Source organism: Cololabis saira, chromosome 21 (assembly GCF_033807715.1).
Source record: "Cololabis saira isolate AMF1-May2022 chromosome 21, fColSai1.1, whole genome shotgun sequence".
Lineage (NCBI taxonomy): Eukaryota > Metazoa > Chordata > Actinopteri > Beloniformes > Belonidae > Cololabis > Cololabis saira.
Genome location: NC_084607.1, coordinates 23,961,349 through 24,088,358, shown reverse-complemented (window position 1 = coordinate 24,088,358; position 127,010 = coordinate 23,961,349). Strand labels below are relative to the sequence as shown.

Here is a 127,010-nt window from a genome sequence, read left to right as displayed (position 1 = left end):
GGAATGACCCACATAGCTAAAATAAAAATCCAAACATGACCAATATATAACACATATAATACAATACTATGGAGTCCTTAAGAGAGTCATTCATCACAATAAAAACACAATATAATATCAAGCAAGTATATATAGCAATAAAATAGCAAGAAGTCGATGTTGTATCATAAATAAACCAAATAAAACAATTATTAAGAATAAACATTGTAAAAAATATTTGGAGCCAATTTTAAGGAGCATGTGGGTGATTCTCACGAAATTGCATTTTGACATGCCTGTAAGGATTTTATAGACTAAACTACTAAAACAATCATACATTTGTATTATATATCAAACTAGGTTATGTACTAATTGTAGGACTACTGTTGTCTTTGCATTTAATGAATTACTCTATATTTTATGACAACATTTCAACCTTAAAGTTCATTACCGTAACGTGTCCGGGCTTTTATTTTTTATCTTAAACCCCAAATTATCACAATACATCCTCATAATTTAATATACATATAAATACAAAAAATGGTTGGTGTTATACCCTTTAACTAGCAGTGTTACCATTTTGGGCCAACTATTTGTGAATAACTACTTTCTGGGCCAAACATATGTGTCCGGAGCATGAACAGTTCATTTCCGTAACAGAGATATTTGTCTCCATTAAAATCCCTGTGTTCCAACAAATAAAGTTTTTTTGTCCCATGATGCCTCTTGTGGAAGAGAAGTTGCAAAATGGCTACCAGGTAAGATCATCTTTCAAGTTCTTCCAGTAGATATGTTAAAAACTGTAATTATATACACCCCTTGGCATACTACTACTGTTCATTACCATAACAGGGTATATTAAAAATAGTTTTGTAGATAATAACTTTATATTCTGTGGAAAAGTAACTTTTATAGAGCTTAACTGTTAGTGAAAATATTTCTGCCCAGTCATGCTAGCTGTGCTAATTATTGCTAGCAACATGGAACTGCCATTCATTACCGTAACGCTCTGCATTCATTACCGTAACATATGCAAGGCTGTTACGGTAATGAAAGGAAGTGTTACGGTAATTTATTATATATGTATAATCGGGGCTACAGATTTTGTGGTTCGTTTTCTCGGGTTTATATTGTACTGAAGCAGCATTTATTCTCATATCTACTAACTACCTAGCTTTAGCCATTTTAGCTAATTTAATAAGTCATAAAAAATTACGGGAATGGGTTACAGACTTACTTTGGTAACACTTTACAATAAGGGTCCCTTAATTAACATTAGTTAGTACATTATTAAGCATTAATTAACAGTTTACAGATCATTATTACGTATAATTTAGGATTAATTAATGTAGCCTATTAGTAAGCAGAACTGTTTACTACTCAAAGTTAGTTAATAAATTAAGTAATAATAAAAGTTGAATAATGTAATTAGTTATCATTATGTATGCATTACTTAGAATTAATTAACACATTAGTTTATATTAATGCTTAATAATGTATTAACTAATGTTAATTAAGGGACCCTTATTGTAAAGTGTTACAATATTAGAAATATACTTGTATCAAGACTGGCAGTATTCAATAATGTTGTATAACCTTTGTAATTAAGATCAGGAGATGTGGCAAAACAGAGAGCAGCCAGAGAAGCAACAAAGGCCAGGGTGCAGAAGCACAGAGAAAAGGTTAGGTCTGATCCAGACCTTCTTGAGGAATCCAGAAGGAAGGAAAGAGAGAGGTTAGAACTGTGTGTCGTCACAAAGATAGCATTACAAGAATGTGTGTGTGTGGGGCTAGGGAATACATTATGTTGATAAGTATCCTCACAAAGATAGCATTACAAGAATGTGTGTGTGTGGGGGGCTAGGGAATACACTATGTTGATAAGTATCCTCACAAAGATAGCATTACAAGAATGTGTGTGTGTGGGGCTAGGAAATACATTATGTCGATAAGTGTCCTCACAAAGATAGCATAACAAGGATGTGTGTGGGCGGGAATAGGATTCAGGGGTTGAGGTTTAGGGGTTGATTTGAGATTTGGGAGATAGAAAACATAAAGTTGCAATTCAATTGTAAAAAATGTGTTATTGAAATACAGAATTATTTGATATTCTGTATTACATGCAGGTATAAGAAGAGAAAAGAGAGGCGATTTTTAAAGTCGATTGGCGAACTCACTGCTAAACAGCAACAAAAACAAAGAGCCAAGTGGAACGAAAATTCTAAAAGGTACAAGAAGAAGAACAAAAGCCTCCAGGCAATTCTTAATGACAGCCCCCCATCTGATGGATCTGAGGACCAACCCCTACAGCCCAGGCCAGTGCTACTGCCAAGGGATGAACAATCCTGTAACAAGGTGTTATAGCTTTTATATCTCAGCACTCACCCATTCACCCATTCACTCACTCACTCACTCACTCACTGCTCTCTCTGTCACTCACTCACTCACTCACTCACTCACTCACTCACTCACTCACTCACTCACTCACTCACTCACTCACTCACTCACTCACTCACTCACTCACTGGCTCACTGTCACTCACTGGCTCGCTCACTCACTCACTCTGTCTCACTCACTGCCCTCTCTGTCACTGGCTCACTCACTGGCTCGCTCACTCACTCTGTCTCACTCACTCACTCACTCACTCACTCACTCACTCACTCACTCACTCACTCACTCACTCACTCACTCACTCACTCACTCACTCACTCACTCACTCACTCACAACATTTAACCCCTCTATCTTTCTCTCCCCCCACCCCCAGGTCTCCTTTTACTTGGCGTCCACAGTGCCTTTTATAAAAGGTTTCAAGTCCGTGACCTGGAATTTTACAGAGGCATCACACGGGAAAGGTGCGCCAGACGGTGTCGGAGGAGCACTGAAAAATCTTGCTGACAGGCTGGTAGCCTATGGAACGGACATACCTGATGCTGAGGCCTTGCTGCACAACCTCTCCGAGCAGAGTTCAGTGAAACTCTTCAAGGTGACTGAAGAGGACATTGAAACATGTGGAGAGTTAGTGCCCCCATCACTTAAGACAGTGCAAGGCACCCTGAAAGTACATCAAGTAAGGTGTCACTCAGTAAACAATGAAATTACGACGATTCCCATTATGTTCACAGAATAAATGTGTAACGTAATATACTTTTCTGTTTTTTTTTAGCTTATCGCAACAGAAACCAGGGAAGATCAGAGTGAGGGAGGTGTCATGCTTCTGTAAGCCTGCATGTGACTGCTACACTCCAAAAGAAGTCATTCTCAGAGAAGAGAAGGAAAATGAGGACTCTATTGGAGTTGGGCAATGGGTGCTTGTTAAGTATGACGGATGCCTGTATCCTGGTACGGTAACACAGGTAGGAATGTGTTGGTGTTAAGTGACGTCAAGGTTTTAAGATTATTACATTGTAATAAGATGGTAATTTCTCTTCACACCATGTCGTGCCACAGCCTTCAGCAGGCCCACGAGTGACCACTGGTGGGGCTGGTGTTCCTGACCTGCTTCGGCCACTCCGCGGCGAGTGGCTGTTGCATGGCACGGTGCTTCTCTCGCCCAGCAGTAGAAATATGTTATTGTTGTTCTGTAGCGCCCCCCATGGTGGTTTTGTAAATAGAACAACAACATTTATCTTATACAAGACCGTTGACCCAGAAATGCAAGTGTCAGAGAGCGACAGGCATAGAGCACATATCATAAAAGACGCTTCCTTTTCTAGAAAAAAAAGCAAGGATTTTGATAAAAATTGGCCTGTTTAGCTTGAGATTTCTCAGGAACAGAGGCACGTAGAAATAAATGGTTTGTCCCTATTTGAAGCAGAAAGTTTCACCTTTCAAACGAGCCATAGTATGTGTCCATAGATATAACATAGAATATGATGTGGCTCTACAAAAATCGTCAACAATGGTCTAAATTGCTGGTACCAGGATTAAAACTTTGGAAAACATCGCGGCACTCAATGAGTTAAGCTGCACGACCAGGGTTAGTTGCTTCTTAACGTGGCTTATCCATTCGCCTGAAGCATGATTGTTCATTGTTTGAGCTATTGTAGGGCAGCTCACTTAACACTGAGTGTGATTATTTTTTTTGTCTTCTCTAGATCGTAGGTGATGAATTTGAAGTTGAAACAATGGAGTCTGCAGGTGGAAATTGTTTCTACACCCCCGCGACCAGGATCCCAGGGGACAAGGTCTGGTATTTTAAGCAGAACATCTTGGACCTCATCCCTGAACCCATGCCGACGACATCATCAGCCAGGCATTTCAGTGTTGCCCCAGAAATATGGGCAAAAAACAAGTAAGGGAGGGTAGAAAGGGGGAGGAGGGTTGGAGGGTTGTTGAAGGTTGTTCATTGATTATTGTATCGTATTAATTATTGTATTGAATTGATTATTTTTACATTTTATTGATATTGGTTCTGTTATGCATATGTTATACATAACATTCTGTTATGTTTTAATGAATTGAAAATGTTATTGTTGATTGTGGTTACATTAAACGTTCTCTGAATTGCTCTTGATTCATTGTTTTTTTCGTAAAGTCAAGCTTAATTTTTCATTACCCAAGACAATCTAATCATTCATTAGTTCTAATGTAGCCTTACATAATAAACAGTGAAAAAGATTGGACCATATAGCCTAATTTGTGAATACTAAAAACATGGCTTCTATGTAAGAATGCTGTGTGAGGTCATTACCGTAACAAAACTTTTCATTACCGTAACAGCTTTTCATTACCGTAACACTTGCTATATATGTAAATATTTGGATGGGAATGAGTGAAAACTTCAAATTTTATTTTTGTACAGGAACTATTTGTCAAGTCTTTTAAGATTACTGAATTGACTTTTTTTTTTTTTTGTAAAATTTACACTACAAGAAAGATTTAGTGTAAAACATGTAATTTTGTTACGGTAATGAACATAATCACTAAAATTAATGTATCAATAAAAAAAATTCTGAGTGTTTACACTATGTGGCTATTCTGAACTATTAATAGAACATACATGAAAAAAATAAAAGGTCTTTTCATACATATTCAGTTATCATCAATTGAAAATGTGTTACGGTAATGAACTTATTTGGTCAATGACTCAATAAAACATTCCAAAAATTTATTAAAAAACATGTATTGATCACTCATTTTAATTGAACCAGTTAATTGAGACCCTGCTTGCTACTAATGAGAGAAAAACCTAGCAAAATTGACCCCAAATTGTTTTTGCAAAAGTTAGGACAGTTTCGTGAGAATCACCCATTTGGGGGCATTAGCAGGATCAAGGTCTGGGTAAGATGAGAGCCGTGGTCTCACATATGTAGTGCCGTCGTCCAGCTCAGATAATATCATCCCAGGAGTTTAACCAAACTTCCTCTTCAATATTTTTCAGAATCAGAATCAGAATCATCTTTATTGGCCAGGTTCGAACATTGTCCAACAAGGAATTTGACTCCGGTAATTTCGCTCTTTAGGCAGTAAATAAACAAATAAACAAATGTGGTATTTCTTGACATATATACAGATAAACATCTAAGGTGCAGCAGTTTGAGGTAGAGAAAAAAAACAGCTCTGAATAAAATAAAATAACCTATTTACAATCATACAAAACAAATTATACAAAAAATACAAAAGTGAGAGGTGCAGTTTTGTATTTTTTCTTTTTTCTTTTTTCTTTTTAAATACAAAAGTGAGAGGTGCAGGCAGCACAGTGGCTTAGTGGTTAGCACCGTTGCCTCACAGCAAGAAGGTCCCCGGTTCAACTTCCAGGCCCAGCAGGGTCTTTCTGTGTGGAGTTTGCATGTTCTCCCGTGCTTGCGTGGGTTTTCTCCGGGTACTCCGGTTTCCTCCCACAGTCCAAAAACATGCATGCTAGGTTAATTGATTATTCTAAGTCCCAAGTGGTGGTTTTTTTAACAAACGACGAGCTCTGTCAGTGTTACACGCCCAGTATGTGGCTTTGTAACAGATTATATATTTTTTTAAACTGCTCTGCCAGGTAAACCTGAATAAACAGGGAAAAACACGGGACAGAGTCAGTTTGAGTGTGTTTCTCTATCTCTTCCTTGCGCAACTGTTTTATTATCAATCATCTTCACAAAATATATATATAACTCACATTTCCTTCAGTCATATATGTCTTAACCATTACAATATCTTCTATTCATTCATGTTCATATTCCCATATGTTTTCTCTTCCTCAGCATCAACATACTGTAATCATGTTTGCTTTTTTTCCACAATCATGTTACTTATTGCACAGAATTAATCACTTTTTTTTATATATATATCGTTACATCCCTAATAACTGTGTTGTTATTCTAAACTGTCCCATAACTAAAAACGTATTTATACAATTATGAAACCCAACTGAATTCCTTCTATTCTGATAACAGGTTAACTCTACATTGATAAAACACAATGTATAAAGGAAACTAGATATATTTCAAGGCAGAACTGAAGAGAATTAACAATATATAAAGAAAACGGAAATGTACTTTTAACTTTTAACAGTAATTCACACATTAAACACAAAACAGGAGCATTTACAACTAAAGGCAGCTACATACAAAATAATAGCCATGCAAACAACCAACAACACATATTAAACGGCCCTAACGGCTGTAACGGCCACCGGCATACAAAAAGTGTAAAATCCTAAATTTCCCCTATATACATCAAATTAATACAAAGTCATGTCATTAAACCAGGTCCGGTTTTTGATTTAAAGTGTAAAGTAATCCTAATAAACTTGTTTCAAATCGAAACGTTATATTTACCTGAATAGACCCCTTTCCAGCCTACGTCATCACAGGATGCGCGCGCATTGTTGCGGCGGAAGTGCTGAAGAAGTTGCATGAGTTTGAATAGAGCGAGGGAAGATTTTTTTTCTTAAGTTGCGTTTTTGGAGTTGCAGTAACGTTATAGAAGAACAACATGCCCACCAGCTGTTGTGTGTACGGGTGTACAAATCGAAATCCCAAGGAACATAATTTTTTTGCAATTCCCAGAGGAAACAGGCCATTTCAAAAGCACCGACTGGACCGAGGATCATCAAGCATGCCCGCGTTTGCAGTGCTCATTTCATATCTGGTGAGTTATCGTGGCTATCTGGTTTAGCTTTACTTGAATGCCTTTAATTGAGTAGCTGTAGGTAGAGTAAGTGTATTGTAAGTGTTTGCTACCATAGACTGTAAGTTTACTACTGGTGCTAGCTAGTAGCTAACTCATACAGCTTAGAGCTTCAGTGTGGTGTACATAATAATTATTAATATTATTAATATTATAGATCCATGGGTGTACAGCAGCTCCACGTAACTTAACAGCTTTAACGCTCTAGCATCATTGTTGTTTAGGATGTGTGCCCTGGTTGTCTTTTCTCTGATTTGAGCATCTCAGAACACTTAAGAAACTTGAAAAGTGGTTATCTGGTGTTATTTGGCTAATGTGTTTCTTTCTTTTTACAGGTGAGATGTCACTGGACCACGACAGTCCTGATTTTGTGCCCTCTATTTTTTCATACACTAAACAAAACCAAAACCCTGATGCAAAGATCAAAAGGTAAAATACAATAAATGAGACCTAGCTGTTTGTGTTTTTAGCTTAACCTAATGACATGATTAACTCATGAATATTAAGGGTTTACTTATTTTGGTATTAAGCAAACCATAACCGATAATTAAGATGGGAATGTATTGTATTACAGCTTGAGATCAGTATTTTTGTTCATTTGAGTTTTTTTATGTGAAGGTACCAAAGAAAAAAGAAATGGAGTGAAAGACTTCTGGTTGCTCCACCAAACCAACCTGCTCCTGCTCCTGGAACTCCAGAGGAAGTCACCGGCATGGATCACAGTCCTAGTAAGTGTAGCCACTGTTGTCATTTCAAGTCTCATTGCATTGTATAATGGTTCAACCATGTTGAGTATTCTCCCCCTATGCTGATCTCCACATCCATTCTTTTCTTTACAACCCATATTTATGCACAGTGTAGACTAACACAGTTGCAATTAATCTTATGTCTATGTATGTGACAAATAAAATCTCCTTGTCCCTGTCCTTTTCTCCTCTCCTATTCACAACTGTCCTCTACTGATTCCAATGCCCCTCTTATGTTCTCTATACACCTCTCCATCCATCCATCCATCCATCCATCCATCCATCCATCCATCCATCTATCCATCTCGTCTTCAATTCTCAGCTGTTCTCTTTTCTGCTAAAGCTGAAGAGGACATCCCAGTCACGAGGACAGAATACAATGACCTGAACCTGAGGTACACCGAGCTGAAGAGTGACTACGTCAACCTGCAGGAAAAGTATCAACAGCTGCGAGATGAAAATGAGAGACTTAAAGAGGAGCTGAAGAAGTCTACATTTTCATACTCAAATATTAAGTGCAACATGGTACAACTGTTGTTTATCACTGGAATAACATCTGTGCTCTTTGACTGGTTGTGCACCAAAATTGCAGGAAGTGTAAAAATATTCAGCAAGAAGCTCTCTCTACAGGATCATCTTTTGATAGTGTTAATGAAATTAAGGTTGCAGCTCATGGTGCCACCCTTCGCATTCCAGCTTTCACCAAAGGCAAACGGCAACTTTCTGCACAGGTCGACACATCAAGACAACTGTCACGTGTCAGGATACATGTCGAACGTGTTATAGGGAGATGGAAGAACTTCAGAATTTTGCAGACAAGAATTCCACTGTCACAGGCTGACCTTCTAGATGATATTGTTATTGTGTGTGCTAGTCTCACAAACCTTAGCAAAAGTGTTGTTCCGAAAAAATCTAAGAAATAAGGGTTCTGAATAATAACATCAAGTCTTGACATTTTTTTATTTTCTCATCAGTGATTTGGAGCTGTGACTATGAATTGAATATCAGCCATTAATGATTTACTTGACTATTAAAGTTTTGCTAATAAACTACCGGAGTTATTTGTTTTTTCCTCACTGATTGTGTAAATGTATTGATTTTCTCTTTTTAAAGCTACAAACATCCAACTTCCACAGCTGTAAATATGCTGCACAAATATACATATATTCACTATATGTGTTGTATATCAAACTCAGGTATATTATAGATATATTAATCCCCACAAACCCTCAAATAAAAATAATGAATTTACCTAAAAATAATGAACTAAGTTTTAAAAAACTATTTTGCATTATATGCCTTTTAATGTTTTTCTTTTTATCATATTAGTGGGAATAGGTTTCTGTAAATTTATGGTGATAATGTGAGATGCAGGATGGACAATAAAGCTCATATCATTTTTATTTATTTTTATTTTTTTAAATAACTATCAACTTCATTCAGCCAGCACAGACAAAGGTACACATGACATGGCTTTCATTCAAAGGCAATGCTTAATGAAACTCATTAAGAAACAAAGGGGACACAGTAAATTAACAAAAATAATAAGATAAATAAATATGAAATAATATAATAACTTAAAATGCCTAGTGTATAAAATACATTCAGTTGACTGTCATAATTCTTTACAAACTTCAGCTGTGACAGCTGCTGACAGTGTCGCAGCTTCTCCTGAGTGTAAACACTAGGTTTCTCAACCAAATACGGATGAATATCCGGCCATTGGACATCGGGCCACTTTGTGATATCTTCCTCCGGGAAGGAAGTTGCTTTCCATCCGCCAAAGTTAGTTTAGTAACGTAATTTCCACGATCTTTTTCCGTCAATCGGCTGGTGTAAACTGTGATGAACTCCGTCTTTCTGCCGCAACAATGCGCGCGCAGCTTGCTTGTTTACAAACACGGAAAGGGGTCTATAAACAGGGAAAAACACGGGACAGAGTCAGTTTGAGTGTGTTTCTCTCTCTCTCTTCCTTGCGCAACTGAAGGGAGGAGGGTGACGTCACACCTGTGAACCGACCTCTCAACGTGTCGAGGCGCCACCTTGTGGTGGAAAGTGGAACCGGAGCATTCCTGGGATACCGATCCCTATTAATTTCCAATGCTCACCAAAGGCCAATGAAAAAAAAGGTATATAAAAACAAAAATGTGACTACACTTTTGTGTATGTCACATCAGGAATGTGCCAAACACTAATTGCCAACACAGCCTATCAAAGCTGCAGCGCCGAAAGCAAAAAGTTCGGAGTAATCTGAGAAATGCGTCCTTGTCGAAACGATTTAAAGGCTGATTTATGGTTCCGCGTTACACCAACGCAGAGCCTACGGCGTAGGGTACGCGGCGACGCGCAACGTACCACGTAGCCTACGCCGTACCCTCTGCGTCGATTTAACGCAGAACCATAATTCAGGCTTTAAAGCCAAACGAGGACGAACAACGTCGTTTCGTCGCTTTAACAAACCCCGACTTCTCCACACCAACAAGCGGGCGCCGCATTGGACTTGTGCAGCAGCCTGCAGCAGCACACCGTCCGCTTCAACTGGTGTCTGTTTGGCACTCAAGGACGGGACTGAATGTACTTTTTGCATATGGGCGGCAGTCACCACCATTAATACGCGTTTTGGTTGCGGCATCAAAGGAGGCGCGCAAAAAAAAGCGCCCCGATCTGCGCTCCTCTTGTTTTTAACATTGCCGGTGACAGTGGCGTCAGCTGAGAGATCATTCTCAAAGTTAAAAATTATTAAGACATACCTGAGGAGCTCCATGGGGCAGGAGCGGCTGAGTGGTTTAGCTATCCAATCCATTGAAAATTTAAGAGCCAGGGAGTTGGACATTGGGGATGTAATCCAGGATTTTGCCCAGCGCAAGGCTCGCAAGATGCCGTTTCACTGAATTTATAAATTAATCTTTTGTTTAGTAGGCTACACCCTGTGTTAAACCTCGGGTTCATATTCTAACAACCTCTTCTTAGATTTTTTTTTTCTTTTCAAGGAATTAGTCTAATATAGCCTACAGCAGAGGTCTGTTTTTCACGTTAAGCACTGTTGCGGTTTGGTCAGAAGATCTTAAAATAAAGTGTAAAAAAACAAAAACAATAATCTCTCTTCTGTCTTGTCATGCTATTGTTGACTTAATGTTTATTATCTCCTCTTGCCTTAAGCTTTATCATGTAGCGATGCACTCTTGACTTTGTAAGAAAAATGATTTTGTGGTAATTTCAGCACCGCCATTATTAGACAGCTCCTCCCGTGCTGTCTGATGCGATGGTGAGGTTTGTTGACCTGCAGACTGTTGTGCACAGGTGAGTCAAAGCTGGTGCTACCTGCCCGTTTCCTGGTCCTGGACCGGTACAGGTCCTGGTCCTGGGTGTGAGGGGTCTGCAGAGATGTTACCTGCCCGTTTCCTGGTCCTGGTCCCGTTTTCTGGTCCTGGTCCTGGACCGGTACAGGTCCTGGCCCTGGTCCTGGGTGTGAGGGGTCTGCAGAGATGTTACCTGCCCGTTTCCTGGTCCTGGTCCCGTTTCCTGGTCCTGGACCGGTAAAGGTCCTGGATAGATGGGAGGTTAGTCCCAATTATCCTATCTGCAGAACTGATTGTCCGTTGCAGTTTCGGTGGCACAATGGCAACACAGTCCTGTCCTGCCCCATCACTGTCCCAGGAGGTGATGGCGTTGTTAGGTTCATTTTCCTTCCAGTACATTTACATTCACCTTGACACCATTTCCATTGACCCAAAGGAAGGTGTTCTCTCTCACCATGTCCATGTTGAATGGAAATTTTCTTGAGGATGCATATGTAACCGGTTTGGGCTCTGCGTAGGTCTAGCAGGACACGGGGACTCACGGATGCTATTCAGCCAGTGGCATGTTTATTCTGTAATAAACATGAAAAGGCTTTAGTGCTTGACTGTGTAACAGCACTACAGCCCCCACGACACCAACTGCAAGGAGGGAAACAACGTGTGAACAAACGTGCTGCAGTCGTGTGTGTGTGTCACAATGCAGAGTAGAGTGGAGAGTCCTCATAATGCTGCTAAAACAAATCTCCAACAAACTAACTCAAAAAGGCTACGTTCACACTGCAGTTCCCAAGTGACCCAAATCCGATTTTTTGCTCATATGTGACTCAGATCTGATTTGTTTATGACAGTGTGAACAGCACAAGTCACATGGAATCTGATCTTTTCAAATCAGATTCAGGTCGCTTCCATATGTGGTTCTAAATCGGATACAGGTCTGATGTTTTGCAATGCGACCTCAGTGTGAACAGCCAGGTCGGAATTAATGCGACTTTGATGTCACACGCAGAGCCCCGAGCCGCGGGGGAGAGACACGGGAGACGGCGGGGTCCCTCCGGGCCGCCTCCGCCTCTCCTCCTCCCCTCCCCACCGCTCACCTCTTTATACGACCTCAGATCAGACGAGACAACCCGCTGAATTTAAACATATTACTAAATAAAGAAGCTAAGGATTCAAATCAGCGATGCGGTCGTGGTCGCATAACCTGCCCGTTTTACAACGAGCTGGACCGTGTGTTAGGTGATAAACCCAGCTGAACGCCGGAGAGCAGAGCTGACACTCCGGGGAGCGGAGCTAGAGCCCTGCTATAGCGGGACTGTTTTTCTGGCCGCAGCATTTTGAATAAGCTGTAGTTTAACACTTGCTTTGTTAGCCCTGCAAAAAGTGCATTGCAATAATCTAATCTACTGGAGATAAAAGCATGAACCAACTTTTCAGAGTCTGATTGTCACAGAAAGCATCTTACTTTAGATATATTTCTGAGATGTTAGAAGGCAGCCCTGGAGATATTAGCTATGTGTTTCTGGAAGTTAAGATCCGCATCTAACATAACACCCAAGTTTTTGGCAAGTTCACAAGGTTTTAATGACAGAGGAGTTAATAAAGGGAGAATATGTTGCCTCAGAGCACTTTAACCAATTAAAAGAATCTCTGTTTTTTTCTACATTCAGCTGTAAAAGGTTTGTTGCCATCCAATACTTGATATCTGTAATGCATTGAATGAGGTCATTGACTGGGCTCAAATGATTGGCAGTAACAGATACGTATAATTGTGTGTCATCAGCATAAGAATGATATTGAATATTATGATGCCGAATGATGGACCCAAGTGGTAACATATACAAATTGAAAAGTAGGGGACCTAGCTGAGCATATCTTTATAGATCTTATAGTCTGCCTGCAGTTTGGTCTTGCAACACTTGCGCTCAGATTTGTTAGTTTTAGTTTGTTAGTTTTAATAGTTTTAATTTTATAATTTTAGTTGTCCTGGCAACATTAAAGAAGATACAAAAGTGATCAGTGATCCCAACATCAAGAGTACACTCAGGGGTTATGTCAAGACCTTTAGAAATAACCAAATCAAGAGTGTGCCCCTGATTATGAGTAGCCCCAGCAGTATGTTATGAGTCCAAAAGAGAATAACAGTTCAATAAAATGGTTGGCAAAGTGATCATTGTTACAATCAATATGAATGTTAAAATCACCAGAAATAAGAATGTAGTCATATTCAACAGTAATTTGGGATAAAAGTTCAATAAATTCCGTTAGAAAGCCTTTTCTGAGCCTTGGAGGGCGGTATACAGTGAGAAGAAGACAAGGATAAACAGATCGGATAGCCAAAGCTAAGTACTCGAAAGTAGAGTATGAGCCCACATGTTTTACATGATATAATATCTGAATATATAGCAGCAACACCACCACCCTTCATATTAGTCCTAGTACAATTTGAAAATGAAAAATGTGGTGGTGATGCTTCAATCAGTTCTTTATTACCAGTCTCATCAAGCCAGGTTTCGGTGAGGAGAATACAGTCCAGTCTATGAGAGCTAATGACTTCATTGACAATAAATGTTTTATTATTAAGAAATCTGACATTGAGGAGTGCCATCTTTAGGGATCTTGCAGGAGGAACTGAACACTCAGCTAGTGCAAGGTCAGAGTTTTGGTCAGAGTTTTGGTCAGGTGGTTGTTTCGGGAGAAATCTCAATTAGGTTCTAGGAGTGGTCGGCTGTATCAAAATGAATCACACACACACACCTCGCCTCTGCTATAAGATGTGAATACATTTATTAGCAAAAAGCAAGCATTTACATAGAAGACATCCACAAAACTGCCAGTTTGCTAGAATAATTCGCCAAGTTACCCCCCGCAAGACAGCAGTACACACAAAACAAGCAGTTTGCTAGGGCAATTTGTCGAGTTACCCCCCGCAGACAGCAAGTACACACAAAATTACTCGTTTGCTAGGATAAAGTGTCAGGTTACCCCCCGCAAGTGGCTGAGCAATATTCATCACAAACAACTACAAAGGTTTTTAAGGCCTATCTTACCTCGACAAAGGGGACTGGAGAGCCGGGACAGTCCGGTTTGAGTAAGCCAAGGAAAAAAACCTGCGCCGGGCGTTCTCCACTAACCCACGGCAGACTCTGAAATCTACTTCCGGCCACCAGGTCTTTATACCTTTTCCTCAGCACCTTGCGGAGGGGGCGGGGAAAGGCCTATTCGTCCGCAAGCTCTCAAACTAAGTTTCGGCTCCCACGGGACCAAAATCCCGTGCGAACCAGGCTCTTTCTCACAGAAAAACAGGCATTTGCTATGATAAACAGCAGGTGCGTGGCTGACTAAAACTTAAGCTGTGTTTTGGGAACCCAGGGCATCTTCAGGACACAAAATTTATTTTTTCTCACTTCAGTGGTGTAATGACTTCGTGATTCTGGGTTTAACTCCTCTGGATTTGCGAGGTCTGGCAGGTCTGACGGTTAGTATGGTGGGAATTGGATGGTAACTTCCAATTTTGCAGGTGGCCTGAGAGGAAGCTAAGATTTAACACGGCCTTTTTAGATCTCCAGACCGGTATAGGTGAAACCTAGCCAGCAACAGCAGGACCCGCATTGAAAAAGAAACCTTGGAGTTAGAGAAATGTGTAACAGAGTAATTAGCAGCAATTAGAATTAGAAAAAAGAATCATCAGCAGCAGCAGCAGGTAAGAAAATTGGAGTATGACAGGGAACAATTGTAAGAGGAGAGGGGGACATTAGAGCAGGAGAAAACACAAGTCAATGACACAGAGGAGAAGGAACGAGAGCTCCAAGAGGCTCCTGCAAAAAAAAGACAGATGGGACGCTTTAAGATCTTCAAAAGGAGAAAATCAGATCTCATAGTTTCTTCTTTTTTCCAACATCTATGTCATCACCCCATAAACCCTGCACCAAAATAAAAAAAAGGGGCAGCATTGAGGTTTCAGAGATCAGCGCTTCAGCCCCACAGAGGCACGTCCACCTGTGGCTCTGTGGTTTCTGTGTGGACTCTGTTTTTCTGTTTGTCTTTCTCTTTTGAATGTCATGAGCTGTTTGGAAACTAATTTTCCCCAGAAGGGACAATAAATAAACATTCTTTCTTCTATTTCTTTTTTTGGTGCTGATTTAAGGTCAGAGAAAACATGAATCCTGTCAGTCTTGTCTCCTTTCCAAATTGGAGAAAGATTTTTTTCGTTGTCAAAACTGATACACACAGCTTTAAGTTTTCTTATACAAATGATTCTGTCTTTTCACGCATACAGGCAGAATATCTTTAATACTGATCCCTTATATAATATGAGAAAGATTCAAGGGTCTGACACAAATTAAAAGTTATTTATGAAAAGGCAGAAGAGGAGGATGAACCTGTCACATCAATCTACACAGGTTTTGCAGGATTTCTTGGAAATGCAAGGATGACCGCAAACTATTGTTTCCTGACAATTCTTTGGTGTGATTAGGACTTGTCCTGGTCAGTGCATTTGACCTAGGGGTGCTGCAAGGCAAGTCAGGGGTCCGCTGACTGTATAATAGGATATAAATGCTGTTAATAGAGTGATTAGCCTACATGAGAGTGAGTGTACTGTGGCGACTAATGATAACAGGCTTTCATGGTTTGTTAAAATAGAGGTCACCAGGGTTAATCACACAACAAAGGATGCACAGTACTGCGGGGAATTTCGTCTGAGACCGCTCATAAATTTCCTTCACATTATTATGAATGACTGAGAATTATTATAAAAATAAAACATTGCCGCCCTCTACTGACAGAAAGAGGGTCTGAATGAAAATTACGCCATTAGATGGTGTCCCTTTTATGTGTTACATTTACTTTATTTTAGGTGCTTTTCGAAACACTGAATTTGAAAAACTTATTTATATACCGTCTATTACAATACAAGTTGTCATTAGGTTTCTAGAGACCCAGAACATGAACCCCGAGCAGTTATTACACAAACAATGCAGTAAAAACTCCTCTAGTGGGATAAAAACCTTTAGGCAAACAGTGACAAGGAAAGTGATAACACTAAGGCAAATGCAATAAGAAAAGTGGCGCCTTTCTTTGGAACCAGGTAATGACCAGGCTTATTTAATATGGAGGATTTTTTGTGCCAAAATTAAATAAATAAATACATCATTAATTAATTAAAATGGGAATTAAATATATCATTAATTAATTAAATGTGTCATTAATTAATTAAAATTAGAATGAACTATGTCATTAATTAATTGAAATACAATTAATTTTAAGTAAAAATATATTTTTATTATTTCAGCATTTAATTTATTAATGACACATTTAATTAATGATTTCGTGTTGCGTGTGAATCATGAAATGTAAAACTGCATTTAAATTATTAATGACATATTTAATTAATGATTTTGTGTTGCTGAATCATGAAATGTAAATGTAAAACTGTCAGTTTCACTCACTATTCACACACTATTCACCTCTACGTTGGTTTGGATACTCTACTCCAAAATTTTTACTCTACTCCAAAATTTTTACTCTACTCCAAAATGTTTACTCTACTCCAAAATGTTTACTCTACTCCAAAATGTTATTGGCAACCACTGAAACCTCGGTCCTCTAACCACAAATGTTGAAACAGCAAGGTATACAAAATGTCAAAATCCTGCCCAGAGCTCCTGAGAGAAGCAGCGAGTTTAATTAAAGAAGCTCTGAGCAGAACTCCTCCGGCTCCAGCGGCTCCGTCACAGCAGATACCTGCTGCTGCATCACGCAACACGCAACTCACAGCTGTCATGTTTAGAAAGGCTTCTACCTCCAGTTTCAGACCAAAGCAGTGGATTCCACTAGATTTGCGTTAGCTCCGCCCACTGAGTTTGACGAGTGAAACTGACAGTTTTACATTTACATTTCATGATTCAGCAACACGAAATCATTAATTAAATGTGTCATTAATTAATTAAATAAATGCAGTTTTACATTTCATGATTCACACGCAACACAAAATCATTACTTAAATGTGTCATTAATTAATTAAATGCTGAAATAATAAATATATATTTTTACTTAAAATGAATTGTATTTTAATTAATTAATGACATATTTCATTCTAATTTTAATCAATTAATTAATTACACATTTGATTAATTAATGATATATTTAATTCCCATTTTAATTAATTAATGATGTATTTATTTATTTAATTTTGGCACAAAAAATCCTCCATAATTTAATGGCCCAACACATTGAGTTTAAATTTTTTTGAACAAATCTAATTCCCAGCGTCAGCTTCAGGGAGCAATGTAGTGCTAATTTCTTAGCAGTTTTTGTCATTTTTATTAAATCAATTTCTGTTGCATCAAGTCAAATGCCAAACTGAATCTGGGGCACAATCCTCCCATGAAAACATCCATATGATCAGGAGTTATCGTTTCAATGCGGATGCTGGAAGTCTGGCCAGATGAGTCATCAGCTCAGATCCCCACAGAATAGAGTGAAGTTTATTGATATAATAAAAATGAGGGCGACAATCCAAGAAGCAGCTTATAAGATCATGTTTAATGTAATTTCTTTCTTTTGAAACCTGACTTTTACATATCACCTTCAAACTGCAATAAGAAAGGCACATGGCCACCTATACACTATTGAAAACGCTCTTACTCATTCACTGTCTCTCACAGAGAGCAACTGACACACCTAAATCAGATAGGCTTAAGCTCCCTTTTGGCTTATCCTGTTTTCTAAACATAGCCATGAGGGAAAACCTCAAGAAGAAACTCTATATAAAGAAATACCAAAGTTAAAATTCTCCCAACAGCCAGGAGGTACTATGGCATTTTAAAACAGCCATACTGTAGTTTGGCTGTAGCCAACTTTGTGGCCTGTGCTGGCAGACAGGCAACACTGTGACGTCTTCTTCCATACCTCTATTTTTAATTTACGCACACCAGTCACAACATACAGGCACCTACCCTTCTATTCCTAGCTAACACTACACTCTACTGGGAAACTTTCAAAACTATTCATGGAATCTGATTTGACTAAAGAAAAGCATGTTACACACGTGTGTCTGAAATGTGCAAAGGTTTGGCCCCTCCCTCTATTTAAAAAAACCCTGCCAATGAGACAGGCAGTGGAAAAGTCTGGCGGTGGAATGCTGCCATGCAAAGTTTGTGTTGACGCCCCTCCAACACACACCGGGCAATCCCTTGTACAGACAAATCACAACATGCACTAACTTGTATAACGGGCCCTGCTGGCTGCAAATTTTCTCTCAACAAATAATGGCCACTCTCACTGAGAAAACAATGCTATCTGCATTAGCTGAGTAAGCTGTTTAATCAATCCCAGCATGTCACAACGTGATCAAATAATATATTAGCTAAATATGATGCAGCCTGCCCTGCGATGGACTGGCGACCTGTCCAGGGTGAACCCCTGCCTCTCGCCTGCAATTAGCTTGGATAGGCTCCAGCAGATCTGATCAGACTAAAAAGATCAGAGTAAAATGGAGCCAACTACTATAATTGGGGGAAAAGGGCAAAATAATTATAAAAGGGTGCAAAATTACCAAAGACCTTCCCAGAAAAGTTGCATTTTGCAAGATGCATAAAAGACAGTAGTCTAATATGCATTTTGAATCTGTATTGACTCCAATGTTAAAATGTCCAACATTGCATGGGGGAAAAATGGGGGGTGGGATGGGAAAGTATCAACTGAACTTATCTAAAGCAATACCTGTATCTATAATACGAGGTATACACTTTTGGGGGCAACATAAACTTAAAGACACGCTTCTTTCCGACTGCAGCTGGCCTCGTCAACAAGGCCCCAGACCCCCCTCTCCCCCGTCTACCACAGACTGCCCCCCATTCCACTCTACGTTACATTAACGTAAAGACCCCACTTCTGACCTTATGCGTCACTTTAACGCACATCCGAGGTCAACTCTGTACAGACTCATTACTCCGGCACTTTAAAACCAACATGTTGTACATTTTTTCCTTTAATATTATTTTTTCTTTAATATTGCACCAATCACCACAACAAATTTCTTGTGTGTGTTAAACTACTTGGCATTAAACCTCTTTCTGATTCTGAAGATATTCAACAGGAGGACATAAATCAGATCTGGTTGTGTCATTTGAAAACATTATGAAAACAATGAATTTGGAGAGACAAAACAATCAGGAACGTTTTAGGGCTTTAGGGGTTTCTACGGAAGAGTATTAGGGCCATGCAGGAGAAAAAATATTTGAGAGGGCAAGATTTTTTTTTTTGTGCACTTCGAGAAAAAAGTCGAAATGTCGAGATTAATGTTGAAATACAATTTCGAGAAAAATTTCGAAATGTCGAGAATAATGTTGAAATACAATTTCGAGAAAAAAGTCGAAAAGTCGAAATATCGAGATTAAAGGAGCTTGAGGCTCTTTTTAAGAAATGAGACTCTCTAGCGCCACCCTTCACCACGACGGCCGTCGTGGGTACTGCAGCCAACAGTGAAGCCGGCACGGGAGAACGGGGAGAACGCACTTGCAGCGTCATGTGACGTCACATCCGCAGCCCAGCGCGGGAAATTCGGGCCCGAATTGCAGCACATTTTGCAGCACACAGCCTGTTCAAGGCAACGGAGAGATACACTAGAGGGCTCATTATTTTGGGTTTGGAACGCTTCATCTGACATTATTACTAGAAAACTTAAAACGTATAGGCCTACGAATTTTTTTCATAAATCCTGCCTCAATCCGGCCTCAAGCTCCTTTAATGTTGAAATACAATTTCAAGAATAAAGTCGAAATTTCGGGAATAATTTTGAAATTTCGAGAATAAAGTTGAAATACATTTCGACTTTTTTCTCGAAATTGTACTTAAACATTAATCTCGACATTTCGACTTTTTTCTCGACATTTCGACTTTTTTCTCAAAGTGCACAAAAAAAAAAATCTTCCCCTCTCAAATATTTTTTCTCCTGCATGGCCCTAATACTCTTCCGTAGGTTTCTGTGTGTGTCCCTTTCAGTGTTTGTGATGAGTTGGGGGCATAATACATCCATGGTTGGGGGGCCCGTTCATCCATGATTAGTCCATGTTCATGCCCGCCTTGGTCACACCCTTCCCGGCTGCCCCCCCCCCCCGCTCTGCCCGCCATGTTCTGGAGGAGGAGGAGACTCTGGCGGAGCTTAAAGGCTGATTTATGGTTCCGCGTTACACCAACGCAGAGACCTACGGCGTAGGTTACGCGTACGTTGTGCGTCGCCGCGTACCCTACGTCGTAGGTCTCTGCGTCGATTTAACGCGGAACCATAAATCAGGCTTTAGCAGCAGCAGCAGCAGCGGCGAGGCGGAGGCGCAACAAGCTCCGGGGCACAAACAAGACTTGAGACGACCTCACCGAGAGCTCTGCGGAGTTAGCAGTGAAACCTGACGGTGGACCCGGGATTGCGGTAAGTTACCGCTCGGCTATCCACGTCAGTTCGCTAGTTTGGCGTGTTTTTGGTGTGTTTTGTGGTGTTTTTCGGCGTGTCTCCACTCAGCGCCCCCGCTAGCCGGGCTGCTAGCCCCGGGAGCTAACTAGCCTAGCAGCCCGGGTCCACCAGATCAGAGAAAACCCCCGTTTAAACCGCGGGGGTTGCGGGTTTAAAAACACGGCTCTGGGCCAGAAAATCCCGGCAGTGCTACAGTTGATATGACATGTGGACGTCCCGACAACAGGGTCTTTAGTAGACAGACCTCCCAGCAGACTGGCTTAGCTTTGATCCAACTTTTTCAAAGCCAAGTTTTGACATCACGCCCATCAGTCTCTGCATTTCTGCTTAACACATCCCAAATCCAGGTTACCATCGAGTCTGAGCCCAAGCTGATTTATTTAATTCAGCTCGTGTGCTTATCAGCCACATCACTTTTAAGGGGCGCCGTGATTTTTTTTTTTTTTAATTTTTTATTTATTCATTTACATTTTCAGGAGCAGCTTAATTGCAACGAAAATGTGCAGAATAGTATAACACAAAACTTGATGCACTTATTTGTTCTGGTCCTGCTCAGTGGTCGTTCAAAGTACCCACATGATAGCAGACTTTACTGGACATGGACAAGTATTCGTCTTGAATTGTTGCATCTTTTTGTCCAGCAGAGGTTTAGCTACGACCACACTAACGTGGTGTGAGAGATGGGCAGGGCTTTGTCTATTGTCAGGATGATTAGTCAGTCTCAGTGGGTGACAGATGCATCATCACCGTCCATCCTTCCGTCTCTGTCTTGGCTTTGTCTCTCTCTGTCAGCCAGGGAGGACAAAGGGGATGCGGATCAAAAGTTGGATTAACCCTCCCATCCCTTGCGATCTATCTTTTTTTGCACTGTTTCTGATTTAAAACACATTATCTTTCATGAATAAATAAGTGTTAGTGGTCGGATTTCATGGAGTTTGACAGTGTCATTTATGGGAACTTGGTGCTTGTGTCGCTGAGCAATGGAGGATTAATTATTGGCATATGTCGTCTGTCGTCATACTGGAGTTTTACTAAAAGGAAGTGATCTGGTGGTGTGGGAACTGGCTGGATAAGTTGATGTCACACGGTTGCGCACACTGCTCAGTCTTGTTTCACCTCCCAAATACACAGTCACACTCACACACAGGTGCCTGGTTGTGCAAGACTTCTATCTCCAGATCAGCTTTACTGTTTCTGTATGTCAAGGTGGACCTGTTCTCAGTGTGTTACCTCTCAGCCCTTAATGCTAATCACTCTCTACCTAGGGTTTGCCAAGGCACATACACCCTCATTTGAACCGAGTTTGACTTGTTTGCTTGCAGTGGCTACTTTTTATTTGTGATGTTTATTTTTTGTAGTCCCAAACCGGATAGCATTAGCAGTCATGGTAGTGTCTCTTGCCAAAAGTAAAGGGGAACAAGGAAATCTTTATCACTGGGAGCACTGCAGCAATGTTCACAAGTCGTCTGCCAAGCCAAGTGTGATGCTTCATCAGATGAAATTACGGTGTCATGGGCAGTTCAGGTCACTCACCTACCAAGCTGTGAGGTAGCGGTGTTTCATCTTTTTGCCAAGCACTCTCTGGTACACCAGAACCATCAAAATAAGATCAAAAACTTTGGAGAGGGAGCAAAATCAGAGATAATTTTTTTTTGCCGTCATATTCGTAGTAAAATCATTCATTTTAAAATTGACCAAGGTATTTATTGTTGTTGTAATTTTCCATTACTATTGTGGTCTTGGCATACCCCGGACAAGATTCATGGAGGAAAAAAAGTGTAATTGTGATATTCCTGATAAATGCTGTGATTGCAATTCGATCTGCGACACAATGTTTGAAAGACAAGCTTCAGTTCACTGTTCCCTATGTAATGGTTTTTATAACGACTGAAATCTTACTTGACCAGCACTGATTCCGTGTTCCTTTCTTGCTCTACATCCATGGTGCTGTTCCCTGTGGCGCTTTTACAGATGTTGGCACATGTGTTGCCTCATAGAGTAACGGCATACTCCAGAATAATGAGTTGTAAGCTGCATTAATAATTACAAACCTTTAGTTTTTTGCTAATTGCATCAGTTACAAGCAATGGTGGAAAAAATTGATTTTCAGCCCTAACCATGCCAGTTTAAGGGTTTTGCTGTTAAATCCAGGAATTTCACTCAACATATCACAATATGGATTTTTCCAGTCAATGCCATACATTTGTCTTATAGCGGAAATAACAATTTAATATTAATTTATTAATAATTGTAGCCAGGAGGCATTTTAAACACCGTATTTTCAATTATGTTAAATTAAGGTGTATATAAATGATTTTGCATAACGTTATTTATGTTCTACTTTTCAATCAAAGCTTTAGACCTTTGCAGATTCAACATGCATGATGGTGACGTATCAGGTGGTTCACCAGTAACTTATTTGGGTGAAACAGGATTCCACAATTTGGGAAGATTTGCATGCAGCAGTCAACATTACTGTCAGATAGGGCTGTGCGATTAATCGATTTTAAATCTAAATCGGATTTATTAATCAAGACGATGTTAAAAAAAGGAAAATCGGAAAATCGATTTTCCTTTTTTGCAGCTGGCTGCATTACAGACAGAGCTCGTCTAGCCATCTTTGTTTGGTCAAAGAAATTGTAAATGTTGTCACTTTACTAAACTCAAGGAGGATTTACGGTATCTTTCAATTGCAGTTCATTCCCAATAGGGAAATTAGTTTGCTATTTTTCTTTAAAAATAAAGATAAAATATTTGAAACTATTTATTCCATTGTCTTTTGTAGTTTTACCAAAGAAATCAAAATCGAAAATCGGGTTTTCAGAGAAAAAAATTGTGATTTTATTTTTGTCCAAAATCGCCCAGCTCTTTGTCCTTCTTTTCCTATTCGAAATATTCAGCTTTTACTATATGGAAAAGTAATACCACCTTTTGCCTGCCGTGTAATTCTGTGCTGCTGGCAGCTTTCTACATTCTGTCAGTATTATGAAACATGGACATAAATGTTGATTTGTGTGATCAAATGTAGCAGGTTATATGTCTACAAATAGTTCTGTTTTGCTGATCTTTCAGTTGATAATGTGGCCTGAGGCTCGAGTAGAAGAGTTTTAGATTTGCCTGAAAATGATTGTTTTAAAAAAAGTGAATAGGGCATGATTGAGCATCTCCTCTTCTTCCATGTGTCAGTCAGAAATGTTCCGACTAAGCAAAGAAGTTGCACGATGATGGACAGAAAATGTGTTTGACTCCACTTAAAATGTTAATATCTTTTACACATCTTTTACACAAAACCAGATAAAATTGGTGATTTTTGTTTGCCCTCCCTTTTTACAGCTGCGGTTCAACAGATTCAGATTGGGCATAACTAAACTCGCCGGAAAGTTGAATATTTTCTTCACACAAATCTTGTGTGCTATCTCTTCTGGCCCTTCTGTGAACGAAGCATAGAAGGACAGAGCAATGGCGCGTCGGGGTGTCTGCTGGTGGGGGTTGTTCCGGGATGCGAAGGGGGCGCAGGAGGGTGGGATGGACAAGACAGACTCTGCTCTCTTTCTCCTGTCGGCCATGGGTGAATAGGTGATTATAGCAGCAGATGTGTCATTAGGTCTTAGAAGTATTCATGCGGATGCAGTGATGAGGGAACTTTGGGGGGGCAGTTGTGGGGCATGCTCCACAGGAATCGTGTTTCACTGGCACTAAGTGAATTTAAGAGATGTGCCAAGTTGTTTACTTAACCCTCAAGCACATGCACTCCTCGTTTCCTCACCCATATATCCTTCAGCTGGCTATTTGTGGCTATAGTAGACAGGACGAACAGAAACCAGCGTTAGCATTAGTGCACATGCTCACTTGCTTATGTGGGGTTTAAATTAAAAAAATAATTCATTTAATTTTTGTCTTTATGATGGCATGAGGTGATGTTTAGTTCAAAGATTGGATTACTGAATAGGACACGTCATCTTAGATCTGCTTAAATGGCAGCAAGAGAAACTGCCAACCCAAAACCTATACAGTAGTTTAAATAGGATAGCATAAGTATGTGTTGCATTGCCTATGTGTCTATAATGGTATGCAGTTTTCCACCTGAGCTTTAACTTTATTAGAGTCATAGTTGTTCTTCCCTTCTTTCCAGTAGACATACAAATTCATATTTGGTTTAGAAAGAGGAGACTAATAACAGTAAATGTGCGTTCTGAAAAGCTCATGACTTTTTTATGGTCAAGAGCTTTCATATGAAACTTTGGGGGTGTAGATATCACAGCTGTGAGTCTACACCTAGTTTCCATATATGTTTTTCAGGAAGTCGTAAGAAACTGGGCCATTGATCTTTCAGAAACTAGACAGCGGCCTCATCAGTGACTCTTCTAGTCATCATTACACTGGAAGTCGTTTATCTCCCCTGCCACCCACCCTGCAGTGGAAACGCTTTTTTTTATTAATACAGTGCTTTTAAGTAGCTCAGATAATTGTGGTCTGATTTGAGTGATGAATGTAAAAATTCAGCTATGCAGGGCCCAAAATTAATATCTGCCTAGGGACAAGTGGAAGGAGATTTATGGGTTTGGCAGAAAGACAATTAGAGAGAGCAGCAAGGACCCAGGTTATAAATAATTGGAAATTGACGTGTTGTTTTTGAGTTGCGACTGACACTAATGTCATGCTTGATGTTCACTGTACCAGCTGTGTCATAAATGAATCAAATTTGAGCAGCTCTTGATGACTGAATGTGTTTGGGCAGTGACTATCGTGTATATTTTCTTTTTTTTAAATCAGAAATTTAAAATGAAGTTGTGTCTTACATTTGTAAAATCCTTTTCTTGTTAAAGAATACTTCAGATGAATTTGCATTAAAATTATTAATCCATTGATAAATGGTGCTGTCTTAAAAATATTAGCCAATGCTTTATTGCCCACTGCAGAAAACCTCTCTTACTAAGCTGTTTTGAAAGCCAATATTTACACCATCCTGTAACTTAATTAAATGGTGCAAAATTGTCAACTGCTTTCTCCATTTAAAATGGCAAAAATGTTTTGATGATACATGTGTATTATACACACACACACAATACTGGACACACTTTGTCACAATTTGTGTGTGTGTGTGTGTGTGTGTGTGTGTGTGTGTGTGTGTGTGTGTGTGTGTGTGTGTGTGTGTGTGTGTGTGTGTGTGTGTGTGTGTGTGTGTGTGTGTGTGTGTGTGTGTGTGTGTGTGTGTGTGTGTGTGTGTGTGTGTGTGTGTGTGTGTGTGTGTGTGTGTGTGTGTGTGTGTGTGTGTGTGTGTGTGTGTGTGTGTGTGTGTGTGTGTGTGTGTGTGTGTGTGTGTGTGTGTGTGTGTGTGTGTGTGTGTGAATAAAAGTTATTCAAGTCCTATCTAATGCAGATTATAGTAGAGTTTATCCACATAGTACGCATTTGTGCCTGGACCTGTTTACCATCCTCCAAACCCACTGACCAGACAACTTTACTACTTTTAGGTTCCATGACCGCACAGACCTGACACTTCTGATGATATTATTCAACTTCTGTAACCTTCCTTATAACTTGCAGTCTTGTCAAGTTACTGTAAACTTGTGTATGATAATCAGAGTTGCTATGAAAGTCTTTGTCACAGCACTCGGTTAACTTATAATACAAAGTAGGCAGGCTTGGAAAATGCTTATCTAAGTATGAAACATGTCTAGTTTCAGAAAGGAAAGCTTTTAAACTTGTTCCTCCTATAAATATACATTGACATCGTTTAGTGTGTGACTGAAGTCGATGCTTGATGAGCCTAACTTGTTTAAATTTTCTTTGGCAAAATAAATCCCAGGCTGCTTTGGTGCATTCAGTTGAGGTTCATGTTTTTCATGTATTTGTTTATGAAACAGAATTTCTCTCCTTTTCACATGTCTTTTTTTTTTTTACTTTTCTTCCTCTGTCTTCCTAACACTCATCTGATATTTGTCTGTTTGTCCTAGGTGATGGCGTGGTCGCATGTGCAGCCTGCACTGTTTGTGTGGAGATGGTTTTAACAGATGCTGTTCTGGAGGACTCAGGAACATTGCACTGGCCTGGAGAAACCTCATAATCGCAACACAACACACTGAAACACAAAAGGATAAAAATATATATACATCACTGCTGTGCAGTGAAGAAAAAAAAAAAAGACAGGTGTGTGGACATACAGCATAAGCTTCACTTAAAGGATACACATATCTGCACCTCCTGTGCTCGTTCATCTTTTTACTCAAACACTACAGGCATCCAAGGTCCTCTCCTACGAGAGCGTGTGAAATTTATTTCTTCCTGTCAGCCCAGTCTTCACCGCCACCATGCCGAGCACCATCCGCCGACAGATGAAAAACATGGTTAACAACTACTCTGAAGCAGAGAAGAAAGTCAGGGAGGCCACGTCCAATGACCCCTGGGGCCCGTCATCTTCACTCATGTCAGAGATTGCTGACCTCACCTACAACGTGGTGGCCTTCAGCGAAATCATGAATATGATCTGGAAACGTCTCAACGACCACGGCAAGAACTGGCGTCACGTTTACAAAGCACTGACCCTGCTTGACTACCTGATCAAGACGGGCTCAGAGAGAGTGGCACTGCAATGCAAGGAGAACATCTTCGCTATCCAGACCCTGAAGGACTTCCAGTATATTGATCGAGACGGCAAAGACCAGGGCATCAACGTCAGGGAGAAGAGCAAGCAGCTAGTGATCTTACTCAAAGATGAGGACCGCCTTAAAGGGGAGAGGTGAGATTATTGTGACTTATTCTTGGACTAGTTAGAATGTTAGGAAACATCATTTATCTTTATTTATACTTTTTGTGGAGTAACTTTTGTCTCGGTGACATTTAATACATTTAATTAGACCAACTGTTGAGGTGGTTTCTCTTCACCGCGTTTCTGTTGTCAGCTCTGACAGAGAAACTTAGCAGGGCATCCATCCTCTACATTACCGGTATACTTTACAAGTAGAGCTCTTAAAAATGCCCTTGAAAATGGCAACATAGTTTCCCAACTTAAACATTTTGCTTAGTTTTATCTATTCCAATAATTCTTTGTTATTGCATTTTAAGATACTACATGTAATATTTTTCCTAAAGATGACTAAAATAAGACTCAAATTCTTAGGAAAGTCCATCTAAAGATAAAGATATTGATGACATTCAGTCTGTTGTGCTGGTATTTTTTTTGTCAATATCAACAAAAAGTTGGAACTTACAATGAAAAAATTACATTTCCTGTGAACATAGGTAGATTGTAATTAACCTTTTACGTGCGTTTGCGCGTGTGTCTTTTCAAGAAAAACAAGCCCGTCTGCTTAAGCTGTCTCTTCCTCTATTGTAGTTGGGAATTTATCTTAAGCAATGTGGTCAGCTACTGAATTTGTATTGCATATCTTTCCACTTCTCTTTGAAGGGTACACTACACGTAAATATAGCTTGCAGCAAGTTTGTGTTGAGGTAGACATGGATCTGAATCAGGTGGTTGTTGTGTAGGTTTTGGGGCAATAGGAGAAGGAGACTGAAGCTTAATACACTCTTGTTACTGCAGTTTGTAGCACTGTTGAAAATGGTGACAAAGATTTCATATACCTCCAGATTTGAATATAACCTCCTTTTCATGCACCCGTCTGAGTCCAAACTACTGAAAGGATGTGCTCGAGTGAGTAGAGCCACCACTGGCCACATGCAGTGTCAGGGTGCGGGAGGAGCATAGCTAAGTATGAGGATAGACACTGCTTGATTTATACCTCTGCAAAGCAGCTACGCGCGTAGACTATGCACAGCACATTCCTCTACTTCATTGTTTGTATCACTCTGTAATTTCCTTTTGTTTCCTTACTATATGTAGATCATTCAAAGCAACTAAGCAAAAAAAAAAAGTATTTATGTGAGTTGGACATGGCAGCAACTAATGAAGAAGAAAACTACGAATTAAATTGCAAGCACAGTCATAAACGGTATTATTTGATACCTAGTCTTTTAAAAAAAACGCGAGCCCTACACCCAGGAAATGTTTTCATGGTGGTAAACCTCGTATCCCCTCTTTGCTCTGGTGCACACCAGAAGTTCCTGAGCGGGGCTGCTGAATCTTGGTTATACTAATGTAGAAAGCCAGGTTTTTGCTACACATTTAGCATCCTGCATTTTGTTTTGTCATTTCTCAAGTGATGCTAGTGCTGCTAGTGAGTGAGATGGATTGAAGATTGAATCTGCCCATTTTAACAGAGTGTAAAACTCATACCATGCTCAAAAAAATCATTTTTCGGTTTGATTATTTGCAAGATCAAGAAAAAAAAAATCTATATCAGAGGTAGACAGATTTTTATTTTTTCCCTCCCCATACAAAATATACACTAGTTTAGAAAGAAGAATTGATGCACAAATTGGCTTAATGTAGATAACTGTTATAAAATAAGTTGTAAAATTTGTTATTAAATAAAATCAGGGCTGTGTTATGCTTAGCAACACAGGGCTGCTTGCCTGTTAATCGGCCTGATATTCTCAGATGTTGGGCAATAATCGGCCTGATAAACTGATTGTCTGCCTCTCATCTGGATACCAAGATTGCAAACCGGATACACACTGAATGAACAAATATCTGGATACCAGGAATGTTATAAATGCAGCCCTAGTGCGTCAGTCTGCATGACCCAGGGGTGAAAGCTCTACTGATGCAGGTATTGGAATATTGGAGAGACATGCATCCATGTAGGTTAAGTTTTCTTTTGTTTTATGGGGTCCATGGTTATTCAGCAGAACTATACAGTACAGACAAAAAGTTTGGACACACCTTCTCATTTAAACAAATAGGGAAGTGTGTCCAAACTTTTGGTCTGTACTGTATATATGTACATATAACAAAGGTGGGCAGTAATTATGGTGAGAATAATTGTCATTTTTTTCATTTTTACAGACACAAGTACAAACAAATTACAGATTTGTTTGTCAATTTTCATTTTAGACAATTAATTTGTTCACTGACTCTGTTAATGATCTTAAGTGACAGAATGTGCTATGGAGGTCACTGCTATGTCATCCAGCACATATACACTGCCCAGCATCACCAGTTTAGGAAAACTTTCAGAATGAAGTGCTGGTTGCAACACAATCACTAGAGATTTTTTGAGTGAGCTACTGGACTCGCACACAAAGTAACATGCAAATCACCTACCAGTGCTGTCAGACGAGCTGTCCCTTTCGACACCCGGGGGGAGATTATGAGTCATTGTGAACGCCTTTGAGTTGGTGGTTAGGAAAATGACAGACTATTTTGAAAAAAATGAGGGTGTTGCAATGCTTCTAGGAACTTACGAACATGCCTGAGAAGATTGCTTCATCAGCTGTTGGCACACGGATTTCTAATAAATGACTTGTGGCAAATTACATTTATGAAACCCTTATTCTGAATCACTTTTTCCCTGTCATTTATTAGTCGGTGTATGACTGTTTTCGATGAAAATCCTTGTTTTCCTATTGAAAAACATGAGTCTTTTTTTGCAGTATTGTTCCACTAATCTTTTAGCGTTGCTTGTTTGCATCTGCTGCATGTCAGCTCTCTCCCTGCATTTGTACACTCTGATACTTGTACAAACGTCCAGAGCACCTGTTTGAGCCATCCTCCTGTACTCAGGCCTCTTCTGCATGCTGATAAAACCTTTTCTTAGATTGTTTTTTTTTTTTCTTGTATTTTTTTTTTCTTTTCCACATTGATGTCAGGCGCGGTTACAGATATGGGGATCGAAAAATGCCTTCCTCCTTGTTTTACACCCAACGCCTCATCGAGACATTAACTGGTTGATCAGATGAAATGCTGATCCTTTTATGTAAAATCATAATGGTTCTATTCAGATGCAAATTTTATTTCTGGTACACGTCAATAAATATTATTAGCTATAAATTGGGTTATAATCAACTGCATACAATGTTGCAAAATGAAAGGTTACATTTGATTAATTTAGAATCGTGTGATATGCTGAATCTAGTTGACCATTGTTTATTTAAATAAAACAAATCCACTATCCAGGAGGTGACAACATCAGCATCGAATCCCATGTAGGAGGAATTTTCTTAATAGATTTGATCCATAGCAATTCAAAAGTAAAATGTGAAAATCCAATAGCAGAAGTTGCGTGGGCAGAAAATGTCTGTGAGCAAGTTCTTAAACTAAAAAGCAGTACATTTTAAAATAACAGTGTTTTAAGTGGAGAGATGGTGTTTTTAGGTGAAGTGGGGCATGCTTGCATTCAAGTATGCAGATACTTTTTGAGTGTGAACGTACAGTTTAAGGGCGTTTACCACAATATCTGAACATAAGGACGAGCGTCTCTGCTCTCAAAATGCTAATTATATTGAATTATATTTTAGTCTTTGGCTCCAAAGACCAGTCTATGTAGTATTTCCTGTCTATTGGTCTTGAACGAAGAGAATAAAAAAATGAATACAAAAATTGAACTGGACTCGAGGCAAGAATATTGATCAAACACTATTATTCTTTTTATTGTGTTAGGTCTCAGGCTTTGAAGACCAAAGAGCGTATGGCCCAGGTTTCCACGGGGAGCAGTCAGATGGGGTTCGGTCGAGGCTCATCTCAACCCAACCTTTCTACATCCTACAGTGAAGAGTATGGCAGATCAGAGGGCTCGCCTGCCTCCTACCATGGCTGTGAGTGTGCACTTGTTATGAACTGTACACACACGTACAGGATTCATTTCCTATGTTTGAGTGAGAAATGTAACTCACTATACCACAGTTATTATTATGATTACTGTCTCCCAGTTGCTGTAACTTTGGTCTACATCCTGAAACTTTCCCCTCCCCCTTTTATGTCTCTGGTTTGCAGTCCTGCAGTTAGGCTGCATTCCTGAGCTCACTCACTCCCCTCCCTCTCTCAAACACACACACACACACACACACACACACGCACACACAAAATCAGAAGAGGAAAGAGGAAAGGGCACAACCCCCCCCCCATCATCTTTCATCCATATGACAGAGGAATACATTAGCATACATTTTTTTCATACAAAGTGACATACAGTGTAGCAAGATATTATATAAGGACACTATAATAATTCTTGAATTTATTTAAGCTTTTATATCATGTCATACACACAACACCACAAGTACACAAAGGTATGGGGCTGTCATATTAAAAGAAAATAAAAAAATGTCTGAATCAGAGCTTTTTTTTAAACGTAGGCAGAGAATGATAATTTGTTTGCATTGATACAGAGAACCAAATGGATTGAAAGAGTAATGGAGTGAGGTGGAGCTGCAGTTAAACAAACTGCAATCAGTTTGGAAATTGGGTCATGTATGGACGGACGGGGTTAAAACTGGGAAAATGAATTGAAAGTGTGAACTCTGGTGACCCCCAGGCCTCTGTACACAACAGGATGACTGTGCATGCACAGACGCTTATGGGTGCATGTTCATCCTCATCTGGTTCCAGCCTGTGTGAATATGAAGGATACGCTCAATCCTTTGTACATTGTTGCCCGCATTCTTTTATGTACGTTATGCTTGGGTGTGCGGTTCGAAGCGGAAGCGACTGCAGCTGAGTCATCAGTGAAGAAAACTGAGGGGCAAACCGACCAATAGGAGTTCATCTTGTCTATCGCCACAGGAGGTGACTGGGAATGTTTGAGATTCCAGTCAAATTTTCCGCGTATTGTTGTCCAGACAGGGTGTCTGTGAATGGTAAGGCAAGTTTGATTGTAACATGCTTTTCAAAAGCCCGTCCTGAACAGTAACGTAAGATAATCCTTTATCTTGAAAGACAACAGATGTGTCTGCACAGGTTTTATGGCTGTCATCCCTGACTGAAACATTTTTCACACTATTATTAGTCTTTTAATCCACTTTAGTTGCCATTGGTTTTTATTAGCCAATTTCAGTTTCTGAAATCTTGCCCCCTCTCTCTATGGGTGGGCCAAGATGAAATTGCATCATGCTAATGGAAGTTCCTTTGTGTTTGGTGTTTTATTAAAGACAGCGTTGACAAAAGTATCAAGAAAAGGAATAATTTATTTTCATCTCTAAGCCACTAACACATGTTGCAGGAATAGGAAGAAGAATTAGTGAGAAAATGAAGCTTTTGGAGAGCCCCCCCCTCACAGGCAGAGCTGTATTGTCTGTATGAAGGATGCCGTGGGATCGTGACTATCCATATATGGTCATTCCCACAGTAGTGGGAAAGAAATGAGTGTGTTTTAGTTGGCTTTAAATCTTGTTTATTTTTCTTGACTTGTCATTTGAGTAGGTGTAATGGTTGACTGAGGTCAAATGTTCCCTTTGATGGAATAGCGTAGTGCTTATGTGTGTTTGTGATGGATATTGTCTGAAAGAAACCATACTCTTTACATTAAATTGATACTGAACGACAGTCCTTTTATGGTTTTGTTTACTTCTGTCAGATATAATCTCATCAGCCTAGCATTGTTTAGGCTTCCGTTGTCTGTCTCAGCTTTGGTACAACTGTGCTCGCTGTCTGTCTGATGCACACGTGCAGCTGATTTTGAAGCCATGACTCAAATTCCATCAACTAAGCAAACACACCTCTATCCCCGGTCCTTTTCCCTTGATGCGTGTAGCCTGGAGAGGGAGTGGCAGGGACATGGATTTGACTAGAAGAGGGGGAGGCTGAATATGAGGTATGTGAACTTCAAGTGGGATTTAAGGAGGGGGATGAGGAATAAGGATGCAGATTTGAAGCAGGAGACTTTAAATTATGTATGGAGTGTAGACAGTCTTGCAAAAGTTAAAAGCTTTTAAATATCGAGGTTCATATCAACACACAATTTCACAATTGTGGTAAAGGGTAAAAAATATTACAAGGTTGGATATGTTTTAATGAAAATGACCACAGAACAGAGCATATAGAGTACATCTACATGAGCAAAAAGAAAGCATGAAGCGTTCTGAAACCACTCGAATTATAGAACAATTAAGGATATGTGATAGTTCTGCTTTGAGGTTCTTGGTTTGAAAAAATTGTGATGTAATTTCACTTCCTAAGGGCCATACACGGCAATATTCAATCTCAGGCCCTCCCCTTGGCCCCATTTTCTCATTTTCTGGGATAAGATGTTGCTTTTGGGGGGGGCGGGGGGGACAAGGAGTAGTGACACCGCAAGGGCTCGGTAGTAGCACCAGCAACACAAGGGGCACATCAAAGCTGTGTTGCAAGGCTCGTTCCACTGGAGCTGTTCATGTTCTTCTCTTCTTCTTAGTGGTGGACAACACGAACTATGCTGTCCCCTACTCTCCCTGTAGTCCAGGGTTCACTACACCCTCAACATTCACATAGCTGCTCCACATGTGAGACCGTGGTCCTCAGTCAGACAAGAGTGGAATGCCCTCTAGGTTTGGGTCTGAGAGGTTGACAGGCCGATTGTTGCAGTGTCTGCAGTAGTGCAGACTGGAAAGACTGAGCCAAAAGGCAGGACCCTGTCTACCAATCCATCCATGTTCCTGCTCTCACCTGTGGTCACAAATGATGAGTAATATGAGCAATATAATTTATCTCCTCGCACTAAGCACTTTAAAATATAAACACAACATATATCCACTATAACTGTACTCTACTGTTTAGACTCGTTTACACACTGGTCGTTGGTCTCCTGTTTTTATTCTTTGTACTAAGTTTCGTGTTGTGTTGTGGTATTATGTGTTTCTGTCTTTGTTTTTTCTTATTCCTTGTACTGATTTTCGTGTTGTGTTGTGGTATTATGTGTTTCTGTCTTTGTTTTTTCTGATTCGTTTATGTTCATGTTACCATCAACCTGCCAGGGGACTACAGATGGAAATTAGCCTTAGGCTATAATCTGGCATATTTACATGTGAATGTTCATTAATATGCACTGTCCCATTTTAAATAAATAAATAAATAAAAAATAAAGTAATGAACTAAAGGGACAAGATTGAGAATTCAACTGAAAGTTTCTTCTGCAGGGCCATTCAGTCACCCGGGAGGGATTTAGAGTAGCCCAACTAGGGATGTTCGATTAATCGATTTTAAATCGTAATCGCGATTATGTAATTAGAACGATGTTAAAATGTGAAAATCGGAAAATCGATTTTTTTTTTAATTTTTTTTTTTTTTTTTTTTTTTTTTTTTTTTTTTTTTTTTTTAAACCTTGTCTGCACTCATATTAATGATTGATACCATATTAATGATGGAAATAACTCTCAATACCTGCGACATGTGCCCCATTGGAGAGGCTCTTTAATGTAGGAGGGGTGATATACTAACATGCCACCGGGTAGACCGGCTCGTGTTCCTTGCAAAAAGCTTGCAAATGTGAATAGCAAATGTAATGACTGACATTACACACCTCTGCCTCCTTCATGGGTTGCATTATTATTTAGCATGCAAAGACCCAGTTTAGTTTAATTAGAAAATGTCTTGTTTTATTTAATTGGAAATATAACTTACTGTATGTTTGCAAGTGCTGATTTGCTGATTTTTTTTTTTTTTTCAGAGATAAAACTTTATATTTTATTATATTTTTTAAAACTTTTTTTCAACTTATCTTACAGAGTTTTGCACTTTATTCATTCATTTTTGGTTTAATAAGAGCAAAGTTTGCACTTAAAGCTCAATGGGGCAAATGTTCAATAAAAAAACAGCATATTTGAAATCATTTCTTTGCCTTTTGTCAATTCACAAAATAATCGTAATCGAAAATCGGATTTTGAGAGAAAAAAATCGAGATTTTATTTTTGGGCAAAATCGAACAGCCCTAAGCCCAACTGAAACAACTGCTGTAGCTTAAGCATCTGGTTAGGGTGACGGCCTCCCTTGGGAGGTGTTTGGACATGTCCAAATGGGAGGAGGCCCAGGACAGGTCATAGCTGTATTTGTTGGCTAGACAGGGCAGACTCGGCTCCATGCTGGATGAGGTGGTCGGGACCTGCACCTTCTTGTTTAGGATGCTGCGCCCAGAACCCTAATCCAGATGGATGGATGCTTGAATATTTGTATCATTGTTATAATGTCAAAATGAAAATGTCATTGAGATGTGATAACATTGTAATAAAATTATTGTATGTATTTGTATCATCTTCTCATAATGGAAACATTGAATCTAAATGTTTTCTGTGTGTATGGAAAGATGATGTCAGGAATGTCATCAAAGGGCAGACAGATGTTAGTCAAAAGGGGTTTCATGTTTGGTATGTCAAATAATGAAACTAACGTCATCACATCCTACTGGTGTGGTTTTTGTTGGACTTAAATTAGATATATATTCTCTACCCGCATGTATACATACTAGCACTTGGAGGATAATGAAATTAATACAGTCCCCTAATTATCATTAAGGCCTCTCTATTATTATCTGGAGTGAAGTCAAATCGGTCTGTATTGTTTAAAGTTAAGACGGCCAAAGAGGAGGTGGATAAAACGAAAGAGAAAGTGTTAACAATTTTTAAGTCATAGGGGGTTTTAAGTAGTGCCACCCAGATACCTCTTCAGCGTGCACTGTTCATAAATGGTAAATCATGTGAATCACCTCGCTAAGCTAAGCAGAAGAAAATGAGTTCACTGTTAACCTCACTACACCCACCACATTCACACAGAAATTCTGTAAACGTAGTGCCATTACGCAGACAAAAGAAATAAACAACAATGTGTAATTCCGTAGTTCCTCTGGAAACCTCATGGTTGCAGTTTTTAAACTCAAACCCACGAAGTCAGTCTGAATTAAAGTAGACGAGGTGTGTGTGTGTTTTGCTGCCACATGGCCTGACCTAATCCAATTAAGTGAAGGATTGGTCGATGCTTCCAGTTCAAGCTAACAAATACCTTTAATCACACATCCTCATTTGTACAAGCACATATTTTTAATACAACTCAAATAATCTATAGTGTGGCTTGCTTCACCAGTCTATATTGTGTTTTTCTATTCATTGTGAGAGATTTTGAAGTTCCATCACAAGTGACATTCATGGCCAGATGCACAACATATGTATTGCAATAGCATGTGCATTAACATTCTGAATGTGTCTGTCAGCCACATCTCCCAATGCGGGTTCAGAGCTGGAGCAGGCAAGACCTCAGACTAGCGGAGAAGAGGAACTACAGCTACAACTTGCCTTGGCCATGAGCAGAGAAGCAGCAGAACAGGTGCGCATGCTTCATCAATAACGTGTGTCTTAACACGGCCAGGCAGGGATCCATGTTTTTAAATTCCTCTCTCATTACGTGTGTGTTCCTGCTAAACAGAAAACCGGCTTTGATATTTTGTGATGACATGCCAGAGGGCTATTAATGTGTATGTTTTAAGAAAGAAAGGTTTGACCTACATATTTAAATTGTGGCTCTAGGAGGAACGCCTACGTCGAGGAGATGACCTGAGACTACAAATGGCCTTGGAGGAAAGTAAGAAAGGAGGTCCAGAATCTGGAAAACTGCCCAAGAAGAAGAACGAGGTAAAACACACAGAAATATTGGGGCTGGGATGACTCAATTATTCCATTATCACAGCCTGTCCGCTTTTACTGTCTGACCTTGTGTGCTCCTCCAGTAGCACTTACTGGCAGATGACCGTCTGTCTAGCTTTCTCACTGGTGTTTTTTGGGTCCACATAATTCAAGTGTGGAAGAAGGACGCTTTCATGACATTGGCTCTTCTTCGTTTTTCTCACTAGTTTGACATTAAATCCTTCACTTAATCTGAACCATGTTTTTGGCAGACAGGTGGTCCTTCGCACATTCATTTTTAAATTTTTTTATGTGTCACCTATTCCTTTTTTGATTCTTAAGCCAAAGAATGAATATAAAATAGATTTACTTTGTTTATCTTCTTCCCCCAGTTTAATATTTCATTGTCTTCCTAACTTGAGCTCTCTGTTTCTTTGCTAAAGCCACAGTCATCTTTGATGGATCTGATGGACGTTCCTGAGCCAAGTGCGAGTGCTGACGCCTGGGGGGCTGGAGCTGGAGCTGGAGCCGGAGCCGGGGCCGGGGCCGGAGCTGCTGCTGCCTCAGCAGACCCGTGGCAGCCTTATGGTAAGCACATATTTTTGCTTTTACTCCGTCACATTAAATGATCCCTACATACTGTCATCTTTACCATGTATAAGCTGAGGTTGTGGTGAATGTGTGTGTGTGTGTATGTGTGAGAGAAAGGGGGATGGAGGGAGAGGGCGTCATCTCTGCTCTCCACCTGCAACTCAAAGAACTGTGACTCTTTGTTTAATTGGAATGCTGCTCCACTGGCTCAGCAGCATTGCTGCTCTGGGAGCAGGGGGGAGTAAGAGGAAGACTGTGAAGAAAAGACGTATGGACGGTTTGTGGAGCAGGAAGGAAGGCTTGTGGAGATTAGGGCTGCAACTAACGACTATTTTGATAGTCGACTAGTCACCGACTATTGAAATGTCGACTAATCGGATATTTAGTAATTTTTTTAAAATTTAGTATAAGGTTGCTTTAATTATGTGGCAAATGATAATAAGCACAAGAAAGATGGCACTATAGCCCTGCGCAGAACTGTTTTCTTCATCCTGCTCCCGCTCGCATCCTCAAAACTCTGAGAATTCAAGCCCGCACGGCGCACAATAATAGAGATGCATTGATTTAATGTTTTCTCCCGTCCCGCAAGAGAAATGTCCAGACAAATCTATCTGATTTAATGTTAACATGATCATTGTGGAGCTTGATGGATAATTGACAGTTCATAGGCACCTGACTGAAAGTTAGATGCAAATCCATCATCGTCATCATCGCACTAGCTTTTTCGCCTTTCGCGCAGCATCAATTATGTGATTGAGGTTATAGCAACGAGAGTAGCTGTGAGTGGCTCAAATAATACTAATAAATAACATGAAATAAACAAAGTTAACGAATTAAACAAATTAATTTAACAAATGAAAATAGGCTTAATATCTTACCAAGGCGAGTCCGTTTCGTTCAACACTCCGACGTGCTTTCTCTTCAAATGCATTACCGACGTGCTCCCGTGAAAAGCAACGTCGGCTTCGCAAACCTTGCAAGTCATCTTTTTATTCTCCGTATCGAGGCTAAAATGCTCCCAAACTTTTGAAGTTTTATTACCCGCAGCTGCGCTGAGACGCTATCGTGCATGCGCGGCTCTCTGCAGAGATTGTATTGAAGTGAGATGCCTCACTCCATTGGAAAAACACGTCTGGCGACAATTGTCGACAATGGAATTAATTGTCGACAACATGGACGAATCGTTGCAGCGCTAGTGGAGATGGAAATGTAGCACTCTTCAGTCAAGCGATAGGGTATATAGTAACTACATTAGTTCTTTTAAGAGTCATGTCACCTGTTCCACAGCCTTAAAACATGAATTTTGCCACTGCAGTCTGCTACTGATATGTTTTACATGTAGTGTATAAAAAGAACTGGACAAACCAACTGTGACATAGCCAGAAGTTTTTCTGATGAGGTCGTTGTTTTTGTCTTTGAAGCTCTGGGGACCATCATTTTTGGAAGGAGCGGAATCCGCCCCAGAACTAAATAGGTGGAACAAGCAAACCTGGCAATTGGTTTGACCATGCCCATCTGACCTGGTTACTTTAGCTTAGCTTTGCTCATGCCAACAATACCTAAAATTCATTCTGATAAAATTTGTCCCTAAACCCTCATTTCAAATGTGTTGGTTTTGACATCTGAAAAGAGGACAGCTAATTATCCAGTCAAGCTCTTCCAGAGCTACCACGGACATCAGGCCAGACCGTGGATAGCAAAGCGTAGCTCGCTTGGACCGCCTGGCTGCAGTCACAGCTTGGTGTCACCATGGTGACTTTGAAGGGTCCGAAGTCAAAGTTGGTTTTGTAGAAGTAGTGAGCGCCTGAACCTGAGCTGCCAGTCTGACTACTGCTAGCTCTGGCTTGCTGTAGCTAGTGGCTTCACCCTCTCTCCACCTGTAGCCCTGACTCTCCCAAGCCATCCCAGAACCAATACAGCTAACAGCCAAACAAACCTTGTTTAGATCCCTTAAAGTAGCTGAAGTCATGCCATCTGGGCATTTTATAACATACAGTGAGGTCACTTTAAAAAACAATAGATACACACCCTTATATATCAGTGTAATTTGCAGGTTAATATGATTTCAGCTAATGAGATGCATAAAAATTATCCCAGTATCGTGGTCATAGATGCAAAATCAAACTATGGGGACTATAGTTTAGTGTTTTTTCCAGGCTGTAGCTGACCATAGGGGACCATGCAGGACAAGACTAGAGAAGCTTGTCTTAAACATTGCTTCATCATATCACGCGTTTCCATTAGCCGAAGTTCTGGGTAAATTCTTTGGGCCATTCGTTCGTCCATTACCAGGAACGGCCCTGTAATGTGGCTTTCACGAACCTTTTACGGGGACAAAGAAGTTCCCTCTAGCAGGAGAGGGCTGTTTTTTGGCCGAGAGGGGCTACTTGGTGGCTGGTCTCTGCTGATTGTGTATTTTAAAAGCAGGAAATTATGTTCAGCCCTCTCACGTGAACTTAAATCATGTGACCACAAATCATTTAAGCATTTTGACCAGAGGCATTTGATGAAGTTTGAGATTACATGAAAACAACGATGGATGGACATATGAGTCGGTTTGGGTCTTGCTGTCATATTACACCAATATAGAGGTCCGGCGGGGGATTTCTTTTAATCCCAAATGCTATGACCGCGGTGTATGTTTTAAAAAGAAAAGCAAGTTGCGGTCTATTGAAATTGAGATAGCATGGAGATGTGACATGGTGCAGAAAGAATACAGGAGCTATTAAATGAAATGCCACTACTGGCACTTAATGCTCTAGGATATTTCTTTCCATTATTTTATAGTTAGCATTGTCTCCATTTTTCTAGAACAAATATCCTCCAGCACACACTCATTGAATGTCTCTCCTCTGTGTCTGCTCCCAGGTTCTGCCCCAAGGCCAGCAGTGCCAGTGGACCCGTGGGGAACTCCTCCTTCTGTTCCACCCATGAAGAGCGGAGATCCCTGGGCGGCCAACTCCACTCCTGCTCCAGACCCCTGGAGCTCTGCAGCTGCACGCCCCAAGACTTCCAATGCAGGTGACCAACCATTCACTACTCCAACGCACACACCCACCACACAAACCCAAACACAGGCGCGCACACTAGGGCTGGCGCGGTAACTGAATCCCCCCTTTCAATAAAACACTGGCAACATAGAATTCAAGCTACAATAATCCGGCAGATAAATCAATTAATCACGTCAGAATGCTTAAACACGAGGAGTTCTTTAATTTCATGCGCATTAACAGAATTCTCACATGTGGAAGAGCATAGTGTGATGGCTAATACAGTAGATAACTTGGTGGATATCATCCACTTGGGCCCAATAAAAGAGGGCTGCCAGCAAATTCAGATGAGCCTTTCTGTCGTAAAACTGCCAGTTTCACACGCAAACACTGCAAATTTGTGAACATATATTGGGCTTCATCACCCGGCAACAATCACGTCCCTTGAAACAATTATTATTTATTAAAAAAATAAAGATTGTGTTCATGGTCAAGGTGGCTCCTCTTCTTTATGGCATAGGTAACCGCCCTGGCACACACACACACACACACACACACACACACACACACACACACACACACACACACACACACACACACACACACACACACACACACACACAGGATTCGGGTCACTCACCAGCTTCATCTGCTACGTAATACTCATGAATCAGGTTGTGATCTTGCTTTTTATTCTGACCAGCTGTGGCCAAAGAGCTGCAGAACTATGGGATGTATGTCTGTGAACTGAAGACGTAATTTTAGGTAAAAAACTACCAACGCGGCCAAAATGGTAGATGACATACGCTTATGCTTTCAGCTGCTGAAAATTTCAATTTGGTTCATTTACTTGATCCAAGTATTCATACTCATCTGTATTTGCATTGTCTGTTTACGTCTGGTGTTTTTTGTTGTCGTTTTGATTTTTAATTCTGTGTGCGTGTTTGTATTTGTGTGTGCGCGCATTGTCTCCTTTCAGGTAGCTTTGACCCATTCAGTACATCCAATGGTACGTCCAAAGAAGACTTCTCAGAGTTTGACAGCCTGCGCTCTTCCTCCTCTGTCCGCACTGGTACTCACCCTGTCTTTGTCCCTCTAATGACACGGAGTCTGTGTTGTTTTTCCTCAGTGTCTGAAAAGATGCCTGTCTGCAGGACATCAGGCCACAGACGCTTCTTGTCTTTGTCTGTATGTACCACCAGACTTGAGCAGAAGGCCGAGCTCGTACCATAGTCGTGCGTTTGACTTTATACTGTAAAATAATCCAAAGTCTGCAATGATCACATGGTAAAAATCAGCAGTCTGCCCAGGTCTGGTCCCACATCACCAAGGTGATGCGGCTTTTTCTACGTGCATTGATTAATACATTATCATCACGAAGCCATCTGGTTCATGGAACAACTCTCAGCTCTGCCGTGATGTCTGGAAAAATCTTAAGTCAGAAGCAAATTATTTGAAAAATGCTGAATTAAATGAATTGACAGCTTCATTCAGGTTGTCTGAGAGAGTTCCAGTGACTAGATTGGCACTGATCTGTTTTCCTTCTGTCTCTTAATTGTGTGGGAGGGTGATATTGGTTGTTAGGATTTAGGGTGTAACAAACAAACACACACACTCACACACCAACGATAAAGTCTAGAGGAGATGGACTTGTAAAGGTCACGACTTGAGTTAAGAAATACAGCCATGTGCAGAACTGGAACATCAAAACTCATTTCTATTTTGACTAGGATGTAAGACATCTATCAATCCTATACACATTAGGATGGTCCACGTTTATCATTAACATCATTTTTAGCTCCCCTGTATTCCAGTTCTTGTTATGTGACACCAGTTTTCACTTTTGACATTTGGTTTTGTGTTTGCTGGCATGCTGAGTTTGAAGAGTGCATTAATGAGTATCTCCACTGCTGTCTGACTGCAGCCAGCCTGTCTGCCTCTGATATCCTCTCATAATCGCATCCACTTGCCTTTATTTTTCAGTAAATATGAAAATAGGTGCTTAAGAGCAGATGGGCACACTTCTATGTGTAAGTGGACTGATAACTTCCGAATTTAAAGAGTGAAGAGAAACGAGGGTAAAAAAGTATCTTCATTGTAGCCGATTGTCACAATTAGAATTCAAGAAGTGCATGGTTTTATTATGTTTTCCAGCTCAGAGAGTAAATGTCTTTGAAGTGAATAAACTGCATGTCCTACTATCTGTCTTACTTTAGGTGATGGGGGCATAGCGTCCTCTGTGCCCTCCCAAGTCAGTCTGGCTAGCAGCAGCAGCCTGGACCTGTTCGACCCCCTCCCCACCTCCACGTCTAACTCCTCTATCACCACAAACCCGACCAGAAAGACTCCCGAGTCCTTCCTGGGGCCCAACGCTGCCCTGGTCAACCTGGACTCTCTGGTGACGAGACCAGCTCAGCCGCCGCCCGCTGTTAACCCATTCCTGGCCTCCACAGGTGAGAACATGACAACGCTGGTCCCCACAATGTACAGGCAAGTTTATTTATATAGCACAATTCAACACGAGGTAATTCAAGGTGCTTTATATCAACATTAAAAGTGGCAAGGCACAATTAAACAGTAAATAACAAATGATAAGAAGAGAGGTAAAATAATAAAAAGCACAAGTTGTTAAAAAGTAAGGGCAGTAAAGTACAGCAGGTAAGTATTTAATTTAAGAGTACGCTTCAGTAAACAGTAATGTTTTTAGGCCTGATTTAAAGGAGCTGACAGTTGGAGCAGACCTCAGGTCTACAGGAAGTTTGTTCCACCGGTGAGGAGCAGAATAACTGAACGCTGCCTCACCTTGCTTGGTTCTGGTTCTTGGGAACCACAACAAACCAGATCCAGATGAACCTCAGGGGTCTGGGAGCTTCATAGGAACTAACAGATCAACCATGTATTTTGGTCCAAGACCATTCAGTCCTTTGTAGACCAGCAGTAAGATTTTAAACTCTAACCTTTTACTCACTGGAAGCTAGGGGTGGGTATTGGGAAGGACCTCACGATACGATACGCATCACGATACTTGAGCCACGATACGATACACATTGCAATATCCCGATTATGCGATATCCCGATTATTATATTCTACATAGTTCACCGAAAAATTTAAAAATGCATTACACATCTTAAAATCCAAGTTGTACATCAGATGATAGTGATGGATCTTAAAATCCGAGTTGCACGTTCATCAGATTATAGTGACAATTCATGGGACAAACTGAGTCAAAACAATGTTTTATTATAACTATACAAGCTAAAGTTACAACATATTTGTATATGTTTTTCATATCATTTACATCATATGAAATTAACATTAAATTTAGTATGAGGTTGCTTTAATTATGTGGCAAATGATAATAAACACAAGAAAGATGGGTACTAAAACCAAGGACAGGCACAGTGATCAGTCAGTATAGATATAAATCCATAAATAAATAAACCTCTGTCCATTATTTTTCATTTTTTAAGGACAGGCAATTGTGTTATATAAAAAATAAATTATAAAATGAAATAAACCGTGAAATAAAACCTGAGCTCAGTGCAGGGCCCTCCCAGGGTTGGTAGAGAGTGGCAATGCCCAGGACTGTCACTTAGGTAGGAGCACTGGGTGATGAAATGGGAAAAAAATCGGGGATAAAAAATATTTAAAAAAAATTATATCGGTATTCAAATTTTTAATATTGAATCGGCTGGAAAAATATCGCAATATATTGCCATATCGATATTTTTGCCCACCCCTACTGGAAGCCAGTGTAGTGATTTCATGACCGGTGTAATGTGGTCCAGTTTCCTAGCATAAGATCCACGAGGGTTCATCCTGATTGGCTAACTACTTCTAATTCATTTGAGTGTAAAAAGCCATATTAATGTCATTAAATTCTGATAAAAGTAGTGCAGTTGTAGTCCACCACTGGTTAATCTAACAACGTGTTTGTCTGCTGCATTACTGTATAAAGCAGTGACAAAACCGGTAAAGGAAAGAAATTCTGACGTTGAGCCTTCAGATTAGCTGTTTAAAACCCCTTTGGTCGACAGTGTGACGACACCAAGCTGATGATGTCTGTACTCCGTGTAGGTGGCTCTGCACCAGCTCCACATGCCAACCCATTCCAAGTGAGCCAGCCGGCGCCCCCCACCCTCAACCAGATGCGCGTCAGCCCGATGCCCTCCGGCTTCGTGGGCATGGTGGACCCCCTGACTCAGCCCTCCATGCCGGCCCAGGCCGTGGCCATGGTCCCCCTGGCAGGGATGGCCCCCCTGGGCCGCCCCATGCCGGGGATGGGGCTGGGCGCTGTGGGAGGAGTCGGGGTGAGTGCAGGGATTCCAGCCTCCACGTCCATACCCCAACCACTGATGAGCATGCCCCCCCAGAGCGGGGCGCAGCCTGCTGGAACCACCAACCCCTTCCTCTTGTGAAAGGCAGACCAGGGGACAAACTTGCCCGGAGAAAGCTGTTCTCTCCTTCATTTTGGCTCCTTAAGAAGCTTCAACATGAACGAGGAGATGTCCCATCCCAGTTATCCATTGATAAAACACTCCTAGCCAGGTCCCGGCCTGGCTGCCTCCTTAATTACTACACTTCCATATTCCTCTGTCCTGTCTTTTCTTCCTGTGCTACAAGCTGCCCGGTCCAGTGTGCTCCACGATGATCTGAAGATGAGGGTGACGACCGCAAAGAGTTTGCATCTGCCCACACACTCAAAAGTAGCAGTGGTCTTTAGTTCTATTCCACCGAGGCAGGACAGGACCCAGTTGAACCCATCTCCCTTCCTTCCCCCCTCGGGTTACTCCTCTCCTCTTCCACGGCCGGTGGCAGGAGAGTCTAACTGTACTAATGCCAGGATCTTATCTCTTCACTAGGACTAATCTTTTATAAGCCCTGTCAGCTGGTGTGTGTGTCTCTGAGTGTGTGAGTGCACATCTCAGTACTTTTACACTGTGTATATTCCAGTGAGTTCTACTTGGACACACTGGAGTAATGTTGCGAGACGGACAGCCGTGTTTATACTCTTTGTATGTATGCGTTACAGAGCAGGAATTTTGCACAATTTTTGCTTCTTCTTTTTTTTTTTTATTTTTTTTTTTACTTTCTGTGACTGTTGGGTTCACCGTTACACCTTAGCTTAGGGAGGAAGTCTGACGAAACAACCGAGATGAAACACATGCTGCCTCGGCTGCAGTATCACTCCGTCACAACGCCCCCCACCCCCCGCCACACACACACACACACACACACACACACACACACACACACACGAACTTTGGCTTCGACAGGTCGCAGACTGACCAATGAACGCTTCTCAGAGGAGATGAAACCCCTCTTTACAGTCTGATGTTACGAAAAAAGAAGTTTTTCTTTGATGTATTTGTGCTTATTGTGGAGGTGTACTGTTACTGCCCCGATACTAACGGTCACATGTTAACACATTTTTCCACCCAGTCCCCCCAAACCCCCCCCGGAGAGGATTTATAGAGGAAAAGACATGAACTGTGTCAGGATCAGTATTTTGCTATTTGAACAAACATGGATGCAGGAAAGCATTGTGGGACAATTTTTCTTTCCTTATACGTTTGTTTGTAGGGTCAAAGGGATGTTGGAGGTTTTGTGTATGTGTGCACATGCAAGAGACATGCACACAGCTTCCAAGTGTACTTTAATTTGCATTTATTTTTTTACTTTTCATCTTCTGTCTGTAGAAACTAATTCAGAATGTGCTCATCGGTCACTGAAGTGCAGCTTTAAACAAGGGCCGTTTAGTTACCAGTCTTAAGTGTGTGTGTGTGTCTTGTGTGTGTAAATGCGTGTGTGCAACAATACATCAAGGAGCATCACTATGGAGATGACATTACACAGGAAAAATAAAGGTCTTTAGGGGCCGTGTCGGCCACTTAGCATTGAGAAATGAGTTTACCTGTAGGTGGATTTGCTGTGGTAATCTGTCCGCAAGAACATTACCTAGTGCTCACACACACACACACACACACACACACACACACACACACACACACACTCAACTAGGGCTGTTCCACAATCAGTCTGTTGATAGTGCAGGGAATCTCACAACAAACAGCAGCAACTCATGTCCGGTTTTTCTTTTCTCTTAGCTGTAAATCCGTAGTCACGCCTGCGTATGTATGTTCCAGCTGTGCACAAGCAAAGCCTTGTGTCGTCTCGCTTTCGTCCACTTTTCTGTCATTCCTTTTTGTTTTTGTTCACCCTATGGGTAGGCGATGTAATTCTCTTCTCTTAGAAGCACAACTGTTACCAAAGTCATAGCGACTGATTTCAGAGGACGCCGTACATTTAAACTTTTAAACGACATTTAAACAACAGATTCACACTTCACTGACACTTTTCTTCTTACGTTTATTGAAACAGGATATGACACTTAAAACCTTTTATAAGTCTGAACTAATTTACATGTAGAGTTTGTTTAAAAAGGAAAACCTTGCTGTCGGCTGATTGTCACTGCGTCTACAGAAAGCTGAGTGTCTCCGTCTCTGCTGGTTGAGACAACAACAATTCAACCTGTTGTGCAGACTCTTTGTAAGCCAGTCCCACATCTTCAATCCTGTCACTTTAACTGCCAATTTCATACTTTTCTTTTCTTCATGGTGTGGGTTGGCGCCCCCTTGTGGTTTGCTGTGCTTTTTTCCCCCCCCTCTCCACCTGCAGACCTTCATTCTTCTCAGGCAAACAGGAGGGACAGCTCACAGTGTGTTGATGATTTTGGTAATGCTAGAGGAGGCAGTGATTGTTTTTATACACGGAGTCCTTAAAGAAGGGATGCAACACTCGCCTACCGATCAGCTAACATTTTTAACCTTTACTAAATATATGCAACGATTGGAGTAAGAGGTAAAAAAAACAAAATAACCTGGCGCTTGATGTGTTTTGCGAAGGTAAATTTGCTAATAAAGTACTGTTTTATTGAACTGCTACTTTGATGATCTTAAAATATGTCACTTTCTCGCTCACCTCCAATTCTACTATAGCAAATGTGGAGACGTTGATTTATGCCGTGATTGAAAAAGGAGGTAAAAGAAAATGATAAACTCTACCGTCTTGAACAATTTATCTGATGACACTGCAGCTGAGTGCTTTTTCTTGGTCGTTTGCTGCAGTTTCATAAGTTGGATTCAGTGAAAACGTGGCCTCAGTGCAACAAGCTCCTCGTGTGTCATATATTCATGCTTTTATAAAAAGGACTAACTGACTTCATGGACTGTCTGTGTTTATATGCATACACTGACTCCTGTATTCATGTGTCTGTCTAGTTATCCTTCTCATCGTACTGGGAGCAGGCTGCTTTTTTTTTCTTTTTTATTGGATTCGTGCTCAACCGTTGGCATTATAACTGTATAATATAATTTATCATTTGTACTATTGTAACATACTGTTCTGTATACCTTATTCTGTGTAATGGGTTTTTGTAGGAAAAGTCATCGTGGTATTTTAACGGCATCTAAACAAGCGAACGCAGCGGGCGGCACCCTGACGGACGGGACAACTGTAGCTGCATTGGTTCAAAAATAAAATGTTTCACTTCAGCTGTTGTTTGTATGTATCTTTGCTTTTGTTGTGAACTTTTGGTAGGAATCAGTCAAACACAAGTATGATCTAACTTTTAATTAAAAAATATAGTACAAAATATAAATGAAACATACAAATGAACACAATTCAGTTTTTCAGTATGGCATTGAAGTGTTGAGTTGTTTTGGCGGACCTCAGGTTTCCCTGAAGCTATGGAAACGGAACTTATGGTTGCTCCTCCGCGGCTGCAGACTGGATGTTTGACGGTCCCGCGTCGTAGCCGAGCTTCTTCATGTCTTTAGTCATGATGTGAAAGGAGACGGTGACGAAGCCTTGGGAACGAACCCTCGTCACTGTGACACAAAGATGCAAGACATTAAACGTTTAAGCTTAATTGTCTACATACATTTTTAGGCTAAACATATTTGATCTGTGGTTGCAAAGTTAGAGAAATATAGATAGCCAGCAAACTAGATGTGTTAGATGTGAGTTAGCTGAGACTTCTGCCATCTCTGAGTTGGAGGTCGTTACCATGGTTATCCTGGCTCATTACTGTGATGCTGCATCTGTCAGTTGATCAATGCTCATTTGTTCAGCTAGTCTGTTTCTATTTATTCTTGTATAATTGTCATAAATGTTTAATTATAGTAAATGCACAGTAACTTTCAGTTAAATACTATGAAAAGTTTACAAACTGGAAAATTTCTGAACTTCCCCAGCTCAACTTCCCATGGAAAATGACTGGAAAGCCTCTTGTAGTCTCTTATAATACAATTGTGAGAAGAGAAGCACAGTTTTTCTCTTCAATGTGGCCCGTGTTTGCAAGTTAGAATTAGAAATCCACAGATCCTCCACTGACCTTCTCTGCCTTCACCCTGCGCCACGACTTTAGGGTCTGTGTACTCTGGCCGCCGCCCCAAAAGCCACCTGATCAGGAGACAGAAAAGCAAATGTAAAACTGCACTGAGGCTGCAGGTAAACTGTTGTCCTTGAGTTCTGTATGCAGTTCCCATTCTTTTTTTTTTTTTTTTCAAACATCAATTTGCTTCAGTTCCTGACCCTCAGTCAAATATGTGACTATTACCAAGATCTGAAATCATTAACCTTTGTACGTATCTGCCAACATCCCAGTGAAAGTTTCCAAACGAATCCTGAAAGACTTGTGAGTCATGTTCTGTGATAAAAGCTGTTGTTTGTGTGAATCCAAAGTAAAACACTGTTTGGTTGTTTTTTTTTTTGTATGTTAAGAATCTAAATAAACTATAATTACATTTGAACACGTTTCCACACACTGACAGTAGCAGGTAACTAAATAGGGGAGGATGTTCAGCAACAGAGCCTTAAACTGTATGTTCAGTCAGAGATGCACACATGCAGAGGAACAGTAAATATATTTAACGATCCTCTGAGATCAGCTGCTTCCCCTGCAGGCACAACTCGTCACCCTCGGCACCAAAGCTGCTGGGAAACAGATCTCACCCTGTGAACTTCTGGAGTCCCCACGTGGGCTCGGGAACAAACATTGGGATGGTTCTTGTGTGTCTGAAGGAGTAAGAATGAAGTGAAAACAATAAACATCATGCTCCAATTTTATGTAAGTTTATCAAATAAAAAAAACAAGCAGTATCCACGAGATTTCTATGATGGAGGTAATCAGTACTCGAGTTGAGGGGGAATGGCATCCCCCCTGAAATAAAAACGGTCAAAATCATCCCCCCTGTAAAACTGCCATCCCTCCTTTCCATCTCTTATGTAATTTCATCAATGAATGTGGTTTTACTGGTATTTCAACATTTAGTCATCACCAGAAAAATAACACCAGAAAAATAACTTATTTGACAATTTTCACCTGTTTCAAGTAAATTTTCACTTGAAATAAGTAGGAAAATCTAAATAAAATATATAATATAAAAATTAAGAACAGTATTAGAAAAGGTATAAGAAGTTTAAAAAATGAAAGATAAATAAAAAAAAATTATAAAAATAGAAAAATTAAAAAATATTAATTAAAGAAATAAAGGGTTGAATAATAGGATAAAAAAATATAAAATTATAAAAAAAGATTATTAAATAAATAAATTTTTTAATTTTATTTAAATATTAATAAAAATTAATATATTTATAAATTTAAAATATATATAAATTTAAATTAGTAAATAAGTGTTTCAGAAATACTGTTCTTTATTTGTGTGTTGATGTATTTGATGTAAGCCCAGTGGATATTTAAAGCTTACAGAAGGCTGCATTTAACTGCTGCTATGTCATTCCTGCAGTGTTTCTGCAGGTGTTTTGGTCACTGCTATTATTTGTAATATATTATATCATTTGTAATCAGCACAAATTATCTGTCCCCATATGATAAAATCCACCATCCCCCCTGATTTTTTTTTTACAACTCGAGTACTGGAGGTAATACTCACTGTCCGGCTGTGATGGGGATGTGTGTTGCTCCGTAGCCTCTGACCACGTCGTTGCCAAACACATCTGGTCCGTACACACTCACCACCAGCTGAGGCCCTGGGAAACAAATAAGCACTTGCTGGGTTTATAACTTTTACAATAGTGCCCAATATTTCAATATTTCCTCCTCATGTTGAAAACTGGGTTGTTTTTGTGTATGTGTGAAAGCCTTACATCCAGATGGATTTGTGCTTTTAAATGTTATTTCCAATGGAAAGTTCCATATTAACCTCTGTGAATGACTGCTTTTACAGGTTATCTGGGTGATGCCCTCTTCTAACCCCTGAAAAACACAAACACACAAGACCTGAAATGAATTAGACAATTAAGATCAGCTTTCTTTCATATGTTGATGCATGCATTATGCCTGCTCTACACGGATTGGTCGGTGTGTTCAGCTAATCCTGAGTAGTAATGCACCATTATCACCAGTACTCGAGTTGTAAAAAAAAAAATCAGGATGGTGGATTTTATCATATGGGGACAGATAATTTGTAATGATTACAAATGATATAATATATTACAAATAATAGCACTGACCAAAACACCTGCAGAAATACTGCAGGAATGACATAGCAGCAGTTAAATGCAGCCTTCTGTAAGATTTAAATATCCACTGGGATTACATCTAATACATCAAAACACAACAATAAAAAACAGTTTTCTGAACTTATCAATATGACTCTGTCCTTCACAGGATAAGTAAAATGGTTCACTGCAAAAACTCAAAATCTTAACAAGAATATTTGTCTTATTTCTAGTTAAAATGTCTCATTTTAGTAAAAAAATCTCATTACACTTAAAACAAGACTCATCACTGAAAAAAAAAAAAACAATTTTCACCGGTTTCAAGTAGATTTTCACTTGAAATAAGTAGAAAAATCTGCCATTTTTTGCTTTTAATAAGAAGATAAATCTTGTCCCACTGGCAGATTTTCCTAGTTATTTCAAGTGAAAATTGACTTGAAACAGGTGAAAATTGTCAAATAAGTTATTTTTCTGGTGATGACTCTAAATGTTGAAATAGCAGTAAAACCACATTCATTGATGAAATGACATAAGGGATGGCAGTTTTACAGGGGGGATGATTTGGACCGTTTTTATTTCAGGAGGGATGCCTCCCCCCTCATCCCCCCTCATACCCCCTCAACTCCAGTACTGATTATCACTGATCTGACTGGATGAGTGTCCCAGTAAAACCACTTACCGTGGTGGGCGCCCAGTCGTGACCGTACACGTAGCAATATTTGCAGTACAAGCTGTCATACTCTGGAAACTGTGACGAAATAAACACGTTACAGAACAATGAGACAAACCAACACACCAAAATGAGACAAATCAACGCGGAAGGTTGTAGCCTGAAGCCTGAATTACGGTTCCGCGTTAAATCGACGCAGAGCCTACGGCGTAAGTTACGCGGCGACGCGTACCCTACGGCGTAGGCTCTGCGTTGGTGTGACGCGGAACCATAAATCAGCCTTGAGAAGCGCTAATATCCGCTGAAAAGCTAAGCTCAGCCAATTACTCACGTTTGCTCCCTCGATCTGTCCGTTCACCGTCACGAGAAACACGGACGGGTTTCTCGAAGCCATTGCGGCTTAGGTTAGGAAATATTTTTTCCAACCGTTTTTCCTTAAAGAGTCATTCAATCCTCGTAGGAAGTCTGCTAGCGAGAGTCCATCTGATATTTGTACGAGCTCGTTGCCACGGCAACGCCCGGTCCTCCCTACGGAAGCCTGGTTTGGTCAAACTGAGCGAGAGGGAAACAGTTCCGAAACAAACCACAAGAGGGAGACACTGCACTAAAAGCAAATCCAATTGCTTCTGTTTTTATGTATTTCATACAGGAGAAATTGTTTTGCATATTTGCATGTATTATTGATATATAATCATATAATATAATATATGATTGTAGATTACATAATAATATATTATTGTAGTAATATAATACTAAATTAAATTATTATAAATTTCCCTTTGGTGATTGATAAAGTAATTTTGACTTTATTATTATTATTATTATTATTATTATTATTATTATTATTATTATTATTATTATTATTATTATTATTATTATTATTATAAGATTACAACTTTATATTGTTATTATTATTTAAGAATCTTCTTTTTCTTTAATCTTTTTATTTTGTTGTATATTGTATATGTTGTTGGATAAAGATTTGTAATTTTATTTGGTAGGCTCTCTTTTCTGCCATATGAAGTGCCACGCTGGCTGGAGCTGACTCCACTTAACTTTAATTAATCCAAAAATTGACAAACTGCTGTTAAGTCAAAATGGACACTACGGCAGCTCTGCAGATATTTCGGAGTTCGACTGGAGGCAAAGCCCACTTTAGGCAGTTTCCACTAGCAGGAGTTCAGGGTCAATTTGCCAGACAGGAACCTCTAATGGCCCTTTTCCACTAGTACCTACTCAGCGCGCTTCTACCCGCCACGCCCCCGTCTTGCGCTTTTCCACTACGGGCCGAGGCGGGTGGAGCCGTGCCAAGCAGATACTTTTTCTGTACCTAGGCTGCCGAGGTTCTGAGCGTGCTGAACCGGCCATGTATCTGACGTCATCACACTACAGGCCACCGATTGGTCGGGGGGCGGGGCCGTGAGTAGTTTGAATCAGGAAGCGGGGAGTCAGCGCGAGAGCGACTCGCGGCGATTTTATTATACAGCGCAAACGTCTGTTTGGTGATCCAACTCTGAGGTGCAGATGTCCATAAACCTGGTGGCTGACGAGACAATTAAAAAAGGGATGTAGACGGGCGATAAGGAACGATCAGATCCACAGGAGCTCTGTTTTACTCTCAGCCGCTCGCGGCTCCAGCTGATTTCTCATCTGCGCCGACACAAACAAAGGGGTTGAGCAATCGAGTACGTCACCGCAGCTTCACCCCAACCCGCCCACTTCTCACCTGGGTATGGAAAAACAAACGAGGACAAAGCGGGTGGAGCCGGGACGAGGCGTGACGAGCCGTCCCGAGGCGAGTCGGGCTGAGTAGGTACTAGTGGAAAAGCGCCTTAACAGGGCCGACCATTTCCTCGCCCCCTTCAGCCGGCGTGTTTCCATTACAGTGTAGCGCCACACGAGAACCTTTGACTGAAAAAATAGCGCCGCCGGCCACCAGGTGACGGTAATGTAAACATTTTGCTGTTCGACAATGGCCAGTAGCATAAAAGGAGACGAAAAAGAAGAATGCAACAGAAGAATAAAGAGAAGAAACGCTTAAACATAGAATACTACTTGCTTTTTTTTTTAAACATTCACCGCGGTCGTGGCGATTGAGATTAAAAGAAACCCCCGCTGGACTTCTATATTGGTGCAATATGCCAACCAATCCTAATAGTTTATTTTTCAAGTACTCTGTATCTGCATCAACCCGGAACTTCCGCTAGTGGAAACGACCCTATTGAGATGCAGTGGGCACGTTCCCGTCAGCTCGCTGAGCCACATGGCTGCATGTACACAGAAAGACAGGGTTCAAAACCCGTCTTCAGATACCAACGAGTCGGAGTCACTCTGATGAAGGCGGAAGTAATCACCGAAACATCAGGTGTTTAAAAACCTAAATATTCTTGTCCGACGAAAAAGAATCAGCAAGTTATATGGTATATATGTATAGTGAAAATCTCAACGTTCCTGTGTTCGCTAAGGACAGAAGGGAGTTCATGTGGAGAAAAAATATTCTTATCAGCTTTTTGCACTGCCAGCCAGAAAGGGTGATATACTGGTGTAGACTCGCAGTCAGTCCCGATAACACTGGCATATTTAAATTAAGGCAACCATTAAAGCAACTATTTAAATAAAAGCTCTTGGTTCTTGAAGATGTTTGGTCGTCCACCTAGAAAGCACCATCAGCTGAAACTGACCCATTGGGGAGTTTCGTTTCAAAACATTTTCATAAGTTGTTGGTGTCATGGAAATCACTGATCCTCCTGTAGGTCATCAGATCTTTTGTCCACTGTAAGGAGAGGAACACGATAAGAAATTCAAAACTGCAATGGTTGGTGAAAACCTAGGCGTCATCCTCTGTTGAAAGATTTTCCCTTAAGGACCTCTTTTACTCTTCTTTCAAACCCCCTGTCTTCTCTGTCCAAAGTTTACACACTATTGTCCTCAAAAGAGTGTCCCTTAAGCTTGAGATGCAGGTGGGCCACTCCTTGCCAGTCGGTTTGCATTCGAAAAGAACATCTTCAAGAACCAAGAAAAAGAAGTTCACATGCCTCGATTCATGTCTTTGTCTGCAATCAGGAATTAGAATGAGTGACGTGCAGAGAGGATGGGTGTATTGATGTCAGATCTGGTAGCTCTGTTAGTCTCAGTTATGCAGCACAAACCTAACTACTGCAACCCACAGAGCCTCGCCCACATCACAAATCCTATTTAGTTTACACAAAACAGAACACAGCATCTGAAAAGTCCCTAACATATTCAATTAAACATTTTATTCAAACTCAAAATAACTTTATTAATCCCTGAATGGTAATTCATTGTTGCAGTAGTCATGATTTAAGTCTCTTCAAAGGTTTATCTCTGCGCAGGAAGGATCTCCTGGAGCCGTCTGTGTTGCAGCGGATGTGAAGAAACCTCTGACTGAAGCCACCCCGTTGCTGAATCACTGTGTTGTGAAGAGGATGATCAGGGTTGTCCATGATCTTCTTCAAGTGCCACTCTTTATTCTAGCTCATATTCAAATGGCTCTTCCGACCAGGACTTGTTTGCGTCCGTACAAGAGAAATCTCCCTTCTCTTTTTTTAATCCTGCTACTTCCTTCTTTAATCCATCCTTTTCTGGACACATAATTTTTTCAAGCCCTTCACATGCACTGTGGTTGAAATATTAGCCTTTTCTATTTGATTAACTAAATCTGCTGATGGAAATATTAACCTTGGCCCGGGAACAGAGTGTGCAAACTAATATATTGTCTCTGAAAGATTAGCTCTGGTGTCACAATGACCTGTTTATCAGAATCTGAATGGTTAGTCATCATTTTGTGGCGTTCAAAATTGCTATGCACCTTATCATTCTCTGTCATTCCTGCATCAAGACGCTTATGCGTGTTCTGGCCCGCTTGCATGGAACTGATTAATGAAATCTACTGAAACTTGGATCATCCCTCAAGTCTTTATTTCTGATAACTTAAATGCATTCAGTTTCAGTCCGGATAGTTTCAAAGTTTATTTAGACACTACATTAAGCAGTGTAAATACACCGGGTTTAGCAGAAATGCTAGTTTCCACCCGCAGTCCCCACAAACAACCAGACACACTCACACTCACACTCACACCTACGGGCAATTTAGAATGATCAATTTACCTAGTATGCATGTTTTTGGACTGTGGGAGGAAACCCACGCAAGCACGGGGAGAACATGCAAACTCCACACAGAAAGACCCTGCTGGGCCTGGGAGTCGAACCGGGAACCTTCTTGCTGTGAGGCAACAGTGCTAACCACTAAGCCACTTTCTTTTTTTTTTTTTTTTTTTTTTTTGAGGCGTGTGTGTTTACATCAATGTTATGGGCTGGTTATAAAGATATATCTAGTTTAAATAAAAAATTTAATGTATAGATGATCTCGGATGATGCCGGTGTAGTGCGCATGTGTAACCCATATTTGCGTAGAGTAAGAGTTGGCGAGTGAGGAGGAGAGGAAAGGAGTGAAGCCTGAATTATGGTTAAGCGTTAAATCGACGCAGAGTCTACGCCGTAGGGTACGGCGTAATGTACACGGCGACTCGCGTCGTACGGTGCGCGTCGCCGCGTACCATACGCCGTAGGCTCTGCGTTGGTGTAACGCGGACCCATAAATCAGGCTTCAGAGTTGAACTGTTGTCAGGAATTAATTAATGACTTTGCCCAGCGGAAGGCCCGGAAAGTCAAACTGTAATGGTAAGTAATGCCCTTTATTATTAATATTTGTTATAGTGATCGTCTATCACTAGTTGGTTTGTGTTTATGCGTGTTTATGATGTTTTTATTTGTGGTGTGCCGTCGTGCCACCAAATTTCAATCTGTGCGCTGTGTGGGTTTATTCTCAGCTGTTGCACTGCCGGTGTTCTGTCGCACACCGGCGCACTGTGTGCGTTATGCTGTTGGTTATATGTGCTTTTTGTTGTGTTTATGCGCTATGATTGTTTTTATGTGGTGTTCTGCTGTGTCACCAAATTGCAATGTGCTTGTGTTATTGATGTGGATTTTTTTTTAAACATATCTGCGCTGTGGTTGTGTTAAGAGTTAAAGCTGTCAGTAGTGCCCGTTGTCATTTGAATGGTGATGCATCTGCTGATAGATTGCGTCAATCACAGCGTGTCTGTTTTGCATTGTGATGGGCAGGGCCCGGTTTAATGATCTTGCATCGGGGCCCGGTGCTGAGTTGTTTCGCCACTACTACTACTACTACTACTACTACTACTACTACTACTACTACTACTACTACTACTACTACTACTACTACTATAGTAGGATAGAGCATGGATAAGTGCTGGTTAGACTGATGTAAGTCCAGGTGGACACAGATGCTGCCATGCTAGTGATAGATTTATTTTGTGTGTGTTCCCTTCCCACCCTACAACAGTTCCCTTATACAGCAAAACTAGGTCTTAAATTCACCATCTTAATATCATCTTGTCATAAGTGCATGCAGCTTACTCAGTGCTGAGTTGTGCAAAGAGACACATTTTCTAAGTAATTCTGATGAGCAGAGACGTTTACTAGATGCAGAAGTGCTCCTTAAAGAGCCAAGTCTTTAGCTTGGTCTTAAAAGTAGGTACAGACTCTGCAGATCAGACAGAGTTTGGCAGGTCGTTCCAGCATCGGGGAACAATGGAGGAGAAGATTCTGGCTACTGATTTGGTGGTGGAAGCACCAGACGTCTTTGACTGGCTGAGCGGAGCTGTCGAGAGGGAGTGTAGCTCTGGATGAAGCCGTGAAGCTAGGCAGGAGCCGTTTGGGTAATTGTTTGGTAAAATGCTCTGCAGGATATCGGTAGGAACAGGATCAAAAGGACAGGTTGTTGGTTTTGAGTCGACTAGAAGTTTAGAGACTTCGTCCTCATTTAGAGCAGAGAGAGGTGCCAGTAGCCGGTTGGGGTGGGCTACTTTTCAGTAAAGTAATGGCACTTTTCCACTAGTACCTACTCAGCTCTACTCATCTCAGTTCAACTCAACTCAACTTGGCCTGGTTTATTTTCCATGACAATTCAGCATCTGGAGCAGAAGTGGGCGGGTTGGAGCGAAGCTGCTGTGACATATTTGATTGTGTGATCTAAACAAAGACTACAACAATCAGATGTAAAACCTGGAGGAGATGATATATGTGCTGCTGGGTCTGTGGCTTGTGTTCGATATCAAGTTAAAAAATGAGAGTGAGAAAAGCTTCAAGCAGCAACTCTTTTTAATTTTTTTTTGTTTGAAAAAACTGAAAAGTCCGTTGGGAGCCGCAAGCAGGTATGAAGTGACAGAGCTCCTGGTGGATCTGGTCCTTCTGTATCGCCCGTCTAGATCCATTTTTAATTCTCTCCTCAGACACCAGGTTTATGAACATCTGCACCTCAGAGTTGAATCACCAAACAGACTTTTGCGTTCCTGTTGCCTGTCGAATAAAATGAACAAGAAGCTCTTTCTTCTTCTCTTTCGCTCTTTCTCTGATGTCACATCCTGACTCAGACGTCTGACTCCCAACCCTCCGACCAATCAGTGGTGTGTAGTGTGATGACGTCAGATACAGCCCGACTCAGCCGCTTAGAACCTCTGCAGAGTAGTTACAGAAAAAGTATCTACTCGGCACGTTAGACCCCTAGTGGAAAAGCGCAAAACTGAGTGGGGGCGAGTCGAATCGGGCTGAGTAGGTACTAATGTAAAAGCGCATAAGAAGCAAACTCTTCTGCTGCTGAGCAGGTGGTGGAGAGAGAAGAGAGTTAAATGCCACGAACAGCTGTCGGGTGTTGGGAGCATTTTGGAATTTGTTCTGGTAAAAGGATACCTTGACAGCCTTTAAGCTGGATGGGAAAAATTAAATATTTGTCGGTACTCAGACAAGTCAGTGTACTCTTTAGATTTGCACCACTTTCTTTCTGCTGCCCTGAGTCCAGCTCTGTGGTCCCTCAGAACCTGGACTAGGAGGTTTCTGTCCAACTGGTTTGGACACCAGAGGACGGAGTTTATCCAGAGAGGAGGCGAGTGAGGTATCTATTTATCCCTCCTTTTCATCCTCCCAATCACTTCTCCTCCTTCCTCTCAACATTCTTATCGTTTCTCCATGTCCTACATTCCACCTCCACCTTGCCAACACCTTATTGGCCCTTTTGGCTCCAGAATCCAGCCTGTTTGCCTGTTCTCATATTAAGTTGCCAGTGGTAGCGCCCCTGTCTATTTAACTTCACTTTCTCCCCTTATTCTTTCTGCTAAAGATCCAATTTTGAGTCATATAGCTTAAAAGTAGGGTAGGTCCTTCTTGTGTATTCATGCTGGGGCATGTTATTTTGTTGTGACAAGTGAAAGTAGGCAGATTGTTGATATTTAGTTCAAATACGAATAGATGGGATGCCATCGGGAAATCACATACCTTCCCTTAACAAAGCAATGCCCTTTTTAAGTTCCTGCAGGCTGGCCAGTCCAAGGGGTAACTTAATTCACATGGGATCTCAGTTTGTAGTGTTTTACACAATATGAGTACAAATATGAACGGCTCAAACACACCTCACTTGCATTGTCACTGAAAACTGGCTTGATATGGCTTGATAAGAGCTGGGTGCACATCATGATTGAGCTGAAAGCCCACATGAAATCATGAACACGGAAACAACCTTCTTCTACTATTTAATGACCTTCATGGGTCCTCACATGATTGAAAGTGGCACTTTATTTTTCTTTCATGTGAAGAGATTTTTTAAAAGTCTCCACTGCCAGTGATATTATAGAGAATTGTCTCTCTGAAGAGCCCTTCTCAGGCATCCCATGGGCGAGCATGACTCACCAGCAACACGAGTGGTAAGTATTCATGGTTTTTTTTGGTGGTCTTTTTTTTTTTTTTCAAAGGAAAAACCTTATTCACACTGTAAAATAATGGTCACAGTTTTATGGATGATGAATATGGCGCTGAAAGACATACTCATGTATATTTTTAAATGGACGGGAAAAAAGGTCTCAAGCTGTGGTACACGGTCTGTCCGGTTTACAAAAAGAGGTGCGGATGGCGGAAAGGTATGCAAAGAGACATAAACAAGGAAAAAGCCACAGGCAAAAATGGAGACTAATTAATAAAGAAGTGAGGCAGAGAGCTAATCGAAAATGGGGTGGAAGAGTGTACAAGGTGGGAGGAGATAAGCTGATGAGTAAACATTGAGTGAATTAGAAATAACTGAGGAGAGGCTGCAAACTAAATCTCTTAGTTAGTTAGAAGATTGACAGCAATTCTAATTATTATAAAAGGGCCTGAACATCTGCAGGGTCTCCCACACTGGCTTTGCTTAAAATATCCTTTTAGCGTACGTATGGGTGCTTTTCTGCAAGGTTTGATGTACCTATGAGGGTCAGGCGCCATCATTAATAGTTGGAGAAAAGAACAGGTATTGCCAATCACGTTAATGATTCGCTGTAGGTGATATAGTTAATGATCGACTACTTCCTCACATTGGGGAAAAAAAGAAAAAACTCAGTTTCAATATTTTGAGAAACACCTGCACTTTTAGCCCAGAAGATGAAGTGGTTAAGTAGTTAAGCCATCTTTAAATGTAATATTTACACGTGACATTTTAAAATACGTTCTTGGAGAAAAAAAAAAGAAGAAGCTTTCTGAATTCTTAATAGGGGTTGACCTTCAGACATCTCATGTAGCTTGAAGCACAGCCCTCACCCTGACATTCAGGCAGACTCCAAACACTTATCAGGGCAATCACAGCCTTTAAATCTGAGTCATTTTTAAATGCTAAATGTTTATTAGCCCTTCCACCTCAAATGTTATCTCTGTCTGGCTTTGAAAGGCTGGTCAATTTGCGATATATTTAACTACTTACAAACATTTTATCCATCAGAAATGCTTGCTAGTGAAAGTGAGGAAGAGAGAGAAGGTGGGAGAATGGTGTGGTTTGAAGGATTACAGGAATCATGAGCATTTTACTGCTGCTGACGCCATCGTCACACATCTGCTGCCAAGTTTGAGGCTACAGTCAAGTTAGGATCCCTCCTTTACTCCTATTTGTGTGCATTAGGCAAGAACAGAACAGAAACAACAGATAAACAAAACTATGGGATTCTATATTCAACAAAATTAAACAAATGTCATGTGGGAAATACCAAAGACCTCCTTATTCCTTCCATAGAGATGAAGAAGGTCCATTGCAATAAAGTGATAATAATCATCAGTCTTTGATGAATTAATCAGCAGCAGTGAGTATCCCTGTAAAAGCAGGATCATTTGGTAATTTTCCAGAGCGGGGCCTTCAATTTTGTGTTAACATAATGGTAATAGGGAAAGACATAAGCAGCGGTCATAAAGAAGTAATTATTGCTGCATGTCAGTCTGTAAAAGCTTATAAAATAATTTACAAACTATTTGGAATTCAATATTCTACAATGAGAAAGATCATGTGGACATCCCAGTAAATGTACATCAATGCTCAGAGAAATACAAACAACAAACAAACAAGAAAAAAAGGCTTCCCTGAGTATGATTAAAGGGAAGGTACATAATTGCACAATTACTAGAAAACAATTTTAAACAAGTTCCTTTGCACAGATAAGACCAACGTGGAGTTGTCAATATGCTGAGTGATCATCATGCCCTGGATCAAACATGCCCGGTGCCATGTTTGATTATTACAAAAACTTTGAGCAGAAACATCTCATGGTGGTTGAGGGCTGATAGTTAGGCTGGGTTGTTTTGCAGCCCTTTCAGTCACTGAGCCAGTCATGAGTTTCTCTGGATTATTTTCCCAAACAGCCAAAGTTTGGTCAAAACTGGGTTATCCAACATGACAATGATCTGATGCCTTCCTGCAGATTTATGCCAGAAAAAAGACCTAATCCAAGTCCAGACCTCAAAACAATTGAAATCCTGTGGCATTAATTTATGAGCTGTGCATAAACAAATCCCCAAAAGGCTAAAGGGGGCTATAAAAGCTTTTGAAACATCGGGGTACTTAGTATTGCTCACATGTTTTTTTTGTTTATATATTTCACTGTACTACAATTTTGTTAAATGATGCCAAGTTGAATAGTTATATTTTGTTGTTCATCTAGGTTGTATTTGCCTAATACCAAACTTCACTACGATCAGTTGTTTTTTACATGTAAAACATAGAAGGGGTGCTGACTTTTGCATGTGACGGTAAATAGAAATAGGTCAAGCAGATTGTGTTGCTTTGTCCCTTTATTCAAGAGATCCTCATTAATTCCAGACCAGCTGCTCTTGGTGGCTTTCTGAAGACGACTCTGGATGGAGGGTTACCTAATACTGCTGAGACAGTCTGCCTATCTTATAAAAACAGAAGTCCAACTGTCTGTTGCAGCCCTCCACATTCAGTTTAATGAGCTGCTCCCGTGGCTGTCTCCCCCTGAGTCGAGACTCTCTGTCGCCCGCCTCCCTCTGTTTCTGGCTAAACGGCCTGCACAAGTCTTTTGTCTAAGTCATCGTCCCGTGTGTCTAACCTGGTCTGCGCTCCAGCCTGGTTCAATTCTGCAGTTTGCTGCGCTCGTGTGGGTGCTTGTGCATGTGTTTGTGCATGTGTTTGTGTGGTGCGTTCGTGTAGACAAGGGTGTGTCTGTGTGTGGTCCTTCTCTGACCCAGTTTGAGTCCTGTATTCCCTCTGGGAGAGGCACCGAAACGCCACATCATATTTTTAAAACACCCCCACCCTTCTCCTGCGGGCCCCACTCGCTTCGCCTGTCCCCAAATGTCTCTGCGTCTCATATTTGGGAGTCTTATTGGCTCCCAAGGGCCTATCTGTCCATATCAAGCAGGTTTGTTTAGGCTGAAGGCTTCTTTTTCAAATGCTGCCGTATATTTAGTGCATTCCATTCAAGTGAATTGAATTCATTTTCTCTTACGTTAACAATATTACCCCTAAAGAAGTAATTTGCTAATTTGTGAGATATACTTAGTTAGTATCTTCCTGTGTGTTAGACTCAAAGAATACCATACTTATAAATGGAAGTTATTCAGATTGGACTAATGAAAGCACAAATACAACAAGCAGAAGTGAGTGGAACCTCTGTTCAGTGTTACATAAATGTCAAATGATTTAAAATGTATCACTTCTCAGTAGTTATATTCTCTCTAAGTTGAACAGTAGGGTATTTGCTCCTTGGAAAACATTAAAACTTAAGTGACATTGTAAATATTTTAGAACATCGGCCTCATAATGGCAATTTAATTCAGCATGTAGAGCTCTCGGGTTTTAATTGTTTCATCAGCAGCTAGGGGAAGTTGCATGAAGTTACAACCGGTGAGGCACTTCAGCGAGACTCCGAAACATTGTTGGGCGGGGGTTATGGTGTGATGGTGGGGGGAGGTTACTGACTGGATATGCTGCAGGAAGGAGATGGCACTGTTCAGCCATCCCTGTGTCCTCCAGAGTTGTCTGTATGTATCATTTAGGGAGTGGTCATGTTATTGACAGCAGGTTAAGCCAATGACTAGCTGTCCTAACTTTAGTTATCTAGTGCTTATAACTATCATGACTTAGGAACTGTGAAAAAAGGCCAAACAGAGCATTGTAATTCACATCTTTAAAAGAATAGGTTTTGTTGTGCTGTTATTTGTACTAACAGACCACCATGACTGGCTATGAAATAGCGTATCCTTTTGTACTGATTAACTTTGCCTGGACAACCACTGAAACCCAGCAGTGACGAAGCCACAAGGTCTGCGTCATTTCTGAAGTCGCCACTGAAACTACATTTGGGAGGAACCACAGCAGACCTTTTTGCAGGATCACATGGAAATATATGTATTAAAAAAATATTATTGAAAGTGATTAACTGGTTGGTGACAGATGCCTCTGTTCATTTCTATTCCACTAGCAGCCTTAAGTCTCTGCTCTGAAACCCAGTTCCCCCTGCAGACTAGCACTCATCACTGTAACCTCTACTGTCCTTGGTTGAGGAGGGGTCACAGAGTTGAGGGAAGGAAGAGGGTGGTAAGCATAAGTGCAAGGTGCAGGGATAAAAATAAATCAGAAAGTTATTGCCAAAAAAAGGCTGTGCTTTCAGATACCTTAATGAAGCAAGACAAGGGCGAGATGACACAAAACCAACAAACAGCTGCTGAGCTTATCCTTAAGTTGTGCTCATAGTTTTCTGCTTGCGTGTCTGTATTATGTAAAAAAAATTGAGCGTTACAGTTGCAAGTGGGCCACAATTATCACATAACGTTATTGTACATTGTTCATTGCTGTTATACTATATTTTTCACATATTCAGATTTTACTTTCAAACCGCTTGAAAAATATCCCTAATTTTGTGTCAAAAGGTGTCCTTGAGTGCTATGAAAGGCACCTATGAATAAAATGTAGTATTATTAGGATTATTTTTTTTATTTATTTTTTTACCTTGTCTGCACACATATTAATGATTGATACCATGACGGTAGAAACCAAAGGTATATATATGTGCATTATTACTATATTTAATATATATACATATATACCGTATTTTCGCGACCATAAGGCGCACATTTTTTTTTTTTTTTTTTTTTTTTTTAAATGTGCCGGGCGCCTTAAGAAACGGTGCGCCGTGTCTATTACCTGAATTACGGTAATGTGAGGCCGGCCACCATGAGAACGGTAAAGGGAGAAGGGGGCGGGTGAAGCCCCCGTGAGTTGCGACGTGAATGAGACTCCACTGAGCTGTTTAATGCGTGAACAGATGATAAAGACTTTTAAGGATTTGCTTGATGTGTAAAGTGAAATAAAATACAATCAAACTAAGTTTTGCTCCGCTCTATTTAAATAAGCACACGTTAAAGGTTAAAGCCTCGTGATGCGCGCTGCTGCAGCCGACTTCCTGGTTCCCAAAGCGGTCCTATCGACCTGGTTCCCGGCAGCTTTGCGAGCAGAGATTTCTGGGGTCTGTCTCAGGTCAGATCAGCTTCACACTCCGAGATTTGCAGCCAAATCTGTCGGTTACAAACCCGGTACCGGATCCCGACATGCGCAGGTGTGTATTCGCGACGCGACACACACAGATTCTCATGTATGTGGTGCTGGACTGGCGCAGCTGATGGACAGACACCTATGGGGATTTTTAAAAGAAAAACTTTGCATAAGACGTTTCCAGCTGGAGTCATTATAAGGACGAATGAAAAGGGGGGGCTGGATGAAGGGATGATGATCAAGAAGCTGATTCCAGGTCTGGAAATGCGGACTGGCGCAGCTGAATCAGCGGAGCTCGTGTCGGATACAAACCCCGGTACCGGCTCCCCGACAGCGCGTGTGTGAGCGGGTCCAGCGCGGCGGAGCGGAGGAGGACCAGCGCGGCGGTCCCGGGACCCGGTCCAGCGCGAGGGAGCAGACGGGGAGCGGACCCGGTCCAGCGCGGGGGGGGGGGGGGGGGGGGGGGGGGGGCGGAGCGGAGCGGAGCGGAGCGGGACCGGGGACCCGGGACCGCCGCGGTCGGGATCCGCAGCACAACGGGGTATGAAAAGTTTATTTAGTCTTGTGCTTGGCTGCCACGCTGATGGACAGAAACTGCCGGCTATGGTGATTTTTAAAAGAAAGGCGTTGCCTAAACAGACTTTTCCAGCCAGAGTGAAATGAAAAGGGCTGGATGGATGAGGAGATGATCGGGTGGCTGAGACAGGTTTATGTCAAGCGCCCCGGTGGTTTTTTTTAATTCTTTAATGCAGAAACAGAATATGAACCTTTGAAGGGTTTGATTGATGTGAAAAGTGAAATAAAATATCAAACTAAGTTTTGCTTCCGCTCTGTTTTTAGCGCGTGTGTGTTCTGCAGCGCGCGTGTATGCAGCTCCGTCTACAGAGACGGCGCCTTTTGGGTCGGTGCGCCGTATGTGTGTTTTAAAACCAAAAATGACACACAAAACTGAGGGTGCGCCTTTCCACACAGTGCGCCATATGGTCGCGAAAATACGGTATACGCATACATATGCGTACACATACATAAATATACACATACAAACCCAATGATTTTTTTTTTTTTGGGGGGGGGGGTGACATCCACTGCCAATCCAGGAAGCAGGAACACACGGAGACACACGTCAAGCACTGGAAATCTGCAACAAAAAACCACAAACTAAACACGAAACCGGCACGGAGCCAACCAAAACAACAACAGCAATCGACCTAAATCTTGAGATCTGATCGCAGTCTGAGCTAAGCTACTGCTACCTAACCCCAAAGACTACAGAGCAAGCATGCAGGTGAACAAGCCAGTGTGTATGTCTATGTGTGTGTATGCGTGTATGTAATGTAGTATTATTATGATTATCATTTAAAAACCACAACTAAGTCGTGGCAGGTGACAGTGTTCTGACCCGTGCATGACAGCTGTCTCAGGTGGGACACCGATGCCACTTCTTGGCTTGTGTTTTTCCATGAAGGAAATTTGATTGTTGGCTTTTCCACCACTCCGGCGGATCAGTGTCATTGTCGACCTCCACGCTGTTCAGGAAGCTCTAAGCTCCACTTCAGCAACCTCCTCATCTGAGACTTGCTCTTGTCTCGGTCGGGCTGTTAGGTTTAAACACAGCATTACATAAATTCATAATGAGAAAAGACACAGAGACTACCTTGGAATGGGTTTTAGCGAACTCCTGCAGGAGGGGGGAGAGCAGAGGAGTGCAGAGCAACTGCCCTCATTGAGAACTCCTGAGCTTCCCCCAAGATCCTCCCTCTAGAAGATGCTTTTATTAAGAAACTTTGACAGGAATTGATCATATGAGGACAATGCCTAGTAAACAGTAGACAGTAGACATTGGGTAGTGGACAATGGGTGGAAGTGATAACGTATGATTGAGTCCTGACATTACAGTGGTGACCTGTCACAGGACAGTTCAAAACCTAGTAGGTCAGGAAGTGGCTGATGTGGCTTCTGTTAGCCACTCATGTGACAGTTTCACATTGACAAAACAAGTTCAAAGGTTGATTTACCTCACATTTCCCTACTCTTGTCAATTTGAAACTTCAACTAAAATCCGTCCATTAGGCTTAGAATAATAGCCTCATAAACATTTAAGGTCAAACATTTAAGAAATAGCTAGGGCTTATCGCGTAATTATATGTCAAGGGAGAGGCGAAAACCCGATTATATGGGGCAAAATTCCTCTCCGACCCTCCTAGTGAGCGATCACTCTGGCCAAGACACATGAAAGCTTAAAACATTTCACAGTAAACAAAATGAAACAATCTATACTCCAGTGTTATCATAAACAGGTTGTCCTCATTTAGAGTTTGATGGAGTTGTTGGCAATACTGGACTAACTTCCTTAGTCCAGTGGATGGTTGGATGGTTCTTTGGATCATTGCACTTAGACACAGAATGATACACTCAGAACCATACAAGGACAGTAATAATCGAAATCATAATCTAGCCATTATGTCAGTCCAGGGGCCGGAAGTCAGCCAGGACCCAAAAGTGGTCTCCTGCTGAGCGTCTGTCTTCTGACACAACTTTGGCTAACTGACATAATTCGGCTATAGCTTTGGTAACATTAGCTTCAGCACCAGTTTACGAACGTACATCAGTGTAATCATATTACAACACAGCAATGCAAGTAAAGAGTTTAAGGAACAATTCCTAACATGTCAGCATGAGTCCTTAGTGGAAAAGTTTCTTCCATCTCTCGGAGCTCCTCTCCAGTCTGTTGTCGCAAGTCAGTTTGGGCTAGTCATCTTCAGGCTAGCTTTCACTGCAACTGGTGGACGCATGTAGATCGTTCAGCCATCTTTACTGCTGTCGGTGTCCTGATCTAGACCACAAAGGGGCCATCCTGACGGGGTGATGACCATGTTTTTCGTCTCACCAATCAGGATCTGGATCTGGTTTCAGCAGTTCCTGCTTAGAAGAGAGAGAGAGAGAGAGAGAGCAGAAACCAGCAGCCCACAAGAACTTTTGAACATTCTCATGTACATTCCGACTAATGGCCGTCATTCAGGCCATGGCTTTCCTGAGCCTTAATTTAACAGGCCATTAGTTCACTCCAAGAACGAAATCCATATGAACAACTTCAAATGGATAGGTCCTTTCGCGACACTGACCTCTCTTAGGCCTCATATTGCCTTGCATATTGTATCTGCAACATGTCGGAAAGACCCTACAAAAATTTTTTAAAGGGTATTTAGTATTTAATTCTTTGTGTACTATACTATTCATCCCTCCTGTTTGAGCTATGGGACTTCCCATGGCTCAATTTATCCACCAGGGGGAACAGGTTTTCGTGTCACCTAGAATTTGAGTTGTATTGTCAACAGAGGTGGGGGTCTCGTTGTCATCACTGCCGAGTCCTGACTTCTTCCCAGATAAGTAAGTGGTTCTCCCACTTATTGACCTATGCACCCTGGCAAGTCAGCAAGTCTGACTTAATGATTCTCTAGGGTCGGTTATCTCTACGTCCCAGAGAGATCCCCCAGATCCCCCCTCCCATCACCTTAGATTTAGAAGGGGGCAAAACCTGTTAAATTCTGTCTCCTATCTGACTCAAGGACCACAGAACTCTCCTATTTCAAAATGTTCTCATTGCAATCCAAGTGGGTTATGGTTTAATGAAAGTAACACCACACAAAAACTGTCAGTGCAGCAACTCTCCTGTAACGTAAAAAGTAGTCTTCAGTGAACTTATATATATATATAAACAATACGTCATTGTCACAAAACGTTGGACTGAAAGGAAGCATTCTATCAAATAATGCCTTCTCAACTGTTGTTGAGCTCTGTTGTAGCACGTCCAAAAAGGAATGCCAGCAAATTGTCAGAAAATTGTCTCCAGATTAATCATATAGTCTTCAGGAGATTCTTAATCTTCTGTTTGCATGCTGTAATGCAAATGCATGTTCTTCTATGAAGACTTATAGAAATCTTAAGAAAATTGTGGGATAAATTCCGATGTGTAAACTAAGCAGACAAAAACCCACTGAACTTTAAACACAAACTTCAGATCATCTGCATGTGGGTTTTGTGTATTAGTGCATATGTGGAAATTACTTCTCCTCAAACTACACTAAGCAAACTCAATTGGTGCATTTCAGATGAACTCCAAACCTAAATGGTAGCAACACTGATCACAAATGTACACATTTTCAGTGTGAATAGGCTAGTATGCACTCAGAGTTCTTCTTTTCTAAAAAGATTGTTCAACGGGTTTGTTTCTTCTCCACACACTCCTTTCCTGTGTAAAATGTCACTGACTGACATGCAAATGACAATAGGCTCATGAACACGCCTCACTCCACTGTATCCAAAACACAGCGGCGCCCATTTTACGGGACGAAACTAGGGCTGAAACGATTCCTCGAATAATTCGAGTAATTCGATTACAAAAAATGATCGAGGAATTTTCTCTGCCTTGAGGAATCGTTTAATTTCACCATCTCAAAGCCTCGTATTAGATGGCACTGATGCACCAGACTGATACCGAGGGCCTTCACCATCAGCCGAACCTGACAATTTACCCTCTTGAATTAAGCTTAGCTTTCTATGCTGCAATTCCAACTTATCCCTCTCAATCTTTTGCCTCATCTCTTCCAAAGCCAGTTCTAGCTGCCATTCATGTTTTTGCTTTAACAACAAAAGTTCTTTTTGTTGCTCAAAACTCAAAACAGTATCTGCAGAAACTGAAGAACGAGTCCCCACACCAGGTTTAAGAATTCCTTTCTCCAACAAACCTGCCTTCACACTGACTTTAACAGACTCCTTTAATTTTCTATTTGCTACTTCAAGCTCATACTTCTCAGCAATTAGCAGCAACTGGTCCTTAGTACACTGATCTAATAGTGCTGCTGACGGCGAATCAACAAATTCATCCACTACAGATGCCATGCTACACTATCTACACAAAGTGACAAAGAAAAAATAAATAAATCAATACTTTAAGTGTTGGAACCACAAACAAAGCCTGGGGGAAAAATAAACAAGGAAAAAAGGTAAACCCAAAAGTAAAGAACCAAAAGGAGATGGAGATTCCGGCCAAAAAGAACAAAAGAAGGGTAAGCACAGGGCCAGCCCGCAATGGGCCGTCGGACCATGCACTTTCCCCACTAAAGAAAAACCAGGTAAATCTATAACCTTAAACAAAACCGATAACAGGACTACCGGCAATCTCCAACTCAAACTAAAATAAGAAAACTCTGCCAATATGGACAGAGGAAAACACACCTTCCCCAAGACCAGTCTCAAAGTTCCAACCCTCACCTTATTTATTGCAACCAAAGCATTACAAACCACAAAAACAAAACTTAAGGACAGATGCTTTCCTACTCCCAAACTCCACCGACCAAAACCTCCTTCAAAACTGAAAATCCGAAAGAGAAGAATCACATGTGGAACTCCCAACACTGGCACCTAACTAATTGGCTTCAACAGGTGCTACCAATAACATAAGATAAGATAAGATAAACCTTTAAATAACTTCAAATACAACTACGCCCAAACTAAAATTCCTAACAGGAACACAAACCATATGCCAGCATCAAAAACCAATAGTCAGACCAAAGGGCGAGCCACCATTTTGTCACACACCGGGCTAGTTAGTGACAAAGAGGGAGTCCACACATGAGTCACCAAATTCAAAAATGTAATTTATTAAAGTAAAAATTAAATCAAAACAAACCAAAAGTATATGTAGGTTTAAATGTAGAGTGTCAGTCATGTATGCTGTGTGTGGGTGAATGAAGTATGCTGAGTGCAAGTATTGTGCAGGAGGAAAGAATACTTAGTTCCCCATTGGCAGGTGGAAACCCAGAACCAGCCCCTAAATACCCTGGCTCCCACACACACACACACACACACACACACACACACACACACACACACACAAGTGAGGCCAATTGGGCTGACGACCTGCCACAACTTCCATCCAGGAAGCAGAATGACCAATCAGGAGGGAGAGGGGCAGGCCGTCACACGCCCCGACTACATTTAATGCAACACAACATGCTGACGCTGCGTAAAGGGGGGAGAGCTTAAAGGGGGAAGAAAGAGGCGGCAGGCATGTTTGATTTTTATAACATGCCATGCTCAGGCAGTCTGTAATGGCCCTGACGGGAGACACATGTAGCTCAGCGTTTAACTTTTATTTTTAATCCACGCTATATTCTTCTGGTCTCTTCTCCTATGTCCCCCCTCTAAAGCCAAAATCATTGTCCCGCATTAAATCGACCCAGCGCCTACGCCGCAGCCTACGCCGCTCTCTGGCGAGGGCAGAGAGCGCCGGTCGGGCTGGCGGTGCTGCGCTGCCATGCAGGCTCTTTTGCCACGGCTACGCAGCGACGCGCCCCATTCCACGTTGTTGTAACGTGGAACCATAAATCAGCCTTTACCCGGTACATAAACCTCTGTTCCCGCTACAGTTTTAATTAAAAGAAAAGGCAGAAAATGTCAGACAAATAAAAACGTAATAAAGCTAAACTGGGTAGTTTACAATTTCAGCTCTGTAATCATTCATGGATAAAACAAGTAGCGCTGGTGCCTAATGTGCTCCAATACAGCAGGTCTCATAATTTTATTTTGAACACTGCTAATACTCTCACTTAAAACTTAACTAGAACTTAAAATTAGCTTGACACAAATGAAAGTTCAATTGAAACACGTGGAAAAAACACCCAACCTTTTAAGTTATGTGTGACACCAGGTGCAATGGCATTTCTAGGTTAGAAACAAGGCAACAAGGTCTTCAAATGCACAGCCATGAACCCACTGTACCACATAACTTAGTCTTAGTGATGTCAACTAACATCTAACATCTTATGTATATTTAGAATTTTTCTTTAACTAAACAAAAATATGTTTTATCCGATTACTCGATTAATCAATGGAATTTTCAGTAGAATACTTGATTACTAAAATATTCCATAGCTGCAGCCCTAGATCAGTATCAGTATGTGACTTCAAGACAGACAAAGTAAAGACAAATTATTGATTTGTTTCACACTCATGTCAGTCAGCCCAAGCATGCACAGCTCATACTCAAATATGGCACCTTTCCATACGATTAAAACATACAAAGACCAAAAACAGTATTACAAAAGTAATCTGCAATCATTCAACAGTGAATTAACCCCATTTGACAATTCTACATCACTACACCTTCATTCAGGGCTTAGAATGATAGAAAACTATATTACTCAATTCCTCCTCAAGAGGGGAGTTTCTCACTTGAAACACTAAACAGAACACCCTCTGAAGCTCTTGTGTTTTCCAGCAGACAAAAAGTCTCCTTTGCAGACACAGATCCAAATACAGTTATTTGTATCATTTTAACAAACATTTCCCCATAGAAAATTTAACACTCACCAGTCTCCAAATGAGAAGACACTCCCTCTGGATCCACCAAGCCTCATCCCATGCAGCTTCTCGTAGCACTTCTTACACAGACAATCTGATCTGCAGCTTGTCATGACCTTTGGACTGCTGCAACATTTTGCAGCAGGCTCTCTTATCCACTTCCCAATTTCCCATCAAATCACATTTCTTATACCATTCTTTTTCACAACTTTCATAATTTTATTCTTTTTCTCTTGCTTGCATTTTGAACATTTTGATCAGTTTTTGCTTTTAGCCTTAAATTAATTGATTTTCAATCTTTTAAAGTTCCTGTATAATATTTTGCACAATATTTTTTCACTAGCTTTTATTTCCTAGTTTGTAGGGACGTCTCCCATATTAAGCATCTTTTAGAAATTATTTTAGGCATAAGTTTCCGTTTAACCACGCATCTGCTATTTTAGCCAGCTATTTTTCTTAACTTTAAGTTTCTTTTAGCTCATAAGTTTCCCTTTTTGACAGTTTAGCACTGATCTTTTCAGTGAACAATTGAAACTTGACTTCACAATTTTAGAAACCACAACATTGTCCATAAACAGTTTCAGTCATGAACATTAAACAAGAACATTAGACAAAACACACATTGGCCAAAACAAACATACACAAAAAACCTAAAACCCCATTCCAAATAGAAACCTCCTCTCGTTGGGTCCCCAGACCCGTGGGTGTTGGTGAAGTCCATGACTTCTCCACAGTGGTCTCAGACCACAGGCTAACCCCATTAGCCCCATAACCCCATCTATTAAAGTAACACATTTAAATACCCCAGGTATCTATCGAGAGGAGCATTTCTTACCCAGTCTCAGTGCCCCTCCCTGGCTCGAGGAACCCCGTCACCGGGCATCGTCCTGACGCCTCAGATGTAGAGGTCTCGGGTTTCGGGCACCAAAAATGTTAGGTTTAAACACAGCATTACATAAATTCATAATGAGAAAAGACACAGAGACTACCTTGGAATGGGTTTTAGCGAACTCCTGCAGGAGGGGGGAGAGCAGAGGAGTGCAGAGCAACTGCCCTCATTGAGAACTCCTGAGCTTCCCCCAAGATCCTCCCTCTAGAAGATGCTTTTATTAAGAAACTTTGACAGGAATTGATCATATGAGGACAATGCCTAGTAAACAGTAGACAGTAGACATTGGGTAGTGGACAATGGGTGGAAGTGATAACGTATGATTGAGTCCTGACATTACAGTGGTGACCTGTCACAGGACAGTTCAAAACCTAGTAGGTCAGGAAGTGGCTGATGTGGCTTCTGTTAGCCACTCATGTGACAGTTTCACATTGACAAAACAAGTTCAAAGGTTGATTTACCTCACACGGGCTGCTTCCCCGATTTTTGTAAAACCTGTCCTTCTTTGGTCTTCTTCTTTTTTTTTTTTTTCAGGTTCAGCTGCTGCTACAATCCTGGGAGGCTTTGCCAGTACATGTCGTCCCTGCCAATTCCTCCCTCAGCTCAACTTTTATCATCAATTTTACTGCTCTACCTTTGATGTCAGTCATATCTACTATGCTAATAGATAGGTGGTTTTGAAGGGGGCATCAAGAACAGAACCTACATCAAGATCACAGGACTTTTCATCCAGATTACAAAAAATGGCTTTTAATGTCCTCGATCAGTCAAAAGTCATTTTCTCCCTTCGAAAGAATGGGTTCCATTGTGGTTCTGGTTTGATAAGTGGCACACTAACATGGCATAAACCAGTCAGGGCATCTGTGCACCCCACAGACCATATCACCACTCCATAGACACAAATACAGAAAGCAACATCAAAACAATCTTGCCAAAGCACTCAGTGAAGTTGAGAAAATCAAATGTTTTTCAGAAAAAGATAACGCTGAATGGAAGAATGACTTTGTTTTTCTATCAGATCTGTAAATTTAGAGCCGTGGGGGTAGAAGAAGATGCCAAAAAGCACATCAGCTGAAAGTATCAGGGAAGAACTGGAAGTTTGTGCTTTATCTGCATAATCAAAACATGGCTTGTGTATTGGGTGATATGTCTTTGCATGGGTACGATCAGAAGGGAGATGCAGATGTTTGGAGGGAGCGTAGCAAACAGACCTCAGAAAGACATAATCAAAGTTTCATCTTGTGACTGAACATCCTAATGATGTGTTCTTTCATTGGGGTTAGATCTGTAGTCAGTTTGCTGTGACTCGTGCCTCCCAGCCACGAGGGTTCAAGGGCTGTCCTCAAACCATGAGCAGGGCTTTCGTGGTACAACATTTACAACTTTTCTGTGAACAGCGGTTGCACAACTGTCTACAGTCTTTGAAGTGTGCCATTATTCTGCAGTACAGCTTGATTGTTGGACTCGACTACAGGCCCCGTTATTGAAAGTGGCGTGTACCTTATATTTTGTAATTACCGTATTTTCTGGACTATAAGCCGCTACTTTTTCCATAGATTTTCAACCATGCAGTTCATACAAAGGTGCGGCTATTCTGTGGATTTTTCTTCCACCTCTAGGGGGAGTGCTAACCGGAATTAGAATAAAAACTAAGACAAAATAAATGCAAAGAAGAATACGCTACTTCTTCTTTAGCAGATAGAAGTAGGTAGAAGCAGATTTCAAACAGATAAATAGATAAATAAATACTGGTTATTTTCTCTTGGTTATGTTCAGTTTTAATCAGCAAAGTTGCTGCCGTGTTAAAAGACACTGTTAGGAAAGGATCTATTTAGGTACAAACCTGTACATCATTTACAGTTCAAAATCGTTCTGTACATGTAGTAAATATCTAATCTAACAACATAAATATCTGCGGCTTGCATATCTTTTTTTTTTAAATAGAGCGGATGCGGCTTATATGCAGGTGCGGCTTGTATATCTTTTTTTTATTATTTTTTTTAAATAGAGCGGATGTGGCTTATATACAGGTGCGGCTTATAGTCCAGAAAATACGGTATATATTTTTTACTTTTTTATCCCTCTTTCGCTGCATGTGTGTGATGTGTGTACTGCTGCTGCTCAAAGCGACTTTCCCCACTGAGGGATGAATAAAGGACAATCTAATCTAATCTAATATACCTGTACTTCTCACTTGCTTTGGTCTTGTTTGGTTTGTTGGATAGCTGTTCAGATGAAGTACTTATACTGCAGCGAGATACGCCCCGAAAAACACACACAAACAAAACTTTGACACTGTAAGCAGTTGTAAAAACAAAAGTCAATGATACATCATTGAGGATTATTAGTTTACTGTTGATCAAGAATAAATATCTTGAAAGGTCTGTCAAAGACCTCTTATGTAGCATCGCAATGAGAAGACATCAAGATTACAACCCCCAATTTCTCCTATCAAGTTTCCATCCATCCATCCATCCATCCATCCATCCATCCATCCATCCATCCATCCATCCATCCATCCATCCATCCATCCATCCATCCATCCATCCATCCATCCTTTGTAGGCTTTCTACCTTTTTAGGATGACAGGGACCAGCTGGAGCCGACCCCACCTCTTCAGGTGACACAGATGGTCTTTAGTTACACGACTACTCAGTATTCTGACCCAGAAGTACAAACTGCTCTCCTGTTTGTCACACAGCTTAATAGATTCACACATGCTGGGAAGGTGACTTCCAGGTCAGTTTACCTCTGCCACTGGATGGATGGGTGGCTAAGAGACACACAAAAAACTGGGGAATTTATTACCTTGATTTAAAAACACACTTCTTGCTGACCAGCTGAAACCATTCCTCACAATCCCATCCACCCCTCTGTCATATTTCATCTCACTGAAACAGACTTTTGACTTCCATTATTGCAAAGATCAGGAGGGCAGCGCTCTGAAAGACCTCATTGGGGGGGTCGAAAGAACTCTGTTTACCCCACAACCTGGTACCTGTTAAATGAAAGCAAATAATAGATGGAGGGATATAACACTGCAACATGTGTACAGTAATTTTTTTATCTTCTTTTTTTTAATTCTTTTTTTTAAATTATTTTATTTTCATTCATGTTCTACATGCAATTTTTATGATTTATTTTTATTTTTGTTAGTATTTTGTTAAATGTTATTAGGTGGGGGCTCCTCATAAGCCTACTGGCTTGCTCGCTCCTCCCTGCACAGTTTCTTTTAACTGAACTTATTTGTGTAATGTTATTTTTTATGTTATGTGCTAAATAAACTAAACTAAAAAAACAAAAAAAAAAACATAGAACTTGCCTCACAACTGCATACAGACTTGTTTTCCAGTTAGTGTGTAGCTTATCAGTATGCATATCTGTTAACATACCCTAAAGATCAGAGATCACGACTTGACTGTTGATTATTTCTCTCTGCTTGATGTATAGCAGGTGGGCCTTTCCGTGTGTGTGCGTGTGCGTGTGTGTGTGTGTGTGTGTGTGTGTGTGTGTGTGTGTGTGTGTGTGTGTGTGTGTGTGTGTGTGTGTGTGTCACAGATCATGTCTTTTAAATGAGAGCTGTCTCACATGAACCATATGGCTTCCATAAAACTTCAATCAATAAATGAAATGTCTCAGAGAACTGGAGTCCCCAATCATGCAACCGTGTCTAAGTATACATCAGCAAACAAGTAAAAGAAGGTCATGTAGAAGTATGAATTTATAGCTTGCGCTTAAATAAATGAAGATGGATTATAATATGGACGCCTGTAAGCAATGTGCGTAAATCTGTATGTGTGTAGCAGAGACAAAAACCCCACAGATACAGAGAGAGGGGGGACGGGGACATCATTAATATGGCTCCTCCATTAGCGTGAGTGCTTCTGTGACAACATAATGGCCGTCACCCAGACAACAGGGTCAACGTAGTTATGAGCACGCCCAGCAACTGCTGATGTCAATGAAGAAAAGTGGGTCCTGAAGTCCTGCTTCATATACAAATGCACACAGATGCACAAACAGATGCACACATCCCGGCTGGGGCAGGGCAACTCTGCGGGATTTGAGAGGTTTTTTGAGCTAATCAATAATGAACGAAGTGAGGATGGAAAATGAAAGAGCAGGAACAAGTGAGTGAACAAGGATGACTGTAGGGATGAAATTGAGAGAGACAGAGTGAGACGAAGGAGCTGTCCCTGGTGGGTTGTTTTCAAGGCGGCGCAGTTACACAGAAGTTCTACAGACCCATTTCCCAAAAAGCATCTTTGTGGTAAAATTATCTCCTCTGTCATTAACTGATGGACAGAAAAGTGGCCCTGCCATCCAGGCTAGATTTACTGTAACTTGGATCAAATGGATTCTGGGAAGAATGAGAATGAGGATTGTGGTAAAAAATGAGATGCAGAAACATGCAAAACATAGCAGGAAGGTTTGAAACAAGAGAGCGAGCTCATGGGTATGGACATCTTTCCTCTCTGAAGTTTGAGGCGATTCCAAATGTTGTTCTCACAACCTTGTTTCCAAGCTCTTCCTGGAGGATCCTGAGGCTTTCCCAAACTAAGTTTCACCTTTTGAACACACAACTAAATTCTCGGTGGAGGAATGCACTCAAATGCCCCAAAACTAAAAAGGTTAAACATTGTAAAAGAGAAAAAACAAACGTACCGAAAGCTGTTTAGTCTGAAATATCTCTAAGACTGCTGACTGCACTGTGATGCACCGCTGTGTTTCCTCTCCCCACCTGACCAGGACTGATGGCTGCATAATCACCAAAAACAAACAAGACTGACAAGTTATTCACCAGCGATAATGCCCACACTGTAGTCTGCGTTGGATGTCTTTTCCTGATTTCACATTAGTTGTTTCCCTGCCTACATCCCTTGCTTCATTTCTCTGAATGTTTTTATACCTATCCAATCATGTCCAGAGGCAGGTTCCTCTGTGTCCTTTTGTGTCCGTGGAAATCAAACTTGAATCCAGAGGAACCACACAAATTCTTTTTGTTGTAGATGAAAATACGATATATGTTGTATGTATACAGTATGTATGCTTTCGGCAACAATGGTTATCATCATTGTTGTCATTAATTAAGAAAACTAGTTTTATTCACAATGGAATATTCGAAACATATTTGTGAGAAATGTGACCATTTAAAGGAGCTTGAGGCCGGATTGTGGCAGGATTTATGAAAAAAATCCGTATACATTTTAAGTTTTCTAGTAATAATGTCAGATGAAGCGTTCCAAACCCAAAAGAATGAGCCCTCTAGTGTATCTCTCCTTTGCCTTGAACAGGCTGTGTGCTGCAAAATGTGCTGCAATTCGGTCCCGAATTTCCCGCGCTGGGCTGCGGATGTGACGTCACATGACGCTGCATGTGCGTTCTCCCCGTTCTCCCGTGCCGGCTTCACTGTTGGCTGCAGTACCCCCAACGGCCGTCGTGGTGAAGGGTGGCGCTAGAGAGTCTCATTTCTTAAAAGGAGCCTCAAGCTCCTTTAATGGAAAATACTTTCTCATTTTGATTTTGAGTTCAGCAACAAGTATCAAAAAAGTTAAGATTTGGGCACCAAAGGAAAGAGATAGAGTAAAGGAAAAGGAAAAGTAGTTGACTTAAAGGAACACCTGGAGGAACATCTGGCAACTGATTATGTTAATCGGCAACAGCTCAGTGATATAACTGGGTAACAAAAAAGCATCTTAGAGAGATAGTTGCTCAGAAATAAAGAGAGGTAGAGGTTCAGTCTGTGAACTGCTGGATCTGAAGATGATGATGTAATTTCAGAGAGAGGTTTTCCAGCATAAAATGTCAAAAGACTGTCAGATGTTTTCAGCAAGACAATGCTAAACTGGGTGCTGTCCAAGTGCTGAAATGCCGGCCTGCAGTCTGGATCTTTCTCCGACTGCAGTGATCTGTCTTTCAGTCCGAAGTTTCCATTTCTTCCGTCAGCACCAGTACACAGGACGTAACACGAGGCATGTCCTGTTTACTGGTGGTTCAGTTTGAAAAATCTTGTTTGCACTGGATGAACAATTTCATTTTTAAATGGACACATGAGAGTTCATAGATTGGATTTCTGTGGCGTGTGAAGGGACTATTATGGCCAACGTTGCTTTTATTTGCATTATATGCTCAGTGGAGCCGCAAGATTAGTTTACCTGAAAATAGTGTCAAGGAATCAAATGTAACTTTGCACATATGACTCTTGGGTTACATTTTAGACACAAGCTCAACAACAAATACAGCTGTTTGTTGAAATGTTTCAGTGCAGTAGGCAGGGTCCCACGGGCACTAAAATGTATTTTTCAAGAGCTGCTCTAGACTTGTGCACGCTGCTTTGAAGATCAAGTGGTGAAGGATGGTGGGTGGCGCTGAGGACCGTGAGGATGGTGGTGGGTGAAGGAGACGGTGTTGGAGGCAGAGGATTGCAGGGGAAGAGATGGACAGCTGGGTATGACTCGTGTAACACTAAGAAAAAGATGGAGAGGATGGGAATGATTACAATTAATCATAGTCAATTAATCCATGAAGTAAGAACAAAAGCTGGTGGAGCAATGCTGCTTCATCCAAGGGTTGAAAAGTACACTCCACGCGACTGCTGGCATCATACAGTCCTGCTACACAAATTAGAAGATGATGCAACAGAGATTCTGGATTACTTCATCTTCTGAAGTAAAAAATAGAGTAATTCCCATGGGTCCCATATTATGCAATTTAGAATTGTACTCCTATTATTATAGTATTATAATAGTCATTTTATTTTGATATTTTTATTAGGGGGTAAGGCACAGTTGAACAGGAATAAACAAAAAAAGATATACAGTCTACCTCCTTTTTTTTTTTTTTTTTTGGATTAAGAACAGAAGTCATTTTATTTTGATTATGACTTAAAAACTCCCTCACTCTGCTGTTATTGGTTATTTTTAATTTCCTAAATTAATCATATTGTGAGTCATGTATCACGGTAACAGGGACAACTTGAGGATCTCTTTGAATCAAAATGCGTCTAATGTCGACCATACACTGGACAACTTTCAATAAACTGTGCAGACCAGTCCACTGTGTAGAAATGTTTGTTTTAAAACTAAGAAATGACTTCCTCTTACGTCTAACGATCATAAAACCAGCATTTTAATCACAGAGTGAAGATTTGGGATCATAAGTCTAATTTATGCTTCTGCGTTGAATCGTCAGGATTGTAACTCAGAACCTCCCTGATGATGCAAGCCCCTCCTCCTAAGAGCTCTGCAGCATCTCCAAAATGTTCTGAATATGCATCTTACATCGACGCGACCGCAAGAAACCTGATCGATGATTTGTTCTTCTTTTCCAAATTCTCTGCTATGATTAGTTTTTTGTCATTTTTAAGTCAGATGAGATGATAGTTTGTTGCAATGTCTGTAAAAATTATGGATTCTCAACATTTTTCAGCTCCAACTCATGTAAAATAGACTATTTGGTCCGCTGTCATGTCTGAGTCACATACAGGGAGTAAACAAAAGGAGATATGGTTCTGCAGAAAAGAACATACAGAGTAATTACAGAGCGATGCAAACAATATCGCAGAAGTATAAATGCCAGCGACGGCGTAGGGGCTGAGCATACCCGATGAATATCGCTGCTACACAGAAGCATAAACCAGACTTGAAGGGGTGACTAGTTACACAACTACCACCAGATTCCTCTGTGAGTTAAAAGACAACAATGCCCCTAAAGGGTTGCTGACACAGTTTAAATGACTTGCAGTTTTATTGAACGCCTGCTTTTGCTGTAACTCTGGGATGCAGAAAACACACTCCCAGTTCTGGCCTGATTGCCACCTCACACTCACAGAGATCACAGGAGGAAGACACAACTCAAGCAAGACTTTATGATCTTCTCCCGACTGTAAAAACTGTATGCAACCATGAAATACTTTGTAAGAGGGTAAGCTCAGCATAAGGCTGCCCCACCAGTGATAGATGCTTGGGGTGGGTTATTCTGCGTTGCGTTGAGTTTAGATCAGCATGCAGTTGCTATTGATGCTTGCTTAAGTAAAACTTTTTTTTTTCTTTTTCTAAATCTCTGGGAGCTTTTGGTAGGACTGCTCGTGCAAAACTTGTATTTATTGCGTGATCAATCCTGCACCTTGGCAGGGTGTCATTCCCCCCTGTTCTTGGACGTGTGTTTGTTGAAAAACTTTATGATAATTTGATCATAATCTCTACTCTGTTCTTATTAATGATGATGTATTGATGTTATTAGTACTAACACAAGTTGTACTGTTTTTGTGTTGATAACAGTTTAGGTGGAGACTGTTTTGCAACATGGATGGGAGAGCACGTATGATTAGTGAGCTCCCCGGGAGGGGTTCAGTTACTTCAGGACAAAAGTCCGTGGACATACTTTCTTAATGATGTAAATGGTTGTTTTTTTTATTTTTTGGCAAACAAGAATTTTAGTTTGAGAATGCAGGCTTCTTTGTAAAACGTCCGTATGAATCATATTTGTTTGGATTTGTTGTATACATAACCAGTACAAACTGGAAATCAAACAAGAGCCAATAACAGTGCTCAGTTAGTAAAGATAAGATAAGATGTACTTTATTGATCCTAGGATTTGGAAATTATTGGGCAGCAGCAGCATAACATACAAGCACAGCGTCTATTCTTCAGTGTCCTCCCCTCCACCACGGTCTCAAAGTTCTCCAGCCGGAGACCGATCCAGCTTTCCTGATGATCTTGTTTAGTCTACATCTAATGGCCGGTCATTTTTTGGACATAGTCTGAGGGGCTTTAGTTTTTATCGAATTTTAAAATTTTCCTCACCAGGCGGTTATTCAAACTGAATTTCAACTAGCCATGACCTGAACAAGCTAATTAGTGGCATTAGTCTGAGGCAACATAGGCTCCTTCAGACAAAAAAATAAAAATAAAATAGGCTTCTACATTTGTAAAAGGAAAAATATGATGTCCTTAAAAAAAAGTTTTATACATTTACTGAGGTCTTGGAAATGATTGAAATATCTAATCAAATCATCAAATCAAACTTTATTTATATAGCACTTTTCATACAAATAATGAAACACAAAGTGCTAACAGAAAAAAAAACAAGAAAAGCAAATAAACATAAAACTTATTAATGCTACCACCCCCCCCACCCACCACCCACCATAAACTAAATATAAAACAGAGCAGTAAGATTCAATAAAAATAAGGGTGAGCATAAGAAATGTAAAAGAGTTAAATGAGTCAGTTAAAAGCCTGATTAAAAGAGATGGGTCTTGAGCCTCTTTTTAAAAACATCAACAGTCTCTGCGGCCCTGAGGTTCTCCGGGAGGCTGTTCCACAATCGGGGACCATAAAAACTGAATGCCGCCTCCCCGTGTGTCCTGGTTCTGACTCTTGGTATGGTTAAAAGGCCGGAGGACCTCAGGGTCCGTGAGGGTCGATAGGGTAAAAGTAGTGCAGACAAATAAGAAGGCCCAAGACCATTAAGACACTTAAAAACTAGTAAAAGAACCTTAAAATCTGTGATGTTTTTGTTAAAAAATAGATATCACAAAAGTCACCTTCTCTTTTCAACTCTGTTCTGGCAGCAGGTTGAAGCCCAGCTACGTTGCAATACCGGTGCTGACCACATGAGGGCTTATATCTCTGCTGTGATGACAGAAGCCCCTGACAATACTGCACTAAAGACTGGGGATGGTCCCACACGTCTGTATAAGAAGAGCTGGACACATGCTGCGCTAATAAAATCATAGGTTTTCTAAGGGAGCACTTTTGAAGCTTTTTTTTTGGGACCATGGGCGGAATGAGAAGGCTTGGCACCCAGCTGGAGGATGCCAACATTAGTTCACTTACCAGAAGTTGTTTATTAAAGCTTAACTGGCTTAGCGTATGCTAATGTATGATACTAGTTAATGTTACATTTAATACATTATGAACAATTGTGTCCTCATCATTATCATCATTAATTATTTCACTATAAACAACATCCAAAATAAATGCTGCAGGAACTGAAACGAAGACTAGCTCAGCTGTGCTGGGACGTGTGGTCACCTGGTCGAACAAGCAACCAGCCTAAACCCACGATGGCTGGTGGTTCGGTCGATTAACACGGGAGGCTCCTAAGATGATGGAAGGTTGATTCCCCGGTTGCTTAAACAGAAATGCTGGCTGAGTTAGTGCTCGAGACACTCCATGCAGAGTCCAGTTGGCCCTGGCCAGAAACCTTCAAACGGGAGCAAAGATACTGCAGAACCCTTCCAGTCCAATCCAAAATCAGTCACAGTGGTCCCTTAATACAATTAATAGAACAATAAACCATAATATCCTAAACATATGAAAGAAATATGGTCTGTTAAATCTGTATTCACAGTGCAGAAGTGAAGACAGTGTTAAGTGCTGGCTAAAGTGAAGACATCAAGCCGGGATTAAACACCATGGGACATGGAGACACAGATTGAATTATAAGCCTCTTCATGTGCTTGTGTGATTTGTCCCAGTGGGTCACAAGAGAGCACAGCTCACAGCAGATTTTTTTTAAATATTTGACTGAAGCTGCATCCCTGAGGAGAATTTGTATCGTGCTAACAAAAGAGGCATCCCTGATTGTTTTCAGATGATCGCTGGAAAGCAGGAAAAGCAGTCAATGAATATATTAACTTGGATGTGGACTAGACGGAAAGGTTTTGACATGACGGCATGATACACTTACATCTAACGTGCTGACAAATGTGAACATTTGCTCGTGTCTGTCTGCAGATTCCCACACTTTCTCCATGTGCGTGGGTGCATGTATGTTTTGTGTGTGCACACATGCAGTAATACGGCAGAGTGGATGCTGATGCTCTCAAACAGCGCAGTGTGGTTGCATAGCAACACAACCACCCCTCCGCTCAGTCCTCTCTTCTTTTCCCCCTCCTGTGTGCTGCGTGAGCGTTTGAACTACGGTGTAACCTGAAAACATCCTAAAGCTTTCACACAGTCACTTCTGAGCAGGCTACAGTACCTTGCTCAAAGGCCACCACAGCGCATGTGTTCGTTTGTGTCCTTCCCCCTAGTGTGTTTGTGCGCTTGATGTCCATAGACCGCACAAAACTGAACACATGAAAGAGGAGGAGACGGGAAGAAGTCATCCTTCCAGCTCTGCAGAGAGTGGAACACAAATCAAGCCTCCAATTCAGCTTTATACTGTTTGAATATTGATGTTTCTTAGCTTTCATATCAGTTGGGGCTTTAGAGTCTGCTTTCATGCTCAGATCCCAATGTCTTTTCCTCCATCCCTCCGTTATTTTCCCTTTCACTCCCAAAGCCTCAGCTAAAGTGGGAAATCTGCGTGTCTTGACAATCACATTACCTCCCTTATCCCCCCCAAAGCACCCTCCCCACTTCCCTTGTGGCCTAGTTAGAGAAATATGCAAAACTCCTTCATTTGCTTCTGCAGCTGCACAACTACATTCAATAAGTCATCGTTGGAAACTGAGTTTTATTACCAACTTGACTGGTGAAATATCTGATGATGCCACTGTAAAATTGCTGCAGTTATTGTTGGATGTAAAGCATTCAGCCCAGTGGGATCATCTCCATTCTGAACAGCAATCATGACATACAGTATCATCATAGACACGACTCAGAACGTTGTGTAGAAGGATGTTTAGTGTGTGCAGCGAGCGCTGAAGTGAGGGAGCGCACAGCTACGTATGCATTCAACAATAGGCTAAATCTGGATAAACATAACTGTGATGTGATGACTCGCTTGGCAGCCAGCAGAGAGGTTGTTCTGACCCAGTCATCTAAACATTAATAAAAAGTTAACTCCTGCCAGAGGAAGGCAGGCTGCTGAATGCCAAGACCGTCAGCAGCAGCGCTCTGCATAGAGGCAAGTTTTGCAGATGATTTGCACTTCATAACATCTGCAATAAAACCTGTCGTTTAAATGACTCAACATATTGTTTGCCGGGTGGAAAATGTATTTCATGTTTATGACTTGCAATCTTTCCAAAGAGGGGGAACACACTGGCATCATAATGTGAAAACACAAGTTCATTGTTTCCACATTAACATTTAGAAGAGAGCCTTTGAAAAGCGGATGCTTTCAGTAGCATTTGTTTGGGTGATTACAGGCCATATTTTTATACGGTCACGCCACTGTTAATCAAAGGTTAAATCATCTGATCATAGCGGGTCTTTCTATTGGGGAAATGCAACCTCAGAAAAGCAACATGTTTTCCTTTTTTACTTTGAAATTGTTTGAGAGTAATGAAGTTAAAAAGAAAAACAAATCATGTGGGCAATATAAGTACCCTCTTAGCGTTTGCATTGGATTTAAGTGGTAAGATGCAGCCAGGTGCTGCTAATCATTCATCTTTGCTCAAATGATCTTCGGGTGTGCAGAACTTCATGACAGCAGATGTGTGTTAACACAATGCCAACTGTGCAGGACATAAGCAGTAGTCTTAGAGGAGCACTGGGGCCTTACATCAATTTCGAAAGGCTTACAAACCCATTTCCAAGCAAATTAGAGTTCACTGGACTGGACCATATTACACCGGTCATGTAATGGCTCCACTGGCTTCCAGTGAGTCAAAGGATAGAGTTTAAAATCTTACTGCTGGTCTGCAAAGCACTGAATGATCTTGGACCAAAATACATGCTGGATCTGTTAGTTCCTATGAAGCTCCCAGACCCCTGAGGTTCATCTGGATCTGGTTTGTTGTGGTTCCAGAACCAGAACCAAGCAAGGTGAGGCAGCGTTCAGTTATTCTGCTCCTCACCGGTGGAACAAACTTCCTGTAGACCTGAGGTCTGCTCCAACTGTAGATCCTTTAAATCAGGCCTAAAAACATTACTGTTTACTGAAGCGTACTCTTAAATTAAATACTTACCTGCTGTACTCTACTGCCCTTACTTTTTAACAACTTTTGCTTTTTATTATTTTACCTCTTTTCTTATCATTTTATTTCATTTCATTTAGTCATTCAGTTATCTACTGTTTAATTGTGTCTTGCCGCTTTTAATGTTGATGTAAAGCACCTTGAATTACCTTATGTTGAATTGTGCTATACAAATAAACTTGCCTTGCCTTCACTGTTCTACAGTGAGAAAAAATGATGGTCTCCAGTTTGAGATATCTCGAGTCCACGTTTCCAACACCCTTGGACCACTACGAAAACCACCAAAGCCTTTATTTTCTAAGGCAGTTGACAAAGATGTGCTTGGACATCAGCATCCTCAGCTCCTTCTACAGGTGGAGAGAACTCTGACTTTATGCATCACTGTTTGGTTTTGTAGCTGCACACTGGCAGAGAGGAAGATGCTGTAGAGGGTGGTAAGGTCTCACAAAAGGACCATCGATTGCACCGTCTGTCCCTCCAATCTTCTCTCAGGGTGTGCAGCATCCGCGTGAGGACCACCAGGCTGAAGAACAGCTTCTTCCTGGAGGCTGTCAGGCTGATAAATGTGCTGTCATTATGGACTAAATCGCACCTTAATTAAATTGCACCTTAAGCGGCTGCACTTCACCTGGAAAACTCCATCAGTCTGTTGTTATAACATAGTAACATGTTTATTTTTTATTTTTCTTTCTAATAATTATCCTTGTCTTATATGTATATATTGTATTTTTTAAAGAATTTTATTGTATTTTGTTTTTATGAATATTTTAACTCTGTTTCTATTATAGCAGAGTCCAGACAGAGTAAAATATTTTGCTTACGTGTGTGTGAATGAAAATGAAGTATCTTCTCCATGATCTATTATTCACAAGAGAGTCTGCCAGTCTACCCAGGAGTGGTTGTCCCAGCCTATTCACCCGAAGGTCAGATGGTGCAATGTTCAGAGAAATACAAAAAGAGTCTGCATGTCAGACTCTTAAATCCTCAGTGAGCATGCTAAATGTCAAAGTCCATGACAGCTCAATTAGAAGAGTGAACAAGTACTGTTTGTTTGGACAGGCTGCCAGGAGAAAGACTCTTCTGTCAAAAAAAGAACATGGAACCATGAGTCAAGCTCACAGACGTACATCCAAACAAACCACAAGACTTATCAAACAATGCTCTGTGCAAAGATAAGACCAAAATAGAGTTATTTGACTATAAAGGTCAGTGAAAATTTGCCAAAAACTAGACATCACTTGAGCAGAAACACCTCATAGCAACTGTTATGCACGACAGTGGAGGGGTGATGATTAGAGGTTGTTTACCAGAGTCAAATACTTTGGTGGCCATATATCTGATAGCTACAGCTGTAACCAAAATACTTCATAGACAGGACAATAATAAGATAAGATAAACCTTTATTTGTCTCAAAGTGGGGAACTTTCCCTGTTACAGCAGCAAAGATATGGATACAAAATATAAATGTATACAATCATACAAACTAGGTATTGCACTGTAGGTAATTTTGCTTTGCACAGTTAAATATTCAGGAGTTAAGTGATTAGTAGTCATCAATGATCCACTGGGAGCAGCTCTGATTGTAAAGTCTGACTGCAGCTAGAAGAAAAGTCCTTCCATCACGTTCCTTCAGACACGTAGGATGTAGCAGTCTGTCAGTGAAGGAGCTACTCAAGGATGACACTCCATCATACAGAGGATGGCAGTCGTTCTCCAGCAAGGGTGATAGTTTGGTTACCAGCTTCCTTTCTCCCAGCTCCTGCACCGAGTCCATGGTGGTCCCCAGAACTGAGAACCTTTCTCATCAGCTCATCCAGTCTTTTCATGTCTGCTGACGAGATGCTGCTGCACCAGCACCCCTCCATAAAATATGGCTGAGGCCCCCACAGAGTCATAACAGGCCTTTAACAATGCTCCGTGCTCTCCGGAAGACCTTGGTCTCCTTGGCAGAAAGAATCTGCTCTACCTTTTCTTGTACAGATCTGAAGCATGCTGGCAACAGTGCATCCACAATGGGAGACACTAATAAAGTCTTTAAATGACTGCTTCGAAGTTTTTGCTGTGGGAGATGGATCTAGAAACGATTAACTAATAGGGACACTTAGGATTGCCTTGCATATACACAGGATAAATGGCTTCATCTTATTAACATAAATGACAGTGTGTTGTTGTTTCTTAAGGTTGTATCAGTCTAAAATGAAGACTACTACGATGAAGGGATTTTATTCAATATGTTTCTACATAAAAAGTAGGACAAAGAGAGAGAATAATAACCTTTACACGTGACTGTATTATAAGAGAATGTGTAACTAATTCATGATGAACCAAGAGACACTGCAAGCCTTTGCAGAACTGCTTTTCTAGTTTACATCCTCCTTGTTCTTTTTCACTCTTACTCCCTTTCTTAGCTCTGGTTCCAGATGCAGTGATCAGAAAGAGGGGGAGAAAAGAGAAAGAAATCCCGCCGTACTTTTCCTGCCCGCCATATAAGGTAGAAAACATAAATAACTGAACATATTGGAACATTGTGCAGCTGAGGGAGAGATTTCTTCTTAGATGCTGAAGGAGATCAAAACAGTACTTGTCCTTGACAAGGCCGCCGGTTGAATGTTAAAGCGCTCTTCTGTTCTTTTTTTTCCCCAGTTTCTTTACATGTTAGGTTTGTTTCATTTCAGGCAGCTTAATTAAAATCCAGCCACATGCCTAATTTAAAGTTCACGCACACAAATGTAATTCTGGTTATTACACGTCCAGCAAACCATGAAGGAGGGTCTCAGCTTTGTGGTTTCCTTTGGTTTAAGAGCACGTGAGCAAATAAGTATTGAGTAAGTGTGAGTGTCAGTAGAGGAATGCTGATGAGAGCGAGGCTACTCCTCTTGCTTGTAAAGGTGAGAGGGCGTCGCTCTGTAGCTGCACCATCGCCGCCAGGTTAATGAGGCCGCAGTTGTAGAGCTGCATCTTTATGCAGCCACTTCAGCCAACCTCATAAGGCTCATATAACCTGGATAAATCTACCATTATACAATTCTTCATATCTTTTAATCTGAGGGAGATTTAAATAGCTGTTAAAACCTTATAGCGTTTATGTTTGAAGATGATTTGAAATGACGCCTCACAGAGAACACTCTCACCTCCGATGCAGGCGTTTTGGAGAGTTGGACCTCTGTGCCGGCTTGCTGTCCACATCTCTCCACGCTGTCACAGCCACCTTGTAATCAGCCTGCACTGAGATTACAAAACAATTTGGGGGCTTTGAGTTTCTGTCCTGCACTCTGCACACATCATTCGTCACACAGTGACTGACTGCAGCAGGATTTTCTCAGCTCCTAAAGCTGACAAAACGTGTCATTTTAGCTGTATTTGGACATCATTTCCAATCACTCCTATGAATTACTTGGAATAAAATAATTTTGCAATTGCAAAACTGTCATGACGTTCTTATACATTATTATATTATTATAGGTAAGCGGATAACAAAAAGATGGAGCAATATAATTCAATTCAAAATAGTTTACTATCCTTGAAGGGAAGAAACATACAAGAAAAAAGGAGAAAAATGGGAGAAACTGTCCTAAAATTGCCAACTGTCTCATAACTTGTTGCAGCATAATTACTATGAAATGTCCACCTGATATAACTGTGAATGGCAATTTGTGTCTGGAACAGTTTTAATATCTGGTGTTATTAAGTTTTCTTCATTTCATTTTGTGTGTGAGCGCCTTGATCCATATTAATCAGCCGCTGTCTAATCCAGACTCGGTAATGATGGCTCATGAATTAAACATAAACTAGGGAACATTCACGATGCTTAAGTGCTACAAGAAACTTGAACAAGTTTCTTAGCTCAAAGAGTGCACAGATGACCCGCAACCTCAACCCTAGTCAACCTCAGCCACATTTCCAGATGGATGCATGAAGTCATCTTGAAGTCAACTAAATTTTTACTTGATAGCAACAATAAAACAACAGAACATGACGTATACAGTGCATCCATAACATGCTGTAGAGATTTCTATTAAATACAATGGTGCGTATCGTATCTTATCTTATCTTACCTTATCTTATCTTATCAGTGTCTTCCAGAGGCTTACCTGTGTCCCTGGTGGACGTATTGACAGCAGTGAGACAGGACACGGGGGCAGATAGAAGGAGAGTGGTGAAACCTCACAGCTATGGTCCACTAGCTGGGATTTGAACCTGCGCCAGCTGCACGAAGGTCAACAAAGTGGACCTTGTGATTTAGTCAGAGATCTTTTTTTTAATGTCTTTTTTTAATGTAATCAAAATTTTTTATCATACTGAATTTCATATGTGAAACGTGCATGTTTTTATTAACCCTGGCGATGAGTGACATTTATATTTTCAATTTCTGCCTCTAAACTGAAGGAACAACATCCTGGATAAGTAAGTTCTTGTGAATACAGACAATATTTCCAGCAACTTTTAGCTTGTATCTAACACAAATATATACTCCTGAAGACAACCCTCTCGAGAGCACCTTTCCTCTAAAACATATGTTTCATTGGTTATTTTGTCCTTTAACTATGAGTTGTTTTGGATGAAAGTGTCTGCAAAATGTCTAAATAAATAAAATAAATTCAGATTCAGATTCAGATTCAGAAAACTTTATTTATCCCCGAGGGGCAATTGCAAGACAACTGAGCAGCAAGACGTTGAAAATATCAAATAGAATAAGAAATAAAATAGAATAAAATGAACAGGGCATGTCTCGTTATGTACAAAAAATATATAAATATAAGAATGTCAAAGAAATTTACAATAGAGTGACTGTATTGGTATGAATAAAAATATAAAGTATAAAGTGTCAGTGTAAAGTGTCGACAGTGGATGTAAACAGTCTAACAGGAGTATAGAGTAATCCGGGGGGGTGGGGGCCTGGGGGGGGGGGCTGTGGATGTGGGGGATGGAGTTTAGCAGCTGGAATTAGAAAGCAATTAAATGCATGTTTAAAAAGATATTTCTTTCTACAGTATATAATATCAATAAGTTATTTAAGGCTTTTAATTGGAATTGATTGGACTTCATTTTATTATCCAATTTCAAATGCATGTTTCGGTGGCAAAATCAGAAATGCCCACTGCCTTTAGCTGATGCAGGGGTCATATCAACTCATGGACTTCAACAACTATGTGGTCACTGTTGTTTCATTTAGAATTCCAGATTGTCAAACTAATCATACTGCTGGGTTTCATCACCATCTTTAATCAAGTGCGTATCTTTTGGATTTGAAAGCAGGTTTCTTTGTTTTCACGCTCAGTTATTGTACTGCTCTCCATGAAAATGTTGCCTTCACACTCAAAGCCTGAGCTTTCATGGACATTTTCTACCTTCAAACGTATATATTGCTCTCCAGTTTAAGCTCTTCTCCTTCATTTCTATTTAACCTTCATGAAACTTTTACTGATCACTCACAGATAAATTCCTGCCCAAATTAACTACCGACATAATTCCAGACATGGCACTCAAATTTAAATAAAAAGTTGTTAAACACAATTACTTACACAAAAACTCGATCTTGTTAAGATTGGTATTCAAAGTTCAGTCATCTTTGAGAATGAGCCCTATCCTGAAAAATCCTTCTTACATATTTGTGTTACCCAGTTTATTGATGTGCAGCAATGTCACAATGATGTGAAGTTGGGTAAAGACCTACAATATATTCACTCTGTACTCCCTGAGTGAATTTGTGCATGTCCAGATTGTACGTAGATCATGTGTAAACGGTCAGTAAGAATGATCAGATTGTGATTGGATATGGTATAAATCTTATTTGGCTTAACATACAGTACACACCAAAAGTTTGGACACACCTTCTCATTCAAACAAATGGGGAAGTGTGTGCAAACGTTTGGTCTGTACTGTATGTAGAACATTGTGACATTGTCTGCGTATTGGAGGTAATCAACGATATTTTCTTACAATTCTGGGGCATCTTTTCTTGTAGGCTCCTCTCGATTTTGTCTGTACGATAATTCAGTGTTAAATGGGACCTGAATGCAACACAGTGTATAGAAGATACACTGGATGCTTTATTATGTACGCCTGGAGAGGTGATATGACAGTGATGAGAGCAAAACTGAGGTTTGAGTGCTGTTGGCGTGATTAGTCCAAAATCCTTTACTACACACCACAAGGATTTAGATTGTAGTTAGTTTTTCTTTACTGTTTAAAAAAAATATATATAGAGAGAGAGAGATTTCTGCCACATTTCTTTTAAGACCATACACCATTTTCTCATGTGAATACAGTTTTGCTAAAGACTGAATATGAAATTCTCTCTGATTCCTGAGAAACGCTGAAGGAGAAAGAAGCAGCGCAGCTGAGAGTTTGCTCCACCAGAGGATGATGGGAAATTAACAAGGGCTAGAAATACATATTTCACTTCTGACCATGTGATTTTTTTCCCCCGATGTGGCATGCATCTAGCCTTTAATCATTTTACAGATTGAGTTTTAGCTGAGAAATCATCAAAATGACACATTGAGAAATGTTAATCTTTTCATGCATGGTGGTCACTACAGTGGAAAGCTATTCGAAAGCCATTATTCTCCCATATTCATGGATGGTTTAGTTTCACATTGGCTACTTCAGCAGGCATCAGGGAGTCATACCCAACCATTCAGTGATTGCTCTGAACAAAATGACCATGTAAAGGGTTTTTTTGCAGTTTGAAAACTGGTGTTCATGGACATCTGAGAAAAATAAATACACCTCAGGGTAAAAATATAGTTTAAGGTCGTCATTGATTTGTGAAAAAGGTACATGAAGGTCCAGGGTTTGGATTCCTCTATAATTTGCTCAAAAATATGAATGTAAAAATGACAAATAAAGGGGGGCATGGTGGTGCAGCTGGTAGTGCAGCCGCTGTGGGAGCTGAGGGCGTTAATTTCCCCCATGACTTCAGCGCCCACACCCTGGGTGGGGTTGGTGAAAGGGCCTTTCTGTGTGGAGTTTGCATGTTTAATTAAATAATAATTAAATTATTATTTAATTAAAACTTTTTATTTTTTCCCTTTATTTTTAATAATTCATGGAAGTGTATTTCAGCCAGACAGCAGTGAAATCCTCATGCTCAGTCTCTGCAAAACAGCGAGAAATAAATTTAGGTCAGGGAGTCAACACCTGTTCAGGAGGAAGCTACAAGCATAAAAGGGTCCTCATCAGTGAGTCACCGCACAGTATTGTTTACATCAGGTTTGGTGGTGCGATCATGGCGTTTGCACGTCAGTTCAGTTCAATTCAGCTTTATTTATAAGGCGCCAAATCATGATAAACTTTGCTGTCTATCCTAGAAAAATGAAACCCAAACATGACTTTAACTCGATTTCTTTAAAGATCTATCTTAAACTCAATACCTCCCAACAGTTTGGTGGATATCTTTTTTGCAGCATTTCCAGCTCAAGTTGGGGCGTTGGGGCGTTGGGGCGACCTGTGTTCCCAATCATAATACAGATATGTATATTTAAACAGGATTTAGAAGGTATTAAAGCCACTATATGTAAGTATTAAACTTCCAAATCATCTTAATTGAAAATGAATGACAGTCTATAAAAAACATTGACATATTTGCCGTGGTTACTAAGGACTTACTGAAATATGGCAGGAATAGACTGGCAAGCCATGTAATACCACTTTGCCCCACTAGAGGTGATATAAATCATTATAAAGAAATGAATCGACCTTCATACAATAAATGACAAAGAGGAAAGATACGTTGGTTGGGGGGCGTATTCTACTCACATGTCAATCATGTTGACAGTATTGTTCAGAGAGACTATTTTGTTACTTTTACTATGTTGCTTTAGCCAGTTGCTGAGCTCGCAGAGTGGTTAGAAGTAAATCAGTAAGTAATGGGCAGTCACCTGCTGGCACACACATTATGTGTGAATAACTCAAAGCCACATCAAAGATGCTCATTGATGCTCCAACATCTTCAATTGTTGATCGGTATCTTGGCATGCTAAATACATGGAGCTGTGGGGAATGGACTGACGTCACAATGAGGACAGGATCCCGCAAAGAATGGGGGGAGCTTTAACTACTTTGTAAAAACAAAACAATTCCTTGTGTACTCCTTGTTCTCTGTAGCCCAGACAACAGGGGGGTGCTAAACAATGCCTAATATGTTTAATGTCTTCTTTGACCAAGACAGGGGCTGCTCACTGTCACAATATGGCATTCCCCTTTGAGGAGCAACAACAATTACACACAAACAGAAATAATCCACATTTCCCATTTCAAATATGCAAATGCTGCCTCCTGCCCTCCTTTCTTTTTTCCTTTTTCTTTTTAGTCTACCAGGAGTTATTTCTCTTTCCTGAAGGGACACAAATGTGATTGGGTATGTGACTCAAAATGCAGTTCCATGAACAGCTGTGTGCAAGCACTTCAATACGTCTTCATAAATTCAGCAGGTAAAAGGTCTGCAGTTGATTACAAGTATGTGGTCATTTGGAGGCTGTTATGAACCCACAACATTGAAGCCAAAAAAGCTCTCAATGCAAGTGAGACAGAAACCAAAATAAATCCATCAGAGATGGCAGGATCATGAGGAGCAACCAAACACGGAGTTCAGCACATTTCCAGACAAGCAAAGCACACTGGGGATTTCTTAAAACATAAAAGGATCTGGATGTTCAATCACCTTCAATATGACAGAAAAGAGCCTTTTCAAGGCTAAGGAAAAACCTCTCACAACATCCAGCCAAGTGAAAAACATTAAAGATATTAGTTATTATTCAAGTTCATCATAAAAAGAGAAAATGGGCACTAAGAAAGAGGCGTCTTCAGGTTCAAACATTTTATGGGGCTCAATAAAAGAAAAGCAATCTTGGAATTTTGTAATTAAAAATACAAGTACCCGCAGAAATCTGATAGTCTGTAACACTAAAATGGAAAGAAAAACATGTGCAGAAGGCTCAGTGGGATCCATACTGTCAAATGGCATCTCAGCAGAAGTGCTTTTTGATGATGTGGCAGGAGACAGATGCAGATAGGTACTTTCTAATGCGTACGTGGACATGCTGTCTGCTCACATCACACGACAGTTGATTGAACGGCACGACATAATCGAAATGGATAGGGACTGAAATTATACTACGCCAGGTGCTTTTGAAGTAAGTGAATAATTTAGGGGGGCTGAGTCATTTGCCTATTCTCAAATCAAACTAACAGATCTCATTTGCTGAAGATGGAGATGAAGTCAAAAAGGTCACTGACAAACAGCAAGCGCAGGTGCAGAAAAGGTTTGGCAAAGATATCATTCATCTATTTTCTTTTAGTCTGATACATTTTTGAAATGAAAGAAAGCATGGGTGAGGGGAAATATAATATATTCATTGCCTTTAAAAGTATTGCTTTTACATCTTTTATGGTTAGCATCACTATTTGTCTGGAATGTGAAGTTTCATATATCAGAGTGTGAGCGGTCTGTCACACCTCATCATTCATTTTCTACTTTTGTCAACAGTCACATGGTCGTTAAGCACTAGTGAACCTGTTTTAATTAGCAACCATCCCAACCCATACCATAACACTGCCTCTACCGTGTTTGACACATGATGCGGGATGCTTTGGTTCATGAAACTTGTCCTTCTCCATGTTTTATTCCCATCATTCTGACACAAGTTTATGATTTTGTGATCGTCTCTTTAGTCCTGCAGTCTTTCAGGCCTTTTGATGTTCCTAAATTCACCGTTGCCTGCTTTCATTTTGGGATTTGGTCTGTTGATTTCACCTCACCTAAGACTATTGTTATTGATATCAGCTATTTCACTTGAATTGAGAGCTCCCTGGAGTTCCGACAGCTGATAAATGTGAACTCACCACCTGATATGAACTCCAGACCTTGTATTTGCTTCGTTTGTTTTGAATTAATGAGGGAGAAACCACACGTGTCACTTTTGTAAATAATTTAATCTATTTACTGCTGGACCAGACTATCTGTTCTTGAATACTGTGTATGGGTTCTGCAGTGTTTAAATGAGATCTCCAACATTTTCATGTGATTTATGGAAACTGAATAAAGAAAAGAAATCTCATTTGTATAAATGAAAACATTGTTATTTCAAAATCATCATCCAATGAACTCCTGATTTAGTATTCAAAAATACACTTTACAGAATTTTCAGTATTGTAAACACATCTTATCTTCAGTTGATTCCAAATTCCAGCTGTTTTTCAAAACAAGCAAAATCAAATGAGACAAATTAATGGTAAATGAAATATACTCGTATAGTTTAGGAATGTGCATACTGTCGAGTACATACATGGATTGAAGTTAAAGATACTGCATCTTGTACATTAATCTCGATAAATAAGATGCAATGTTTTTTTATTCAGTACACACATTTTCCAACCTAACATTTATATAATATAATGTGGAAATTTGAAAATTAGATATTTATATTTGGGAAAACATTTTACATGGCCTCCGTTTACGTTAATAGCTACCTATATATCTCAGTATCAATGTGTGTAACCGATTATTGCAAATACAGATAGTGCATGCTGAAGGAGCAGAATTAAACAAACTGATATGCAAATACAAAGTGGCTTGGAAGCATATTTCTGGGTATAATGTTCTGAGCACCAGCTGGTCTTTCCAAGGCTTGGCATGGCTGTTTAGTAGTTGTTATTCACTCAGAGTAAAATGGTGTGACACTACACAATTAGAGTTTTTCTTTTAATTAAGAACTAATCAGATGAAATACGGATGAAAAATACAGATAAAAAGGACATTTTCAGATGGATATTCATCTTAAGAAAACAAGAAAAAAGGGCACACTAGCAGCTAGTTGCCTGGCCTGCCTAACTGCCATTTTGATGGTAATGAAATGGGATAGGTTCCAGCAGATCTACTTGAACCTGCAATGGAATAAGCGGTAAAAGATAATGGATGGACAGATCACAAATGGCATCACAAGAAATGCTGGACTATTACATTTTATTTATAGGCCTCTTTCAAGGTACCCAAGGTCACTGTACAAAAAGACTGTACAACAATCACACATGGCAATGCAACATATAACAGCAAAAACAAACAACAAGAATGAGCAATCTTAAAAAGATGCGTCTTAGAACAGTCTTCATTAATATCGGTGGTTCTTCAGTCAACACAGCAGAATTATATTGCCCCTATATAGTCAGAAGCGATATTACTACATAGTGTGGCTTTAATGCATGCATCTTGAGATTTTCATATAAAATAACTTGATTCATCATTGGACATTTCACACAACATTGCACATCCTTTTAGATGCATAAACATCCTGTATGTTGCTTCACTGCTGTGCAAAGAGACAAAGGTTTTTCTGTTGCCACATTGAATCTAGTGAAAAAGCAAACGCTTCTCTAATGCGTTGGAGCAGTTTGCAATTTGTTGCTGAGTAATGGTGCTTATGTAAGAAAAGGGCAGGATTAGGTAAAGTTCCAGAGAGCTGGAAGAAATTGCACTGATGTCCTGCTCTCCTTTGTTTTAATCTGGCTCCTGACAGTTAAATGGAAAAGATGAATGTGACTCTGGTGAATCAGCTTCTAAAAAACAGTGGTAAGGAAAAGAGCTACAGATTTGGACCTTTGAATGAATGTACTTATGAACTGATATCATGCTAAACATAAACATGTAAACTACACTGTAACAGTCCCTAAATCAAATATTCACTCCATAATTACAGTTAAATGTTGGCCAAGTAAGAAATCTCTGCAGTACTTATGGTGCCAGTTTGATAATTACCAGAATGGAGGTAACTGATCATTTTGTCAATAATCTCCAGCCAGACCTGACCACCAGCATTTGTTAAACTCCCAGCGGGAAATATTGACATGTTGGTGGGGAAGGTACGGCCTTTGGGCTGAGATGGCGTCACAGGTGTTGAATCGTTTTTTTTTATTGTTTTTTTTTTTAAATGTTTTTTGTGTAACTGGCAAAGGGTACCATGCAAACAGAGATGGGTGCAAACGTTTTATTTTAAACAGATCAATATCTGAATTTAAAAATAACTTATTTCCAAAGAAATGAGAAGTCCAATCAAAAGACCACATAAAAAAACATTTGAGTTGTTAAGGGAATAAAATGAACACAGACTTTTGTTGAAGGTGGAGTACATGGTGATTTTAAGTTGCATGTTCCAAATCTATTGATTAAAATTTTTTTCAAATTCCAACAATAGTTAAGTGTTCAGCCATTCACAGGAAAAACATCAGTCAACTGTGCAGGCAGGGGCCGTGTATAGAAAAAAAGAGCCAATTATTTTACTTGGGGCGAGAAATGACATAAATGGACTCAAGCTCGTTTCTGTGGTAGTTCTGTGTACTCCACTCCTGCAATGTTGTAGGCGAGCGCAAAGGGAGAAAGTTTTAAGCTGTGTTGTAATGAACTGTGTCAACTTAAGGTGTAATCAGATTGTTGAGTCCTAACCCAGGAGAGCAAAGATCTCCATATTGAACAGGACAATCACCCAGAAGACTACAACTCCCACAATGCACCAGCAGCAAGGTGGCTGCTGGGAGCTCGTTTGGCCAACCCAGAACACCTGAGAAAGCTGCTGCCATGAGCATGCAGACACACACCAAACGACAAGCAAGCAAGTCTACTCCTGGAATTCTTCTCCAAGGCTCTAATGGTCGGTTAAGACTGCTTTGTTTATTCTGTTCAAATCTTCCTCTGTGGCTGAATGTATTGTTAGTATAACATTCATTATAATTATACTTGACTTATCTAGATAAAAGTTAATATGGTATATTTAAAAGCTTGCAGTATACTTTAATTTGAATTATTATTATTATTAGAGGTGAACTTAGTCAAAGTTACATTTCAGCATGTTGGCTTTAATGCTGCTTGACATTACTTTATAATTTATAAAATAATGTGATTAAAATGCTGACTTTAATTTATATATTGGGGAAATAGTTGAAGTTAATACTTTAACTTTAATTTCAACTGAATTTAATTAATGATGATTTTGGATAGAATGGCTTTAATTTAAAATATAGTTAATAATTTAAAACTGACTTTGGTAAATGATTAGTATGACTTTAATTTAAAAGTGTCTACCTTTCATAGTAAAAGTAATTTAAAGAAATGCTTTTGTTTAAAAAACTTTAGTGTTAAAACTTATTTAAAATTATTGTTTAAAGGACACTTTGTTTAATGTGTTTTGAAGGCACTTTAATTAAAAGATGGTTTATTGTAATTTAATTTGACCATTTAAAATGTAATTGCTTAAAACAGTTAGTTTGTTCAAAATGACATTTGTTTAAATACTTAAATACTCTAAAATAATTGTTAAAGGGTTTGTTTAAAAATACTTTGTTTAAAACCAAATTGTTTATTTAAGAGACATTATTTGTTTAGAAATGTTTAAAAATATAACTACTGAAACAGGACTTTTTTGTTTAAAAAATGATTGTTTATTTTGACAATGTTGTTAATCATATGTTTTCTTGTTTTAAGGTTAACAACCTAACTACGCTACTATTCGAAGACCCCCAACAAAGACCAACAAATTGATTTGAAAAGTTGGAAAAATAAAGTTGGAAGAGGTTGGAAAGAAGCTGAGTTGTTGTCCTTCTGTCCATTTGGAGAAAATTGGAGTTGACTTTACAGTTGTTAACCACCTGCAGACACCCCCTTGCTGAGGATAAAGGGCTTCGGCTAGGAGGAAAGCCGTGGACAAGAAGGAAAAATGGCGGAGAAAACGGCCAAAGACTGTAAGCAAGAAAGGACCACGGCAAAGAGCCGTTTTACAAGGCAAGCCAACTTCCTTGTGAGAGAAGCAGATGGCATGCTCAAATCCGAGCTTCTTGAGCAGTACAAGGAGCTCACAGACTGTTTCCGAGCTGTGCAAGACTCCAACGATGACTACAGGTCCAGCCTGGAGGCTGAAGTCAAAAAGGAGGATGAAGAGGCAGAGCTCAGTGAACAGCAAGAAGCCGACATTGAGAACACTCTGAAAGAGGCCAAAGTAAAGATGACCGCAATCGAGGACACAGTCCGACAAATCCTGTGGACAAGATATGGAGGCTATGAACTCGAAACTGCCATTCGTGGGGCTGAGCGAGCAAATGGGGCTGCGGATAATCTGCCAGTGACGAGTGAGAATTTGGAGCGATTCGAAAGGCACCTAACCCTCTCTGAGAAGATGAGGAACGAGGCCACCACTGCAATGTTGACGTGGGAGAAATGGATACCGGAGGATCACAGGGATGGAGTGAAGGCAAGGCTCAGGGACATAGACGGAACTCTTCTCACACTGAGAATGAGAGAGCCTGAGTTTGCAGGTGCACGGACCCTGCTGGTCGCTGGTAGAGGAGTCACACCACCACCAACACCCCAACCAACAACACCAGTCGTGAGGATAAAGCCGACCACCCTACCTACCTTTACTGGTTCCAAGAGAGACTTTCACAGATGGAAAAAAGACTGGGAGAGCCTTCAACGGCAGGGAGAACCATCTGGATCGCCTGTAGTAAAGAAGATACAGCTCCTAGACAGCATCGATGAGAAAATCTCAAAAGACCTCAGACTTTCCACATACACCACGGCAACAGACATGTTCAGAGTCCTTGAGAACAGGTACGGCAACAAATCAAGCATCACTGTGGAAATCCTAGAAGAACTTGACAAAATACCACATGTGAAGGGGCACCAGCCCAGAAAGGTCATTGACCTAATACAGTCCGTGGAAAAGGCTCTAGCAGACCTTACTGAGCTGGGGAACTCCGGGGCCATAAACAACCCTCTTGTCATCAAATCCATCGAAACCAAGTTGCTCGATTTCATCAAGACCAACTGGCTGATTTTCATGGTGGATCCCATAAACAACGTCACACCTCAGAACCATTTCGACCAGCTCTTGACATTCCTAAAAAATCAGGAAGATGTACTAGAGAGACTTGAGCAACTCCGAGTTGTGGAGAAGGGTGACAAACCGGAGCGAGCAGACAAGAAGAATGGAAGGAAGTCTGCCTCCACCAGAGCCACCAAGAGACAAGAGCTTGATGGATGTGTCATCTGTGGTGACAGCAGTCATAATAATAAAATATTCTTCTGCAAGATGTTCAAGGGACTAAAGCTCCCAGAGAAGACGGCTGCCTTAAAGAAGCTTGGAGCATGCAGGAAATGCCTTGGACGCCATGAGGAGGGCGGTTATTGCAGAGACAATTTCCTGTGCCGAAATTCGGACTGCAGGAGGGGAGGAAGTGCTGCGGACCACCACTATTTTCTCTGTCCGAAGGGAGAGTCCAGGCCACGGAGTGGAGATGGGAGAAGTGGAAAAGGTGGCAGCAACAAAGGCACTCTTACGGAGGAACAAGAGGCGTGCTTGGCTGATCTTCCCCCAGAGATGGCTGAACGTTGCAGGAAGGCATTCACCAACAAAACCACGATGACACTAAAAGCATCTGGCCAGTCTGAACTACTGCGGCATAGTGGTCTCACCGAGCTACCTGTCATCATGATGCTCATGAACGTCACTGCGAATGCTGGTCAGAAGATCGGGACCCTGATTGACCTAGCATCCGACACTAACTACATCACCCATAAGGCTGCTGACAGACTGCGGCTGAGGAGGGAGAAGATAACCCTGGTGGTACATGGAGTCGGTGGTATGGTCATGAAGGTGGACACCCTAAGATACCTCCTGAAAGTCCGAGTCAAGACACCAAAAGGAACTGTACGAGCTCATGAACTGGTCTGCTATGGATTGGATGAAATAGCCAAGGTGCATCAAGCTGTTCAGCCAGAAACTCTGCACAGATTCTTCCCGGAAGTCAAGCTCGAGGAACTGGAGAGGCCAGAAGAGGTTGAGCTCCTCATCAGTCACCGTGAAGGAAGGCTCGCTCCCCAAAGTGTGAGAATGATTGGTGACCTCGTCCTGTGGGTAGGTCCACTGGGGACGACGGTGGCCGGAGCGCATCCTGACCTGCACGAAGAAGTGGAGATAGAGGCATATGCATCTCGAACTCACTTTGCCCGCTCCATGAGAACCGCAGCAGTCAAATATAGAGAAATCCCAGGTCCAGTGGATGACATCAAGGCCACACTCACAGCTGCCAGCAACCGGGAGTTCCTCGAGTGGTGGCACTGGGACAGCATCGGAGCTGCATGTGAGCCAAGATGTGGAGGATGTCGATGCGGGAACTGTCCACCTGGAGGAAAGGAAATGACCCTGGCGGAGGAGAGGGAGTATGAGATCATTAAAGGAGGCCTCACCTACAAGGAGGAGGACGATCACACAAAATCCCCACACTGGGATGCAAGGTATCCTTGGACAGTGGACCCTGCCTCTCTCCCCAACAACAAAAGTGCAGTCCAGGCCTGTTTCTTGAGGATGGAGAAGCAACTGTGCAAAGAGCCAGAATGGAAAGCTGCATATGCCACCCAAATCCATGAGATGGTTGAACGAGGAGCAGCCATCAAACTCACTGAAGAAATCATTGACAAGTGGAATGGCCCAGTGTGGTATGTGAGCCACCTGGTGGCGCCCAACCCTCATTCTGTGACAACACCAGTCCGAATTGTGTGGAACAGCAGCCAGAAGTACAAAGGTGTGAGCATGAATGACATCCTTCTGAAGGGACCAGATGTACTCAACCCTATTCGAGCTGTTCTGCTGAGGTTCCGCGAAGGTGTGCATGCAGCTCTAGGAGACATAAAGAAGATGTACAACTCTGTGTGGCTGGAGCAGTGTGAGATGCACCTGCACAGATTCCTCTGGAGAGACAGCCCAGAAGAGGAGATCAGCGAATATGCAATCACCAGAGTCAACATCGGAGACAAACCTGCAGGCTGCATTGCACAGTTGGCCATGAGGGAAACGGCAAACCTGCCCAACTTTGTTCACCTAGAAGATGAACGCAAAGTAATTGAAGGAGACAGCTATGTGGATGACCTTCTGACCTCCCACAACGACCTGGACAGACTTGACCAAATCACGGCGCAAGTTGAAGAGATTTTGAAAGCTGGCGGTTTCTTCCTCAAGCCATGGGTCCGGTCGGCGCAAAGTGGGAGGAAAGGAACAGACACAGAGGCCACCAAGTCTGGACGAAGTCAAACCTTCATTCTCCCAAACCAAATCAGGGAAGAAGACAACAGAGCCCTGGGCATCGGCTATCAAGTTGACGAAGACAAGCTCTACATATTGACTTCAGTGAACTTCTCCAGGAGGAAGAAGAAGATGAGAGTTGGCAAAGATCTTCTCACAGAGGAGGTGAGAACCGAAACCCCTAACCCACTGACCAGAAGAGCTCTCTTAAGCCAAGTAGCTGGACTGTACGACCCAATTGGCCTAGCAGCACCGGTCAAACAGAAGGGAGCAATTCTTGTGAGAAAGGCGTTCCAAGAGGGAGGTGGCGGCAAGCTGACCCAAGAAACCTGGGACCTTCCACTCTCTCAAAGCCTCAGAGAAGAAGCCATACAGCTCTTTGAAGAGTATGTGCAGCTTGGCCAGGTGAGGTTCCACAGAAGCCTCACACCTGCTGACTGGAAAGGAAACCCTTGGGGCATCACATTCTCTGATGGAAGCGACAAAACCTTTGGAGCAGTGATGTACTTAAGGTGGGAGACAAGTCATGGCATTGAGGTCCGGTTCGTGGAAGCCAAAGCCAAGCTGACACCCCTGGATCAAAAGGGAGATGCTGTTAAAGCTGAGATCTGCGGCGCAGTCTTCGCTTCAAGGATCAGAAAGTATGTGGAGAAACATGCTCGAATGAAGATCGAGAGATGGTTCCATCTGCTGGACAGCCAAACGGTCCTCGGGGCGATCCAGAGAGACAGTTATGGGTACCAGACCTTCTTTGCCAACAGAGTGGGTGAACTCCAGAAAAGCGGACCGGTGCAAGACTGGTGGTGGATCTGTGGCGACCTAAATATAGCTGACATCATCACAAGAGGAGGCACTCCAGCAGATCTAAAAGAGAATTCCACCTGGCAAAATGGACCAGAATTCCTGAAGTGGCCGGTGGAGGAGTGGCCCATTAAGTCAGCTGGAGAAGTAGCTGCCCACGCCAGAGAGAGCGTGAACAACCTCCAAAGGAGAGCCTTTTCAGCTGCCATAACAAGGGCTCAAGCCAAGCTTGATCGGCAAAACCCGCCAGTCACCCCGGATAACCAATCCATCTCGGATGTCCAAGAGGTGAAACCAACTCTTCCCCAGAAGAAACCCACTGGTTGGGTCAAAGTACTTGTGGACATACAAAGATTCAGCAACCTGTCCAAACTGGTGAGAGTCATTGCCTGGGTTTGCAGAGCTGTCAAGCTGTGGCTAAAACGGATGAGACAGGCACCAGGACAGTCAAAGTGGGAGGCCAATCAAGCTGGACTGACTGGAGAAGAGCTGAACGAAGCCCATGAAGACCTCTTCCTCGCTGCCCAAGAAGCTATAGCCTTCCCAGAGACGACTCTAAGCAGATTGGCAGTATACAAAGATGTGAACTCTGGGCTCCTAGTTTGTGGTGGCAGAATCCAGATGTTCAGTGAAGATAAGACAGCAGTGCCAGTTCTACCATTCGAATCCTGGGTGTCTACATTGCTGGCTGAAGAATCCCACAAAGCAAACCATGAAGGTGTAGCAGGAACCCTTCTTCGAATGAGGAAGAGAGCGTGGGTGATAAAAGGCCGGAGACTTGCCAAGAGAGTGGTTGACAGCTGTACTGTCTGTAGGAAGAACAACATAAAGAAGTGCCAACAAATCATGGCTGACCTACCTCCAGAGTGGATGGGCCCAGCCGCACCCTTTGAATTCACCACCATGGACCTGTTCGGCCCCTATGAAGTGAAGGATGAGGTCAAGAAGAGGACCAGACTAAAAGTATGGGGCATTGTCTTCTGCTGCACGGCTTCCCGAGCCATACATACCGAAGTGGTGAGTGACCAGTCGTCGGAAGGATTCCTGCTGGCCTATCAAAGATTCACTGCACTGAGAGGACACCCCAGGAAACTCTGGTCGGACCCTGGCAGTAACTTTGTCGGAGCTAAACCCGCACTGGAGCAGCTTTACCAGTACCTTGACCGACTGGACAAGTCTGAACTTGAAGACAAGGCTACCAAGCATGGAACGGAATGGTCTTGGAAGATCCACCCTGCAGACTCTCCCCATAGGAACGGTGCAGCAGAGGCGGCTGTCAAAATAGTGAAGCGGGCCTTAAGCAACCTTGGTGGAGATGGTGTATTCACGTGGGGTGAGTTCCAAACGTTCCTCTACATGGCAGCCAACCTCGCAAATGAGAGACCCATCGATGCAAGAACTCAAAGCAGGGAAGACTGCATAGAGTACATCACCCCAAACTCTCTGCTCTTGGGACGTGCCAATCCAAAAGGTGACCCTGGAGACTTTCAGTTTGATGCCTACCCTTACAAACGATTTCAGCATATTCAAGCAGAAGTCGGCAAGTTCTGGAAGAAGTGGAGCCAACTGGCTGGCCCTAACTTGTTCATGAGGAACAAATGGCACACCAAAGAGCGAAACGTGGCTAGAAGATGTGGTGTGGAGATGTGGTCTGGTTGGCTGACCAAAACGCTCTGAGAGGACAGTACAAGCTGGCAAGAGTGGTCGGTGTCAATACTGACGGCAAAGGCCTCGTAAGGGATGTGCTCGTGAGGACCTTTCCCAGCTATCCTGTTCCCCTCACAAAAGCAAACGGCAAAGACAAGCCTAAGAAAACAAGTGACAAAACAAAAATCCCGGCCACAATTCTGCATAGAGATTCCAGGCGACTGGTCATCCTACTTCCTATTGAAGAACAGAAACGTGAAGGACTTGAGTGACCTCTCTGTGTGGAACCCAAGAGCTCAAGTGGGAGGTGTTGAGTCCTAACCCAGGAGAGCAAAGATCTCCATATTGAACAGGACAATCACCCAGAAGACTACAACTCCCACAATGCACCAGCAGCAAGGTGGCTGCTGGGAGCTCGTTTGGCCAACCCAGAACACCTGAGAAAGCTGCTGCCATGAGCATGCAGACACACACCAAACGACAAGCAAGCAAGTCTACTCCTGGAATTCTTCTCCAAGGCTCTAATGGTCGGTTAAGACTGCTTTGTTTATTCTGTTCAAATCTTCCTCTGTGGCTGAATGTATTGTTAGTATAACATTCATTATAATTATACTTGACTTATCTAGATAAAAGTTAATATGGTATATTTAAAAGCTTGCAGTATACTTTAATTTGAATTATTATTATTATTATTATTAGAGGTGAACTTAGTCAAAGTTACATTTCAGCATGTTGGCTTTAATGCTGCTTGACATTACTTTATAATTTATAAAATAATGTGATTAAAATGCTGACTTTAATTTATATATTGGGGAAATAGTTGAAGTTAATACTTTAACTTTAATTTCAACTGAATTTAATTAATGATGATTTTGGATAGAATGGCTTTAATTTAAAATATAGTTAATAATTTAAAACTGACTTTGGTAAATGATTAGTATGACTTTAATTTAAAAGTGTCTACCTTTCATAGTAAAAGTAATTTAAAGAAATGCTTTTGTTTAAAAAACTTTAGTGTTAAAACTTATTTAAAATTATTGTTTAAAGGACACTTTGTTTAATGTGTTTTGAAGGCACTTTAATTAAAAGATGGTTTATTGTAATTTAATTTGACCATTTAAAATGTAATTGCTTAAAACAGTTAGTTTGTTCAAAATGACATTTGTTTAAATACTTAAATACTCTAAAATAATTGTTAAAGGGTTTGTTTAAAAATACTTTGTTTAAAACCAAATTGTTTATTTAAGAGACATTATTTGTTTAGAAATGTTTAAAAATATAACTACTGAAACAGGACTTTTTTGTTTAAAAAATTATTGTTTATTTTGACAATGTTGTTAATCATATGTTTTCTTGTTTTAAGGTTAACAACCTAACTACGCTACTATTCGAAGACCCCCAACAAAGACCAACAAATTGATTTGAAAAGTTGGAAAAATAAAGTTGGAAGAGGTTGGAAAGAAGCTGAGTTGTTGTCCATTTGGAGAAAATTGGAGTTGACTTTACACAGATCAGGTGAGAAAGATGAATGGAGTGGAGTTTTACACTAGAAAAAGATTTATGATGATAAAACATTGAAAGCCTGACCAAATCCAGACTTGCCCTGTAGAAATGTGAGCACTGAACCCACTGGTAGTCTGTGGCGGTGCTCATTTTTGCCGATTCGACATGTAGAAAATCGGCCACTAGCCGTCGGCCTCTATGACCAATCTGATTGGAGGAGTGCTAGTTTAACTAGTGAATCAGAAATAACTGGAAATGATGACGGTAAACATACTAGCTAAACAGCGTCGGCACAGATGCTATACTAAACTATCATCGGTTTGGATTTGGATTGTATTGGATTTCTGATCATGACTCTATGGACCGATACATTGCAAGAGGAGATGATCAGCATGATCGAGGAGATGTCACTGCTGTACAACAAGACAAACAAGAGCAATAAAAGAAACGGCACAACAGGGACACTACAAGTCAGCCATCACTGCAAAAGGGAAAATCACATCGTGGACTGGGAAAAGGCCAGGGTCATCTCCACCGATGACAACAGACACCAGTGCTGGATCGGGGAGGCCATAGAAATCAGGAAGCGGGGCCTGAGGAAGCCTACATGCTCTCTCTCTGGAACAGCATCCTGGAGGGGCCGGACGGACAGCAGAGGGCGTGACTCACCTGTCAAATCTGACAGGTAAGTCACGCCTCCCTTTCAACATGAGCTGATAAATGACCGGTCTCACACAAACAAACACACCCTCTTGTGACACTCTGATGAAGGTGAAAGGAATCGCCGAAACATGTCAGGTAGTTAAAAACCTGAATTATTTGTCTGAAAAAAAAAATAACTTGCAAAGTAATATCCGAAAAGTGCTTTTCGAACAGAGTAGGGAAGTCCGACTGCCGGTATCAGATAAGCAAGAGAATAAATATGTCTGGTAAGATTTTCTCTTCTAACTGTGTGTACATCTCACCTTTGTACAATGGGCAGAATGCATATCAGAAAATAAAATAAAATGTGTTGTCGAACTCACTCGCAGGAATTGCGCATACGTGGACTTGCTACATGCAGGCCCTAAACGAGTGTTTGTGTTGTGTATCTAGGTATGCTGTCACAAAATACAACTCTACTCTGTAAACTTTTCAGAGAAAGAGACAAAGTAGAAGTGGAATTCCCTGCAAACACAGTTCACCTTCTATCGGAAGCTCTCTCCTTCTGGAAGTTCGGCCGCAGACAAGACAGCCAGACAGCTGTACATGTGCGGAGGTTGCAGTTTCTGGAGCCACATACAAAGAGGAAAGAAACAGTATCTAACCTCAGCTATGCGGTATGAACTCACTCTCAAAAAATATAGTACTGCAATGCTAACTATGGACTTTACACATATTTCTATCCAAAGTTGCTTTTGCTTGTGAATGCATCGATTCCATGATATTAAATCCACTCTTTATTTGTTAGGAACCACTGGCCCCTGTCGACACCAGTTCAGATGCCACTGATGCCACGGACAGCAGCCTGGACGAGACGGCATATGAACCACCACTGCTGAATCAACTGTTCTTGAGTCAGCCAGCCCAACACACGGAAGCCTACCTTCTTCTGGTTGTTCTGAAGGTGAACTGACAAACGCATCAATGGGACTGATGCACACAATACAAGGGACGCTTAGTAGAATGTCTGCAGCGGCTAAAACACCGGATATAATAGCTTTCGACCTGCCAAGCCATCAAACACAAGTTCAGGATGGTGCCACCACATCTCCTGCTTCAATTGGAGAACAGTGTTCAGACCTCATATTACATTTTCTTGAGGAGCACAACCTGCACACACACAGCTTACAGTGTTTACGTGCTTTTCATATTTTGTACTTTTTACAGTTTTGTACGTTTTATTTTTTTGCATATATATTAACGGTTAATACCATGCTGGTAAGAACCTAAAGCATATATATATATATATATATATATATATATATATATGCATTTTTGATATATTTTTAAATATGTCACATATATTTATTTTATTAATATATATCTTTATACATACCCAATTTTTTTTTTTTGGGGGGGGGGGGGTGACATCCGCTGCTAGTCCAAGATGCGAAAAACACATGGAAGCGCACGGCCACGGGAAAAGGCAGCCAGGGAACCCACGCTGATGGACCGGGACCCAGGCGAACCCCGACCACCCGGCATGGCCCACACCCCCCAGGCCAACGACCCCCACCCGGCGAGAGGCCAGCCTGCCGGAGAGACAGAGCCGCCCCGACCGCCGATGCAGGCAGGTGCACCCGCCCCTACGAAAGCGGCCCTCCAGAACCAAAGGAGTGCCCACCGCACGGGCAGCGGGGGAGACCGGAGACGGGCCCGGTACGTTTTACTTTTCAGAAAAGCATGTCTTTGATAAAGTGATTGTCCCTGTGTTTTTTCCACAGTCATTATGATGATGATGCTAAAAATATTTCTATAAAATGAGCTGTAACCTTGAGTTTGAACACATTCCACTGTAACATGAACACTGATGGTCGGGGCATCGATGTCTGCTCTTCCAGTCACATGCAGTCTTTCATACAGGAACCACATTACATTACATTGTGTAGGAACCTGTGCACACATCCCATGATCTCCTGCCCCATTAACTACAACGTCTGGTTGTCTGGTTGAGATCAATAGCACCCCACCCCTGTTATACACAGCGCTGCACAGCACTGTTTTCCTGAGCTAAGCTGCCTGAAAGATTGCCAGTCTTCTCAGAGTCAATCAAAAGTCACTCTACCCTGTTCCCGCACTTGTAAAAGTTGCCCAAAACGCCTATCCAAGTTATACCCAAAGTAAATTGAAAGCTGTTCTTGAACCGTTTGAAGTAGATGGATGGTTCTGGCCTCTTTTGAAAGGTAACACTCTGAAGTTTTCCCCACCAACTGTCAGAATCACTACTACTATTATTCAGTAATCTCAGTTTGAACACACTGAAATAGAAGGTTTTTATTTCAGCCGGAAATTTGTTTTGTAATCAGATGTCTGCAGATGAATCTGTGACTTATTGGTTTGAAAACACACTAAGACCACAGCATGAGGCCTTATCTAGTGCAAGTTCAAATTTGATAACAATACCACAAAAAATTAGTATTTTACACATGTTTTTGTAAGACTATGTCTCTGATTGGTTGGTTGGTTGGTTGGTTGGTTGGTTGGTTGGTTGGTTGATTGATTGATTGATTGATTGAAAACGTGCAGGACGGAGGAGTTACCGAGTGTAAACATAACAACATGTGCTTCTCGGACGACGGTCCAGATGAAGAGCGGCTGTTTGTGGATATTTACTGGTATAATCATTTTTTTTTGGACTAAATACTTTACTGGATAGGATCTAATAGACCTTTGGTTTGTACAAGATTTGTAGGATTTGTAAATGACCTAGTTTTGTAAATTTTGGAGTGAGTGTGCACCGGATATGGGCTGGACGGGGCGAGGGCGGGCCTCCACATAAGAACGGGCTACATAGTGTATTTAAACTTGAAGTTTTTGTCTCAGCGCCTGCTTGCTTGGCCTGTTGGTGCTGCCCGCTGCCTCAAAGGTCCAACAGCCCAACCAAGCCTGGTCAAACACCTTCAACTTTTGTTTCTTGGCCTTTTGTCATTACTTTGTTTATGTTTTACTATAACTGTAATTTCTTGTGAAACACAGTATTTTGTATCTGTTAATGGTGCTATATAACTAGACTTAACTCACTTCTTAACACTATTATTTCCCTTCTTAGATTTAGACCATGAAGCCTAATTAGCTATCTAATAACATAACCCCTGGTTAACATTAGATCTTAAAATGATGTTGTGTACCTACCTACCTACCTACCTACCTACCTACCTACCTACCTACCTACAGAAATAAAAAAAAGGAATGGATTTCATCATAGAGACTGTTGTCGAGTCTTTCTTCACAAAAAGAAGGCATGTCCAGCAAAGACAACACAGCAAGATAGATTTCAGTAATCATGTGAGTGATGTATTGAAGTAAGGTAAGTGGTCTTACAGTTTTACAGGATTAGTTTACATGCACACAATAAACCCTTCCCCTTAATTACGTCAAGCCTGTAAAATTCATGCACACATCCACTTGCAATCACATATACAGCACGCACACAGAGCATTTTTGTTTCTCTGTGCTTTCTAAGTGCATATAACCTCTTTACACGCCAGCACGTCATTAGTTACAGTTCAGCTGTTATTGACAGCTGAGTGACCAGATCTTTCCAGTTTTCCTATAACCTGAGGGTTCAATGACAGGTCACAGAGAGAACCTGGAGACAGCGAGATCTCTACTCTGTCATCATGCCAGCAGCCAGTGCTTGTGTGAGAAAAACAAAGGTCGAAGAGAGATCAAATGAGTGAGTGATTGATTTTATTTGACAAAGTGTATCAGAAACATAAATCACATCGCTGCAGGGATGGAGAGCAGGGGTGGCTGTCAGAACCAAATAACTGCTCCTAACTCTGGGGACTTTACTGCCACTCTTCACATCCCTTTAATACCTACTCACACTCGAGAATTCGTAAGTTCAATTTACAGCCACAGCTCGCAGTGGTGTCATGGCTATAAATCGAATGAAAATGCAGTAATGGAAGTACCTTCAGTGTCCTAGACACCAGTTTTTAAAATATATGTTCCAGGATGCTCCAGGAAATCTATTCATTTGTTGCCCCAGATGTTTAAGGTCATTCTCACATATGTGCAGCATACCTGTGGTGTGGCCTCGGTGCACATCACTTTACATAGCATCATTTTTCAGTGAGCTCGGTCCATCTTAACAGGTGGGGATTTTTCACTCCAGCCCAAACGTCATACCACAAGCCACAGTGCTGCAATGGTCAACATCAGGGTTGTTGGAGTGCCATGTTTCCATGACAACCAGCCTGAAGCAGCTCAAAAGTATGAACATTTCTCAACTTTACATTGGTTTGGCCCTGAGGTAGTAATTTTTTTTCTATATTGTTTGTTTGCCGTATACCACTCTAGACAAACTATATACTGTAGTGTGTTAATGGAATGTGATTGCTAGCATTACTTTCCTTTGCCATGTTTGTTTGTGCTCCTTCACATCCCACAGTGCACCATCCAGCTGTCTGCAGCAGCCCTTTTAGCTCAAACATGTGAAGTACACCCTGTAGTTGGGTTGAACTGAGGTTATGAAGTTATCATATCACAAACGAACCACATCAGATTTCGCTGAAGATAATATGGGATCTAATGGTGCACGCTATTCGTATGTGGAAGATGATATGCCTGAGCTTCTAGATGCAACTTTCAACTTTTAAACAGCCTGAATTCAGAACACCAACATGGAAAGTCGGTGAAAACTTGCATACCGCAACTTCAGATTAGGGCTGGGCGGTATGGCCTTTTATTATCTCGATATTTTTAGGCCATGTCACGATACACGATATATATCTCGATATTTTGCCTTAGCCTTGAATTAACACTTTGATGCTACAATCACACCTATATGATGATTCTATATGTCTACATTAAAACATTCTTGTTCATACTGTATTAATATATGCTCATTTTAAACTTTCAAATAAGTCAAATTTACCAAAACTGTATTTATTAAACAGTTACTAAGCAGTGAGTGGCATAAACATAAAAAGTGTCATTTCAAAACAGAAAGTGCACGTTGCATCTCTGACTCCCCGTCTGAAGAACATCTGCTAAGAACATGTTCTGGTCCTGGTTTTACCAGGTTTTACCTGGTTTTACCAGGATGAGCTGCTCTGAGCAGGAGGGCCTTTACAGCAGCTTTATATTAAGACTAATTGTAGGTGTAAGGACTGCAATGTTTCATCCTCTCCTCCTTTAATTTGCATCACTTTCACTTACTTTTAGAAATATGACGTCATATAGTCTTGTTTGACTTTGTTTCGATGATAGTGATTGATTTCATGTGGCCACATTTAAGCAACACTAGGTGACGTTTCTCAGCTCTGGAAGAGAAAAGCCTGAATTATGGTTCCGCGTTAAATCCACGCAGAGCCTACGGCGTAGGGTACGCGGCGACGCGCACTTACGCCGTAGGCTCTGCGTTGGTGTAACGCGGAACCATAAATCAGCCTAAAGGCTCGGCTGCGCGTGTCGCGCTGAGCGGCTTCTCGGCTCTCCGGAGAGCCGTTCGCGTCGTGCAAGGAGAAAACATCCCTCCCGTCTTTACTGAACCAGTTAGCTTTGAAAAGAGTCCGTCGCGCGCAGCAACCGCGCAGATGAACTCACGCCGCAAACAGGCGAGTTTGGGAAAGTTAAAGCGGGGTGGAAGTGACCGGCGGTCCCGGACAGCAGCGCCGACCATAGACATCATATAGAACACTGTTCTATATGATGTCTATGGCGCCGACACCTGCAGCTGGTCGGGGGCCAATGATAATGCACACACGACAGCACGTCACTGACGTGTGTAACAGGGTGCGCTTGTTTTATGTCTCAGAGAAGGAGAGACGAGACGAGAGCGAGAAAAGCCTGTAATATAACGCCCGCGGCTAAAAGCAAATGTATATTCAAATATTCCCGATAGAGTCATTTTGTACATCGCACAGAGTAGAAGCCGAAATACATCGCCTATACTCGATATATCGCCCAGCCCTACTTCAGATAAAAACATAGCTGCTTACATCAAAGTACACGTTGCTTGACTTCCACATGTCCCATATACGTGTATCACTGGTTGAACACAAAACCTCAGCAAAACTGGTAAAAGTGCAATTAGACCAAAGTGTTTTAGGTGTTTTTTTGGCCAGCAAGGTCTGGGTCAGTAGAAAAGTGTAGATGTTTCTGGTCTGATAAAATTCCGCTCTGAATTATAGATCTTTGAGGTATGAATATTTGAAGCAGGTGAAGACAGTGTGGAAGTCTTAACACTCACCTTAATGTTCAGTGTGTGATATTTTAAATGTTAATACAGCTGAAAACTTGCACTTGCTGGCCCTGTATGGATATTCTCACCAGAGTGTGTCTGTGTGCCTCCGCTTCCTTTCTCATAAGCTCTTTGTTTTGAAATCCGGGACAGAAGACTGAGGGATACGCCTTAGAAATATAAATCCTGCTTACACTAAAACTGGTGGTAATACTGTCACTCTTTGTCCAGCACAGCATGAAGCTGGACTCAGTTTTTTCACCCTCTGCTTTCTGTCTTTTTAAGGCTTTTGGTATTATTGGCTGTGAGGTTTCTTAATCTTAACAGTCTGGTTGGCAGCAGCTGAATTATTGGAATTGACGATAAGGCTAAAGCCTTAACATCCAAAGCAGGACTTGTGATTTCACTCTCATGAAAAGAACCTCAGGCCTGGATGACACTTCCAATGAACTGCTGGCAGTACAACCGTTATATTGTTACATGCTGGTTTGTTAGAGTTACTTTCCAGTGATGGGGTGGGATGATAGAGAAGGCGCAAAGCAGACTGTAAATGTCTGTGTTTGGATTTCTTTAGGTTAAACCTAAATCTTAATGATGGATTGTAACTGAAGACCAGAATTACAAGATCTATGGAGGACACCAAGGACACTTTAGTTCAGTATAGACACAAATCACACTGACATCTGTGATGGTTTTTGAATGTATTGATCCTATTCAGGGATTTTGGACAATGGAAGAAAGTAGTTTCACAATTTCCAGAAACATGTTTGTTGTTGACGTGAGACCCCATGAAGTGACAAATGTACGACCAGCAGTGATTTAACTTGAACTGAACTCTTATCTAACAAATCTGATCTAATATGGGTGGAAGGAAATCCACTCGTCTGGCTCTGTCACCAGGTAACAAAACCCATCTATCAACATAAAGATTACTAATTAACACAGTCAGTTGCCTAGGAACATGACAGCAGACTCTTAGAAATTGCAATGCTCATCAAAATATTTTAGGTCCAGTATTTCTATATGCATATCATGTTTTTTTAAATACTTTAAAAATATGTTGTGATTTTATGAATTTAATTAAAAACCATTGACTAATTTTTTTTTTTACTTTTACAATGTTCTAATGTTAAAAGATGTTTTAAAAGTAGTTCTAAAACCAGTGTGTGTATTTTTTCACGCTAGAATTACTGTATTAATGGAGTAGATCACTTTACAGTAAAACTGGGCAATACATATTTCATAGATTCATGAAACGGTATCCAAACAGCAGCTTCATGAAGCTAGTAATGAGGAGGTCTTCTGGAGGACACGGGAGTAGAAGAAGCTCTCACAAAGATGAACTCTTATATAAAACATTTCCAATTTTAAACATGACTTTTTAGGGGGAAAAAAAAACCCAAAACATGATCGTGGTCTCAAAAACATACCCATCTCAGAAATTCCCAACTGCTGCTGAAAAACAGCTATGTTTTATTTTTATGATAGGAGACTGCTACTTCTGAAAAACTGGTAAAAACAATTTACACAAACTATTTATTTTGCAGTACAACCTGTTCTATACTATGATGGAAGAGATTTTTGCACACAACTGATGGCAGTAGTTAGGTGCAAAGAAAAATATAAAACGTATTCAGTTAAGGACCTCAATGCTGCTAATTAACTAGACCATTCTGGCAGTGACACAAACATTTTCAAGCTGTTATTTTCGTGGCAAGCATTTTCAAGTCCGGGCGATACTCAAAACTGCCTATAAACTAGTATATAAAGTGATCTGAAGCCAGGTGGTTCACAAGAGTAAAAAAACAAATGATTGTAATTTATCAGGTCGCCATCGGGCTGGACCTGTTTCTAGCACTGCTCCAGTTCTCCCTCTTTTGGGGCAACAACAGCTGTTTGCTATGTTTGGAATTACAATCGCACTTGATCACACAACAGTTTGCTGTCAAACAGAAGAAACACAAGCTATAAATCAAATCCAGGAGTAATATAGTGTATGAAAAGATGGTTTCTGGTCTGACTGAACCCCCTATCACACAGGAAAGCAGGTTAATACTCTTTCCTTGACGCAGCAGAACAAACACCTGTCAGACTGCATTTACTCAGAGTCATCCGCCTGAGGGACTAGTTTTTTTTTTTCCCTGTAAGTGGACCCAAATAGCAGCTGTCATGCTTCGATCCGCTTATTGAACAAGCTTATTATTGTTATTTCAAATTCATTTGAGGTTATACAAGCAAATTTGGCTAAATTAATTCATTTAATGTGCATATCGTCATCATTATCTCACGTTTGTTTATCTATCCTTCTGTCAGCACCCATCAATCCTTGGTCTCATTCCTCTGACTGATCTTCTATTCTCTGCTGCAACTTATCCCAGTCTCCTTTATCTGTCTTGACAGTCCTCCTGACACTCAACACCTGGCTGTCTCTCCTTTCATTTCTCATTCACGCCCTTTTCCTCTGCTTCTGTGTCCTAGCCCTCTTGGAGTTTCATCAGGGACACTGTGCCCAGAAATATTCTTGTCAGCTCGATTTGTCCTCCTCTGGGCTGGTTCCTTTGTTCTTTCTTTATTGAAACCTAACGTTGACAGATAACACTTCGCCCAGAGCAGTTGAAACACAGTCATGATGTTGTGGCTCTCTCAGATGTCCCTTTTTTGTAAAAACAAGTAGCTGGTATCATTTGACCCGAAGAGAACAGGGACCACCTGGCTTGTTACATCTTTGATGGTATCGTCGTTGCATTAAACCATTGGAATGGGTAATTTGTACATCTAGAATGGGAATTTTTTTTATTTTTTTAAATCAATGCTTAAATGTACATATATGTTTTGGAGCAATATGCTCCCAGATAATGTCTTTTTCAGGGAAGGCAAAGGTGAACTACATACTGTATCAATTACAAAAAAAAGGCTTCATAATATATGAGTTTGGGTGCCGAACTGGTCTGCCCGCACTCTCGATCTTTGACCTCTTTTGGATATTTGGTGCAACATGAGGTGAATAATTAGAGATGTACTGATTATAGTTCTTTTTTGCTGATTCAAGTTTTTTGGAGAGACAGACCTTCCAATCACAATTTTAGTCAATTCTGATTTTTCTTTCCTAGAAGTATAATGAGCTGGGTCAGTATCTTAAAGTAACAGGCAGACACAAGCACGGAGTAACTGAAGTAGGATTTAATCCCGAAATACAGTACAAGACAGACCTAGGTAAGTTGGTGTAGCTTGCCAAACATAAGACATGTGAGCCAAACAATATTACACAAGGAGCAGGGTATAAGTAGGCATGAGACCAGGTGGAACGGATGAAGGTAACGAGAACACAGGTGCAGTCCATGAAGTGGAGAACTGAGGAATGCTGGGAGTTGTAGTTTCAGGGCTGGTGATCAGAAGGCTGGCGATGCTGATCATAGTAGCGTAGGAGGAACAGGCATGACAAGCTGCATCCATTAACTTCATAAAAAAAATGGTAGGATACAAAATAAATAAATAAATGGAACGATACCAGAGGCTGCAGACCATGTGCTTTTTTGGCATTATTCTTAACCTCTTCATATTTTTTTATTATCATACTAGAGTGATGCTGTTGTCAGTTTTGGATTATATTTTTTGTCTCAAGTGTTTTGTTTGATTGTTGTTGCTCCACAAGTGTTTATTTTTTGTTATTGTTGTTATTTGCCTCAGGAGGTAATTTATTTTTAAAACTGACTATAAATTAACATTTTATTTTTAAGCAATGTATTATTTTTTGTTATTTCTCACACTTTTTATACTGGTACTGGAAAACTGCCCCCACACCTTTCCAGTGCTGGTGTATCATGATGGTTTAAAAAAAAAATACAATAAAAACGATTTTCTCAGTATTGTAAGCCTTTAAACGGAAGCATTGCACACAATGAATCAATAAACTAATACATTTTTTTAAGGCTGTGCAGAAAAGGCTTTATTGGCCGATATTAGCAGTATGTTCTGGTTGATACCAATCACAACCCATCAACAAAAAGATGGTAGATTGTATATGTGATACAACTTGTTAAACCTCTCTTTGTCCAAACTGTTTGACACCTGCATCAGACATAAAATTCCAAATCTTTCAATCACATAGCACCATTATCTTACAACAGTCGATTAACAAACACCTTACACACTTCAGAGAGATTCTTTAGCATTTTAACCAGTCGTCCTTCCTACGCACCACTCCTTCACACATGCTTTGTCTTCAAAATGTTCCAATGGAGGTCCCTAGATTCAACATTCTCACGCTTTAAAAGATCAAGTACACAAATTTCCTAGCCATTTCATCTATTCATTTTTCATTGGTCAATTTTGAATATAACATTTATCGATCTTCTTTAAGCAGTATCATTATTCTCCTTTTACATACAAACCAGATAGAGTACATTAAGGACAATAAAACTTTGAACAAAAACCGCACTGTCTTGTAGTCACATATGGCCATGGATTAGACTTTCACAAAACAGGGAGCTACCAAAACGTCATTTGAGAATATTCCAGCACTTCTCATTCAGTTGGGAAGGATAAAGTTGGCCTCACACAACATCCATCATAGCTCTACCCAACTAGCCCAAGTTTGAATGATCCTCATTAAAAACACATGCTTGTAACCAGTTGAGGTCAACAAGGCCCAGACCTCATTCATTTTTTAGAGCTTGGAATAGTATTTCAAGAGAAACGCAAATGAATAAAAACATCACTGTCTGAGAATGTGTCTAAAGAGACTGCAATCACATCCATTCATTTGAATAAATCAATATGTTAAAATGTTTCAAGAAATCCGGTGCATCATCTGTAGTTGTAAATGCACAAGATATTCTGCACTCTTAAGTCAGAAAAAGCTGAGATATAAAAGGCAAATAAATAAATATATCTATCCATTCATCCATCATCTATGATCATATCATATGAGCATCAGGTTGTAATCTCAGGTTGTAATATTTTTTTTTCCTCGCCAAGTCCTTTCTGAAATTATACATATAAAAATATGAGTGTTATTCTTCTATTAAACCTCCCCTCTTCTTATGCATGGTTCAAATTCTCTTATAAAACCCTCTGAATCATTTGTGATCGTATCTTATGCTCTTGCAGTGTATCTTTTGTAGAGAAGTGTGAACATTTGTTTCCTGGACACTTCCATACCCCTTTGCAGTGTTTCTGGTGGTGGGACCACTCTCAATGGCTAATGTGACCATGCTCCTTTAATCTGTGAGGTGTCCTTGGGGATATAGGGAACTGGATACATTGTTATAGGCCATTCGGTCTTTATAAAAACAGAGGAAGAATTTGGTTCACATTGCCAGTTGTAAGTAAGATTCATTGATGGTGAGAGGGGAATTCTGGTAATATTTTTATGGACATCATTTCTAGGTCCATAGGAGGTTTGGTTTGGTGGCTTTCAGATTCCATCTCTACTACTGGTTTCATCAGATCATAACCTTCCAGGACTCTGAGGGAAGGGAAATGAGAACCGGGTCCCAGTAGTTTGATTCTGTGGTATCGTTACTCCATCTGCCTAACGATTCCATGTATAGGTTCTGCCAACATGTGACGCATTTGCATGATGACGTCATGTGCACACTTTGTATTTTGGCACGGAATGTTTCCAACAATGGCTTGAGGCAGAAACACGAAAAAGGACAAGACTAGGGCCAGTTGCAACCATAGACTATAACAATCAACGAAGCATTCAGTCACGTGACCCATTGGTTTCTGAAGCCCTGTTTTCCTTCATACAGAGCGCAGCCATGTTACTTAGCAAGCCCTTGGGAACACATCCACTGCATATGAAAGGGCCTTTCTATGTGGAGTTTGCATGTTCTCCCCGTGTTCCCTTGGGTAGCAATGTGAGCTACCCTCACAAAAACATGCACACAGTCCTGGGCTACACTGCCCCCTTCCGGCCACCGACCACCTTGGGAACAAGAAAGGACTGCCAAAAGTAGTCCAAAAGCAAACAAGAATCAAAAACTACAAAAACCTGAGCAGAAAACACGGAGGAACAAACGGTACGGACCAGCAGGGAGCAAGGGAAAGACAAGAACAGATATACACAAGGGTTAATGAGACACAGGTGCAGACAATCAGGGCTGATGGGAAACAGGAAAGTCAAACAAGAACTCAAACACAAAGACAGGGGCTTCAAAATAAAACAGGAAGTCACAAAACCGTGACAGTTTAATATATAGACTCGATGGTGAAATCAAAAGGGACCATCGCGTTTACCCAACGCTGGGTTCGTACACACGGCTAATTGCTTTGCGAAAGGTGGTAGCTTGACGATTACAAATAGTGAAGTGATAATGGCTAGCGATTGGCTGAGCTGACTGCCAAACAATCATATATACTATACTATATATTCTATAATCATAGAAATACATGTAATGCTAGGTATGAACTGTCCTATTATGGAGAAAATATTCACCCCACACACACTCCAATTAGGGATGTCCCCGATGCAGAATTTAGCTGGTCGACTCAAGTTGGGGAGTTTAATGCGACGCGTTGACGACTCATTTTTTAAGTACCTCCCCGGTATCAATTTGGCTTTTTCCCCAAGTGCAGTTTAAACCATGTGGACATACAGTGCATGCAATAGTAATATGAACAGGAAGTCACAAAACCGTGACTTCCTGAACATTGTTTTAAGCATTTTAAATTAAATCAATCTATAAACTACCACTACCTGGCAGCTGCTTTCTTTCACTGCATAACACACTTCACATGTAGCTCCTGCTGATACTGCACATGCGCAGTTTGCGCACCCCCCCCCCCCCTTCCCTAAAAATACGACGGCTCGACTCAAGGAATGCGCATCGACGCCAGGCTCCTCGACTGACGCCTCGAGCCGTCGACTTCAAGGGGGCAGGCCTAACTCCAATGATTGAGACCAAAACGTTTTTTTTTTTTCAACCAGGCAGGAAATACGTTTATTTTTGCTCTAACGTTTGACATTTTAACATGGCAATCAATGGGGATTTTTATCGATCAGTCAAGGAATGCAAAAAAACTTAGTTCTACATGAGCGTCAATGCGGAAATCAGAATGTTGGTTCTTTGTTTGTAACACATGGAGAGCTTTGATCACATCAAAGGGGGGACATACCACCAACACGCTGCAACAATTTCAGCACAAAAACTGTTTGGGCCAAATCCATAAAAGGATTGCGCGGCTTTTGCGGCCGCTAAACCGGTGCAAATGACACAAAAAGAGAGCGTCTAATTCACAAAGCACCCGCAAAGGGCGAATTGCAACACAAACTGCGCTGCCAAGCAAATAGTGGCATTGTGCGCCTGTGCCATTTGCATGCATGTAAATTAGTTAATATTCATACATTCGGCGCAAAATTGCCCCCTTTCTATGCAAATAAGCCTCATTGCAAAAACCGTCTAATTCACAAAGGCCAGCGCTATTTGTCACACGCAAAAATAGTGGAGCAAATACCGTCTTTTCGAAGCGTGTATTAACTGCGCGCAAACTCACTCCTCACTCCCGCTCTGTCTCTGTTTCTCTCTCTCTTCAATATCATTCAAGCCTTTGTGATACTGAATGATATTAAGGGTGAAATCTACAGTCAGACATGACTGTACACAGTCAGATCAAGTGGGGTTGTGGACTTATCTCGGATTTAAAAATAAAAATAAAAGGACGGAGCTCAGGATTCATCCATACAGGGGCTGCTTTATTACAAACAATTCCACCATATAAACATATAAATTTAGAATGTGTGTGTTTAACAGCTGACCTGTAGGTGTGTGTAGCAAAACACAGAACATGAATTACCATCAGATCCTGATCTGTGACCTCATCTATAAAGCTTGCTTGCGTACAAAAAGGGACAAAAGCATGAGTTTGAAAAGTGGGGGGGCATGTCCCCCCTGTTCCCAGTGGAAATTGCGCCCTTGCGCCTCACAGCGTTTTATTTTCACTCGCTTTATTTTTTATTTCTGCAGTTTTCATTATGGACCAATCTGTGTGATGAAATATGGAGAACACTGGAAACAGCTCCGCTCGACTCAGACAAGGGCAAATTGCACTCAGCTCCAAAACTTTATGGGCGTGTTTGCGCCAGTATATCATTAGAGCAAAATCTTTTGTGAATAGGACCTTAAAGCGGGGGAAATTGCGGGTGCAAATGCGGCACAATTCACAGCACTATTTGCGGGCGCAATCTATTCTTTGTGGATTTGGCCCTTAATGTGCAAAAGTAGATCATTGCACTGGAGCAATTCACAGCTTAGCATAGAGTGGCTGTGATGAGAATCAACTCCAAATCTGAGACCATGGTTCTAACTCTGGGAAAAAGGTTGAGTATCCTTTCCAGGTTTGGGATGAGGTGTCGACTCAAGTGAAGGAGTTTCTTTATTCAAGGGTCCTGTTCACATGTGAAGGAAGCATAGAGCAGGAGATCAACAAGCAGATCCCTGCAGCATCTGTAGTAATGTGAATTCTGTACCAGTCTGCTGTGTTGAAGTGAGTGTTGAGCCAAAAGGCAAAGTTCCTTGTTCACTAGTTAATTTACATTCCAACCCTCAACTACCCTCATGAACTATGGGGTAGTGAATAAAAAATAACAATATTATGTTTACAAGTGGCTGAAATGAATAACCTCTCTAGCCTAGTCTGTTCCGGTTCCAGTCTGTTGATCACCTTAGACAATTGTCAGCTTACGGGAAAAAGATTCCTGATTTGATCTTAGCTCAGTTCTCCCCAGGTCTTTGTTGGTTTTCTCCAAGAATTATTGCTTCCTCCCACTCAAAGTTGCAAATGAATGGGTAGTTGTTGTCAATATGTTTGTATTCATTTGCATATGTTGAGCATGGAGCATGGATTAGAAAAGGTGCAACTTGACCCAAAAGTTACTTGTGAAATCTCAGCATAGTTTTTTCGACCACAACCTTGTGGGTTTTTTCAATATTGTGATGATTTAAAGGTCAGACTCGTGCTGCATCCAAGGTGACATTGCTGTTGTACTTTCTAGGGTGAAACATTACGATGCTCAGACATTATACGCTAATTCAACTAAAATCAGATCAGTGGAAAGAATTCTGAGCTCACCATATTGTCAACTGGGTTTCCATTGTCAAGATAGCATGTATCAATCAACATTTCCCCTGTCGCTATTCTATCTTTTCTGAAAATAGAAAAAAAACAAACTAATTATAGTTATAGTTAGTTCAATAAATTATTCTCTGTGAATAATCTGCAAACACCCACACATGGAATCTGAAGGTGGGCAGTGCATTTAATGTCTGTGAGCCTGATTTTTCCCCCTTCTCCATTGAACGGTGACTGAAGTCTCTTGTAAATACCGTGTAAGACAATTTTCTTTCCAACCAAACTCTGGCAATAAAAGTCCCAGTTGACATTATTTACTGAGCATGAGCAAGCATCAGTGTTCTGCAATGATTTCTCATGCCATCTGGATTGACATCTGCTGTTTCACCAATTGGATTACAAAGGCCAAGTAACCAGCAGCATCAGGGCAGATCAGCATCACACGGCAGATCATCATAGATGATTAATGACCATTATGAGGGTAATGGGCTTTTGAAAACACAAAGCAGTTTATAAAGTAAACTAGCAGTGCATACACACATGTGGTCACAAGTTCATTCAAATGTTAGAAAAGTAACCCTCAGTATAACTTATTGATAATCAGCCGCACCACATAACTATGAAAATAAATTTCAACCATATCAAAAGGATAAATAATTAAAGCTGCAAGCAGTGATGGACGGGCCCTCGCACCCTTGTGCACGTTCAGGCGTGCTGCAGTGGAAGCGCTTGTATGACTTGCATGTAGATTCTTCAGGCCTGGACATTTAGCGGATGACACCAGCCACGACTCTCTCTATCAAACCATTCAAAAGTTATGGCAGAAAATAGGGACTATCAAATATCGACCAATCAGAATAAGGGGCGGGGCTAATTTTCACCAATTTTGTTCAAGGACTCAAAACCGACTCCGATGACACCACCCACGAGTCACTGTATGTCAAACCATTCAAAAGTTATAGCAGAAAGTAGGAACTATCAAATATGGACCAATCAGATGAAGGGGGGCGAGCTTTTTTGCATCTATCGTCGCCACGGTAACGCTTTTGAAAGAGAAAAGTAATGTGCATCGTCGCAGGATTGAAACACACATTTTGATGTATAAAACACCTGGGTGCACGTTACGGTTCAGGCGAACAAGCAATGGCATAAATTGCGCCAAAATGACACGATCAATTCAAAATGGGCGACTTTCTGTTCGTTTCGGCCATGGCGCCAAGAGACTTTTCTTTAAGTTGCGACTTGATACAGGTGTGTACCGATTTTCGTGCATGTACGTCAAACCGTATTGTGGGGCTTGAGGCACAAAGTTTTCTAGGGGGCGCTGTTGAGCCATTTTGCCACACCCATTAATGCAAACCATTAAATATCAAATTTTTCACCAGGCCTGGCTTGCTTGACAAATTTGGTGACTTTTGGGGTACGTTTAGGGGGACAAAAAGGCCCTCATTTCGTCAGAAAAAGAAAAAAAAAAGAGAAGAAAGAAAAATTCCTACAGATACAATAGGGCCTTCACACTGTAAGTGCTCGGGCCCTAATTAATTGTATTGATAACTGAGGCCTCATAATTTGGAAGCAACCTCATGCTTCCTGTTCAATGTAAGTTTTGAAAACAAGGCATGGTCATAAATTTACCATTTAAAGACTAATTTCATCTCTCAGAGAGCGCAAGCATCTTCTGATACTCACGACAACCAACATGTCCTCCTGTACTCTTTTCAGCCCATCTAGGAATCCCCTTTGATCTGTGGTATGACAGCAGCTGCACTGTGTTGCTTCCCAAAACCCATAAATCAACTGTCAAGTGGTCTTTGTACACATTCGATCACCCAAACACACGCTGGAATGCCTGGTGTTTTAGGTTACGAAGCCAGCTGGTCAGTTTACAAGTTGAACCTATTAAAAATGAGTACATAAATAACATAGGGAGAGCAAACACGGTTTTTGGGAATGCTTGGATAGAGATTGAATGACAATTGCTGAAGAACAGGAAACGCAGGGTAGATTCATAGTTCATTTACCTTTGACCATGTCTATATTACATTTAGCTATCCCACTGCGATAGTTGGAGAAGATGTGGTTCAGGTGTTATCAACCATCAGACATCAGGTTGGTATTTATCAGTATCTTAGAACAACATGCTGGACTTTATAATGCCTGGTTTCATTTTGTGCCATATAATGGCAGTTCACCAACAAAAGACTGAAGTATTGCAGTTTGTTATAATGTTATTTATTCATATTACATTTTTTTTAAACACTTAAAACAATTGTCTGTTCTCCTGTGGGTGATTTCTTTTTTTAATTAAAAAAGCCAGATTAAAGGTATTGAAGACCAACGGACAAATTATAATAGTCTTTCACAATTCAAAATTTGCCTCTTCTTACCAAGAGAAAAGTTTTTCCAGTCAGAATCTTGTTTTCGTTGGATTATTGGTCATGACAAAGAAGAGAGACAACTTGTCATAACAAAATACAAAGCCGTATGTATGTGTGTCTATGTGTATGTACGTATGTATGTGTCTATTTGCCCAATCATTTTAGAGGACTGGTGGAAGAAACACCCACTTTCACAGAAAACTAGAAAAAAGCTGTTAAAGTGCCTAGGACCAAATGTTATGCATTATGACAACGCTGAAGTCAGTTTGATTGTCCACAGTAGCTTACCCAACACCAGCTTTAATAAGCTCTAATAACAAAACATTAGATTTCTTTTAACACAATGGATATTTTTACCACAGTATTGGGATAGCTGTGGTCAAAGTCTGTCATCTGATTTTAGACTGATTAACGCCTGTTGGGAAGCTTTTATCACACCGACAATAACTTAATGAGTTGTGTTAACTTAAGAGACTTTTTCTTCACTGCACCTGTCATTCTCGGGAGCTCTGCTGTGTGACTGCCACACACAGAGCTAAGCCCCCACTCCGAGACCCTCGAGACACACGAACACAGGCGCACACACACAGAGAAGGAATGTTACTAGCAGAACTGTAAATGAAAAGAAATTCAGTAGTTAAAACTAAGCTTTTAACAGGATTCAATACAATTTTTTTTTTGTATTTATTTCTCAAGTCGGAAGTTGAAACACGCAACTACAAAAGTCCATAATTAATTGTGCTCTAGATGCCAAGTCGGAAAATTAACCTTTGAAACATGACGCTAGCCATTGCCACTGCTTGTTAGCAACATTTAAAAATAACCTGGCAATGCGGATATTTAGCACATCCAAACAGTGTAGCAACATGTGCACTAATAAAAAGTCATGGTTTGGTGTTTGGTCACTCAGAAAAGAAAAATCATGAGGAACACCCCATTCATATAGCTTGCAGTCAGCCGATCTGTATATGATTACGATATCATAGGCTAAATTGTAGGCTATCACACTCGAAGCACATGGTAGTTAGCGGGTAGTGTGTTCATCTGTTTGAGTTTGAGTAAGTTTCAGAAGCTTAAAACCATATATGTGTATTACACCATAAAACATTACAATAATTTAAATGAGGCTCAAATAGAGACCGGTACAGCGTTAGGAGAGCTTCAAGAGGAAGAAAATGTCTCAGTCTATAAAATAAGCCGACATATTTTGATAATTTCTTTGTTAATTCATCAATATGTTTCCTAAAGTTTAAAAATTCATCCAAATATATTCCTAAAAATTTAATAAATTCTACCCTCTCGATAGCTGTTTTGTTTTATTTATTTATTTATTTATTTATTTATTTATTTATTTATTTATTTATTTATTTATTTATACTTTAATTGAGGTTAGAAGGAAGTGACTGAGCATTTTGATGGTATACTTTAAAACGGGAAATAAAGGGAACGTCTCAGACTCCCTTCGGACGAGCTGGAGGAAGTGTCTGGGGTGAGGGAAGTCTGAGTAAAGGTCTATCTATCTATCTATCTATCTATCTGTCTATCTGTCTATCTGTCTATCTGTCTATCTGTCTGTCTGTCTGTCTGTCTGTCTGTATACACACACACGCACACACACACACACACACACACACACACACACACACACACACACACACACACACACACACACACACACACACACACACACACACACACAAAACAAGCGTTTTATTCATTGCACTTGTTAGACCTTGTTTTGTATACCATCCAGGGTTTGTTGCTTGTCTGTTGTAGACATTTCCCAACAATTAAACCTAATGATTTCTAAGAAT

General features: G+C 40.9%; 3 protein-coding genes across 5 annotated transcripts; 2 read left to right on the top strand and 1 right to left on the bottom strand.

Annotated features, from left to right (window-relative positions):
• The first annotated feature begins 6,961 nt into the window (after window positions 1-6,961).
• On the top strand, window positions 6,962-8,631 carry LOC133421556 (uncharacterized). The gene is made up of 4 exons (XM_061711210.1): window positions 6,962-7,060; window positions 7,435-7,528; window positions 7,718-7,827; window positions 8,189-8,631. Exons 2-4 carry the CDS (start codon window positions 7,440-7,442, stop codon window positions 8,629-8,631), a joined length of 642 nt encoding a protein of 213 aa, XP_061567194.1. The 5' UTR covers window positions 6,962-7,060; window positions 7,435-7,439.
• Window positions 8,632-20,435: 11,804 nt separating this feature from the next.
• Window positions 20,436-48,167, top strand: epn2 (epsin 2). Of its 3 annotated transcripts, none has more exons than XM_061712527.1 (10): window positions 20,436-20,571; window positions 26,571-27,352; window positions 31,115-31,269; window positions 36,624-36,736; window positions 36,937-37,041; window positions 37,476-37,620; window positions 40,492-40,644; window positions 41,593-41,622; window positions 42,830-43,066; window positions 44,692-48,167. In XM_061712527.1, the coding sequence occupies exons 2-10, from the start codon at window positions 26,925-26,927 to the stop codon at window positions 45,030-45,032; spliced, it is 1,707 nt and encodes a 568-aa protein (XP_061568511.1). In that variant the 5' UTR covers window positions 20,436-20,571; window positions 26,571-26,924; the 3' UTR covers window positions 45,033-48,167. The 3 variants fall into 3 exon arrangements, with proteins under 3 accessions (XP_061568511.1, XP_061568510.1, XP_061568512.1); XM_061712526.1 differs by having other exon boundaries at window positions 41,593-41,685; XM_061712528.1 differs by lacking the exon at window positions 41,593-41,622.
• Window positions 48,168-48,231: 64 nt separating this feature from the next.
• On the bottom strand, window positions 48,232-52,308 carry b9d1 (B9 protein domain 1). The gene is made up of 7 exons (XM_061712529.1): window positions 52,140-52,308; window positions 51,818-51,886; window positions 50,785-50,893; window positions 50,571-50,667; window positions 49,630-49,692; window positions 49,010-49,077; window positions 48,232-48,503 (listed from the first exon to the last, which is right to left on the bottom strand). The coding sequence occupies exons 1-7, from the start codon at window positions 52,200-52,202 to the stop codon at window positions 48,376-48,378; spliced, it is 597 nt and encodes a 198-aa protein (XP_061568513.1). The 5' UTR covers window positions 52,203-52,308; the 3' UTR covers window positions 48,232-48,375.
• Window positions 52,309-127,010: the final 74,702 nt, after the last annotated feature.

What these genes read in the sequence shown, in the direction of transcription:
- LOC133421556 (XM_061711210.1), top strand. Translation starts at nt 7,440, where the DNA reads ATGTCACTGGACCACGACAGTCCTGATTTTGTGCCCTCTATTTTTTCA. An exon ending in CCTGATGCAAAGATCAAAAG is followed by an intron (nt 7,529 to 7,717) that starts GTAAAATACAAT and finishes TTTTATGTGAAG; the next exon opens with GTACCAAAGAAAAAAGAAAT. An exon ending in CGGCATGGATCACAGTCCTA is followed by an intron (nt 7,828 to 8,188) that starts GTAAGTGTAGCC and finishes TTTCTGCTAAAG; the next exon opens with CTGAAGAGGACATCCCAGTC.
- epn2 (XM_061712526.1), top strand. Translation starts at nt 26,925, where the DNA reads ATGCCGAGCACCATCCGCCGACAGATGAAAAACATGGTTAACAACTAC. An exon ending in TTCCTCCTCTGTCCGCACTG is followed by an intron (nt 41,686 to 42,829) that starts GTACTCACCCTG and finishes GTCTTACTTTAG; the next exon opens with GTGATGGGGGCATAGCGTCC. An exon ending in CCCATTCCTGGCCTCCACAG is followed by an intron (nt 43,067 to 44,691) that starts GTGAGAACATGA and finishes TACTCCGTGTAG; the next exon opens with GTGGCTCTGCACCAGCTCCA.
- b9d1 (XM_061712529.1), bottom strand. Translation starts at nt 52,202, where the DNA reads ATGGCTTCGAGAAACCCGTCCGTGTTTCTCGTGACGGTGAACGGACAG. An exon ending in GGACTCCAGAAGTTCACAGG is followed by an intron (nt 49,078 to 49,629) that starts GTGAGATCTGTT and finishes TCTCCTGATCAG; the next exon opens with GTGGCTTTTGGGGCGGCGGC. An exon ending in GCAGGGTGAAGGCAGAGAAG is followed by an intron (nt 48,504 to 49,009) that starts GTCAGTGGAGGA and finishes TTTGTGTCACAG; the next exon opens with TGACGAGGGTTCGTTCCCAA.